The following is a 144179-nucleotide window of genomic DNA, read 5'->3' as shown; positions in this document are numbered from 1 at the left end:
ACACCACTTTGTATTGGTCTTTCACGTGGAATTCCATTAAAATTGATTCATGTTTGATTCATGTGCAAGCCACTGTATGTCCTGGAAATGAGAGCTACATTTTGAAGTTTGTCTAAGTTCCTATCTGGAAGAGAGAGGAAGCTGCACAAGGATCTATGATTAAGGATGTGTGCTTTTTAAGAGAACAAAAGGAAATGTAAAGAAAAACTGAGTCTGTACAAACTCTGAAATGACAGGAAGTATGTCTGTATGATGCACCCAAACATTTCATGTGCAGCTTGCTAGCAAAGCTGGCGCTGAACATGTTGTGTCAAAACAACATAAAATTCAGAAATTTAGCGATTCAAACTTGATGTGTAACTAACATATAAACCGAAGATCTTGCATTTTTTAAGAGGACTGAGGACTGAGGATTTTAATAATTTCAGAGAGATGAATAGAGCTAGCAATACTAGCGGATGAATGAGCACTTAACCCACACTTCAAAATTTAGCCACTTCTGGCTCTAAAAAAAACAAACTTACAGGTTGTGGGATTATAATATTATTTTATGCCATGTTATACCCCTAATTAAAGATTGTGAATTATGTAGTTTTAGTTTACATTATTCTCCTGAATTAGAAGGTGATAACTATTCCATTTGTTAAACTGATTTACATTACATTAGACTGCTGATTTATTGTGAATGAATGATATTGTTTTATGATGCATTATACTGCTGAGTTATAAGAAATGCTGTTCGCAGAAAGTCATCGCCTTATTTGTCTGATTGGAAGAGAACGGAACATGCTGGAGTTTTCTGCCCCATCTCAGCAGGAGCAGATAAACGGGGAGCCAAGGTCGTGGCTTAGGCGCCGTGTGAGAGAAAGCATGTGAATGTTTAGGCTTTTATGATAAGAGGGGGGCACCAGAGGCTATAAGAGTTTGATCAATGCTCCACCATTTTGAGATCTGATGCTGTCTGCGTACGGTGTCCATCTCCCACGCGTGTGATCATTAAAAAAATCGTTTGACTCAACCCGGCCGGACCAGTGTTGTTATTTTGGTTTTTCCTCTTGTCTCCATCCCCAATATTTGAATCCGTAACAAGGTACAAACTGTTCTATCATTGAGTTTTGGAGGCTACTCACACCTCCTCCATCACATCATCAGCGACAATCAGTGATTTGATTATGAGGTCACAGAGACTGACAAATCCACTCTTTGGTTAACAGGAACTACTGAATATGTACAACAAATATAAACGTGAAAGCCGTTGTGTGTAGTTGGAGTGCTTTCTTTAGTCCCACCTATGAGAGAGTATTAGGGCCACATTAAGCAAATATTGATTATTTTAATATTAAAGTCAAAATGTGAATTTTACAGTTGTTGTTTCAAGACAAACTGCTATTATTGATAGTGAAATCATATTTCAGAATCAGTTTTACTCAAAATAAAGGAAATGGTCTTTTTTAGACACAGTGTCGTGATCAGTGTAGAGACTTTGAAAGGATGGTGTTGAAAGATATATGTGGCCAGATGGCCATTTGTACAAACTGAAATGACTGGCAGTGGACAGATAAAAGTGTGGGTTACACCCCCATGCGATTAAGAGGATGTATGTATCACAAGATGACTGATTCATTTGTTTCACTAAGTCATCGGAACAGGTCATTTTGAAGAGAGTGTAGCCTCTGTGGAAGTTTGAATTTTAACTTTTTTCTTGAAATGTACAGAGTCTTTTATTGTTTCTTAATGTGGCTCTAAAACACCTTCATACCTTTTCCTCTGTTCTCCATTGAAATCACATTCTAGTTCAGGAGTAACATCATTTAATTTTATTCAGAGCACATCAATACAGCTTTCCACTCAATGTTTTATTTTGTGCTAAGAAGAAAAAACGAAATGATTTTATTTGTCTATCTGCTGCAGGTGCATGAGTAATGAACTCACATTAAGAATAAACAAATACATAAAAGAAAATATGTAACCAGCCCCATCAGAAAGTAAGTATAAGAATACTGTAACAGTGATCAATACATGAGGATCGGTTTGAGCTTACAAACAGCTGAACCTGAAGATGAAACACCATGATTCAATGATTCTGATTCTGTAACATATGAGACACTGAATAAATGAATACTGGGGGAAACAAACTGTTATTTTTATATCAGTGGAAGTTGAGTCAAACTGAACACCTGTGGAGAAAAATACATATATATTTTACTTATTTTAAGATTTTCTACCTTGTCTTTTCTTGAAAACATGAACAAACTGTGCCACATACAAACAGGATGTAAATAAAACAATGTTACGTGTTACACTGACATGATCAGCTAACTTGGACAGATTTGGTGCTCCTTGACTTCTGTTCTTTTTGGTTTTATAATCACTTTTTTCAGTCTTACTTGAGGCAAAGTGAAAATATTGAACGAACTCATGTTCACCCCTCTGTTATTTAAGCCCAAGCACAGCTTATTTATCAAACCATCTTCCATCCTAGGAAATCTCTTCGGAAACGTGTGACTCTTCTGGTTTTCTACTTGGATGTTATCTTTTTAGTTTCTTCAGTCACACATTATCCTTCTGTTTGTTTTAGGAATGCAGCCTTATCTGACTGTGTGAATCGCTGAGCCATTTCCATCATGCTGCAGTTCTTCTGTAGGCTGGTATGAATGCTGACTCAGTTTCGGTTACTTATATTTTCTGTATATCAAAAAACCAACAGCAGCAAGAAGCACATCAGGAACTACCAGACCAGCGATCAGTCCAACAGGTCTATCCTTTTTTCCTCCATCCTCTGTGTCTTACTTATCAAACCATCATCCATTCTGTGAAAATATGAAAATATGCAGCTCTTCTTGTTTCATACTTGAACGCTATTGTTTTAGTTTCTTCAGTCAGATCGTCTCCTGTTTTTTTGGGTTCCTTTTCCCAGTGTCACCATGCAAGAATCTTTCAAAGAGGTTTCTGTTCAGCTGGAGGCTGGTAGGAATCCTGATTCTGTTGATGTTTGTATTTTCTGTAGATCACAAAAACAACACCAGCAACAATAAGAAGCACAGCAGAAAGAATCAGACCAACAATCAGTCCAACAGATCCACCCTCCTTCCCTCCTGCCTCCTTCCCTCCATCCTCCTTCCCTCCATCCTCTGTGTGTCCTCCTGTCTGACCTGTAGGTGAGAAACAGGTGTGAGGTGTCAGCTGTCAGGTAGGTGATGAGTGAAGAACAGAACAGAATCCATTTCCTCTTCAAACTGCTGTCAGACATTATCTACTGCACTCTGATCACATCACTCAGACCAGCTGCTTTCTACAAAGTCTCATCAACAACATCTTTAGAAACAAACATCAACAACCAGGAAGCAGCTTCACCTCTGATCACACACACACTCAACCCTACTCACTCACCTGGAGGACTGACAACAGTCAGTGTGACGATGCTGATGGGGTTATCATTTAAAATAGCTCTCTTTCTACGGTTTGTTCCTGTCTTGACACGACACTCGTATGTTCCATTGTCATTAGTCGTCACATTGTTCATAATCAAAGACACGTCTCCATCCTTCATCTGTCTGTCCTGCAGATCCACCCGGTTCTTAAAAGATGGATGCTGACCATCAGGGTCAAACTGCTTATTTCTGTAAAATAGCACATATTCATCTCTCAGGTCAGCTCTGCTCCACTCTACACCTATGATGTTGTTGTTTGGAGCTCGACATGTCAGACTGACGTTCTGTCCAGACTTAGCTGTGATGATTTTTTGGTCTGAAAGAGGAAACGACACAGAGCAGAGAGGTTAAAGGTCAAAGTAATTAACCAAACAGCCAATCACAGTGAAGACTTACAGAAAGAAAAGAGAAACCAGCAAAGAGAAATGTATTTATTTATTTTTTAACTTGTTTCTTTGCTTAGTGGCAGCCTGTTGCAGGAGCTCTTTTTGTTTCTATGTTTAGATTTTACTTAATCACTTGCTCATTCTTAATTACTAATGACTTTATTATTACTTTAAAGATTTTGTTTTTTATGTTTTTCTTTTAGAGTTTTTGGCTAATGAATAGTTTAAATATTACACATTTTTTAGACTGAGAACGCTGTGTGCGCCAGTGATGCTGAACACAAAAAAAAAGCTGTTATCATTGACAGGATGAGGAGAAGATGCAGAGCTACAGAAAGTGAAATCTAAGAGGAGGAAAAAAACATTTGTTCCAGCTATCATTAAAGTGAAAAATGCTTACAGGGGGCTGAAGTTAAAAAAAGACCCCCAAAATTAATTGTATGAACTCAAAATGGTTCTCAGTAGTTTGTATGACCTCCACATGTTTGTATCGATCTCTGACAACATCGGGGGATGCTTCTAATGATTGTGTCCTGGTGAAATCCTTTCTTTGTTATAGGTCAGGGGATGAAGCTTGTCATCTAATTAGAAGGTTGTTGGTTCGATCCCTGGCTGCTCTAGTGTGCATGCAAATGTGAATGGGTGAATGAGGCATGTTGTATAAATACTCCTCAGAGTAGAAAGGCACTAAACAAAAAACACTCGATTTACCATATCCAACACTGAGCTCCTGCAAAGTCAGAGAGTGAAACATAATGTCTCAGAGCTGTTCTGCTGGATTAAGCAGGAAGGGGTGGGGCCAGTATACATTCTTTCTTCCTCCTCCAGCAGCTGCCTGCATACTCTCACCACCGCATTGTTGTGCACCAGGACAAACCAAGGACCCACTGCACCAGTGTAGGGTCTGACAGTGAGTCCAATAATTCCTCTTGATACCTAACGACAGTCAGGGTGCTGCTGACTAACCTGCAGAGGTCTGTGCATCTGTCAGTGGATATGATCTCCATGACCATCACTCACTCACCACCAAACCAGCCATGCTGAACAATAAATAACATTCTCTACAGATTCTGCAGACCTTTTTACATCCGTCTCATGTGCACTGACAGAAGCCCAGTGTCAGAGCTGCAAATTAACACAATGCAGCTGATTGACAAACCCAGTTACCTAACTAACCAGATCAAAATCACAGATGTTTCACTGACCACAGATCGATAGAAACACATGTGCTGATAATAAGTGACCATAATGTGTGAGAGAAAGCAGCCTCTCATTATAAGACACTGAGTCTCTGCATGCTGCCTTTATGGAGCTACAGCTGTTTGTATACACTGAACAAAAAGCTTTGTAGCTGCATACTGACTCCTGAAACTACAACACATCACACTGACACACACTGTGTAAATCTCCCTGCTCTGACTTAGCCTTGTGACGTCTAAACACAATAGCCAAGCACGCCCAAAGCAACTTTATGCCGGTGGTCAGCAGCACTCTGCATCTGGTATCTTAATGGAGCGGTCACAGTGTCACAGTTGTAATAAAGGTTTTTGTGATTGAGTTGCATGTTAATAAATCTGTAAATGTTATATGTTTGCCAGTTTAAGTATCATGATGCTGGTTATAACTGGTTGCAAATGTTAAGATTAAATATCTCTTTAATTGATTATTTATAGAACTCCTGATATTACATCACTAAGATTGCTTTTGTGGTTTATTTTAATAGCATCAAGCTGTAAAAACAATCAGTTAAATGGCTGTTCTACTCTATAGCTGTTGGAAGTTTTGCCATAGTTGTGCGCTACTATTGGAAAACTTGCAAACCTCACAAAATGGAGGCAAATTTATGGTCTACAGCGCCCTCTTGTGGACAGATTGTGAAATATTGCTTGTGCAGCAGAAGGTCATATTATTGTCCATCCAATAATATTTCATTCAATATTCAATATTTATTTTTTCCAGGAGCCCACACTCACACGCTATAACATAATGTTTTCAGTCTTGGGTGGATTAAGACTGGATTAAAACAGTGTTTAACGTGTCTCTGGGACTTTTTGAAGACAATTACCCAAATTCTTAGGTAGCTGCAGTCTGTCTTACAGAAGTCTTGTAAACACCAGCGTTTCAATGCAGTTTTCAGAAATGGTCCTTAAAGCATCGTAAAAACGCATTGTTTACTTTCTGTTTTGGCCTCCTGTCCACACTGAGACGGCGTTTTTGCTGATGTAAAACACAGCATTTTCAAAACTCTCTCGAAAACGCATACATTTGAAAGCTGTGCTTTCACTTCACAGTGTGGACAGTAAAAACTGAGACTTTCTAAAACGATGACGCATTTTAGTCATATGATGCAGTCATGTGACCGATTCAACCAAGATGGCGGAGGTTATCGTCCCTTGCTTGCTCTCAATTTTGACAGCCCTATTAAAGATTAATATCAGTTTGTAAATGCTCCAGATAGCTTTTCTTCAAATTCTTTAATTCTCACTCGCTTTTGCAATTTTGCAATTTTGCGTTACTCTCAGCAACAACTCCACCTCATTGTTAGTCCATTTAAAAAAACTCTGTACTTTTCTTCAACATCCTACCGCGACGTTTCAAAGAGCCGGAAAGTAAATAAACGGCACGCATGTGCAGTACTGGAACGTAAGCATTTTTGGCCATTTCAATATGGACGCACACTCTGTGAAAATGACTGAAAACTACTGTGGACGCGGACGCCTTTTTCAAATCTATCCAGGCTAGTGTGGCACAGGCATTTTTGAAAACGGAGATTTTCCGGGTTTTTTTGTTTTTTTTTAAGATCCCGCACCAAAAATGAAGGAAAACGCTGCCAGGAACGTGCCAAAGCAACAGTTGGCGATATATTCCTAACCGTGTCGTAATGTTGGCCAATCAGAAGTCTAGAAGCCTGGGTGGGAAAGAGTAAACAAAGATGGTGCATAGAAGCAGAACTGAGTCCTATGTGTGGAGGGACAGTAACTTCATGTGTATATGTAAACATTTAAACACTGCAGAGAGTAAAATTAACACTAACAGTATTTTCTGTAAGTCCGCCCTTGTAACATCAAAAAAGCCGCACACCTTTGATGCTGCGCTTTCTCCGTTTTCTTCGTCCACACATAAACGCAAAAACTGAGTTTTTGAAAATCTCCGTGTACGTGTGGACGTAGCCTTAAACTCACCTAACCTCCCTCGTCATTGTCCTGTAATCAGCACAATAAGGCAAACATCTCCACTGAGACCAATTAATGCAGTGACACCTATAGCCTGGGGAAAACTGCTAGATATCCTGTAGTCCAGATGATAGATGGCAGTGGCTGGATGCATGTTGGTAGACAAGAAACCAGAAGATGAAAGAGCTTGAAGGCTGATCTAATTTAAGTGGAAATGGACTAAATGGTCAAATTGATTTCATATCCACAGAGTGCTCACCTGTCCTACCCTTCATGCCACAAAGCTGCATTTTAGCCACATTACAGTTGTCTCTCTCAACTAGCGTGCAGTTACCTTGTTGTGGTTCACAGTCCAACAACAGCTACAAGGGATTCACCTACACATATATCAGGCTTAGCATGCAGCACAACAAGAACAGGCGGACTCTTCTGTATCAATTATATTAACATCTGAAGCTGTGCCTTTACAGCCCTCTGCATCTACAATTCCTGTGGTCTTTACTCATCTTTTACTAGTGCAGCCTCTTCCTCCTGCTTCACCGCAGCCTCCAGCTACTGTTATGATGCCGCAAGATGCCAATCTATAGAACGTATGTGGATAAGTGTCGCCACTCAAACAATATCGCTTCATAATCGCTGATAAGGAGACGAAGTCAAAAGCCAAGAAGCCAAGACTTATAGTCAACTCTTCAGATGTTGACAGTCTACTCCACTGTCACATCCACCTGTTCATTATCCTGCACCATCATATGTACAGCACTCCTACCCAGCACCCTTTTCTGCAACTCCTTGCCTTCTCTCATCTAACAAGTATGATGGAGATGATAATTGCTTCCTGCGGTCAGAGGATTTAGGTCGGTTCTATCCTGCAGTGTTCCAACAAGTCTTCACACACTTTTATTGTCCCACAAACCTGTCCATCCACTTTTTGGTTGAGGAGGGTAACCCACCTGACTGTACGTCATTGGAAGCCAGATGACGTAGGCCATTTCTGAATGTTCATTGGTTGGCAGGTGAAAAAAGAGCAGGAAGTGATAGCAGAGTTTACAAAGAACAAGAGAACCTAAAAAACTTCAAAGATCAAAAACTAAAGCACGAAAAGCAAAGACAGTGACTGTAGCGATACTTGTCTTTGTTTTTAACACTCGGGAGCTTTTGGTATGTTAGCCTTCGCTCTGCTCCCCGGCTGGCTGACAGACCACAAACAACACGAGCAACAGACGCCACAGACCGAATAAAGCACAGAATCTGTGCACTGCCATCATTTCAACCACAGATCTCACTTTAGTCAGAAGGACAGTCCCCACAGTGGTACAGATAGCAAACATGCTAACTCTACGATAAAACAAGTGGACCCCACCCAGCCTCGTGATGCATTCACGGACACAAACAAATGGAATCGACATGAAACTAATTATTTGTGAAGTATTGGCACCACGTAAACGACAAAGATGCCATTTTTTCCTTTTTTATCTCAGAGGGGAAAATTTTGGTTTATTAACCTCACCTGCCGAGACAAACACGAAGATGCCAAAAAACAGCAAAGTGGAGCAGAGTGACGCAGTTACAAACATTTCCGTGTTCTTCTTTCTGATGATCGGACAAGTTTGTTCTAAATATGCTAATCTGATGATATTTTCTGCGAATAACAGACTATGACTTTAAAAAGTAACTACGGTAGATTCAATTTAAAGTTTAAGCACGACAAAGATTATTTGAGCTTCAGCCGATCGTTTCAGCTTCAAACTTGCGTTCAGTTCTCTTAAGGTAGTCGCATTTAAGTGACGTCAGGTTCGCTGAGCTATACGAACAATAAGTGAGTCATAAGAAAAGAGGTGAAAACTAAAACAGCTCTGAGTGTTTCTTGAATGATCTCCGTAACCACTCTCATCCATAAACAATCAGCTCCATGCGACCAAAGGACTAAAACTGTTCCACTGTACAACAATGTAAATATATAAAAATGAAGCCCTCAAACACTTTCCTGATTGGCATCCTGTCTAACTTCTTAATAAGGACTAGAAAGTTTATACCCAAATATTTGCTCATACAATTAAGGTAGCTTTAGCTTTCGTAACTGATGAGACACAAACAGAGGAATTGGTATATCTCTGATCATATAAGAATAGTATTAGACCTTATTGATTATTTACTTCTCATTTGATTTCTACAAAACTTTTGATTCCATCCAAAAAAACCAAAAACATTCTGCACTTGATAGGTTTAGCTTTGGGGCGTTTCTTCTATAACACTATCAAGAAATGTACACAAATGTGAATTGCTTTACAAAACTGAAGTCTATATTTTCTAAAGCATTAGATTCCACTAAATGTGAACAAAACTTTTAAAGACTCCATCAACCATGAAACTGTGAAAATAACTCAGTTTCTTAAATAAAATCTGCACTGTTTATTTACGATGCAATTAGTTCTTTGTAAAATGTCAAAATGTTAGTAATTATTTTTATTTTTATCTTAACCTTGTTTCTATCTTACTTCACTATATTGTGAAATTATAAAGAACACCATTATGAATACCTTCCCAATATTCTAAATGTTATTTATAATGTCCATCCATTCATCCATCCATCCATCCATCCATCCATCCATCCATCCATCCATTTTCTTCCGCTTATCCGGGGCCGGGTCGTGGGGGCAGCAGCCCAAGCAGAGAAGCCCAGACCTCCCTCTCCCCAGCCACTCTACTCTGAGTCCCTTGTGAATGGCCGAATTTCTCAACCTATCTCTAAGGGAGAGGTCAGCCACCCTTTGGAGGAAGCTAATTTCCGCGATCTCGTTCTTTCGGTCACTACCCACAGTGCTGGACCATGGCCTCAGATTTGGAGGTGCTGATTCTCATTCCCACCGCTCTTACATTCATATCAAAGTTTGTGTTTTGGGTTGTTTTTATGTTGTTGTTTTAAAATGTGCGCGTTCGCTTGAGTTCAATACGGTATTTTCGTCAAATGCGCATGTGTGTGAGATGAAAATACTGCAAAGTTTCCCAGTAGGAGCAAGTTCGCCCTTAAAATGGCAGGAAAAAAATGCACAGCAAAAAGAAAATATGAAGATGAACACAGGACGTTTTTAACAGAGTGGGAGAGTTTATATTTTTTTGTTGAACGCAATGGCAAGCCATTCTGCCTAATATGTCAGACATCATTAGTGCATTTCAAAGCTTCAAATCTTCAGTGCCACTTCAGCTCACTCCATGCTAACATCGACCAGGAATTTCCAAAAGGGACTGAACTTCGCAAACACGAGTTGGCCACTTTGAAAAGTCAGGCAGAAAAGCAGATACAGTTTTTCCAAAAATTAAAGAAGCAGTCAGAGACCATAACGCTCGCATCCTATCAGCTGGCTTGGAACATTGCACGGGCTAAAAAGCCATACAATGAAGGGTAGGTCGTTAAAAAATGCCTCAGTGACGTTGTTAAAATTTTGTCTCCTGAAAACGACAAATTAAAACGCATGGTATCAGACGTCCAACTGTGCCGCCACACTGTTGAACACAGAATATTGGACATTAACACGACTATGGAATCACAGTTGCACTCTGACCTTCAAGCATGTGAGTATTTTAGTGTTGCATTGGATGAGAGTTGTGATATAAAAGACAAGCCTCAGTTGGCAATATCTGCACGGTCTGTGTCAAACGATTGTGTGATCAAAGAAGAACTCCTGGATATTGTGCCATAAAAGACAGAACCCGTGGCATAGATGTGAAAGAAACCATGATGGCTGCATTTGGAAAAGCAAATCTACCCATAACGAAATTAACTGCAATAGCCACGGATGGAGCACCAGCCATGATGGGATCTGTGAACGGGCTTGTGGGGCTGTGCAAAGCTGACCAAACTATTCCTGACTTTTGGAATTTCCACTGCATCATCCACATGGAGCAACTCGTGTCTAAATCATTGAATTTAGATAACGTCATGAAGCCTGTGATGGAAATTGTCAACTATATCCGCACACATGCGCTTAACCACAGGCAATTCAAGAATCTCATCGCTGAGCTGGACCAAGGGCTTCCAGGTGACCTGCCGCTGCACTGCACTGTGAGGTGGCTGTCAAAAGGCCCGGTACTCTCTCGCTTCTTTGAGCTTTTGGATGCCGTGAAACTGTTTATGGAAAAGAAGGACAAGGACTATCCCGAGCTCTCGGACCTCAAGTGGATTATGGATCTGGCCTTTTTGGTTGACATGCTGTGTCACTTGGACAGACTGAACCTGACCCTGCAGGGTAAGTTAAAAATGCTGCCTGACCTAGTGCAAAGTGTGTTTGCGTTTGTCAACAAACTGAAGCTGTTCAAGACACATATTCAAAAGGGAGATTTAATGCATTTTCCCACTCTGCTAAAAGCCAGCGGGCAAGTCGCCAGCGCTGCCCTGAGTAAGCAAAGAGCCAGATATGCAACGCTGATTGAAAACTTGCACGAAAGCTTCGTGACCCGATTCCATGATCTACAATTGAAAAGGCCACAGATTACGTTCCTCGTCGACCCATTTAATGCAGAGACCGGTTGTTTGAAAGTCCCGCTAGTCACAGATGAAGCTGCGGCTGAGTTGGAGATGATAGATCTTTGTGAAGAGGACCAATTGAAACCTGCTTTAAGGGAAGGGACCATTGAGTTCTGGAAAAGTGTGCCAATGGAAAAACGGGCTGCGCTCAAGATACTGTCAGTGTTTGGGTCAACATACGTCTGCGAGTCATTGTTTTCTACCCTATAAAACGTGAAATCAAAGCATCGATCTGTTCTGACTGACACTCATGTGAAAGAATTGCATATATTTTCTTGACAGCTGTTTTACACAGAAATGATCTGTGACATCATTGTCCACAGCTACATCTTAGTGACCATATTTCCATGCCGCCTGTGTCCATGGCTCTCTGCCTTCACTGGTGGTCACCTGTTGAGTCTCTGGAGGGGTCTGCCTCCTTCATCAATATAAGTCACTGAAGGGTTGTAAGGACCACTTTGGTCCCGCAGCCAGGCCAACAAAAGCATTCTGTCAGAGTTCTTATTGTATTGGCCTCCTTGCTGGCGTCTGACTAAGCCTCCTGAACTACCCTATCATCACCATCAATGCCGGTCTGTTGACAAGCTGTTTCTGCTGCTAATCAGATGGTCAGCACTCATAGTTTCTCAATCTATACTGTTGGCCTCCTGGCTATCCACCTCAGTAGCTTAATCTCCATCACTGGCCTCCTGGATGCCCCCCCTGAGATACTCAGGCTCGCAGGGTTTTTAGTATTTTGGATTCTGTTCACCCTTCCTCAGTTCAGAGTTTTCTGGACTTCTTGATTTTGTTTTTGGATTATTCTGGATTATTCACATTTCAATTTAATTTTCAGTTTAATTTAAAATTTAAATTCTGTTTATCTTGATTTTAAGGAACTCGTGTTTACTGTATGTTTTATGGTTATGCAGCTCTTTTAGTTTTTTCTACCAATGTTGCTTTGTTTCTTCACAGGGATATGGAGTTTGGTATCCATTTTAAAAGAAGATCTGAGAGTAATGGAGGAACTTAACACCCATCAACAAGCCATTAATGGCAACTTGAATAAACAAGAGTACAGACCTACAGCCAAGAACAGGTCATCCAGGGGACCTGACACACCCCCACCTATTGGTTGGAGATAGAATTGGCTTAGAATCCTCCACTCTCCGTGGTCACAGGCAACCAGCTCACCCCTGGTGACAGCAGTTTCAGAGAGCAGCACATCCCCACCTATGGCAACTATGAGGGACAGTAAAACTTTTCCCTAAACCCACTGTCAGAATCTTCCTGACAAGGCATCATGAAAGTGCCACATTATGCCACAAGAATGCCTGAAGTGCCATTACCTCTGGCAAGTAACAGTGACACTGGGGGTACATACCACATCTGTCTCTGCACTCTGAAAGAAGAGATCCTTCTTTGGACATGTGGCATTTGTTCGATTAGGGAGAGGTGAAAGTTTTGGGAGTGTCAGTGACGAGAGAGAGAAAGAAAGAGATCGAACAGCTAGTTTATGGTTCAGTAAGGACATGTCACTTCAGAGTCATCAAGACTTTACAAAGACTTCGGTTCAAGTTCTAGTGGCTAAAGTTTTGCCAAGACTTAGAGGACTGTGTTCTCTGCTTGCACTGTCCAGAAGGGACTGTCACAATGCTCCTATGCCTCCTTGGAACAGGATCAGGTGGAATGACTTGGGTGGGCATATTTGGCTTATTCCCCTTACCACTGACCAATGGAAAAGCTATGACCTTGTCACCATGAAGAGCAAGGTGGGAAATAGCTGCACAGAAGCGACACTGTGTTCCCCGAGTCACAGACCAGGTAATAGGTTTAACAATGTCCATCAATGTCCACCTCTCTTGTGCCATTTGTGTTGCATTCAAGTGATGTGGTAAAATTTTGGCCATGTTGCTATAAGATGGTGGCACTTGATTTTGCTGGAAAATCAAGTCATACCACATCGGGTCGTGTCGAGCAAATCTGAGTCGGTACTAATGGAAAAAGCGCTTGAGTGCACTGTTTGGAAAGTTTGGATATGACCTCTGTAGCCCAATAAGACCTGGTACTCGGGCTTCTCCCTGAGACAGAGTTGTCCAGTGAACCCAGATTGGACTACCTCCATAATCTCTGAGAACAGTTATGGGAGTTACACAAGATGACAGACAGGCCGTCTTTGATCCAGGCTCCTGGCTGAATTGAGTTATGATACACGCTGCAGGAGAGAAGGCCATGCATCGAGACAGCAGGTGTGAGTCTACTGCCCAGAGAACAAGAATGGCCTTTCTCCCAAACTGATGAGTCAGTGGGTTGAACAATGCACTGTGCAGACTGTCAGGCATGGTTTACAGAGCGCAGATGGTCAATTGGAATAGGGTGGATGAGCTCTGATCATCTTGCACCCTACCAGCCCTCGATGCCATCTGAGGGGGAGTCAGGGCCCTGGCTCCAACTCCAGACTCTCAGCACAACTTTCAAGATGTCTGAGGCTGAAATGACTTTGTTGTGGACAAGTGGGTTGTTTGGCACAGCTAACCACCTAGGTGGGAAGAAAACTTTGTTTTGATTCTAAGGAAAGTGTGTTTATTGTACATGTTATGGTTATGTTGCTCTTTTAGGTTGATCTTGCCAATTTTGCTGTGTTGTTTTGACTTAAAGTTGTTTTTGTGGTGGAGCTGTTACACCACTGAAGTAATGTGCAGGTTCGTTGACCTTCTTTGAAGCACTTTGTTAGTGTGTCTGTAAATGTTGATCAAAGAGCTCCCCCTAGTGTGTTATTGGGGTAGTGCAACCTGAAGTAGTTTCTCACGTCAAAATTAATTGCTTTGGGATTCCTCAGCTCCCTTTGTTTTAAAGAACTGCACTTAATTAAGTGACAAAATGTGTTTATTGGTCCTCACTTCAAAATAATATAAAAATTGAAACTAGTAACTTAATGATCTAATTAATCACTGAATCCTCAGCAGCTTTGTCTGAGTGGAAAAGGGTGTGTGTGTGTTTGCATTGTGGTATTGTTGTATTTTTGCATTATCCCTATTAAACTGGTTCAGCAGTAAGAAAACTGTGTGAATGAGATTTCCTGCTTTTTGTAAAGTTTGATAAACTCTAAAATTAAGGGCTACTACAACATGGAGCTTCTTCTTTTTCTTCTTCAGTGTTGGTTCATCTGTCTGTTCAATGTTTGTTATTAGAGCTAACATAGCTCTGGTTAGCTTAGACTGACTAGACTGACCGACTAATAGATCCAAACAGTAAAATTTTAAATTTAATGTACTTTGGGTGTTTTTTTTCTCTTGAGGGTTTGATTTTATGTGAGTTTATAAGAAAGTTATTTAATTTTCAATCTTTACTTATTTTTTTTAAATTCATCTGAAGAGAAAAAAACAAAGATTGTTTAATTCTAGTTTCATTTATTATTTCATTTATTTTTTCTGTTTGTTTTCTCCTCATGTGCAGTGACAAAAAGAAAGAAAGGAGAAATATGATGAAACTGAGCAGAAGAGAAGTGGAGTTAAGTGTGACCAAGAGGAATCATTAAATGTTAACTTCCTGTCTTTTTGCTGGCAGTGAGTTAACACTAGAAATGAAACTGTTATAGTGTCAGTGGCTGCTGTTTCATAAATTTTACTTTGAGCCCAAATACTACAAGTATGTGTAGCTTATACTTTATAAGATAAGCATAAGAAATCTATACTTATTTTTTTCAAAAGTTAAACTTTTTGAAATGTATTATATTGAGGTAACACTGCTACCATGAGGTTGGACTGAAACACTACGTTGAATTATTCGAGCTGAACTATTAAAAATATTCTCAAACTGAAAATATGTTTGTGTACTATACACTATGGAGTAAAATATATATATTACCACATAGAGGACATTTAGTGAGGAAACACAAGCAGGACAACCAACCGCATGTAAAACATGAGAAGCAGCAAATAGTCCAGGAAGAAAGAGAGGCAGACAGATTATGTGACTCCTGCCAGCACTTCTCCTAAATCACATGACTGTAATCAGATTGACATGATCTTCCTCTTTATACTGTGTCAGTCTGACAGTTTTTGGTTCTTCAGATGATAAAGCATATTGAATCCATTTAATATGATGGGTTTTTTTTCAGTCAACAGTAAATAACATGCTTCACACTAACTCCGCATGACATTCATCTGTAACCAGTAAAGTGAAGCTTTAATCCTGGTCCAGATGGGTTAACATGAACAATCTGTTAATCTACTGAAGCCCACAGACTTCAGTCAACCTGTCAGATTATCTAAAAAACTGAAAGACGTCATTTTAAACACTTACTGTTGTTCTGAAGGATCTCTGAAGCCCTCCAACACTCTTCTGATCATCAGGGTGGGAAAAAATAGGATTTACATGCATCAATCCATCCATTTTCTTCTGTTTATATGGGGGCAGCAGCCTAAGTAGAGAAGCCCAGTCCTCCCTCTCCCTGCTGACAAAAGATATAATCTCTCCAGCGTGTCCTGGGTCTGCTGTCTCATTCCAGTGAGATATCCAAAGAACATCTCACCCAGGACGTGTCCAAGACGAATCCTAGTCAGATGCCCAAACCACCTCATCTGGCTCCTTTTGATGTGGAGGAGCAGCATCTCTATTCTGAGCCTGTCCTGGATGGCTCAACTCCTCACCCCATCTCTAAGAGAGAGATCTGGTTTACAAAAGTAAATGTTTCCAACTAAAACTGTAAAGATGACCTGTAACAAGTTTCCTCTGTAGCAAACTGACTGAACTGACCAGTAAACTGCTGTTTTAAACAGACACACCCAGATCTGAGATCTTGCCACAGAGAAACCACTGTACGCTCAGAGATTTGATTAACAAATTTTAAAATGCAAACTAAGGTGTGACCATAACAGGAAGTGAACTTGTTTCACTGACACAGGTAGATGTGGAGACAACTTCCCACTGCACTCTGTGAATTTACATCAACTTGTTCTAATGAATAACAATAAAACCCCATGTTAACATGCTTAGGCTCACATAAAATATGCACTATTTATATTTAATTGTACACACACAACTCAAAAACCTCACATGAGAATTAAGGTCTCTGTTGGGTAGTATTTACTTTTATGGGAGCAAAATTATATATTTTTATATATTCCTTCGTTTTCTTTGTTCTGGTTAAATGTACAGAAATTTGTAGTGCAACAAGACTCAGATAAGAGCAGCATGACAGATGTTTACTTTGATTAGACGACCAGTATTTAGGAGGAGGAAATGGATAATAGGTATTGATAACTGGAGACGAACAACTTAAGCATATTATATATAATATTATATTACAGCATATGTTTAACTGATATTATCTTATAATACTATGAACCAGGATAATTTGATAAATATGAATGTAAACAATTTATTCAAAGTTTTAAAGATAAAATTAATTTTAGGAAAAATTTGTCCTCATTTGACCTTAAAGAAAAGGTCAGAGGTCCAAAGTAACATGATATATATGGAATCCCAGATATTATTCCCTACAAGCTGGTACACGTCAATACAAACAAACGTTTACGTTTTATTGAACTTTGACAGACATGCTAGTGCTACTAAACACATAACCTCCTTGGTGAAGGTAACAACAGCAATAGATGAAATTTTTTTTTCACAAATGTAAGAAAACAAACAAAAACATTATCAGTAAACATTTTAAACACACTGACTGTGATCAAAGCCACTTACTTTATTCTGTTCTTGTCGCCATCTGGTAGTTTTTCTCAGCATAACGTCATCGGCTCATAACCACAATCATGTCAGAAACATCTTCAGGCTTGAAAAACAGATTTAAATCAGAAAAAAGTTACAATTAATTTAAAATCAAAATGAATCAGTTTTACACTGCCCACTCCAGCTGTCAGTGTCTACAGACAAAACTGCCAAGTCTGTGAACGTCTGTGAGAACAGAAACAAGTAGTGGTTTGTGCTTTCTCAGTAAACTGAAGGCTCATATGACTACGTGAGATATGTGGCTGCTCAAAACAAGTTACAGCAAAGATCTATTCTTGCCTACATTTCTTGAAAAAATAAAACAATAACACATGGATCTGATAGTGTTTACTCTGAAAACATCTGGAGGAATCTTTAAAGTCAGCTTTGAGTTTGTGGAGAAGTGAGTCTCAGAAAGACGTGAAAACTCTTCATGAAGTCGTCACCTCAGAATGATCTGATCAATCAATAAATCAATAATTTACTGATTACAATTGTCCGATCATCAGCAGCACTGAGCATGTGTGTGTTTGCATGTATGTGTGTGTGTGTTCATCAGTATCCTGGTCAAACTGGTTCAGTGAGTATTATTGGTACAGATGGACTCATTCATTTCCTGCTAGTGTGTACAGTTTACGTACATCATCATCTGTAAAACAAGCTCTACCTAAACATGGAGCTATTTTTAAAATGTTTCTGTTGTTTTGTCATCATCTCTCTGTTTGTGAAGTGATTTCAAAGATTCTTGTTATTGTGTGTACCTGTGAATATTCACTTCATTTCTCTGTGCTGACGTGGGAGAACAGAAAAAAGAAGCTGTTGTCAGATTAACAGTAAACACTTTGGAATTAGTGACTGGAAATAAAACAGGAACAGTGTTTCCATTCTAATTACTTAAAACCAACAAAGAGCTTTGATTTCCTACGTGTGAGATTTGTTGTAAAGGGCAGAAGAAAACTTCAGATCTCTTTGAGTCCATCAAAAAGTGCAAAGCTGAGCAGAAAGCTGCACCAACTTAATAATCTGTAAGTAACTGTGTAAACATTTGCTGCATTATTCTTTATTTGACTTAAAGTCCAAATACTAAAACTGAAAATATTTTAAGTCACCAAAAAAACAAGAGTGGTGTTCCTCCCACTCAACAAACAGAAAATCCCACACACTCCACCCAAAGCTAAATCCTCAATCTAATCAATCAAACACAAAGTGTTAAATTCAATGTGTGACCCACCTGCCACTGACACACAAACTTCAATGTGTTTCATTGTTTTTGTAACGGTGACAATAAAGATCTGTTCTTACAGAGCAGTAAATATAGGTCAGAGTAGTCAGTGATATCACCACATTTTATTTTTAATTCACTTTTTATATAAATAAATAAATTCAGATGAATGTGTAATTTAACACACTGTCAGGGTCCCTGTGCCTACCCGGTCGGCTCAGTACGGCTACATATGTTTTGTATTCCTTTTTTATTTTTTTCCTGCTCTCTCCTTTCCCCTCTTTCCCTCCTCCCTCTGCCTGGGCGGAGCTCACCTGCGGGCTCCTGCCCTTGGCCCACGCACCTGTGGCTCATCACGAGTGATCCAGCTCCTTTATAAGATGGCAGCCCTGTGTTTCTCGTCGCTGGACCGTTGCCGACCCTCGTCAGTGTAACCCCAGCTCAATGACTTCTGAAGTGTTTCATAGCGATTTACCTAACTACCCATTCGTGTCTCTGTGTACAGATTCCCTGGACCTACCCCTGTGTTACCCGAGTGAGTGGAGTGTGAAGAGGAGTGGACGGAGAGTGTGCGAGTGTGAAGAGGAGTGGACGGAGAGTGTGCGAGTGTGAAGAGGAGTGGACGGAGAGTGTGCGTGTCTTTCCCGTTCGTGTGTGGACCCCCGGAGCCCGGCTTTCCCCTCACTTTTGTAAATAATCACCTGGTGTATCATAATAAAGACTCTTGTGCTTTCAAGACCTAGAGCCTGCGCGTGAGTCCGTTCAGTCCCGTTGTGACACACACTTGTGACTAATTTCAACCTGAATTTCAGTTTTTACTGTGGCCCACCTGTAGTACCTTCATGACCCACTGGGGCATCCAGACCCACACTGCTTAAAAGACTTTCTCACCCTTATAACATCTAATTCAGTGAAATATACATAGTGATCTTGCCACATTAATAAAATATTTATCTTAATAATAATAATTTAGAAACTGATATGGCTCGCTGCCATATCGCGCCATATCTATCACTCTCAAAAGTACAGTTTTTAAATTTAAAGTTGCTGAAACAACAAAATAAATAAAAATAAATAAATCTGATGGAGAAATCACTCATCTTTGGAAAAGAGAGTTTTTTACAGAGAAATGGCTCTTTCCAAAATAAAAGCTATACTATACGCTTCTTCTAGGCTATATTCTCAGCAGCATATTAAACATATCAGGTCAGATCCCCATAAGGAGAATAAGTGGTAAGTAGATAAAGTTATACAGGCTGGTGACACAGAGACATCCAGGTCAGTCACTGTACAAATGGAAGGCAGAAGACTAGACACTGAGAGGGAGAAATTCAAAAATATATATATTGACTAATCAAAACCCAGGCTGTGTGGCCATGTGGCTAACGGCAGAGAAGAAGCAGTTCAGAAGAACGGCTGCCAGAGATGTGGCAGGGCTGGAGGCTAGTCGAGGTGTGGGTGAAGACCTTTGGGTGGCTTGGTAGGTGGAGACGGTACCTGGAGTGGCAGGTGCAGGAGGTCCTGGTCATGCCATGGAAGGTCCCGGCAGTCCCGAATGCGGATCAGGTTTGGCAGTTGCAGAACCAGATAGCGGAGCGCAGACCTCTGGCTGAGACGTGATATAACCAAACATCGCTGAGGCCTCTGACTGAGACTGCAGCAGGCTCTGGAGATGGGCGTCCTCCAGCCTCAGCTGGAAAGGGACCCATTGGTTTAATTCCCAAAGCGGGTGATGGCATGGAGTCTGTGGCAGGCGGTGGCATGGACCTTTCGAACTGGGGTTAGCAGTGTCTGTCCATATTTTTTCCTTTCTCCGAAAGAGCACGAACAAAGTCTCTGTCACTCACCACAGCTGGCTGCTTTGAGGAAGTGTGGATTAGACATGAGCGCTGGTGGCGTAGACGCCAAAATTGCAAGATTAGCAAAAAAAAGTGCAAAAGCAGACAGAACAGAATTTGAAGGACGGCCCTGCTGGTATACGGGTTTTTAAAACAGCCAGTTGTTAATGGGGAACCAACCAGCAGCTGCCAGGTCAACGCCATCCAAAAACTGCTCCCCAGGTCCTCTCATAAAGACCACACATATAAAACACAATCCAGACACATTCATTCAAAATATGGTCAGGGTTCTAACATTAAAGTATTGCCATGTATAAAGCAAGTGTTCTGCTTAGTGCTGTGCAGTACTACAAATTCTGGTATAAGTCTGATACCAAGTAAATCCAGGGTCAATATTCCTGATACCAATGTTGATGCTGTTGACCTATAAAGGCAACTTATGTTGGTGAGATGAGTCTGTCGTAATTTATGAGATGAATCATCATCCATTTGTTAGTTCAAAAATGCATGCATTGACCACTAAATAATTCCTGGAGTGTAAAAGTGTCTGACTCTAAAGTGCTTTGGTTTAGCTGTTGTTGTTTAAAAGAATATAAACAAACAAAATAAATTTTCCATAGTGCGTCTCTGATGTAACACCCAGTTTTACCAGTAGGTGGCAGCAGACCTCATATGTGAATCATTCCCTTTTGAAGCTTCACTGTCATCCCTCACAATCTCATTCACAAGCTGGCACGAAGCGGATTATAGGAGAGAGGTCTGGTCTGGTGTCATGGTGTGAGGACAACAACCTCACCCTCAACACTGACAAGACAAAGGAGATGATTGTGGACACGAGGAAGAAGAGTAGAAGACCTCACCTGGACACTGAACACCACACAGCTGACATCTTGCTTGAAACCCATAGAACCACATGAATAACACAGAATAAAATCTTTTAATGCAGATAAAGTTAATAGCTGGGGAAAAAGAACACTGTGTTTAAGGCACATTTGAAATAAAAAACAACAAGGAAACTTAACTGTGTCCATAAAACACAAACATATGTTTATTGTTATTGATGATTTTACAAGAAAATAGAATTTTAAAACTCCAGGTAAAAATACATACTCATATATATATTTTTTATCATAGTTGTTCAGGTAAGTAAAAAAAAATTAAAATAAAGAACAACATGTGGATGTCCTCTGGTCTGAGGGGGGGGACCAGTTAGAAACCATCAGCTGGACGTCAGTGGTTGGACTGGTGGACTACTTCAGTGAAGAGTAGACCAGGTTTGGCTTTGGTCTAAAGTCTGAATACAAACACAGTTCAAACAACAGGAAACATGATTACAAGCTTTGTAGTTCCATCAAGACCTCCAGTCTCCATCTCTCTGCATCACACACAGTCCCAGTTCAGACGTTACTGGGAACCAGCTCAGATACATATGACAAAGGTTACACACTGCTTTCATTTTAATTTAAAGTTAAATTAACAAAACCCAAACCTTAAACCCACAGAGCTGAAACAATCAGATTTGCATTAAAAAGTCCAATATATGCTGTTTTAGTTCACTTCATTGGTTCTTGGTGACTCCATGAACGATTTTCAAAATACATTTGAAAAACTGTTGACATGTAAAAGTGTGTAGTCCACCCAGACAGCTATGATAAGCTCCAGTTCCCATGTGACCTTTAATTTGACAACTCAAAAAGAACACAGCTTTATTGCTGGCGAGGAGGCGACACAAATAACAATACAAAACTAAACTGTGGAAAACTAATGCACAAGGAGACAGGGGGAGAAACACACAGCTATAAGGGCTGATGCAACAGTAACAATGAAAAACACAGGGCTTAAATACATTGAGGGAAAACGAGGGGATTGTGACACAGAAGGAGAGCACAGTTCTCCTTCTGTCTTAGGCTGGACGAGACAAGGGAAGCAAAATTAGAAACAATGACATGAGACACAGACCTTCAAAGTAAAACAGGAAACACACTGACTGAACTCTAGACATGTAAACTTAACAGACTGGGGAGACACAACATAGGGACCTGAAAATGGGACAGAAAGGCGCACATCAGACACAACACGGGAAGCCATCACACAAAACCTAAGAACTAAATCCTTGACAACCATAACTGAAACCTAGGGAAAAACAATAATCAAAACAGTACAGCCAAGGACTCAGAACATAAACCATAATATGAAAGTACAAGGCTGGTCACAAGGACCCAGAATTTTTAGGTTTCTGTGTGGATGTAAAAATGCAGCACACTACACTTCACTGTGCCCTACAGCAAAGTTTAATAAAACATATAGAAAGAGACATGGTGTTATTGACTTGTATTTGTTCATTGAAGCTTGTATATGATTTGTACTATGCTTGAATGAGAAACTGTCTGTTTCCACTCTGGAAGGAGATGACAGATAATCTATAATATCTATAATAATCTATCCATATTTACAGTGAAGCTCTTCATTTCCCGAGGAGCGTTACATGATACAGGGTTTAAAATAATCATTCTTTATCTTATACTGAACCTTTGTACAGCCTCTGGTTTTATTCTCTGCCTGAAACAAGGTGATTTAATATACCCTTGTTCAAGAAAACATTGTTTTAATTGGCTGCTGTTTTTTTTTTTTTTTTTTTTTTTTGCCTGAGAAAAGCATATTAGGGATATATCACCTCTCTATAATACCATACAGATTATTGGGAAAAACAACCTGTGAGCAGGCTGCAACCTCAGCTTTTGGCACACAGGAATTACTGTTCACACAATCACCTCATCATTTAAAAGGTTTGATGTGAGCATGGCCTTTCCAAACCAGTAAATGAATGCTTGGCTGCATTTGAATGGAAAGCAACTGTACCTCTTTTTCTCTTTGGTGTGGCAGCATAATTGTTCATAACTGATGTTTCCTGTTCTCAGTACTGAGTAGCCTGCAGCTGAATAAATATCTGCAGAAAAGAAAAACACAGAAATTACTTCACAACAACAACAACAGTACAGTGAAATAACGTAGCCATGATGGTTATAATGTATGCAGATAAACTAAACATCACCTCTGTCTAAAACTTCAGAGTTAAAGTAAATAAAAAGAGGGGAAACTGCAGTTTAATAGTTTAACTGCAGATTAATGCAAAGTTATGCCACTTTAATATTTTCACATTTTCATAATTGGTGCAAATATGTAAAAAACAAATATGGATAATCTATACATACAAGGTGTTTGTAAAGTGTTTTGTATGTTTGCGTGAGATTCCGTTTCCTAAGTCCTGATTGGTTGGTCAACCATACTGGAGCGAGGAAGTGGGTGTGGTCAGGCCACTGCGGCCCGTGCTCTCCTGGACTGGAGTAAGCTGTTGGACGTCTACAGGTAACAACTAGCTGACAAAGCTTCAGCGACACCCCTGCTGTGGTCTATCCCCACAGTAGCCTCAGTGAAGCAAAAGCCTACTGCTGTGTTTTTCCCGAGGCAGAGTTGGACTGTGAAATTTTTTATGCTAAATTTGAGTTGGACTAGGTTTTTGCACCACCAGTGCGGAGCTGTTTCCTTCTTTGCCACCAAGATTTAACAACGTGGTTTGCAGAACTGCTAGCAGCACTAAAGAAGTGTTGACTGCTGCAAGCTAGCAAGGATGGTGTGCTGTCGAAATACTCAAGCATCTTCTGCTGAGGCTGCAACAGGTTAGTTTAATTATTTTCTTTGTGTTCACGTGAGCTGACAAATGTACATGCGGTTAATGTTTAAGTAATCCCTCCTGCTTCACTGATTTATTACCACCTGGCTGAATGGGAAGGGTTTTTGTTGTGTGTCTGGGGATGCATCATCTCCTAGCTTAGGTAAACTATTTTGTTAAGCTATTTAGCATTGCTGGCTTAATAGGGGTTTTATTTTCTTGAGTCAAGCACCCACATATTATTGTTGTTTTCTTTTGTGGTGTGTTGTTTATTTGTGGTAAATAAATCCCACAATTTTCCTATTTTATTCCTTGGATTATTAAATAGATTAAAAGAAGCTAAGAGAGATAACACATTTACATGTATACACATATTATCCTCCTAACTTAATTGTTTCCAGTTATCAGGTCCCTACCTGACTTCATCGCTTTAAATAAACCATCTTCACTGCTGGTAACTTCTGCACGCATGTCCATTTCATGTTTCGAAGCGGCAAAGCGTGAAATGGATACAGTGGACTGGCATGTCTACATTTTCACATTTAGTTATGATACTGGGTTGCAAAAGCAGATAGAAAGCGTGGACACAAACACACCAGTTCAAGTCGTTGTGGGGTGCATCGACTTCAGGTGTAGTAAAATTTCTCAGGCGATTAAGACATGATTATGTGAGTTAATCAACAAGTTAAAATCTTTATGTAATATTATTTTAAAAGGTATTGATTGTTTTATAAAGACAAATTATTTGTTTGGGTATATTATTTAACCCTTTAAGACCTACCATAGAACCAAGTCCGCCAGAGCTTATATTATATTTTTACATGCTGTGGAGCCATTTTTGGGAGCATTTCAAGTTGCTATACATCAATACAACCATTACAGCCTAAATTTTAATAATATGTCTGCATTAGGTGCATAGTAATTACATAAATTGCAAAAAAGTGCAATAAACTACAAAAAATTTGAAAATCGTTTTTGTTTTTTTAACATATATTTCTAGTTAGAGAAATTTAAGAGGCTCATCCCTCAAAACTGTAAATACAAAAAAGTTGCACAAACTAGTTTCCCACCACAGGAAATTTATTTTGAGTGTCTTCATAGTTTTATTTTTGAAATACACCAATTTTCATACACTGCAGGAAAAACGAAAATAAATATTATAGTGCAAATTTGCAAAATAACAGCATATGCATCAAAATAAACTATTTCCAGCAGTGCAATATGAGTCCTAAGCATCCCAGAAACGACACAGAAAGTCATAAACTCAAACATAACTTTTTAAAACACAAGTATAGGCTCATAAGGCCCCGATCGTAAAAAAACTACATTTCCGCAAAATGACGTCACTTCCGGTTTCGGGCAGGTCATGCGGTCATGTGATAGTTCGCGCTGATGGACGTAGGAAGTGTTACAAACAGCTGATCGGATCGGCGAAGCGTGTTTCTGGAATATCATGTTTTTGTTGCTGCAAGTGATTTTTATGCAGTTTTTGCAAAGCTATATGTGGAAGGAAACTGTGACCTAGGACAAGCTGATGGCATCAGATGTAAGTACAACTCCTCCAGTTTCATATGCAAAAAAAATTATTGCGCTAGCTTAAGTGGTTGCAGAGCTACCGGGATTTAAAAATAGTTACGCAAAATGGAGCGTGCCCGCTCCGATCGGCTGTAAAGGGTTAACAGGTTGATTTTTGTACATTTATAATCTGAGTTAAATTTCAATAAAGGTTCAGCCAGTGTGGTTAATATTAAAATTGTTATAAGATCACTGCAAACAACAGAACATTTGTGGTATCTGCTTTACATTGAATCCAACACTAAAGCTAGTTTGGTCAAAACTGGGGGACCAGGTTTTGGAGACAGTATAGAGCAGTTAGACCACAGATAAAAATACAAAGATGCAACGATTAACATATGTATGTAACCTTTGTAAGTAGCGTTTGCTTTTCAGTCTTCTTTCCTAACACTGCTACTGAGAAACAACAACTGCTGTAACTAGTTGAAGGTGCACGACAACAGATCTTTTTTGGTTTTCTGCTTTTCATCTAACCCACCACTCAACCTAGTTCGATCAAAACGGGAGTACCAAGCAGTACAGAGCAGTTAGAGCGCAGCTAAAAAGACTGTGTGAAGATTAACACATGTATGTAACTTTTGTAAGTAGCTCAAGCTTTTCCTGGTCTTTACATTTCTCAACACTTCTGCTGAGAAACAACAGCTACCCTAACTAGTTGAAGGTGCACGACCACAGATCTGACACCTTTTTCAGTGCAAACTGATGCTTCACCACAGGGCAAGTTCTCACGATATGAACTCTGTGCTTGGCCAAACCAGAACAGAGAAGTGTCATCAGCTTCAGACTACAGGAAGGAGCTGCTGTGGTTTTACATGCAGAACATTTTTAGGTAGTTAAAAAGGACAAACTCCCTTTTGACAAGAAGAAAACTTCAGCAGAGCCAGGCACAGGGAGGGCAGCCATCACCTGTGACTGGTTGGAGTGAGGGGAGGAAGACATTGTTAAGGACACGCTGTAGAGCTAAAGCAGACACATGTGAGCCTAATCTGTTCAGTTGTAGCACTGTGAAAAGTTATACCACACCTGACATCTATATAAAACAGAACTGTGGCTGAGTCGATGTTATTAGTAAAGAAACAGAAACATCAAGAAAAGAGTATGTGGTGGATGTCTTTGTCTGTGTTTTCAGCAGCTCACTCTGAGTTGTTTGTGAGAAAGGTGGAGTCAAAACAATTGAAGCTAGGTCAGAGTCCTGACCCATGGGTGCATGAAGGCAAGTCCTTAACCTACTATTATAGTATTTAACAAATATCTGAGGACAGGAATTATACTAAAGAAATGGACAATAGAAACAATCAAAGGGGGAAAGGTGAAAAAAAAAAAACACACACACACAAACAATTAACCAGTGACTAGATTTGGGCAGGTTTCACAGTTTGGAATATGCGAGTTGTTTATGCTCACTTATTTGTTCAGGAAAAGTCAGTGATGAGAATTTATTGAATATCTTTATTTTATGTTCCAAAGAAAGAAATCTGCCTGTATGTTATCGATTGAGTCTAATGTATATAACCTCAGGTCTGCATTTTACACGACTGACCATCAAATCCTGATTAAAAGATGGTGGTATTATTTGTAATTTAGCTACAGCTTTAAATTTTTTATTGTCAGACAGACAGGAGACCAATAAGAGCAGCTGTACCTCTCATCTGTGATCTGGTTTTCGTGTCTTTGATGATCATTCGACCATAACTGATGTCTTCTGTTCTCACTGCAGAGTAGATTACTGCTGCATCACTGTCTGCACAATAAAACACACAAATTGTTGGTCTAACATAAATATGAAACAGTAAAGTCATTTAAACTTTGAGTAAAGCTACATATGTTAAACTGAGTTAAGCTAATTATAAAAGGAAATTATGAATAAAACTATAGTAAGTTTACTTAATGTGAATATGAATTATTAATTTCTAACACCTGATAGAGAAACACCTGCAGGTGACTTTAAAAACAATCATAAACAGGAAACTGTACGACTGCAGACGTGTTAGCTTGTGTTAACCACAGACAACAAACACAGAGGGCAGCATGTAAAGAGCAATGCTCAATGAGCACAGAGTGAAATTTTACACTTTAAAAAAGCATAATCAAAATGACTGAGTTTAATAAATTTGAATGAAGGAAACAAATCAAATGAAAAACAAAAGTGTTGTCAAAGCCGTGACATACAAAGATGAACTCTGGCGAAATTACGACAGAGTTAAACTTTAGCATCAATTTAATAGAACGTTTATTTTTCTATTACAATTCACAGTTGTACTTTCTTCACCTGCTTCATAATATCCTCATAGAAATCTTTTCATGAGACATAAAATCTCTATGAATATAATCAGAACTTAAAAGCATTTTATAAAATTGGAGCTGAATAAACACAAATAAATAACCAACAAAGGACCTCAAATTACCGTTGTTTTGTTTTTTTGGATGTTGATGAGTTGATATTTTGACATCACTGTACAAGATGTCATCTGTGAGGCCATTTTCCACAGCTTCATCTAGTGAAATTATTAAAATTAAGAAAGTATTTACAATCACAACATTTTACAGTGAAGAGTCCAAATAAAAACAAAAAAATAAACAGTTTTACATTTTTAATGTGAAATTAAAATCAAAATCATAATAAACATAATAAACATAAATAGCATAACACATGGATTTACATAACCACATATATTGAAAAGTCTGAGTCTCACCTTCAGGTTTCCTGTGAACACATCGTCTCACCAGCAGAACCAGTAACACCAGTAGAACCAAAGCACACACTGATTAGAGCAGGGCGATATGGCCAAAAATATTTATCACGATATATATTTGAAAATTTGCGATAACGATATAACTGACGATATAATTGATGCGAGACAAAATACAACTCCACAACATTACTAGTGCAAAAAGACAACCTTCCATTTATTTTCACTTAAACAAGAAGCTGGTTTTTATGTACATTAAAGCTTTATAAAAATGTAACAGTGCAAATGCAAATTCCTTGCTGAAAGTTTAACCAAAAGGCATTTCCAGTAGAAATGGGCTGACATATCCTGAGCATAACCATGTATAATATCCACTGAAGTTAAAAAGAGGTGCTTTGCAACATTAAACAGTGTGCAGTACGTATTTTTCGGACCATAAGGTGCACGGGATTATAAGGCACATTAAGCGAAACAAAGCAGTCAGATAAATCAAACTTTATTCAACTCATTCTTGCTTCCTCCACTTCTGTACCATTGATTCATTAGTGTTGAATTCTCTGGCAGCTGCTCTATTCCCATGTTGTTGCAGTATATTAATGACTAACCTTGTATTGTGGATGGATTATCTCAGTTGTTCTCCTGACTGAAGTTTGGTCCGTTTACAGCATCCTGCCATGCGACTGAATTTGTCTCCAACTATCAGGAACCTTAACGTTAACTTTTACAAGTGGAAAAGTGTTAGTGTTCGTCCTCCAGCTTCACTGTTTATGTTATGCTAACATAGCTGTGTCGCTAGCGATCACGTAGCACATCATTATATACCAGCTAGCCCAACTTCAGTAACCCTACAAACGTCACTGCTGTTTAGTTTCCTGTCTTCATTTATGTTGGAAGTGATAGCAGAGCTGTACGTTTGAATTTTTTCAGAAATCTCTCAGTCAGAACATGCTATATCATGCTTAGGTAACTAGCGAAACTAGCGTGCTAACTTCTGCTAGCTTCCTGCTAACTTCTAACTCCGTTAATGTAATAAATTTTGTTTTCATGGATGCCTGGAAGTTAAACTTCATAGTTACACCTGGTAAAGCAGCAATGCTGATCGTTTTATTAAAGATGAAAGAATTTAGACAGTTTTTAACTCTCAGTGATGCTGCAGTGTTGTTTGACCTGAGAAATACGGGGTTTAGGACCCAGATTACTCCCAGATTTAAGAGCATCTTAGTCCGACAAATACGACAATAAGGACAGCCGCTTGCATGTTCTGCAAAAAATGTGCTTTGTCGTGTATCTGACGGACAAACACCAAACCAGTTCCACATCACTGAAGTTGCACCATTTTTACAAACCAATTCTGGTTCATCTGTTTCACTCAACAATCGGCCATGTGCGTATGAAAACAAAGGCACTGCGCATGCGCGTTTTACTCATATTCTATCGCGATATTTCATTTTCCTATCGTTGCCTAACATTATACCGGTATTACCGTGAACGGTATAATATGGCCCAGCCCTAACACTGATCCAACACATGACAACACAGAGAGAACAGGAGGAGAGAGTGATGGAGGAAGAACGATGGAGGTGGAACCAGGGGGAGGTGTGGATGTAGGTGGAGGTGTGGTGGTGTTTCTCTCTAAAATAAAGCAAACACAGTCATTAAGTTGTCGTCACATTGTGAATGTTGAAAGCTGCAGAAACACAGACAGGTGAGTGTGTCACCTGTGACAGTGATCCAGCTGGATGGAGACTCTCCATGACCGCTGATGTCACACTTGTAGAGGCCTTCATCAGACCTGGAAACATGCTGGATGGTCATGTGACCTGTAGGCTGCTTCCTGATGAGGGAGCCATCTTTATAGAAAGCAGCTGGGAGGTTGGAGGGAGTGGTCTTTGTTTTACAGAGCAGAGTGACGTCATCTCCCTCCATCACAGGGAGGACAGGACTCTGCAGGATCACTGATCCACCTCAACACAGAGACAAACTACAGCATTTCATCCATTTACACACAGCTTCATCAACACTAACTCCACACACTCAGCTTACCAGTGACTGTCAGCTTAACCATGTTACTGATGGGACCCTCTCTGGACTCACACCAGTAAACTCCACTGTCATGAAGCATCATAGAGGTGTTACATGAAGAACCAGCTGGTTTTCCCCATGTGCTTCCACACTGAGTCCTCTGTTGTTTGCTTGTGTTTCTCCTCAGAGTCCATCCAGCAGAGCTGTTGTCCTCCTCACAGCTCAGAGACACAAAGTCTCCTTTAAAGAACTGAGAGCTGCTGGGACTCACAGTCAGACGAGCTGTGAGGGTTACAATGAAAAACTGATGATCTGTTTGATTCATGAAACATGAACCCAATCAGGTCATATCAGTGAGCATTTGTCAGGTTTAAACTGTGACAGAAGAAGGTTACTGACCTTGGTTTGTTGTGCAGCTCAGCAGTGAGATCAGAACTAAAGAGAAATGACACTCAGGTTGATTTGACTGTATTTTAAACATTCTTTGCTTTATAAATGATTATTTCTCAGATCATGTATTCACTTAAAGTCAGTTCAATTTAATTTTGTTTATAATGCCAAATCACAACAACATTGGGCTGAAAGTTCTTTGTTTTGTAATGCAATTATGCTGAGACCCCCCAAAATCAGACAACTCCTTCTGACCAAGCACTTTGACACTTACAGCCACACAGCATTCCTTCAAGCAAATCTCATATATGTTACCTCCCCTCCCGTAGCAGAGCTGGATTGTAAGCAGTGTTGGGACTAACGCGTTATTAAGTAACGCGTTACAGTAACTACGTTATTATTGTGGTAACGAGCACGGTAACTAGTTATTATGCCAAAATCAGGAACGCGTTAGTCGTTACTGGGATTTAGATAGGGTCGTTACTCGTTACTTCGTGTGGTGGCTATCGCGGAGCTTCCACAGATTCAGTAACATTAGCAAGTGGTGGAGGGCAGCAGGTGGATGAGGGAAAGTGGAGGCAGGAGGAGGAGAGACCCGAGGCGGCCGCTGGTCCAAGTGTGAACTGAACTTCAGGTAAGAAGTTATGACCTGCAGTCTCTCTGGGTCAGATATAAACCAAGTTTAGGTGGAGTTTATGAATTATGCCTTATGAATGAAAAAAATACAAATTAAAAATAAACAGTGTCATATTATTTACTTGGCATGAAATGACTAACATGGCTTCTTTTTTATAGGGTATGGAAGAACGTGCCATCAGTGAGACTGTTGAAGACACCACTGTTTGAATTTATCTTCTTAAAGAGCAAACTTCAGCAGATGAACAAGAGTTGTCCTTGCAGGCATCAGGGTGGCGAAGAATTTGGATAATGTAGCATTTGCTGTGATAATGCTATTTGGACTCATGTATGCATTAAACCTTGCCTACCCTGCTGACCTTCGCTACAACGTTGACATTTTCCAGAAGGTTTTCATAAGTCACTTGAATTGGCAACATCAGCCTTTTGGTAATAACATAGATGGACTGGAAAACTGACAGCTTCAAGTTTACATTGAGCTCTCTCTTCACCACAATGGACCGGTACAGCCTCCACATCAATACATATGTCAATGTCACGCTTAGGTCCCCCTTCACACTCAAACTTCACTCAGGGCAGGAACTTGTCCTGGATTGCCCACTTCATGCTTTTACTGCTGAGAATTAAGCCCTTAGATTCTAGGTGCTAATTTTCATTCTTGCTGCTTAACACCACATTAATTAGAGTTAACAAAAGCAAAGCTGATATCCTAAGGCAACTAAAGTGGAGACGCTCCACTTCCTGGCTATGCCTTGATTTCCGTACCATTAAAATTATGAACAGAATTTGTGAAAAAAGGCAGCCCTTACAGAGTCAACATGGACCGGAAGAGAGCAATATGAGCAAATTCACATACACCCTTGGATATTTTTTTTTAAGGATGAAGAGCTCCAGTGTTCCACAACCAGGATGTGGAACACTCTGAGATTCAACTAACAGACAGACATTCCTCTGCAGTACCCCGACATAGACGAAGTTAGGGAGGTGGAAAACTATGTGTTGGACGGCACTCTCTGGTGCCCATCTGCCAATCCACAGGCATCACCCAAGACCTCCACAGAATGTTGCAGAAAGATCAATCAAGACTGCAACAGAACATCCAGAGTTTTAAAGAATTCAGAGCACACCTTGTCCTCCTCACAAGCTCTTCCACCAAGCAGTTGCATAACTAGAACAGTGACCTTAACCCACTGATAAGCACAATCACTGGACACTGCTTCCATAGTCTCAGTACTCAGGGATCAGTCCGCCAGCGTTTCCACCCTTTGCCATGGATGAATGCCCGGCCATGAGGCACTCACCCACCGGTACCCTCCACAGGGCAAGGTAACCCTATCCTGGACAGGGTTAAAAGTTCCCTAGATCTTTCACTCATAGGGGTCTTCAATCACTCTTTGTCTGATCCCTCTCCAAGGGGCAGTCAATTTTACGTAAGAGAACCTAACAAGAGGGAAAACGCCCCCTGACAACATAGCCCGTGGGACATACTGATCCCTCCACTATGATAGAGTTGTGATTCAATGAGGGGCATTTAGAAATATTTCTTAATAATTCCTCTTTTTCTTGTATATTTTCCATTCATGATCAAATAATGAATTGCTGCATGAATGTTTAATAAGGCAGCTATGTTGGGCGAGTAGGTTAATCTTTGATGTCTAGTTTTTCATCTCCCAAGAATGTAATTCAACAGATCTCAGTGGGATATATACTGAACTTAGGGATAGAATCCAAACATCAATCCTTTCCAAGTAGTTTCAATTCAATACCAATATTAGGGGCAGTGTCAATACTATTGAGCTTGAGCTCTCCTGTAACAGTCATTACTCCAGTAAATTGCAGCAGATTTTAAGTGGTACTTATTGTTTTATAAAGCTTCACTGAGGTGTAACACAAGGGTCTCTGAGCTGATTCAGGAGATAAGCCTGCCGTGTCCGGTCTGAGTCACATGTTCATCAGTTTGTAGTTCATCTCTAAACTCTTCAGCTCTCTGGCTTCATGTTAAAGCTCTGAGTGTTACACTGTGAATGTTCCCAGATGGAGGAATGATAAATGGACACTCAGTGACTTTCTAGTCCAAGTTAACACAATTAGATTACTTTATTTTTTGTTTAGCAGACAAAAGTTTCAAATGTGAAGTTTGTAGTCAATAATAAAGATAAAGGTAAAGACTCACTTAAGAAGAATGTTTAGGCTGTTATTTGTATTTTAACATTGATAAGTTAATTAACGAAAATAAAATGTTCTGCCATGAAAGCAGCTGCTGGCTGGTTTCAGTGTGATTTAAAACAAAGCTCTTTGCGTTATCATTAACAAACACTAAATCGTTTCTGCTGCTGTGGTTTAATGCTTCTTTTTTTCTTTTTAGCCACAACCAAACCGGAAGAAGTCAAATTTTCCATCTGACATCTTAGTGAGACCCACAAAACCACACGTGGAAAATAAGAAAGAATAAAATTTTATTAAAGCAGAGAAACTAAATTGTTGCTGGGGAAATACAAACGATGGTCTGAGACATATTTTGAATATAAATAACAGGGAACTTACTGTGGCCATAAGAAACATTAACACATTTATATTTTCATTGTTGATTTTGCAGGAAAAACACTTTTAAAACTCCAGTTAAAAATACATATTTGTGATTTTTGAATTGTAATATTCTAAATGAGAAAAAGACAAAGAAAAATAACAGCATGTGGATGTCCTCTGGTCTGAGGTGCTGGAGGGACCAGTTAGAGACCAGCAGCTGGACGTCAGTGGTTGGACTGGTGGACTACTTCAGTGAAGAGTAGACGACGTCTGGCTCTGGTTTAAAGTCTGAACACAAACACACAATTTTAAGATTTTTTTTGTTGATTGTTACACAAATTTGGAAACTAGGGGGCGGTTGCTTTTTGAGGGACATTAGCTGAAAAGGATTCTGGGAAATCTCAAATGTTCCTGGTGGTTTTTCTACAGTGAATATCTCAACCCCTAAATTATGTCAGGCTGCATAATTAATGCTGAAACATAAACAAGGGTAACATTAGTCTGTGAACGAAGCCGCAGCAGAGCTGTTGGGACTTGAATCTGTTTTTAGCACGAGGCTTTCAAATTGTATGAAAGTTACATGTTATAGCACAGAGTAGCAGCTTTTAGGAAAGTTGTTCCACTGATCATCAGCTAGCTTGCATCTGTCTACAGTTAAAGATACAGAGTAGCTGTACCTGGGTCTCCTTGGTCTGATGGTTGTTTGTTTCATGACTTCTTCAGTTCTCACAGCTGGAGAAATTGCAGCTAGATCAGCGTCTGCAGAATAAAACACATTAAGGTTACTGAAGATAAAACTGCAACAGTACTGGTTTTTGGTTATTTGTAATGTTCCATTATAAAGGGACTTTGGGATGATTGTTATACACAACAACACCTTTTTACAGACTTATAAATACCTGTGATACACAAAGTGACCACGAAGAACTACTTATGTGATATGAATGTATGCTTTCTTTCAGTGCAGTCTGACACCTTTAACCACAGAGCAAACATGTTCTCACAACATGAACACTCTCATTGGCCAGATCGGAACACACTGCAGTGAGAAGTCTCATCAGCTTCCATCAGCAACTACAGTTAACTAAAATCATCTTCAAGATGAATGTTAAACATGTCAGAATGCTACAGAAACTCCAAAATTAGGTTTTATTGAAATACTTTTTCAAAATATGTCTCCACGATCCTTCGTATTTTAAAATGAACAGCCCTGTGTTGAAACAGCTGCAGCTGAAGTGTTTCTTTCTATCAGAAACAGGATGCTGGACGACTGCAGAGCTGTTAGCTTCAGTTAACCACAGACCACAAACACACAGTCCAGCTCACAGTGAACAACACTTAGTAAGTACAGAGTTAAACTTAAATATTGTGATTTTAGCTTTTGATCAGGCAAACATTTTTAAACTTCTGATAATCCCTCTGATTCTACATGTCCTCATAATCAATCAAAGTCAGCAACAGTCTTCATGACTATAACATAATACACAACTATTCTATTTTCCTTATCTATTTTCACAATGTAAAGCTGCACAAAAGTCCTTCTAGAAGCAAATTTAACATCTCAGTTATGTTGTATATGTTTCAAAGTACTACCTCTGTTTTGTGTGATTGGCTGTTGATAATTTGGTGTTTTGACAAAAGAGTACATGACATGAGTGATGATTTCATCTTCTTCAGTTTCTTCTTGATCTATTGAAATGATCCAAAATAAACAATAATATAAGTTAAATAGCTAAAAAAAGATCACATTCAAGAAAGTTACTGTGATCATAATTAATTTGAACTTTATTCTACAAAACAAACTCGAAAATGAAAGATCAGGAAGTCTGAGTCTCACCTTCAGGTTTCCTATGAACACATCGTCTCACCAGCAGAACCAGTAACACCAACAGAACCAAAACACAGACTAATCCAACACATGACAACACAGCGAGAACAGGAGGAGAGAGTGATGGAGGAGAGGTGGATGTAGGTGGAGGTGTGGATGTAGGTGGAGGTGTGGTGGTGTTTCTCTCTAAAATAAAGCAAACACAGTCATTAAGTTGTCGTCACATTGTGAATGTTGAAAGCTGCAGAAACACAGACAGGTGAGTGTGTCACCTGTGACAGTGATCCAGCTGGATGGAGACTCTCCATGACCGCTGATGTCACACTTGTAGAGGCCTTCATCAGACCTGGAAACATGCTGGATGGTCATGTGACCTGTAGGCTGCTTCCTGATGAGGGAGCCATCTTTATAGAAAGCAGCTGGGAGGTTGGAGGGAGTGGTCTTTGTTTTACAGAGCAGAGTGACGTCATCTCCCTCCATCACAGGGAGGACAGGACTCTGCAGGATCACTGATCCACCTCAACACAGAGACAAACTACAGCATTTCATCCATTTACACACAGCTTCATCAACACTAACTCCACACACTCAGCTTACCAGTGACTGTCAGCTTAACCATGTTACTGATGGGACCCTCTCTGGACTCACACCAGTAAACTCCACTGTCATGAGGTGCTGTTACACCAATCTTACAGGAAGAACCAGCTGGTTTTCCCCACCCATCTCCACACTGAGTTCTCTGAGTCCATCCAGCAGAGCTGTCGTCCTCCTCACAGCTCAGAGACACAAAGTCTCCTTTAAAGATCTGAGAGGTGCTGGGACTCACAGTCAGACGAGCTGTGAGGGTTAAAATGAAAAATATTTGATTTGTTATACTTTTGTTAAAACTGTTATAATTCTGTAATTAATCCTTCATTTAATAATTTTTATATGTGAGCACCATCGTGACTATATGAATCAGGTCATATCAGTGAGCATTTCTCAGGTTTAAACTGTGACAGAAGAAGGTTACTGACCTTGGTTTGTTGTGCAGCTCAGCAGTGAGATCAGAACTAAAGAGAAATGACACTCAGGTTGGTTTGAGGTGAACATAAAGAACAACTCCACACAAACAGCTGACAAACACACAAACTCATCGCTGATATATCTGCTCATTTTCTATTTAATGCCAGCAACATGTTTCTTTTTTTTTTTTCTTTTTTTTTTTTTGTCCCGTTTGGATCTATAGCCATCAGAATTGTTGTCTTAAGGCCAAGAAAGATGCCAAGCGGATTTATTTTACCAAGTGGATCATCATGGCCTTGCCATATTGGTCCATTTGATTGACCTTTATTATAATTATGAATTTATTTTATTTTCGGTTGCTACAAACGGGACAGCAACATGTTTCAATAAAGTTTGGACAAGAAAACACTTAAAATCTACCCATTTTCATAACCGCTTGTTCAAATTTCATGATACCATCAATGTATTCGCACATTTTGGACTTTTCATGATCCTCTACTCCAGTTTTTATGCAAAAAACAACATTTAAATTAATCATTATGTCCAGTGACTAAAGATTGAGTATAGACACAATAACCACTACTTTTAAATAACCCAGTAAAGTCTTGTGTTGACTTTCAAGCTGTGTTGATATAATGAGTGAATGATTTGATCTTTTCACTGCCTGCTGTGTTTCCTTGACTCCTGAGCAAAGATAAAGAGTCAGTTCAGACCTGCAGTTGGTTCTCGTGGTGTTTTGAACTTGAATTCAGCCTGATTTGTTTTTCATGTCTTCTCCTCCATCATCAGTTATCAGGAGAGCAGACAGTCAAAGTACAAGAATTCAAACAAACACAGAGATTCTACTTACAGAGCAGACACAGCACAGATGTTTCCTTCATCGTCCTTCTCACTCATTTGAGCTTTTTTTCATTTCTGTCACTGACACCAAGTAAAGCCCGCCCTCTTCCTCTGAGCACCAGCTTTCTATTGGTTCAAATAGAGTTAGAGGTTAGTGTGTGTGTGTGTGTGTGTGTGTGTGTGTGTGTGTGTGTGTGTGTGTGTGTGTGTGTGTGTGTGTGTGTGGATGTCCCCCTCAGTGAGAGAGGCAGATATGAGCTGAAACAGGAATCAAACCAGGGACGCTGCTGTTATGGAGCTGAACTGGAACCATTCAGACACTGAGGCCCTCTGAACAAATTTTAATTACAGCTGTGCAGAGACACACTGATGACTGACTGGAACACTATGATTCACATTTTATATTAACACCATCCTCACACATGGTTTATATATGTGACCACTAGAGGGAGATGTTGGACTTTAAATGCAAACTAACCAGTCATGTTAGATGATCACTGTGTTGATATGTAGATGTTAATGTAATTATAAGGACTTCTTTAAGTTGCTTGAAGACGTTTCACCTCTCATCCGAGAAGCTTCTTCAGTTCTAAGGTCAAATGGTGGAGAGTCCCAGATATAAACCTAGTGGGAATAACCCCCCACAGAGGGACAAAAGGACCCCCTGATGATCCTCTAATCGCCTGAGCCAAGGTGTGAAACTGGGTGTGGGTCCCAATCAGCCAGAGTTTCGGGTGAGCTCATTGTGAAACCTGGCCCCACCTTATCATGCGAATTCCTGAGATCAGATGGCCCAGGATGTGAGTGGGCGTTCAGGCGTCTGGGAAGGGATCTCAAAACTGGATTATAGATGGCAGAGAGTTGGTGTCGTAAACCACCGCCTCTGTTCAAAGATGGTCGCTCACAGTGAACATAGATGGCTTCTTTCACTCCTCTTTCAAACCATCTGTCCTCTCTGTCCAAAATGTGAACATTGGCATCCTCGAAAGAGTGTCCTTTATCCTTAAGATGCAGATGGACTGCTGAGTCTTGTCCTGTGGAGGTGGCTCTTCTGTGTTGTGCCATGCGCTTGTGAAGTGGCTGTTTGGTCTCTCCAATGTAGAGGTCTGGGCATTCCTCGCTGCACTGTACAGCATACACCACATTGTTAAGTCTGTGTTTTGGCGTTTTGTCTTTCGGGTGAACCAGTTTTTGTCTTAAAGAAGTCCAGACACTTTTCTTTGCAAGCTCCTTTGACTACGATGACCTGGATGACTGAGAACCTTCACAGACATGTAATGATAAGGTTTACCAGCAGGGGGCACTGTATTTAAGAAAGCTCATGAATGCCTCCAGGACATAAGAATGGTATTAATAAAATGTTTGGGGCAGTAGCTCGCAAAGTAGAAGTGGATGCTGTGTTATTTTGAACAAGTGCTACGAAGGTAACACATGGTACCAGGAGTAAACGTGAAAGAGTGGAACCGTTCAAAGTTCTGTTTGAGATGGAAGGTTTGAAGCCACCGGAAGGACTGAAACTGGTGGGGAATGGTGGTGAAACTGGTGGACAGCAACTGTCAGTGTTTTAAGCAGCAGTTTGAGCTGTATATGGCAGCCATGGGACTGGACTCCAAACCCGATGCCAGGAAAATTGCATTGCTGCTCACGGTACCTGGTCCTCAAGCCATTGAAGTCTTCAACACGTTTGAGTTTGAGGAACTTGGTGACACATTCACATTTTACATTAACACCATCCTCACACATGGTTTATATATGTGACCACTAGAGGGAGATGTTGGACTTTACATACTAACATGGATACAAGAAGATCATCAGTGATGCTGTCATAGTTTGATTAAAATACATTAACATAATAACTTTTTATTAAGTATAAACACACTGTATTGAATGAAAAAGTTGTGTTTGATGTCACTGTTGATAAAGATTCCCTTTATTTAAATATGTGTTTTGGATGGTAATTAAATAAGTTGTGGAGACTGTGAGTGTAAAAAAAAATCTTGGTTGAGTAATGAAATTTATAACAGAGAATAATTGCATCATGATTGATGAAACACACAGTTCACCTAAAACTGTTGGAAGTGACAAAAATGTCTTTGACTTTCTGTCACATGTAATAGAGATGGTCATGTTTAGACATGTGCCTCATGTATCTGCTGTAATAACATATGAGCAATGTGCTCAGCAGTGCGCTGGATGCTAGAGGTGTTTTTATAACATAAAGTGATTCCAGGAAGAAATTCCATCCATTTTCTTCCACATATCCAACTTTTGCCATGTTGAAGATGGCATATACAATCCAATCATCCATCCATCCATTTTCAGGGTCGTGGGGGGAGCTGGAGCCTATCCCAACTGTTTTAGGGCGAGAGGCAGGGTACACCCTGGACAGGTCTCCAGTCTGTTCCAGGGCTCAAATACAATCTATTTATGGAAACATTTAAGTTGTAAAATACTCTTTGCTAATCATATTACATATTTAAAAGTTACTTGCTTTATGTTACTTTGGCAACTCACAATCTATTTTAAGCCAGTGCTGGTCTGGTTGAAGAAGATGGTGTGAGTTTAAAACATAAGCTTGAATATCAATGTGTGTGAGTGCTGTCCATGGTGCTGATCAACAGCTGGAATATCACAAGCTGAATGGACTCAGGCCCAGACTCTCTTTAGTAATACAGTGGGTTTATTTACAAGCTCCTGGTGCAACAATAGCCCAACACAGTAGTGATAAACCCCATTTCCTGCTCTACTTTGCCATTAAGTAACTGCTGCTCCTTCCCTGTCAGTCTTTTCAGCTCAATGATTCCTTTCATCACACCGGCAATAACTAAAGTTGGGACTTCTCTACTGACACAGAGAGAATGTGTACAGACAGATGAAGATACTTCCTGGTTGATGGTAGATGAGTTGGTGAATTGAGAAGATCGCTTTTATGCTCAGTTTTGTTCTCTCCACAGCAAAGTGATGCAGGATCCACTTTCAGTTTAAGCGTTGTTTTCAATAAATTGCATGCTCAAAAAAAGTTTTGTCTCACTCCCATTTCTTCTTGGTGGATGTTGAAGCTCTACTTGGAACCTTGTTAAGATCCAACCATGCAAAATAGGATTTTCTGTGATTTTTATCGGGACTGTATTAAATGATGAAATAATTAACTACCAAATTAATGCATAATTAAATCTAAGAAGAATTTACAATTGAAATGCATGAAATACTTTATTTCAATGTGCATGACTCTCCTGGTTCTCCTCAGCTGAGCAAGTTCAGGAAAGTGTGTCTATTTTACTCAGTGTAGAGTGATTTATTATTTGCAAAGCTAAAAATGAGTTCATAGGGAAAACGTACACTGTATAAAAAACAATTAGTCTTTGAGTTGCGAGTAAGAATCATGACCTAAAACTACAGTGGAGCTCCTATAATCTACACATACCTATAGACATGCTTTATAATTTGGAGAAAGCCCCTTACCACCTTCCTTACTTTGTTAGATGCCCCTGCTGCCACATCAGGAACCATTATTTTAGTAAGAGGCAGTTAAACACTAAATACTTCAGCAGTCAACTGAAATATGTGACACTGTAAAAAGTGTTGCCACGTGAAAAGCAGCTGCTTTGCTTAGTGTTTTGCCAGAATGCAGATAATCTGAATCTGATATCAAGTAAATGTTTTGGAGAGCTGGAATGTAAATGTGGTGACGTCTACAGTACAGACGAGGGTCGACACACAAAAAGTTCAGACATTTTTCCTCATGCATGTTTGAGGTATATATGCTTTTTTCATTAAAACATATTTACTGAACACTTCTAAGTGTGCTATATACTGAACTTATGGACTAGTACTATGCTATCACTCTAGTATCAATCTAAGATCAATAGCAGCGTTGGCATCAATCATTTCTGCTGTAACTCACTGAGGTGTAACAGGAGAGTCTCTGAGCTGGTTCAGCAGATGAGTCTGTCCAGTCTGAGTCACATGTTCATCAGTTTGTAGTTCATCTCTAAACACTTCAGCTCTTTATGTTAAAGCTCTGAGTGTGACTCTGTGAATGTTTCCCAGGTGGAGTAACAATAAATGAACACTCAGTAAGGTTAACAAAATAAAATTATTTTATATTCATTATTATCAAAGACTTTTCAAGATGTTCTGTTTTTATTTGACCAGTTTAAATAATAAATTTTTAAAAAGCCATGTCAGCAGCTGCCTGCTGGTTTCAGTGTCACTTACTGTAAAACATCAAAGTAAAATCTCTCTGTCTGAGATGAAGCTTTGCTGCATTATTTAAAGCCGTTGAATAGTTTCTGCTGCTGTGGTTTAATGCTTGTTTTCTTTTCTGCAATGAAAAGATATGTGGGTCGGTTAGCCACGACCAAGTCAGATTTTCCATCAGACATCTCGGTGAAACCCACAGAACCACACGAGGAAAATAAGTGAGAGCAAAGGTTTATTATTCACGCAGAGAAATTAAATAGTTGCTGAGGGAACAAGAACAAGGTGCTTGAATCATACTTAAAATATAAAAAGTGAACCTACTGTGTCCATGAAACACATTAACATATTTATACTGTTTTTCACTGCAGCAAAATACATTTAAAACTTACATAGATAAAATCCTCATATGGTTTTTGAATTTTTGAATCATTTTAATCTTAATCTGTGGAAAATCAATATATGGATGTGCTCTGGTCTGAGGTGCTGGGGGGACCAGTTAGAGACCACCAGGAGGACAGCAGTGGTTGGACTGGTGGATTACTTCAGTAAAGAGTAGATGGCGTCTGGCTCTGGTTTAAAGTCTGAACACAAACAACAACAGGAAAAATGATTACAAGCTTTCTAGTTCTTGGTGACTTTGTTGAAAGATTTAGTCACATTTCTAAATGTCCTGTGATAAACTGGTGTAGCCGACCTCTCACCATGAACAGCTCCAGCTTCCATGTGAAACAGTGAAGCAGTAACAGTGAGCAGTGGTGCAGCATCTGTGGTGCTTCACAGCCGTGTCAGAGTGAGCAACTAACTGGTCCACAACATTTTGAGCCACTGTGAGGGTGAAAGTGGGCTCACATGTGAGTTTATTTAGTGTGACGTTTACGTGATATATTTAAAATACTAGATTTAAGTCTTGAGTCACGTTGATATTCGATTTGATTAACATTGTAGCCTGTACACTGGTCTAAAATCGGTCTCTTTAGGACATGACTAACGGAGTTAATGAACTGGTGAAAATATAACTTTGATTTATGTAATACTAATTAGAAAGGCTTTTTAATTTTTTGTGTATATTATTAAACAGGATTTATTTTCTATATTTTAATATGAGTGAAATTTCAGGAAATGTTTAGTTCCTGAGTTGTCTGGGTCAATCTTTAAGAGTGTGCCTAATATTAAAGTCAGTATTTGACATTAGAACGTTTTGGCATCTACTTTACATCAAACCCAAAACCCCACCTAGTTTGATCAAAACTGGGGTATCAAGCTTTAGACACAGTACAGAGCAGTTAGAGCGCAGCTAAAAAGACTGTGTGAAGATTAACACATGTATCTAACTTTTGTAAATAGCTGAAGCTTTTCATGGTCTTTGCATTTCTCAACACTTCTGCTGAGATACAACAGCTACCCTAACTAGTTGAAGGTGCACGACCACAGAGCTGGCACCTTTTTCAGTGCAAACTGACGCTTCACCACAGGGCAAGTTCTCACGATATGAACTCTGTGCTTGGCCAAACCAGAACAGAGAAGTGTCATCAGCTTCAGACTACAGGAAGGAGCTGCTGTGGTTTTACATGCAGAATTTTTTAAGTAGTTAAAAAGATTCATCGTATAACAGTTGTCTCTGTTTAAACTTCATATTAACATTCACTCTTCTAAGAGATGGTGTGCGCCATTAAGATAGCAGTGTAATTGAATTCTATTCAGTTTACTTTTATTTTTATACTGCCAAATCACAACAAGTTGCCTCAGTGAGCTTTATATTCTAAAATAAGGACCCTACAATAATACATAGACAAAACACAGAAATCAAATGACTCGATTTGACAAACACTTGGTGACAGCGGGAAGGACAAACTCCCTTTTAACAGGAAGAAACCTCCAGCACAGCCAGGCTCAGGGAGGGGCGGGGCCATCTGCTGAGTGGACAGTGTGAGGTGTAGTCTCACCACAGACTGTCTCAGTCTAAAGAAACATCATGGAAAACGTTATATGTTGTACCAGGTGTGTGTGTGTGTGTGTGTGTGTGTGTGTGTGTGTGTGTGTTTTCAGTAGCTCACTGACTGGTTTGTGACAAAGGTGGAGTCAAAATGATTGAACTGTTTCAAAGATGTGTGTGTGCACTTGCTCAGAGACTAATTAATTGTCATGATAGTCAGTGTTAACAATGAGATAAGTTGTTATGTCTCAATATTTGTGGAATTTGTTTTACTGTAAATGGTAAATGACCTGTATTTGTATAGCGCTTTACACATTCAGTCATCCACACATTCACACACACAGGTGAAGGCAGCTACATTGTAGCCACAGCGACCCTGGGGCGCACTGACAGAGGCGAGGCTGCCGAACACTGGCACCACCTCTGACCACCACCAGTAGGCAACGGGTGAAGTGTCTTGCCCAAGGACACAATGACCGAGACTGTCCAAGGGCGTGAACCAGCAAGGCGAACTCCCAACTCTTGAGCCACGATCACCTCTTGCATTAAAATAACTTATTAAAGTAACCTGTGCATGAACGAAAGTCCTTAACCTACTACTATATTATTTAATGTAAATATGAGGACGGAGATTCTGGGTAGAAAAAAAAAGAGACAATAGGAGAAAAATATAAAGGTCAAGGTGTTGAGACCTGCACAAACAATTAACCAGTGAACAGTTTAGGAGCTTTGGGCAGGTTTCACAGTTTTGAATATGCAGGTTGTTACTGTACGCTTTGTTGTTCAGGAAACCTCAGCGATGATGATCCGTATTTATTGAATATTATTAGTTTATGTTGCAAAGACAAAAATCTCTGATTGTATACAATAGCTTCAGTCTAACATATATCAATGTTAGCATTACTAAACCTCAGGTCTGCATCTTACACAGCTGAACACCAAATCCTGACTAAAAGGTGCTTAGTGGTAATTTTAGTGACAGCTTTTTGCAGTATCTACTTGGGGCTTTGTATCTAATGTCCCCAGAAGCTTACAACCTTCAGTCACTCGCTCTCCTTTAATACCATGTTACACACTTCTCTAAATCCTGTTTGATTTTTATTTGCATTGTTTTGTTTTGTTATATCAACCTGATAAATATTAGAAAACTGAAGTCTGAAGTTTTTTAAACAGAAGCATTAGATGCTCGTTCATGTATCAACATCTGTAATTCTTGAATTTCTCCACACAGTAAATTTGTCCTGAACCACCTGCAGGTTATTTAAAATGCTGTCAGACAGACAGACCCACATCACCACAGTCAGCAGACAAAGAAGAGCAGCTGTACCTCTCATCTGTGGTCTGGTTTTCTTGTCTTTGATGATGATTCGACCATAACTGATGTCTTCTGTTCTCACTGCAGAGTAGATTACTGCTGGATCACTGTCTGCACAACAAAACACACAAAATGTTGACATCACATAATGAAGCAGTAAAGTCAGTTAATTTTGAGTAAGAATATTTTTTGTAAAACTAATAGTAAAAGCAAACTTTGAATAAAATATAGCTTTAAGTTGATTTAATGTAACTATAAATTATTTCTTTCTAACACCTCTTTCAGAAACACCTGCAGGTGTTTTTTAGTGTTAAAAAGGAAGCTGTACAACAGCAGAGGTGTTAGCTTGTGTTAACCACAGACAACAAACACAGAGGCCAGCATGCAAAGAACATCACTCAGTAAGCACAGAGTGAGACTTTAAAGACTTTAAATTTTGGACAAATGAAACATATCAAATAAAAAGATAACAAAGGAAATGAAATTATTTCATGGTTCAACATTAGCAAATTAATAAAGTGTTTGTTTTTCTATTACATGGCACTTGTTTTGTACTTCTAATATTTTATTTTCAATGGAATCTCCGTGCATAGAATCAAAAGTTCAATCTTCTGTAAAGAGTTTTTTTTTAAAAAACAAACAAACAATACAGTCGTATGAACACAAGCAAATCTTGCAACCACTAAAACACCTAAATTACCTTTGTTTTGTTTGTTTTCCTGTTGTTGACAATGTGATATTTTCACATCACTATATGTGATGTCATCTACAGGTTTGTCTTGATCTGGTAAAAGTTTAAAATTGTGTTGGATTAAAATTCAAAATTACTTTTAAAATGAAAACAAATACAGTAAAGACTCTAAATAAAACAAAAATCTTTCTTAGATTATTAATATGAAATTAAAATGAAAAGTTATCAAATCACGATAAGTGTGACTAGGAACTAGAATATACACCACATGTAAAATTCAGAAGTCTGAGTCTCACCTTCAGGTTTCCTGTGAACACATCGTCTCACCAACAGAACCAGTAACACCAGTAGAACCACAACACAGACTGATCCAACAAATGACAATGCAGGAAGAAGATAGGAACCAGGAGGAGAGGTGGATGAAGGTGGAGGTGTGGATGTAGGTGGAGGTGTGGATGTAGGTGGAGGTGTGGTGGTGTGTTCCCCTAAAATAAAGCAAACACAGTCATTAAGTTGTCGTCACATTGTGAATGTTGAAAGCTGCAGAAACACAGACAGGTGAGTGTGTCACCTGTGACAGTGATCCAGCTGGATGGAGACTCTCCATGACCGCTGATGTCACACTTGTAGAGGCCTTCATCAGACCTGGAAACATGCTGGATGGTCATGTGACCTGTAGGCTGCTTCCTGATGAGGGAGCCATCTTTATAGAAAGCAGCTGTGAGGTTGGAGGGAGTGGTCTTTGTTTTACAGAGCAGAGTGACGTCATCTCCCTCCATCACAGGGAGGACAGGACTCTGCAGGATCACTGATCCACCTCAACACAGAGACAAACTACAGCATTTCATCCATTTACACACAGCTTCATCAACACTAACTCCACACACTCAGCTTACCAGTGACTGTCAGGTTAAACATGTTACTGATGGGACCCTCTCTGGACTCACACCAGTAAACTCCACTGTCATGCTGTTTCGTTATACTGATGTTACAGGAAGAACCAGCACCTTCTCCCCACCCATCTCCACACTGAGTCCTCTGCCGTTTGCTTGTGTTCCTCCTCAGAGTCCATCCAGCAGAGCTGTCGTCCTCCTCACAGCTCAGAGACACAAAGTCTCCTTCAAAGAACTGAGAGCTGCTGGGACTCACAGTCAGACGAGCTGTGAGGGTTAAAATGAAAAACTGATGATCACGTCTTTGAGATTTTTACTGAAAGTTTTAATCCAAATGTGTAAAACCTGTCAGAGTTTATCAGGTTTAGACTGTGACAGAAGAAGGTTACTGACCTTGGTTTGTTGTGCAGCTCAGCAGTGAGATCAGAACTAAAGAGAAATGAAACTCAGGTTTATTTGAGGTGAACATAAAGAACAACTCCACACAAACAGCTTTAACATCTGCGCCTCTATCAGGTGCTTAAACACCATATCAAACAATTTCTGGAGTAATTCTGTTAGTATAATAGTATGCGCACACTTTCAACTCTTTGTGCGCCTCATAAAAATTGGTTCATAGTTATAGAACAGTATGTTGTATGTAAAACAAGAGACTATTCAATGTCCACACAGCAACTCTAGCAATAAAAGTCAGATGAAAGTGCTTCTTGATATGAAATGACAGTGTAGAAAATTTACAAAATGTTCACTACTTTTAAATAACCCTCTAAAGTCATGTGTCCACTCTGCAGCTGTGTTGATATAATGAGTGAATGATTTGATCTTTTCACTGCCTGCTGTGTTTCCTCGACTGCTGAGCAAAGATAAAGAGTCAGTTCAGACCTGCAGTTGGTCCTCGTGGTGTTTGAACTTGAATTCAGCCTGATTTGTTTTTCATGTCTTCTCCTCCATCATCAGTTATCAGGAGAGCAGACAGTCAAAGTACAAGAATTCAAACAAACACAGAGATTCTACTTACAGAGCAGACACAGCACAGATGTTTCCTTCATCGTCCTTCTCACTCATTTGAGCTTCTTTTCATTTCTCTCACTGACACCATGTAAAGCCCGCCCTCTTCCTCTGAGCACCAGCTTTCTATTGGCTCAAACACAAAGGTCGGGACTAGAGTTTTACACACTACAGTAGATTTCTCTGAAACACAATCAATAATTTAAATGTCCTCTGCTCTCAGTGATCTGTAGTTTGGTTGATGAACAAATCCATGTCCATGTAGTGGACGTCCCCCTCAGTGAGAGAGGCAGATATGAGCTGAAACACAGGAATCAAACCAGGGACGCTGCTGTTATGGAGCTGAACTGGAACCATTCAGACACTGAGGCCCTCTGAACACATTTTAATTACAGCTGTGCAGAGACACACTGATGACTGACTGGAATACTATGATTCACATTTTACATTAACACCATCCTCACACATGGTTTACATATGGACACTAGAGGGAGATGTTGGACTTTAAACACTAACATGGAGTTCAATGACGATAGCTTATGTGAGTACAAGAAAATAATTATTAGAATGTAATGTGTTAAATTTGTTTAGATCAGATGAATAGGAAAGGATTTGTATCTGTGTTTCAGTTTGGCTTAGCTGTAGGCCTGAGAGTGTGTGTAATTGTGTAGAGAGAGAGGAATTTATTGTCTGGTGTCATAAAAGGAGACAGGAAGCTACAGTTGGGGGGGTTGCTGATGATGATGCTTGTACCTTTAATAAAAACTCATAATTGTTATAAACTTAGAAGCAGGAGACTCTCCACCTTAAACGTAAATGTAAGACAATAAGAGGCCAATGGCCCAGTGGATGCAGAGTGGGAGTCTCAGTAATATGTTAACTCTGTTTTCTATGTTGTGTAGAGGAATCTGGTGTAGCTTGGGTGAGGAGATTACTTTCATGACCCCCAGGAAGTCACGTATACAGAGACACACACAGTGCTTTAACTGTTACGACACACCCACACATACATGCATACTCACTCACATGCACACACATAGTGTAAATGACCCAGATTATTTATCTTATTGATATTTTTCAAACAGTTAAATCCCTGAACGAATTATACCTTATAATATAGATTAGACTCTTATTATGAAATTCGGAACGGGCAACTTCCGGGAAGGAAGATCGTACTGCTACTGCTTGCCGCAGAAAAGGTTAATGAGAAGGTTATCGTTTTCCATCCATCTTTAAATTAGCATCTAGCTGGAAGGCGAACAGGTATGTTTGTGTGTTGTACTTGTTGTTTACATTTCGGACAATTTGTAAATGTATTACTTGATTGTTAATAAGTTTATGAGTGATCTAGCAGGCTGATGCTAGCACCTCTTGTGCCTTTTCTGTGAATTAATTAGCATAACGGAAACGTGGTTATATCAAGTGAATGTCTATTTTGTTTTATGTTATGATTACAGCTCTTACGATGTGTCTATGGTAACTTGTGAATAAATGGGTTGGAATACCCACCATGGTCCATCCGTAATGATCATTGAGTGCATCGTCTGAATAAAGTCCGGCTGGAATGCTACAGTAAGAGCTGATCCCCTGCATCATCCTGCTGCCACTCTGCACCACGGAACCATGAGGACAAGTCACAGGGCTGTGTTGCTATTCGTCTGGGATTGACAAGACATTTCACAGAGCAACTCAGCGACATTCTATGGGTCTTCTAGACAGAGACTTTATAATCATCATGCAGCTGGCTTAATGGTTTGATGTGAGTTTGATGTGTGTCAGAAAAGGTATGGAACATTTCATTCTAATTGACAAGGAAAGGACATTCATTCTCATCAGTGGTGGTTAAAGGGAGAGAGAAGGTCGTCAACTACTCTGGACATCTGCTGCATTAAGACACAACGGACATGAAGTAATAACAAGTGAAGTAATTTTGTTTATTGGTATTTACCACCACTACTGTTTATTTATCATTCTTTCTACTGACCCAAAAGGGGGTGAAAGAGGGGGCATTTGGTTCAATTTGTAACTGTACAGTAGTAATGGTGTATTGATTTGTGTTTAGCATAAGAGGTTTACTTTACCACATCAGTTTGCAACAGCTAGCAGGTTGCATTCATTATTTTATACATTTCTTCTCAACGTTGTGTTGGTCATCTGCCTCTATTTCAACTTGGTTTAAAGTGCAAAGATTCTCCTCCCTTCTGTCAATGCAGCCTGTAAGTTATAGTAACCACAAGCAGCTCATTAACTAAAGCCTGCAAATTAGATAAGTAAATAACATAAACATGAAGGAAATGGAGACTCCCTCCTCACAAACAGAACTAGAGCATCAGATAGTCGACCTGCAGAATAAAATCCAAAGGCTTAAGGCGTCTCTTGAAGACACATCAGAAACTACGGAAATAGAACCTTTGGAGAAGGAAATTCAACGCAGAGAAGAAACGTTGAACAACTTACAAGGCGAGCTTAAAGAAGGCCTCCGACGCTCCACTCGAACAAAAATCCCAACTCCAAAGGCGCTCGAAATGCAACAGGAGGAAGCAAGAAAAAAGGAAAGAAAGTTCATCTCAACATATGAAAGATGGAAGATTCAAGCCCGAGAGTTAAGAGAGCAGCTCAAGTCAGACATTAGTAAAGGCGAGCTGGCATCTTTGATGGATACTTTGGAGAAAGAGAAAGAAACTGTGTTAAACACTTACCTTGAAATATGAAGTCACATTACACCTTCTCCAGAATTAATACGTCACGTTGACAGTTGTGAGGCAGTTACAGCCGAAATTATGAAAGTTACCTATGAGAGAATGTCAGACCTCGATGGTGATTATGATGCAGAACAAGTACATCGCCGTCTCAGAGAGCTGCTTAAGAACAGCTACGCACACTCCATCTATGGATCCACTGCATCTAGAGTGACAAAGTCAATCCGTAGTCACAAAAGCACTACTCTAACACTCAAACAGGCGGATGCAGCAGCAGAGCTAGCTGCTAAGGAAGTCGAATTTGAAGGGTTGCTGGAAGAAGAGAGACAAATGGAGAAGATAGAGGAACAGCAGAGAAAAATGGAAGTAGAAAAGCGCAGACTTGAACGCCTTCAAGCAGAAAAGAATTTGAGGGCTGCTCGAGCCAAACTGCAGGTCTACAGCCAGGTAGCCTCGCAGGAAGGCAGTCTCCATTCCTCTAATAGTTCAGTGGGAAATCATCATGTTCCCCCTGCTATCAGCCCTCCAACTCCCACTGTCACAGCATCTCCACCCGACCTAAACGTGTCATCCCTTGCCCAAGCCCTACAAGACAGTATGGCTCTAAATAGATTTCCAGTTCCAGAGCCGTCTGTATTTAGTGGGGACCCCATTCAGTTCATTGAGTGGAAAACTTCATTCATGTCACTTATTGACAAAAAGGCCATCTCCCCAGCAGACAAACTTTAATACTTGAGGAAGTATGTAGGCGGCCCAGCTCGTAAAACATTGGAAGGAACTTTCTATAGAAATGACAGCGACGCTTATAAGGATGCGTGGAACAAACTGGATAACAGATATGGCCAAACCTTTATTATACAGAAAGCCTTCAGAGATAAGCTCACAGATTGGCCAAAGATCCAACCAAGAGATGCAGAAGGATTAAGAGACTTCTCAGATTTCTTAAACATTTGCCAAGATGCAATGACACATGTGAAGAGCCTTGAAATACTGAATGACTGTGAAGAGAATAAGAAGCTAATCCTCAAACTACGAGAGTGGATAGCATCTCACTGGAACAGGAAGGTTACTGAAGCCGTAAAGGGCAATAAGGAATTCCCCAGTTTTAAGGACTTTGCCGCATTTATGGCGACAGAGGCAGAGATCGCTTGCAATCCGATCACCTCAGCTTATGCCCTCCGCAGCTCTGAGTTGAGCACTGCAAAACAAGGCAGCAGAGACCCTAAGAGGAACAAGGCAAGCGTTCTAAAGACACAGACTGAGGCTGACACCGAGAGGCTCAAGCCAGTTAAAGGAAAGGAAAGACCTCCTTGTGCCTTCTGTCAAAATAATCAGCACAGACTACATGGATGTCCCAAGTTTATTGCTAAAACTCTGAAGGAGCGTCGAGATTTTGTCAGAGAACATAAGCTCTGCTATGGCTGCACCAAACCTGGACATAGTGCAAAAGACTGTCGACATCGACACTCATGCAACACGTGCAAGGGTAAACATCCCACTTGTTTACACGATGACAACTATATAAAGAAGGAAAGGGTCCTGCCACAGGAAACCGCTATTCTGAGCAACGCCGGCCAAACGGAGGCTGCTGCAACTTCAATGTCAGTGATTACTGGACAGCCAACTAACACATCAATGATTGTGCCTGTGTGGGTGTCAAAAAAGGATGCAGGAACTGAGGAACTGGTTTACGCCCTGCTGGACACACAAAGCGACACGACATTTGTTGACTACACGAATCAAAGGCAATGGAGATACGTCCCTACCGACCAGAATCCTGCGGATCGTGCTTCTAGAGGTTGTTTCGTCAATGAGCTAATATCATCGAACTGGTTTGCCGGCCCTGCATTTCTATGGGAAAAGGGAGTTGACCTCTCAGAAGAGGTGGCTCCGGAACTATCAGTCGGAGATCCAGAAGTTAAGGAAACACGAACTCTAAACACGGAAACTATAGAACAAGATTCTCTTACTTATCGGCTGGCAAAGTTCTCGTCCTGGACTCATCTGTGCAGTGGCTCGCATTCTTCGAAGGATCAACAAGGATAAGTCAATCGGCCTCTCTACAATGCAGGAAAGAGAAGAAGCCAAGCGCCTCATCATCAAAGATCTGTAGAGACAAACATACTCGGAGGAAGTGCGGCTATTGAAGAAAGGTTGTCAGCTGCCACCTCATAACAAGCTAAATCAGCTCAACCCCTTCTTGGACAACAATGGTGTGATTAAGGTGGGAGGTCGACTCCGTGATTCAAACCTTCCTCTCTCAGTCAAACACCCTACCATCATTCCAAAGGAACATCATGTCACAAGGATGATCATAGCATACTGTCATGAAGAAGTCAAGCATCAAGGCAAGGGGATGACTCTCAGTGCAATTAGGACAAGAGGTTACTGGATACCAGGAATTGGTAGGACGGTTGCATCCTATCTTTGCCGATGTGTAGTTTGTCGGAAGCTTCGGAGACGGACAGAAGAACAGAAAATGGCCGATCTCCCTCCAGAGCGAGTAAATCCATCCCCACCCTTTACCTACTGTGGAATGGATTGCTTTGGACCCTTCTATAGCAAGCAAGGACGTAGTGTGCGAAAACGATATGGTCTCCTTTTCACCTGCTTCTCCTCCAGAGCCATCCATATTGAAATGCTGGAGGATCTACCTACAGACTCATTCATAATTGGACTGCGCTGCTTCATTGCTATATGTGGAGCAGTGCGCCAGATCAAATCTGACCAAGGCAGTAACTTCCTAGGAGCCAAGAATGAACTGCAGGAAGCCCTCGCGGAATTAGATGGTGATAAACTGACGAACTTCCTTTCTAAGAAGCAGTGTGACTTCATCCTAAATGCTCCTGGCTCAAGTCATGTTGGTGGAGTGTGGGAGCGTCAAATTAGAACAGTCAGGAGTGTTCTCAACGCGACCCTTGGACTCTCACCTGGAAACCTATCTGATGCTTCCCTCCGAGCATTCTTCTATGAAGCAATGACGATAGTTAATAGTCGTCCTCTCACTATTGAAAACCTACATGATCACAACAGTCATGAGCCACTGACACCAAACCACTTACTTACCCTGAAGTCTACCATGGCCCTTCCTCCCCCCGGCAAGTTCATAAGGGAAGATATGTATGCGAGAAAGTTCTGGAGCCGTTGGCGGAAAGAGTACTTGGCCAACATTGCCTTTAGACAACGCTGGCACACCCCAAAGAGAAACCTGCAGATCGGGGATATAGTCATAATGAAGGATGAAGACTTGCCCAGAAATGAATGGAGGTTGGGAAGAGTCGTAGAGACTATAATGGACAGAGATGGACTGGTTAGGAGAGTGAAGCTCTGTCTAGGTGTCAGGAGACTTGGCAAAAATGGTGAACGTCTTACTAAGCGGTCAGTGCTCGAACGGGTAGTTCAAAAACTAGTCTTATTGTTGCAAAATGACTAGTTCATTCCTTGCATACTATGCTTCTGTTGTTTGGTCATTATTTGTATTATGAAATCATTTGTGTTCTCTCTTCCTATGGTTATGGAGTTATGATGTTTGTTACACTAATGATTTGGTGGGAGTGTAAATGACCCAGATTATTTATCTTATTGATATTTTTCAAACAGTTAAATCCCTGAACGAATTATACCTTATAATATAGATTAGACTCTTATTTTGAAATTCGGAACGGGCAACTTCCGGGAAGGAAGCTCATACTGCTACTGCTTGCCGCAGAAAAGGTTAATGAGAAGGTTATCGTTTTCCATCCATCTTTAAATTAGCATCTAGCCGGAAGGCGAACAGGTATGTTTGTGTGTTGTACTTATTGTTTACATTTCAGACAATTTGTAAATGTATTACTTAATTGTTAACAAGTTTATGAGTGATCTAGCAGGCTGATGCTAGCACCTCTTGTGCCTTTTCTGTGAATTAATTAGCATAACGGAAACGTGGTTATATCAAGTGAATGTTTATTTTGTTATATGTTATGATTACAGCTCTTACGATGTGTCTATGGTAACTTGTGAATAAATGGGTTGGAATACCCCACCATGGTCCATCCGTAATGATCATTGAGTGCATCGTCTGAATAAAGTCCGGCTGGAATGCTACACATAGACATATGGGTACGCGCATACACAGGCACTCAAGTGCTCCTGCATACACTCAGACACACAGAGTTTGCAGCACACTATGGGGGTTTTATGATGGGTCGCTTCTACAAAACTGTGTTTCACAGACAGAAGAGTGAAGATCTGCAGAGGAACACCGGCCTGGCACATCTCCCCTTCTAGAAGATGCATGCTTAAATGAAGATGAATAAAGTTTTTTGTGAAAAGGACTACTGAGTCCGGTGCATCTCTGGAGGCCCGAGGAATAAAAAGAACCGGGCTGAAACTGATTACTTAACACTTATAAGAAATGAACAAAAAGAAAGAACACATTGAGCAATAAACTTACCTTGACTTAAATATTTGTTCGGGTTGCTGTTAGTGACTGATGTTGAGACTTTGTGCATTTGAGAGTACCTAAAGAATTCATTTACAGTAGCTTGCAAAAGTATTCGGCCCCCTTGAACTTTCCCACATTTTGTCACATTACAGCCACAAACATGAATCAATTTTATTGGAATTCCACGTGAAAGACCAATACAAAGTGGTGTACACGTGAGAAGTGAAACGAAAATCATACATGATTCCAAACATTTTTTTACAAATAAATAACTGCAAAGTGGGGTGTGCGGAATTATTCAGCCCCCTTTGGTCTGAGTGCAGTCAGTTGCTCATAGACGTTGCCTGATGAGTGCTAATGACTAAATAGAGTGCACCTGTGTGTAATCCAATGTCAGTACAAATACAGCTGCTCTGTGATAACCTCAGAGGTTGTCTAAGAGAATACTGGGAGCAACAACACCATGAAGTCCAAAGAACACACCAGACAGGTCAGGGATAAAGTTATTGAGAAATTTAAAGCAGGCTTAGGCTACAAAAAGATTTCCCAAGCCTTGAACATCCCACGGAGCACTGTTCAAGCGATCATTCAGAAATGGAAGGAGTATGGCACAACTGTAAACCTATCAAGACAAGGCCGTCCACCTAAACTCACAGGCCGAACAAGGAGAGCGCTGATCAGAAATGCAGCCAAGAGGCCCATGGTGACTCTGGACGAGCTGTAGAGATCTACAGCTCAGGTGGGGGAATCTGTCCATAAGACAACTATTAGTTGTGCAATGCACAAAGTTGGCCTTTATGGAAGAGTGGCAAGAAGAAAGCCATTGTTAACCAGTGTTGGGAATACTATTACTACGTTATTAAGTAACGCGTTACAGTAACTACGTTATTATTGTGGTAACGAGCACGTAACTAGTTATTATGCCAAAACCAGGAACGCGTTACTCGTTACTGGGATTTAGATAGGCTCGTTATTCATTACTTCGTGTGGTGGTTATTGCGGAGCTTCCACAGATTCAATAACATTAGCAAGAGGTGGAGGCCAGCAGGTGGATGAAGGAAAAGGGAGGCAAAAGGAGAGACCCGAAGCGGCCGCCGGTCCGAGTGTCAGGTGAACTGAACTCCAGGTAAGAAGTTATGACCTGCAGTCTATCTGGGTCAGATATGAACGTTTAGTTTAGTTGGAGTTTATTTTTGTTATGCTGACTTTTTCGTACTGCGTGCTAGCTAGCATGATGGAGTTTCTATACAGCTGGGTGGGTGCTATGAAGTTAATGATGTTGAACTTTATTTTGTTCATAAGGTTAGTTAGTAGAGTTGCCAACCGTCCCCTAAAAAAACGGAATCGTCTCATATTCAGAGAAAATATTAAGCATTTCGTATTGAGGTGAAAAGGAACACAGTTTGTCCCGGACTTCAGCTACAATGAAAAAGACACAAAGCTGGAGTTATTGTGCATCTTTACACTGCACAGCTGCCTCTTCTTCTCTCATTCCCTCCCCTCCCTCTCCTGTTTCTACTTCAATCATGAAACTAATCAATGATCAGCTGATCGGCTTTTCTCTCTTGTTTATTTATCGCCCACTTTGCGCCAGAAAGAGGAAACCAGCGGATGTTGCGTTAAACAACAGCAGCACGTTTGATCAGCTGTTGTTAGAATTTATTTAATATTAATTCCTAGTATCAGCTGACGTTTGCTGGAGTCACAGCTGTAAAGCTGCTGGTCATGATATCGATTTGGTTATCTGGTGAGAGGGAAACATGAAGATGAAACTGAATCATCAGAGCTGAACAGGTGATGGAGAAACAGGTTTACCTTTTAGGTGACATAAATGAGTTGAAGGGAAGTTATGAACTGTTTCTGAGAGACAAATAACACCAGGATCCTTTTCTAAGTAGCTGACAGCTGGTAACTGTGCAGGGGCGGATCTAGCAAAGTGTTGCCAGGGGGCCAGGTAGGGCATTAACAGGGAGAGGTGGGCACAAAGAAATACTTTTCTTTCTTATTCTCATTTAAAATGTCTCGCTTTTAACAAATAATTATCTGAATCTTACAACAAACAGTTGATAGATTGATGCATATATACCATCAGAACAGTGTACATCACTGTCACAACAGTGTTTATTTTCATTCAAAAGCTTTATGATTTTTCCTATAGTGGTGGGCCAATCTCTAGTCAAAATGCCCGGGCCGATTTTTTTCACCCAGTCCAACCCTGTATGCAGCTCATCTGCAGTCTGGTGTTACCTGCATCTTCCTATTCAGAAGGAAGAATTTCCGAGTTCTGAGTACAATCGAAAGCACCACGACTGCAGTTTTTGTGTTGGATGTAAAAAGCAGGCTAGAATCATGCAGCGGTCAATGACGGTCCAGGCGTGCGATTTCTCTCATGGAAATATGCACATTATTTTTTCCTTTCTATTGGTAGGTGGCACAGTGCACTTGTGGCAAGTAAGCAAGCTAGAAGACTTGCTGGGTTACGGAAGCAACACATTAACAAGAGAATTCTGAGTATGATTTATATATAACACAGTTATATATACAGTGTCAAAGGAACCTGTCTTTGAGTGAAGATTTAAGGTGACAGGAAATATAAATAAATGCAGCTTGAATCTTTGCTGCAGCTCAGTATTTGACACAGAGTTCATTCACTGCTGTAATAACTAATAATGATTGAAAAGATAACTTTAATATTGGCCATATTATATTTACATCACCAAAGTGAGATGACTTTAGTCTCATGAACAACATTAGGTAATTGTCATTTACTAGCTAATCTTAAAACGACTGTTCAGTACAAAACTGAGGCCCAATAATCATGATTTCACAGTCCTGTGGTCTCAGCCTCAGATACTTGTCAAATCAAAGCTCATGTAGAAACAAACAAACAAATGAACAAAAGATTTTCTCCTTCATTTCTGTCAAATAATGCTGTATGAAACATTTCCAGCTGTTAGTGTCTTGGTTGCTAGGCAACCTGGGCAGCATGATGGAGGCTAGACCGTCCTATTTCACAAGCCTACAAGCCTGTCACTTCCGGCCTTAGCGGTCTTTGAGTACGCGGCCCTTGAGGACATTTAAGGCTGCAGACCCTGAATTGGGATACAGCCTATGATTCACATTTTACATTAACAACATCCTCACTCATGGTTTATATATGGCCACTAGAGGGAGATGTTGGACTTTAAATACTAACTAATCAGTCAAGTTAGATGGTCACCACTACCGTAACATATTTCTGCTGGAGGTTGCTTCCTGTCAAGAGATATATTCTTAAACACTTCTTCAGCTTCGAATCAGAGAGGAGAAACACACAGATTTACTTGCAGTAAGGGCAGCCACAGAGCACTCGCACGGGAGTGAGGGCTCCGGGACCTGCGCCCTGCCACTGCCCTGGTCTTTATTTATATACACCAGTGGGTGTGTTTGTTCATTACATTTGAATGTGGATGTGTGTGTGTGTGTGTGTGTGTGTGTGTGTGGGGGGGGGGGGGGGGGTGTCAGAGTGTGACCCCATAAAGACTTCCCTAAACCTGCTGGTCTGGAAGTCCAGCGGTTCATCTAAACAAAAGGCACTTAGACTAAAACAGATATAGCTACGTTTATCCTACCATAAAACAATAAGAGAAGGTACAACCTCTCCCATGCTCCCAGGATGTTGGTGTGAATGCCAGAGCACTCTGGAATGCACACAAAGTCTTTGCAGACTATTAAGGATCAAACATCCTATCACTACACAATTGATTATACACCTCTAAGCATATATGGTTAAATATTTCTTAATACAAATGACAATAATAAAATCTAAACCCATCATCACCACCCATGTTAGGAAATCAGTTTTACCTCGGTTCTTTTATTCCTCGAGCATCCAGAGATGGCACCGGACTCAGTAATCATTTTCACAAAATCTTTATTCATCTTCATTTATATAGAGGCGTCCCCATCATAAAACCCCTATGGTGTGCTGCAAACTCTGTGTGTGTGTCTATGTGCACGAGCACATGAATACCTACATGTGCGCGTTCCCACGTGTCTATGTGAGTGCTCGTGTGTGTGTGTGTGAGTGCACATGAGTGAGTGTGCGTGTGGATGTGTGTGCGTGACAGTTAAAACACTGTGGGTGTAGGTGACTCCCTAGATGTCATAAAACCCATCTCCCTTCCAGACCACAGTTATCCAGTTACAAATGTTGAGACCCCCACCCATACATCCTCTGGGGAATTTCCACTCAGCATTAACTCCTCTTTGTCTTACTTTCACAGTTCAAGTGGGGGAGGGGTCTCCTACAATCTACTCCTAAGTTCACGACACAGTGAAGCCTTTATTATATTGAGGGCAGTGTCTCTACAATAGTTCTACATTCTATGTTAACACATTTCTAAACTCTAAAATAAGCTAAACACTCCTACACCCAACAGCCTAAGTCATCAAAAGGTCAACATGCAGTATTCTACCATATGCAAACTTATATCATTAAAAGATTATACTGACTACCTAAGTACAATTTTCTATTGACACTTCCTGTTAAAAGGAATGTTCTCCTTCTCACTTTCACCAATGTCCTTGCTCGTAGGAATATTTGGGTTTTCTCTGTTTTCTTCTATTATTGTAGAGTTTTTACCTAACAGTTTTAAGTGTCTCGGGGCAAATGTTGCAATTTGACACTATATTCACAAAATTGAACTGAACATCTGATTTAACAAACAATGACTTGATTTAACATTTAGCTTTTATATTTTACATTTCAAATTTTGTTTTAAATATGAAAGGCTACAAATATTTTTCTAAATGTTCTAAAAAATGACTCGACAAAACATGTTTTTGTTAGGTTTTGAGCTAAATGTGAAAAAATGTTGCCGTTCATTTCAGCATGTTTCGCTTTACAAATGGTGCCCCATAGTGATCTACTCTAGCGCTCGTGAACGTTTTCTTAGTGTTAACCCGTGACTTCGTCTAACCAACCTTTCCTGTGTGTAGTTTTCCCAGACCTCTGACCTACCCGCCGTTTGGACGTGTGTGAGTTGGAGTGTGAGAGAGCCTTCCCTTTCCCAGACCTCCCTTTGGCCCTTGGAACCCTGGATTCCTCCACTGTATATATTCTGCACCTGGTGATTGTGTGAATAAAACTGGTTTTTGAACTGAATCCTGCTCTGACCTGAGTCCCCGCGATCACACGTGACAGTCCCAGTGTACAGCAAGCTGCATACAAACCGTTTTTGTGTTTCCTGATATTTGTTCTTGGTAATGGTAAATGGAGGGATTATTATATAGTGCTTTTCCGTGCTATCTAAGCACTCAAAGTGCTTTACAAAAAGCAATTTTTTTAATCTGATGATCTACAGCGTTTTCTGTCTAACATTCACATACATTCATATTCTGATGGAGGCACTGGAGAAAAACTTGGGGTCAATATCTTCCCCAAAACAATAAACTGCATGCCCAATATTTGGCAAGCAGGCTGAAGCAAAAACAAATTAAAAACACTGACCTTCTAATCAGCAGAGGACTTTCTACACCCCCTAAGCTACCCCAAATGTTCTGCTAATAGAAACACTGGATTTAAAAACACTTCACAGATTTAAAAAAAATAAATAAAAAGTTACACACTCTATGCTCGCTCCTCTTCCGTAGGTGCTGAAGTACAGCCACCCCTCTGTCCTCTGTTTGTACATCTGCGCTCATGCGGTGACCAAAAATAATACCTCATAAATGTGTTCAAAAAATTAAGTCTGCTTTAAAAATGTGAGAGGTACAAAGTAGAGGCATTTTGTGCCAAAATGCAGTGAATAAAAGTAAAACGTTTCCAGAAAAACAAATGCCAACATAAAGTACAGATACCTTAAAATTCTACAGAAGTACTATAAAGATTTATTTGTACTTCGCTACTTTCCACCTCTGCTACCTCCTGCCTATGACCTGGAAAGGAGAGCTCCATCTTGAAATGTGTTTCAGCTCCTAAAATCTGAGCTAGCGAAACAAGCCGATGAATTAGCATTTCACCCTCTCTTTTAAATTTAGCCATTTCTGCCTCTGAATGGCCTCAAACTGAGGTGCTGATTCCCGTCACAGAGTGCAAACTGTTCTGTCACTGAGTGTTGGAGGCCATTGAAGCCTCCTGGAACACGTCATCAGTGAAAATCAGGGATTTGATTATGAGGTCACAGAGACTGAAAAATCTACTCTTTGTAGGTAGGTTTCCATCCAACAGGAACTGCTCTGAATATGTACAACAAACATAAAAGGGAAAACCATGGTGTGCAGTTGGAGTACTTTCTTGGTCCAACCTATAATGAAGTATTATGGACCACATTAAAAAAAAAAATTAATCATTTTGAGAATACATTCAATATGTGAAGATTATAGTTGTGTTTTCAGACAAACTGCCACGATTGCTAGAACCTCAGAGTTAGTGATTTCAGAATCAGATTTAGTCATAGGGATGGAACTGGTCTCTTTTTTTAGTGCACAAACACAGTGTGGTTATCGGTATAAGAACTGAAAAGATTGTGTTGAAAGATGCATGTGGAGATTTGTATAAAATGAAACGGCTGGCAGTAGATAGATAAAGGGTTATCGATGGTTACACCCCTGTGCTATAAAGATGTATATTGTATCACAAGATGACTGATCAATTTGTTTCACTTAGTCACCTACATAAAGTTTTGTAGAGAGTATAGCAGCTGTGGCAGAAATATCAAATCCTTTTTTCTCAAAATTGAATTTTAACTTGTTTCTGGAAAATAGAATTACAACTTCAATCTCACCGCCATTATTTAAAAATCCCTGAAAAATCTGTACTCTGTTCTCCATTAAAATCCCATTTTAGTTCAGGAGTAACATCATTAAATTTGCTTAAATTTGTTTGAGCACATCAAAACAACTTTCCACTCACCAATTTATTACTTCCTGTTAAAGGGAACAGCCTCTGTTTCATTTGTTTATCTGCTGCAGGGTATCAACAACAACAAACCCAGCCCCATCATATAGTACGTAAGGTTACTGTAACACCTGATCAAGACATGAGAATCCGTTTGATCTTACAAACAGCTGCTAAACCTGAAAAACTCATTCAATGATTCAATGATTCTGATTCCATAACATACAAGACACTGAATTAATTAATACTGAGGGAGCAAACCGTTATTTTTTTCTAAACATCAGTGGAAGTTGAGCTTTGAGTCAAACTGAAAACCTTCTCTAAAATAAAAATAGAAAATCTTAAAATATATATGTAACTTTTCTTTTCGTGAAAACATGAACAAACACATACAAACAAGATCTAAATAAAAAGAACGTAACATGAACGTAACACTGAGATGATCAGCTGACTTGGACAGTTTTGGTGACCTCAACTTGTGTTCTTCTTGGTTTTATAATCACTTTTTTTGAGTCTTACTTCAGGCAAAGTGAAAATATTGTGGGCATGATGATGACCGCTCTGTTATTTCAGCCCAAGTATTTATCAAACCATCGTCCATCCTGGAAAAAGTCTTTGGACTCCTCTGTTTTTTTTTACTTGGATGTTATCGTTTTAGTCTCTACAGTCACAGATTATCCTTATGTTTGATTTAGCAATGCAGGCTTTTCTGATTCTGTGTGAATAGCTGAGCCATTTCCATGGTGCAGTTCATCAGGAGGCTGGTATGAATCCTGACTCTGTTTTGGTTTTTTACATTTTCTGTATTTCAAAGAACCAACAACAGCAGCAACAAGAAGAACAGCAGCAGAAACTGACAGACCAACTATCAGTCCAACAGCTCCATCCTCTGTGTCTCCTCTTGTCTGACCTGCAGGTGAGAAACAGGTGTGAGGTGTCAGCTGTCAGGTAGGTGATGAGTGAAGAACAGAACAGAATCCATTTCCTCTTCAAACTGCTGTCAGACATTATCTACTGCACTCTGATCACATCACTCAGACCAGCTGCTTTCTACAAAGTCTCATCAACAACATCTTTAGAAAAAAACATCAACAACCAGGAAGCAGCTTCACCTCTGATCACACACACACTCAACTCTACTCACTCACCTGAAACAGTCAGGTTGACGGTGTTGATGGTCTCCCATGATCTTGTCTCTCCACTGAAGACACGACACTCGTATGTTCCAGTATCATTAATCGTCACATTCTTCAGAATCAAAGACACGTCTCCATCCTTCATCTGTCTGTCCTGCAGATCCACCCGGTTCATAAAAGATGGATGTTGACCATCAGGATCAAACTGCTTGTCTCTGTACGAAAGTATATATTCATCTCTCAGGTCAGCTCTGTTCCACTCCACACCTATGATGTTGTTGTTTGGAGCTCGACATGTAAGAATGATGTTCTGTCCAGACTCAGCTGTGATGTTTTTCTGGTCTGAAAGAGGAAACAACACAGAGCAGAGGTTATATTACACATTGTTCACACTGACAGTTGCTGTGTTCAGTGATACTGAACAAAATGAGAGCTGTTATCATTGAGAGGATGAGGAGAAGATAAAGGTGCTGCAGAGCTACATTAAGTGAAATCTAAGAGGAGGAAAAAATGTTTGTTCCAGCTATCATTAAAGCGAAAAATGCTGCTAGCACATTTAGTGCCACTGCACACCCACCCTCAGCAGATCTAACTTTAATTCTATTCCTGCTGAAGCCAATGTGTCTTTTCTGTTTTTGTGTTTTCTCTCCTTTTATAGTTTGGAGCATTTTTCAAAAAGCCAGAATCTCCTATTTCCATAGCACAGGGTTAGATTTAGTAGAAGGCTTTAACCCTCAGAGGGTTAAAACAGTGCTGTTTGTACCACTTTTTACAATAACCAAAGAGCTCATTATTTATAACAGCAGAAGTCGTATAAACACCAGCGATTCAATGCAGTTTTAAGAAGTGGTCCTTAAAGCCGGAGATATACAAACTGTGCTATGACTACACCCAGAGAGATTTATGATGTAACACATCTCCAGAAACCTGGAGGACTTAGGCTACGTCGCTGGGTTTTCGTTTGAAAACGCATCGCTTTCTCTCTGTTTTGGCCTCTTGTCCACACTGAGACGGCGTTTTCGCTGATGGAAAATGCAGCATTTTAGAAACCTCTTGAAAACGCATACATTTGAAAGCCGTGCTTTCACTTCGCAGTGTGAACAGTAAAAACGGAGACTTTCTATAACGATGACGCATATTAGTCATATGATGCAGTCATGTGACCAATTAAAGTAAGATAGCGGAGGGCATTATACAGCATTTGATTTGTTCGCTCTCAATTTTGACAGCCCTATTAAAGATTAATATCAGTTTGTACATGCTTCAGATAGCTTTTCTTCAAATTCTTTAATTCTCACTCGCTTTTGCAATTTTGTACTTTTGTGTTACTCGTAGCAACAACTCCACTTCATTGTTAGTCCATTTAAAAAGCTATTTTTTTGCTTTTCATCAACATTTTGCCGCGACGTTTCAAAGAGCCGGAAAGTAACCATTTGAATACAAGCGCGCTGATCCACACAGGTATGCACACGGGTGTTCACTGCTCATAGACTTAAATCACACCTTTCTTGGTTGCTACTTCAAAGCACATTGTGCGCTGTCTGTCCTGCATGCTGCACAACAACATTGAATATTTAGTATTTACTGCTGTTTACACTTAGCTAGATTAATGCGATGGTGTTGTGTTTAGTATGTTGCTTTGGGTTTTTTTTGCTTGTTTTCTATTCTTTCTCTCTCAACAGGTGATCCAGGAGATTTTTTTCCCTTTCTCACTGTCCCTCTCCCCTTCTGTTTTTCTTTTCCTTCATCTTTCTCTCTCCCTTTCCTGTCCCTCACTCATGTCTGTCCCGTCTGTAACAACTGAAAATAAAATAAAATAAATAATAAAAATAAAGGTCGATCAAATGGACCAATACGGCAATGCCACGATGATCCATTTGGCAAAATAAATCCATTGGGTATCTTTGTTGGTCTTCAGACAACAATTCTGACGGCTAAAGAACCAAATGGGACAGGCAAAAAAAAAAAAAAAAAAAAAAAAGAGCCGGAAAGTAAATAAACGGCAAGCATGCGCAGTACTGGAATGTTGCATTTTTGGCCATTTCAATGTGGACGCACACTCTGTGAAAATGACTGAAAACGCTAGTGTGGACGCGGAGCGTTTTCTGACAAAAACGCCTTTTTCAAATCTATCCAGGCTACTGGTACACGGGTATTTTTGAAAACAGAGATCTTTTCCATTTTCATTTTTTTAAATCCCACGCCCAATCCCATGAAGGAAAACGCTGCCAGGAACATGCCAAAGCAACAGTTGGCAATATATTCCTAACTGTGTAGAAATGTTGGCCAATCAGAAGTCTAGAAGCCTGGGTGGGAAAGAGTAAACAAAGATGGTGCATAGAAGCAGAACTGAGTCCTATGTGTGGAGCGACAGTAACTTCATGTGTATATGTAAACATTTAAACACTGCATAGAGTAAAATTAACAGTAACAGTATTTTCTGTAAGTCCGCCCTTGTAACATCAAAAAAGCCGCACACCTTTGACGTTGCGCTTTCTCCATTTTCTTCGTCCACACATAAACGCAAAAACTGAGTTTTTGAAAATCTCCACCCTGGCAGGAGTTTCTAAAAATCTCTGTTTTCAGTGACCGAAAACATCGTTTACGTGTGGACGAAAGGTGCAAACACATGGAAAAATCTGCGTTTTCAAAAATCTCCGTGTAGGTGTGGACGTAGCCTTAAACTCACCTAACCTCCCTCGTCATTGTCCTGTAATCAGCACAATAAGGCAAACATCTCCACTGAGACCAATTAATGCAGTGACACCTATAGCCTGGGGAAAACTGCTAGATATCCTGTAGTCCAGATGATAGATGGGAGTGGCTGGATGCATGTTGGTAGACAAGACACCAGAAGATGAAAGAGTTTGAAGGCTGATCTAATTTAAGTGGAAATGGACTAAATGGTCAAATTGATTTCATATCCACAGAGTGCTCACCTGTCCTACCCTTCATGCCACAAAGCTGCATTTTAGCCACATTACAGTTGTCTCCCTCAACTAGTGTGCAGTTACCTTGTTGTGGTTCACAGTCCAACAACAGCTACAAGGGATTCACCTACACATACATCAGGCTTAGCATGCAGCACAACAAGAACAGGCGGACTCTTCTGTATCAACTATATTAACATCTGAAGCTTTGCCTTTACAGCCCTCTGCATCTACAATTCCTGTGGTCTTTACTCATCTTTTACTAGTGCAGCCTCTTCCTCCTGCTTCACCGCAGCCTCCAGCTACTGTTATGATGCCGCAAGATGCCAATCTATAGAACGTATGTGGATAAGTGTCGCCACTCAAACAATATCGCTTCATAATCGCTGATAAGGAGATGAAGTCAAAAGCCAAGAAGCCAAGACTTATAGTGAACTCCTCAGATGTTGACAGTCTACTCCACTGTCACATCCACCTGTCCATTATCCTGCACCATCACATCTACAGCACTCCTACCCAGCACCCTTTTCTGCAACTCCTTGCCTTCTCTCATCCAACAAGTATGATGGAGATGGTAATTGCTTCATCATATGTGAGCCAAACTCCTGCGGTCAGAGGATTTAGGTCGGTTCTATCCTGCAGTGTTCCAACAAGTCTTCACACACTAAGCCGGTTTTATTGTCCCACAAACCTGTCCATCCACTTTTTGGTTGAGGAGGGTCACCCGCCCCAGATGTACTCAGGGGCGGTTCTACAAGATCCTGACTGTACGGCATTGGAAGCCAGATGACGTAGGCCATTTCTGAATGTTCATTGGTTGGCAGGTGAAAAAAGAGCAGGAAGTGATAGCAGAGTTTACAAAGAACAAGAGAACCTAAAAAACTTCAAAGATCAAAAACTAAAGCACGAAAAGCAAAGACAGTGACTGTAGCGATACTTGTCTTTGTTTTTAACACTCGGGAGCTTTTGGTATGTTAGCCTTCGCTCTGCTCCCCTGCTGGCTGACAGACCACAAACACCACGAGCAACAGACGCCACAGACCGATTAAAGCACAGAATCTGTGCACTGCCACTATTTCAACAACAGATCTCACTTTAGTCAGAAGGACAGTCCCCACAGTGGTACAGATAGCAAACATGCTAACTCTACGATAAAACACGTAGACCCCACCCAGCCTCGTGATGCATTCACGGACACAAACAAATGGAATCGACATGAAACTAATTATTTGTGAAGTATTGGCACCACGTAAACGACAAAGATACCATTTTTTCCTTTTTTATCTCAGAGGGGAAACTTTTGGTTTATTAACCTCACCTGCCGAGACAAACACGAAGATGCCAAAAAACAGCAAAGTGGAGCAGAGTGACGCAGTTACAGCAGACATTTCCGTGTTCTTCTTTCTGATGATCGGACAAGTTTGTTCTAAATATGCTAGTCTGATGATATTTTCTGCGAATAACAGACTATGCGTTTTAAAAAGTAACTACGGTAGATTCAATTTAAAGTTTAAGCAAGACAAAGATTATTTGAGCTTCAGCCGATCGTTTCAACTTCAAACTTGCGTTCAGTTCTCTTAAGGTAGTCGCATTTAAGTGACGTCAGGCTCGCTGAGCTATACGAACAGTAAGTGAGTCATAAGAAAAGAGGTGAAAACTAAAACAGCTCTGAGTGTTTCTTGAATGATCTCCGTAACCGCTCTCATCCATAAACAATCAGCTCCATGCTAGAGACCAAAGGACTTTAAAATCGTTCCACTGTACAACAATGTAAATATATAAAAATGAAGCCCTCAAACACTTTCCTGATTGGCGTCCTGTCTAACTTCTTAATAAGGACTAGAAAGTTTCTACCCAAATATTTGCTCATACAATTAAGGTAGCTTTAGCTTTCGTAACTGATGAGACACAAACAGAGGAATTGGTATATCTCCGATCATATAAGAATAGTATTAGACCTTATTGATTATTTACTTCTCATTTGATTTCTACAAAACTTTTGATTCCATCCAAAAAAAAACCATTTTGCACTTGATAGGTTTAGCTTAGCGTTTCTTCTATAACACTATCAAGAAATGTATACAAATGTGAATTGCTTTACAAAACGGAAGTCTTTATTTTCCAAAGCATTAGATTCCACTAAATGTGAACAAAACTTCTAAAGACTCCATCAACCATGAAACTGTGAAAATAACTCAGTTTCTTAATTAAAATCTGCACTGTTTATTTACGATGCAATTTGTTCTTTGTAAAATGTCAAAATGTTAGTAATTATTTTTATTTTTATCTTAACCTTGTTTCTATCTTACTTCACTATATTGTGAAATTATAAAGAACACCATTATGAATCCCTTCCCAATATTCTAAATGTTATTTATGATGTCCATCCATCCATCCATCCATCCATCCATCCATCCATCCATCCATCCATCCATCCATCCATTTTCTTCCGCTTATCCAGGGCCGGGTCGTGGGGGCAGCAGCCCAAGCAGAGAAGCCCAGACCTCCCTCTCCCCAGCCACTCTACTCTGAGTCCCTTGTGAATGGCCGAATTTCTCAACCTATCTCTAAGGGAGAGGTCAGCCACCCTTTGGAGGAAGCTAATTTCCGCCGCTTATATTCGCGATCTCGTTCTTTCAGTCACTACCCACAGTTCGTGACCATAGGTGAGGGTAGGGGTGTAGATTGACCGGTAAATACAGGCCATTTAAATTGAGAGCTTCGGTTTTACGCTCAGCTCTCTTCACCACAACAGACCGGTACAGCGTCCGCATCACTGCAGCCACTGCACCAATCCGTCTGTCGGTCTCCCGCTCCCTTCTCCAATCACTCATGAACAAGACCCCAAGATACTTAAACTCCTCCACTTGGAGCAGGCTCTCGTCCCTGACCCGGAGTGGAGTCCCCATGCTGGGCCATGGCCTCAGATTTGGAGGTGCTGATTCTCATTCCCACCGCTTCACACTCGGCTGGGAACCATTTCAAGGCGAGCTCTGGCAACAGAGATTACTACACCACAGCCCGATCCAACCTGAAGAGAGGCATCAGAGAGGCAAAGGGGGACTATAGGAGGAGGATCAAGGACCATTTGAAGAGTAATACCAGCCGGCAGGTGTGGCAAGGCATCCAGCACCTAACCAACTATAAGATCAATCTCGGAGCTGCGGACGGTGACCTGGAGCTGGCAGAGGAGCTGAATATCTTCTTTGCCCGCTTTGAGACCAGGGTACCGGAGGTATTGGAGCCACAGCAGCAACACGCCACCCATAGCAGCACCACCCTCACCCTGGAAGAGCACGAGGTGAGGCGCATGCTGCAGGCTGTTAACCCGAGGAAGGCGGCGGGTCCTGATGGTGTGCCAGGTCGAATATTGAGGGATTGTGCAGGACAGCTGGCTGGGATCTTCACCAGGATTTTAAACAAATCCCTCGCACAGGTGACTGTCCCACTCTGCCTGAAGTCCTCCACCATAGTCCCCTTGCCTAAGAAGCCCCACATCACCGGCCTGAATGACTACAGACCGGTGGCACTCACCCCAGTGGTAATGAAATGCTTTGAGAAGCTGGTCCGCAGACACATCACAGCAGCCCTGCCCCGCAGCCTGGATCCACACCAGTTTGCCTACAGAGCAAACCGGTCCACGGAAGACGCTGTAGCCACAGCACTCCATGCTGCATTAACTCACCTGGAAGAGCATGGTAGCTATGTGCGGATGCTCTTCGTGGATTACTGCTCAGCTTTTAACACCATCCTTCCACACAAACTGGTGGCCAAGCTACAAGACCTGGGGCTTCCATACAGCACCTGCATGTGGATCAATAGCTTCCTCTCAGGCCGTAGACAGAGAGTCAGAGTTGGCCATCACACATCCTCAGCCCTGAGTCTCAGCACTGGCTCACCCCAGGGCTGTGTGCTCAGTCCACTGCTCTACTCTCTCTACACACACGACTGCACTCCTCGCCACCACAGCAACATCTTTGTGAAATTTGCAGATGACACCACAGTGGTGGGGCTCATTTCCAAGGGAGACGAGTCTACGTACAGAGACGAGGTGGAGCAGCTGACGTCATGGTGTAAGGCCAATAACCTCCTCCTCAACACTTCAAAAACCAAAGAACTCATAATAGACTTCAGAAGGAAAAAGGCAGAGATCCAACCACTATTCATAAATGGGGACTGTGTAGAAAGGGTGGCAAGCTTCCGCTTCCTGGGAGTCAATATAGAGGAGAACCTTTCCTGGAGTGTGAACACCTCCGAGCTGCTGAAAAAGGCCCAACAGAGACTGTACTTCCTGAGAATTCTCAGGAGGAATAACATCACACAGAGACTGCTGGTGTCCTTCTACAGAGCCACCATTGAGAGTGTTCTAACTTACTGCATATGCATCTGGTACACTAGCTGCACAGGGGCTCAGAGGAAAGCACTCCAAGGGATCATTAACACCGCCCAAAAGATCACTGGCTGCCCTCTCCCCACACTGGAAGTTCTACACAACGCCCACTGTTTTAAAAAGGCCCAAAACATCATAAAAGACACCTCACATCCTGGCCACTCCCTGTTCGAACTGTTGCCCTCAGGCAGACGGTACAGGGCAATCAGAGCAAGGACTAATAGACTCAAACACAGCTGTTATCCAACTGCAATAACACATCTGAATACTACAAAAAAATGTCCATCACGCCACTCTTGTGTTAATCTATGCACGGTCTGAAGCATGTGTGTGGGAATGTATGTGAATGTTTTACTGTTATATCTTATTAGTATTTTAAGTATTCTATCTATTTTATTTATTGAATTTTATTGTTTTATTTATATTTTGATATTGCTAGGGATGATGCAATGATCGGGGACCATTCTTAATTTCGTTGTTCTCATGACAATGACAATAAAGTTTCTGATTCTGATAAAGTTTCTGATTCTGGAGGCCATCACCTGACGAAACCAGCAGGGCCACATCATCTGCGAAAAGCAGAGATGAGATCCTGAGACCACCAAAGTGATCTCAAGATCTCACAGCGTGCCATCACTAATGAGGTGGGACACAGTAAGTCAGTCATTTGGAATTTCTTAATTGATCCTGAGGGTTATGGAACAAAAAAGGCAAGTGGAAGACACCCCCCCCCCACACACGCACACACACACAATTTCACCAGCACTGAGCCGGAGGATCCAGTTGGCTGTCTGTCGAGACACTGGACAATCCTCAACCCAAATGAAGTCCGTTACTGGTGCCAACTGCAGCCCCATAACCATCAGGCAGCTTCTGAGACTGAAGAGCAGGGGTGGCCAACCCGCGGCTCTCGAGCCGCATGCGGCTCTTTGTCTGGTTTCATACGGCTCTTACGTTCATATCAAAGTTTGTGTTTGTGGTTTGTGTTTTTTTTATGTCGTTGTTTTAAAATATGCGCGTTCGCTTGAGTTCAATACGGTATTTTCATCAAATGCGCATGTGTGTTAGATGAAAATACTGCAAAGTTTCCCAGTAGGAGCAAGTTCGCCCTTAAAATGGCAGGAAAAAAAATGCACAGCAAAAAGAAAATATGAAGATGAACACAGGACGTTTTTAACAGAGTGGGAGAGTTTACATTTTTTTGTTGAACGCAATGGCAAGCCATTCTGCCTTATATGTCAGACATCATTAGCGCATTTCAAAGCTTCAAATCTTCAGCGCTGTTTCAGCTCACTCCATGCTAACATCAACCAGGAATTTCCAAAAGGGACTGAACTTCGCAAACACGAGCTGGCCACTTTGAAAAGTCAGGCAGAAAAGCAGATACAGTTTTTCCAAAAATTTACGAAGCAGTCAGAGACCATAACGCTCGCATCCTATCAGCTGGCTTGGAACATTGCATGGGCTAAAAGCCATACAATGAAGGGGAGTTCGTTAAAAAATGCCTCAGTGACGTTGTTGAAATCTTGTCTCCTGAAAACGACAAATTAAAACGCATGGTATCAGACGTCCAACTGTCCCGCCACACTGTTGAACACAGAATATCGGACATTAACACGACTATTGAATCACAGTTGCACTCTGACCTTCAAGCATGTGAGTATTTTAGTGTCGCATTGGATGAGAGTTGTGATATACAAGACAAGCCTCAGTTGGCAATATTTGCACGGTCTGTGTCAAACGATTGTGTGATCAAAGAAGAACTCCTGGATATTGTGCCATAAAAGACAGAACCCGTGGCATAGATGTGAAAGAAACCATGATGGCTGCATTTGAAAAAGCAAATCTGCCCATAACGAAATTAACTGCAATAGCCACGGATGGAGCACCAGCCCTGATGGGATCTGTGAACGGGCTTGTGGGGCTGTGCAAAGCTGACCAAACTATTCCTGACTTTTGGAATTTTCACTGCATCATCCACATGGAGCAACTCGTGTCTAAATCATTGAATTTAGATAACGTCATGAAGCCTGTGATGGAAATTGTCAACTATATCCGTACACATGCGCTTAACCACAGGCAATTCAAGAATCTCATCGCTGAGCTGGACCAAGGGCTTCCAGGTGACCTGCTGCTGCACTGCACTGTGAGGTGGCTGTCAAAAGGCCCGGTACTCTCTCGCTTCTTTGAGCTTTTGGATGCAGTGAAACTGTTTATGGAAAAGAAGGACAAGGACTATCCCGAGCTCTCGGACCTCAAGTGGATTATGGATCTGGCCTTTTTGGTTGACATGCTGTGTCACTTGGACAGACTGAACCTGACCCTGCAGGGTAAGTTAAAAATGCTGCCTGACCTGGGCCCTATTTCAGGAAGCCGGTTTAGAAAACTCAGAGTGAAAAACGATACTCAGGGTTGAGTAACCCCGAACTGTCCAACTCGGAATATTCGGTTTCAGAAAGGCTGATAACAATTAGTTCAGTCAACGCGGAGTTGCTTTAACCCCAAGTGAAGCGCGCGGACGAGGATACATAAAGCCCTGATAAGCGGAGCACAGATTAAGCGAGTCACCATGGAGACGGAGGGAAAGAAGGCGCGGTCAACGTATGTCACAGCGCTTGAGGCCGAAATTCTGATGGCAGCATATGCCGATAACATGCAAATTCCGCGGAAAAAAGTAACACAGCCACAGCTGCAAAAGAAAGGGAGCATGCATGGCAAAACATAGCCGACAGAGTCAATGCGTGAGTGTTAATATAAACATTGATCTAGGGATTTCCACCCATTTAACACGTTATTTTATCATATGTTATTTTATTTGTTATTTTATACATTTTATTTTGTGATGTGATGTGAGCGCAGGTGCAACCCAACAGGCCCCAAACGTGCCTGGCAGCAAGTAAAAATGAAATATAAAAATATAGTCCAAACAGGTGAGGTGTAATTGTATTATGAGCCATAGTGCTTGGTCTGTTTGTCCCATGTAAATCAATTGCAGTTAGAGGCTACATTAATTTCCCCTCTGTAAGCACTTATTGAAATTATCTGAGCACATTACAAGTACATATTTGCTTACTCTGTATGCTCAAATGTGGTCCGTTATAGCCAACAGAAAAAAAGCGGAGGCCCGAAAAACAGGTGGGGGTCCTCCACCACCACCACTCACAGAGGCTGAGCAGTTGGCCCTCAGCCAAAACAGTGGGCGCCCTGTGGCCGAAGGCATCTCTGCGGGGACATCCTCTGAGTCAATAACCCCGCAAGACACAAGTGCCGACATAAGGGGTAAATTCAAAATAATACATGATGTGCATACATCCTTTCTTCACAGTCACCTTTGCAGTGCTACTCATTCATCTGATAAACTCTTTACCATAATGGATTAGTTTGTAGTGAAGTTATTTTCCTACTGATTTTGCCGTCCCTCAGTCTTGGTTGTCTTTGAGAGCATAATGACAATGAAGTGTAAGGTGATTGGTATGTTTGTTAATTGCCATTTGGTCCCTTGTAAGTTATAAGTGACCTGTATAAACCTCATATTCTATCAGTTGATGGTGGTGGTGTACTGCATCTGGTGCAGCCTCCTGTTGAGCCAGACCAACATGCAGTTGTGAGTAATACTCCACAGATTATATGAGTTTACAGTAGAACAGCAATGTTGTTTATTTCTTTACTACAGGAAAATAATGGTAAATGGTAAATGGCCTGTATTTATATAGCGCTTTACTAGTCCCTAAGGACTCCAAAGCGCTTTACATATCCAGTCATCCACCCATTCACACACACATTCGCACACTGTCCGAAACATTGACAGCTGTTACAGAGGAGGAAGCAACAGAGACACTTTATGAGGTTTACATCTTTTAATACTTTGTGTACAGGAAATACAGGCGACCAATAAAGCCAGTTGAACAAAAAATCTGTTTATTCTTCTTTCAACATGTTGAGGTGATGGGTCAAAAGAAATGATTGTGACATATGGTGTCTCTGACTGCGCTTCCATCTTGTATGTCCGTGGGAGGGTCAGAATGTTCATGGTTTGGATCACTGCTGATGTTTGGTTCAGAAGGACAGTGTTCTCCTCTAATTGTGGCAATGTTGTGAAGAATCACACATGCCACAATAATGTCACATGCCCTTTCTGGGGTGACCCTGAGTCTTTGCAGGCACTGGAACCGGGCCTTAAGCATTCCGATAGTCATTTCAATTCTGGCTCTTGTCCTGCAATTAGCCAGATTATATCGCTGCTGTGGGCCCGGTTCAGGGTCAGGGTAAGGGGTAAGCAAATAGGGTAAACATGGATACCCCCTATCGCCAAGCAAGTAGCCAGTGAACTCTCCTAAGACAGAAGGATACACTTCAGTTCAAATGTCCCTGAAGCAATTGGTCTTTATATATTTTAAAGTATTTTCAACTCACCATGTCCAAATTTTGTGCTCAGTGTACATTCACGGAATATTTGTGAGTCATGGACAGAGCCTGGCCGCTTGGCTTCCACATTTGTGATAATGTTGGCAGCATCACATATGATCTTCACAGTGCAGAGAACACAAATTAGCATCCATTACTATAATGGAATAATATGTTAGTTTGAAATGCTACAGGGAACTATGTACCTGCACATTAATGCTGTGGAAAGACTTCCTGTTCACATAGTCTCCTTCATTTACTGAAGGAGCAATGATTGGAATGTGAGTGCCATCTGTACAGCCAATCACGCCTGGGAACCCTGAAAATAAATGTACAATTTAAGTAGTAGTTCAAGTATCACCACATCATACATTAAGTTTTGGTCATCCTGATACCTGCAATTTTGTGGCATCCCTCTTTGATAAATCTTGTGGGTCTATGACCGGGGAACACCACAAACGAGTACAGGAGACGTTTCAGTGCAACTGTAACATTCCTGACTGCCCGACAGACGGTAGCCTTGGAAACGTGCTCAGCGTCACCAATATTATACAGAAAGCTCCCGTTTGCAAAAAACCGAAGTGCAATACAAATAATATGTACAGAACTGAGAGGATGTCCGCGATGTGTCACATGCGTAATATATGGCCTGAGGATGTTATTCACATAACTTATAGATTGTGCTGAAAAACAGTAACGTTCACACAGAAAATCATCAGGAAATGATAAAATGTCCAAACGCGCTCTGATCACTCTCTCCCGGCTGTGAGCTCTGCGGAGAATTTGGGCTTCACGATCTACTGGCTCTTCAAGGAAGTGGCACGCCATGTCCGACACTTCCTACTGTCAGGTTTCCGACAAAGGGGCGGAGACAGTCAGGGTTAGTTGTAGTAAACCTGCTAGGGGGCAGGTTAGCTTCACGGCGTGTGTCGTCATAGTGACTCACTCAGGCTTCAGCTGAACTCGCTTTGTGAAACCGAAAACCCAGAGTTTTCGTTAACTCAGGGTATACTTACTCAGTTTTTCACCTAAACCGGCTTCCTGAAACAGGGCCCTGGTGCAAAGTGTGTTTGTCAACAAACTGAAGCTGTTCAAGACACATATTCAAAAAGGAGATTTAACGCATTTTCCCACTCTGCTAAAAGCCAGCGGGCAAGTTGCCAGCTGCCCTGAGTAAGCAAAGAGCCAGATATGCAACGCTGATTGAAAACTTGCACGAAAGCTTCATGACCCGGTTCCATGATCTACAATTGAAAAGGCCACAGATTACGTTCCTCGTCGACCCATTTAATGCAGAGACCGGTTGTTTTGAAAGTCCCGCTAGTCACAGATGAAGCTGCGGCTGAGTTGGAGATGATAGATCTTTGTGAAGAGGACCAATTGAAACCTGCTTTAAGGGAAGGGACCACTGAGTTCTGGAAAATTGTGCCAATGGAAAAATACCCCAATGTCAAACGGGCTGCGCTCAAGATACTGTCAGTGTTTGGGTCAACATACGTCTGCGAGTCTGTATTTTCTACCCTAAAACATGTGAAATCAAAGCATCGATCTGTTCTGACTGACACTCATGTGAAAGAATTGCTTCGAGTGGCAACAACGGAATACAAGCCAGATTTAAAGAGGATTGTTCAAGGCAAGGAATGCCAGAAGTCCCACTAAACAACATGCATTGTAAAAGTAAATGCTATTGTAGATTATTATATTTTTGTTTGTGGACTTGGTTGAACTGAGAGTTTGTGTGTGTGAGACAGTGCACACAATGTTCATTGTTGAAAATGACTGGCCTGTGGTTTTAGTACTGTAGGAGTCCATTTCTGTCATTATCATGTAGGTGTGTGACATTTACAATAAATAATTTCTACAAAACTTTTGATTCCATCCAAAAAAAACCAAAAACATTCTGCACTTGATAGGTTTAGCTTTGGGGCGTTTCTTCTATAACACTATCAAGAAATGTACACAAATGTGAATTGCTTTACAAAACTGAAGTCTTTATTTTCTAAAGCATTAGATTCCACTAAATGTGAACAAAACTTTTAAAGACTCCATCAACCATGAAACTGTGAAAATAACTCAATTTCTTAAATAAAATCTGCACTGTTTATTTACGATGCAATTAGTTCTTTGTAAAATGTCAAAATGTTAGTAATTATTTTTATTTTTATCTTAACCTTGTTTCTATCTTACTTCACTATATTGTGAAATTATAAAGAACACCATTATGAATCCCTTCCCAATATTCTAAATGTTATTTATGATGTCCATCCATCCATCCATCCATCCATCCATCCATCCATCCATCCATCCATCCATCCATTTTCTTCCGCTTATCCAGGGCCGGGTCGTGGGGGCAGCAGCCCAAGCAGAGAAGCCCAGACCTCCCTCTCCCCAGCCACCTCCTCCAGCTTATCCGGGGGAACACCAAGGCGTTCCCAGGCCAGCTGAGAGATATAATCTCTCCAGCGTGTCCTGGGTCTGCCCTGGGGCCTCTGGTGGGACATGCCCGGAAAACCTCTCCCAGGATGCGCCCACCTCAACTGGCTCCTTTCGATGCGGAGGAGCAGCAGCTCTACTCTGCACAGCAAAATCTCCAGTGTTAAATTAACACTAGAGAGTGTCTATATGGGTCCACACCTCTGAGTGTTAAATACAACACTGTTGAGTGTTAAATTAACACTTTTGACAGTGTTGTATGTTTAAAAGTAACCTAGTCAGTTTTGAAGATTAACAAAGACTAACACTGAGCAGTGCTGATTTTCTAACACTGGAATATTTCTAACATTTTGAGTTAGTATTTGCTGATTCTCATTCCCACTGCGTCACACTCGGCTGTTTCAAGGCAAGCTGGAGGCCATCACCTGACGAAGCCAGCAGGACCACATCACCTGCAAAAAGCAGACATGAGATCCTGAGACCACCAAAGACCACCAAAGTGATCTCAAGTAAGTAAGTCTGGAATTACTTAATTGATCCTGAGGGTTATGGAACAAAAAAGTCAAGTGGAAGACCCCCCCAGGATCCAGTTGGCTGTCTGTGAAGACACTGGACAATCCTCAACCCAAATGAAGTCCGTTACTGATGCCAAATGCAGCCCCATAACCATCAGACAGCGACTGAAGAGCTTCAAAACCAAAACATCTTCAAAGGCCTCGTCTCATTGAACAACACAGAACTGACTGTTTGTGTTTAGCAAGAGTGCACCAAACATGGAACACTGAAAAGTGGACGAGAGTTTTATTCTCTCATGAGAAAAAATGTAACCTTGATGGTTCTGATGGTTTCCAATGTTACTGGCATGACAGTACCTGCCACAATGGAAGAGGAACCATAATGGTCTGGGGTCCTTTTTCCTTCAGTGGAACAATGAAGCTTCAGGAGGTGTGAGGCGTCAAACAGCTGCTGGCTATGTCCAGATGTTGCAGAGAGCATCTCTCATGACTGAGGGCCCTCGTCTGTGTTATAACGACTGTTTTTTTTTTTCTTTTTTAACAGGACAACGCTACAGTACACAATGCCCGCAGGACAAGGGATTTCTTCCAGGTGAATAAAATCACTCTTTTGGAGCATCCTGCCTTGATCTAAATAAAATTGACAACCTTTTGGGATTTGTTACGTGTCTGCAGGCTGTATGTTTTCTGAATGGCCTTTCTCCCAAACTGATGAGTCAGTGGGTTGAACAATACACTGTGCAGACTGTCAGGCATGGTTTACAGAGTGCAGATGGTCAATTGGAATAGGGTGGATGAGCTCTGATCATCTTGCACCCTACCAGCCCTTGATGCCATCTGAGGGGGAGTCAGGGCTCCAACTCCAGACTGTGAGCACAACTTTCAAGATGTCTGAGGCTGAAATGACTTTGTTGTGGACAAGTGGGTTGTTTGGCACAGTTAACCACCTAGGTGGGAAGAAAACGTTGTTTCGTTTTGATTCTAAGGAAAGTATGTTTATTGTACATGTTATGGTTATGTTGCTCCTTTAGGTTGATCTTGCCAATTTTGCTTTGTTGTTTTGACTTAAAGTTGTTTTTGTGGTGGAGCTGTTACACCACTGAAGTAATGTGCAGATTCGTTGACCTTCTTTGAAGCACTTTGTTAGTGTGTCTGTAAATGTTGACCAAAGAGCTCCCCCTAGTGTGTTATTGGGGTAGTGCAACCTGAAGTAGTTTCACACGTCAAAATTAATTGCTTTGGGATTCCTCAGCTCCCTTTGTTTTAAATAACTGCACTTAATTAAGTGACAAAATGTGTTTATTGGTCCTCACTTCAAAATAATATAAAAATTGAAACTAGTAACTTAATGATCTAAATAATCACTGAATCCTCAGCAGCTTTGTCTGAGTGGAAAAGGGTGTGTGTGTGTTTGCATTGTGGTATTGTTGTATTTTTGCATTATCCCTATTAAACTGGTTCAGCAGTAAGAAAACTGTGTGAATGAGATTTCCTGCTTTTTGTAAAGTTTGATAAACTCTAAAATTAAGGGCTACTACAACATGGAGCTTCTTCTTTTTTTTCTTCAATGTTGGTTCATCTGTCTGTTCAATGTTTGTTATTAGAGCTAACATAGCTCTGGTTAGCTTAGACTGACTAGACTGACCGACTAATAGATCCAAACAGTAAAATTTTAAATTTAATGTACTTTGGGTGTTTTTTTCTCTTGAGGGTTTGTTTTTATGTGAGTTTATAAGAAAATTATTTAATTTCCAAACTTTACTTATTTTTTTACACTTAGAAACATCTGAAGAGAAAAAACAAAGATTGTTTAATTCTAGTTTCATTTATTATTTCATTTACTTTTTTACTGTTCATGTTTTCTTCTCATGTGCAGTGACAGAAAGAAAGAAAGGACAAATGTGATGAAACTGAACAGAAGAGAAGTGGAGTAAAGTGTGACCAAGAGGAATCATTAAATGTTAACTTCCTGTCTTTTTGCTGGCAGCGAGTTAACACTAGAAGTGAAACTGTTATAGTGTCAGTGACTGCTGTTTCATAAATTTTACTTTGAGCCAGTGCTTAAATACAAGTATGTGTAGCGTATACTTTATAAGATAAGCATAAGAAATCTATACTTATTATTTTCAACAGTTAAACTTCTTGAAATGTATTATATTGAGGTAACACTGCTACCATGAGGTTGGACTGAAACACTACGTTGAATTATTCTATCTGAACTATTAAAAATATTCTCAAACTAAAAATATGTTTGTGTACTATACACTATGGAGTAAAATATATATATTACCACATAGAGGACATTTAGTGAGGAAACACAAGCAGGACAACCAACCGCATGTAAAACATGAGAAGCAGCAAATAGTCCAGGAAGAAAGAGAGGCAGACAGATTATGTGACTCCTGCCAGCACTTCTCCTAAATCACATGACTGTAATCAGATTGACATGATCTTCCTCTTTATACTGTGTCAGTCTGACAGTTTTTGGTTCTTCAGATGATAAAGCATATTGAATCCATTTAATATGATGGGTTTTTTTCAGTAACAGTAAATAACATGCTTAACACTAACTCCACATGACATTCATCTGTAACCAGTAAAGTGAAGCTTTAATCCTGGTCCAGATGGGTTAACATTAACAATCTGTTAATCTACTGAAGCTCACAGACTTCAGTCAACCTGTCAGATTATCTAAACAACTGAAAGACGTCATTTTAAACACTTACTGATGTTCTGAAGGATCTCTGAAGCCCTCCAACACTCTTCTGCTCATCAGGATGGAAAAAATAGGATTTACATGAATCAATCCTTCCATTTTCTTCTGTTTATATGGGACCTGGGGGCAGCAGCCTAAGCAGAGAAGCCTGTCCTCCCTCTTCCTACTGACAAAAGATATAATCTCTCCAGCGGTTCCTGGGTCTGCTGCGTGGTCTCATTCCAGTGAGATATCCAAAGAACATCTCACCCAGGAGGCGTCCAAGACGAATCCTAGTCAGATGCCCAAACCACCTCAACTGGCTCCTTTCGATGTGGAGGAGCAGCATCTCTATTCTGAGCCTCTCCCGGATGGCTCAACTCCTCACCCCATCTCTAAGAGAGAGATCTGGTTTACAAAAGTGAATGTTTCCAACTAAAACTGTAAAGATGATCTGTAACAAGTTTCCTCTGTACCAAACTGACTGAACTGACCAGTGAACTGCTGTTTTAAACAGACACACCCAGATCTGACATCTTGCCACAGAGAAACCACTGTACGCTCAGAGATTTGATTAACAAATTTCAAAAATGCAAACTAAGGTGTGACCATAACAGGAAGTAGACTTGTTTCACTGACACAGGTAGATGTGGAGACAACTTCCCACTGCACTCTGTGAATTTACATCAACTTGTTCTAATGAATAACAATAAAACCCCATGTTAACATGCTTAGGCTCACATAAAATATACACTATTTATAATTAATTGTAGACACACAACTCAAAAACCTCACATGAGAATTAAGGTCTCTGTTGGGTAGTATTTACTTTTATGTGAGCAAAATTATATATTTTTATATAGTCCTTAGTTTTCTTTGTTCTGGTTAAATGTACAGAAATTTGTAGTGCAACAAGCCTCAGATAAGAGCAGCATGACAGATGTTTACTTTGATTAGACGAACAGTATTTAGGAGGAGGAAATGGATAATAGGTATTGATGTGTATATAACTGGAGACGAACAACTTAAGCATATTATATATAATATTATATTAAAGCATATGTTTAACTGATATTATCTTATAATACTATGAACCAGGATAATTTGATAAATATGAATGCAAACAATTTATTCAACGTTTTAAAGACAAAATTAATTTTAGGAAAAATTTGTCCTCATTTGACCTTAAAGAAAAGGTCAGAGGTCCAAAGTAACATTATATATATATGGAATCCCAGATATTATTCCCTACAAGCTGGTACACGTCAATACAAACAAACGTTTACGTTTTATTGAACTTTGACAGACATGCTAGTGCTACTAAACACATAACCTCCTTGGTGAAGGTAACAACAGTAATAGATGCAGAAAAAAATGTTCACAAATGTAAGAAAACAAAACAAAAACATTATTAGTAAAATTGTTAAACACACTGACTGTGATCAAAGCCACTTACTTTATCCTGTTCTTGTCTCCATCTGGTAGTTTTTCTCAGCATAACGTCATCGGCTCATAACCACAATCATGTCAGGAAACATCTTCAGGCTTGAAAAACAGATTTAAATCAGAAAAAAGTTACAATTAATTTAAAATGAAAATGAATCAGTTTTACACTGCCCACTCCAGCTGTCAGTGTCTACAGACAAAACTGCCAAGTCTGTGAACGTCTATGAGAACAGAAACAAGTAGTGGTTTGTGCTTTCTCAGTAAACTGAAGGCTCATATGACTATGTGGGATATGTGGCTGCTCAAAACAAGTTACAGCAAAGATCTATTCTTGCCTTCATTTCCTGAAAAAATTAAAACAATAACACATGGATCTGATAGTGTTTACTCTGAAAACATCTGGAGGAATCTTTAAAGTCAGCTTTGAGTTTGTGGAGAAGTGAGTCTCAGAAAGACGTGAAAACTCTTCATGAAGTCGTCACCTCAGACTGATCTGATCAATCAATAAATCAATAATTTACTGACTACAATTGTCCGATCATCAGCAGCACTGAGCATGTGTGTGTTTGCATGTATGTGTGTGTGTGTTCATCAGTATCCTGGTCAAACTGGTTCAGTGAGTATTATTGGTACAGATGGACTCATTCATTTCCTGCTAGTGTGTACAGTTTACGTACATCATCATCTGTAAAACAAGCTCTACCTAAACATGGAGCTATTTTTAAAATGTTTCTGTTGTTTTGTCATCATCTCTCTGTTTGTGAAGTGATATCAAAGATTATTGTTAATGTGTGTACTTGTGAATATTCACTTCCTCTCTCGTGCTGAAGTGGGAGAACAGACAAAAGAAGCTGTTGTCAGATTAACAGTAAACACTTTGGAATTAGTGACGGGAAATAAAACAGAAACAGTGGTTCAGGGGATTTTAGCACATTTGTATTTCTTTAAAATGAACAATTACATAACCATAAAACATTTGAGCTTTGATACATTCTAATTACTTAAAACCAACAAAGAGCTTTGATTTCCTACGTGTGAGATTTGTTGTAAAGGGCAGAAGAAAACTTCAGATCTCTTTGAGTCCATCAAAAAGTGCAAAGCTGAGCAGACAGCTGCACCAACATAATAATCTGTAAGTAACTGTGTAAACATTTGCTGCATTATTCTTTATTCGACTTAAAGTCCAAATACTAAAACTGAAAATATTTTAAGTCACCAATTCCCAAAAAACAAGGGTGGTGTTCCTCCCACTCAAAAAACAGAAAATCCCACACACGCCACCCAAAGCTAAATCCTCAATCTAATCAATCAAACTCAAAGTGTTAAAGTCAATGTGTGACCCACCTGCCACTGACACACAAACTTCAATAGCTGTGTTTCATAGTTTTTGTAACGGTGACAATAAAGATCTGTTCTTACAGAGCAGTAAATATAGGTCAGAGTAGTCAGTGATATCACCTCCTTTTATTTTTAATTCACTTTTTATATAAATAAATACATTCAGATGAATGTGTAATTTAACACACCTGTGACTAATTTCAGCCTGAATTTCAGTTTTTACTGTTGCCCACCTGTAGTACCTTCATGACTCACTGGGGCATCCAGACTTTCTCCACCCTTATAATATCCAATTCAGTGAAATATACATCTTGCCAAATTAATAAAACATTTACCTTAATAAGAATATCACAGAAACTGATATGGCGCGATATGGCAGCCAGGGCAGCTGTGGCTACAACCGTGGATTGCCTCCACCAATGTGTGAATGTGAGAGTGAATGAATAGTGGAATTGTAAAGCGCTTTGGGTGCCTTGAAAAGCGCTATATAAATCCAATCCATTATATTTTAACTCAAAAGTACAGTTTTTAAATTTAATGTTGCTGAAACAACAAAATAAATAAAAATAAATAAATCTGATCGAGAAATCACTCATCTTTGGAAAAGAGTTTTTTACAGAGAAATGGCTCTTTCCAAAATAAAAGCTATACTATACGCTTCTTCTAGGCTATATTCTCAGCAGCATATTAGACATATCAGGTCAGATCCTCATAAGGAGAATAAGTGGTAAGTAGATACAGGCTGGTGACACAGAGACATCCAGGTCAGTAACTGTACAAATGGAAGGCAGAAGACTAGACACTGAGAGGGAGAAATTCAAAAATATATATATTGACTAATCAAAACCCAGGCTGTGTGGCCATGTGGCTAACGGCAGAGAAGAAGCAGTTCAGAAGAACGGCTGCCAGAGGTGTGGCAGGGCTGGAGGCTAGTCGAGGTGTGGGTGAAGACCTTTGGGTGGCTTGGTAGATGGAGACGGTACCTGGAGTGGCAGGTGCAGGAGGTCCTGGTCGTGCCGTGGCAGGTCCAGGCAGTGCCGAATGCGGATCAGGTTTGGCAGGTGCAGAACCAGATAGCGGAGCGCAGACCTCTGGCTGAGACGTGATATAACCAAACATCGCTGAGGCCTCTGACTGAGACTGCAGCAGGCTCTGGAGATGGGCGTCCTCCAGCCTCAGCTGGAAAGGGACCCATTGGTTTAATTCCCAAAGCGGGCGATGGCATGGAGTCTGTGGCAGGCGGTGGCATGGACCTTTCGAACTGGGGTTAGCAGTGTCTGTCCATATTTTTTCCTGTCTCCGAAAGAGCACGAACAAAGTCTCTGTCACTCACCACAGCTGGCTGCTTTGGGGAAGTGTCGATTAGACATGAGCGCTGGTGGCGGAGATGCCAAAGTTGCAAGATTAGCAAAAAAAAGTGCAAAAGCAGACAGAACAGAATTTGAAGGACGGCCCCTTACCACGTTCACTGCTTTGCTGCACCAGCCCAGCTACCACACCAAGAACCATTGTTTTCATAAAATGTACCTAAACCCAAATGACTTCAGTGGTCATCTGAGAGATTTCTGAACGTTAAATCTTACGTCTCTGTCTAGGAGGACCAACATAAGGGTTAAAAAAGGTGTCTCTGCCCCAGTCCCCAAAGCCAGACCCAAAAGCCAATATAACATATGGTGAGGTTTATTCCTACTAATAACACCAAACTGAAAGCATTAACTCTGCGGTGAACAAAGACCACAATAATAAAGAAACAAGCTATTCCAAAGAAGTGCAACCTAGCTCTGTGTGAAACAAAACTAAACTAAACAGCATTTTCAGCACTACACACAAAACCAAATTATTCTCAAAAGACACACAAAATTGATTACTGAGGGTTTGGAGGCCAAGAACAGGTCTGCTGCTGCCAGTTGCTGGTATACGGGTTTTTAAAACAGCCAGTTGTTAATAGGGAACCAACAAGCAGCTGCCAGGTCAACGCCATCCCAAAACTGCTCCCCAGGTCCTCTCATAAAGACCACATGGTCAGGGTTCTAACATTAAAGTATTGTCATGTATAAAGCAAGTGTTCCGCTTAGTGCTGTGCAGTACTACAAATTCTGGTATAAGTCTGATACCAAGTAAATCCAGGGTCAATATTCCTGATACCAATATTGATGCTGTTGACCTATAAAAGCAACTTATGTTGGTGAGATCAGTCTGTCGTGATTTATGAGATAAATCAGCATCCATTTGTTAGTTCAAAAAACATGCATTGACCACTAAATAATTCCTGGAGTGTAAAAGTGTCTGACTCTAAAGTGCTTTGGTTTAGCTTTTGTTGTTTAAAAGTATATAAACAAAATAAATTTTCCATAGTGTGCATTTTGTTTTGTTTTTAATAAATGAAAATATATATTTATTTAACAGATTTCAGTCAGCTACATGCTGAACTTGTGTGATAGAATCAAAGCATCAATCTTTTAACACTAGTCTTTATTTAATACCAATATTAAGATTGTCATCAAAACTTTTGAGCGCAAGCGCTGATGTAATACCCAGTTTTACCAGTAGGTGGCAGCAGACCTCATATGTGAATCATTCCCTTTTGAAGCTTCACTGTCATCCCTCACAAACTCACTCGCAAGCTGGCAACACTCGGCCTGCATCCCGCTCTATGTGACTGGCTACAGGACTTCTTGGCGGTCAGTCTGTCAGGATCGGCCACAGGACTTCAGCCAGCATTATTACAAACACTGGCCTCCCACAAGATTGCGTCATCAGCTCCATCCTCTACACTCTGTACACCCACAACTGTGTCGCCTCCAACAAAGATGATATCATTTTGAAGTTCGCGGATGACACTGCAGTGATCGGTCGCATCACTGGAGTGGACGAAGTGGATTATAGGAGAGAGGTCTGGTCTGGTGTCATGGTGTGAGGACAACAACCTCACCCTCAACACTGACAAGACAAAGGAGATGATTGTGGACACGAGGACGAAGAGGAGGCCTCACCCACCGCTGTCTATCCAGGGCCTTGAAGTGGAGAGGGTGAGCAGCTTTAGGTACCTGGGCGTCTACAACTCTGAGGACCTCACCTGGACACTGAACACCACACAGCTGACATCTTGCTTGAAACCCATAGAACCACATGAATAACACAGAATAAAATCTTTTAATGCAGATAAAGTTAATAGCTGGGGAAGAAGAACACGGTGTTTAAGGCACATTTAAAATAAAAAACAACAAGGAAACTTAACTGTGTCCATAAAACACAAACATATGTTTATTGTTATTGATGATTTTACAGGAAAATTGCATTTTAAAACTCCAGGTAAAAATACATACTCATATTTTAATCATAGTTGTTCAGGTAAGTAAAAAAAATAAAGAACAACATGTGGATGTCCTCTGCTCTGAAGGGGGGGACCAGTTAGAGACCAGCAGCTGGACGTCAGTGGTTGGACTGGTGGACTACTTCAGTGAAGAGCAGACGACGTCTGGCTCTGGTTTAAAGTCTGAACACAAACACAGTTCAAACAACAGGAAACATGATTACAAGCTTTGTAGTTCAATCAAGACCTCCAGTCTCCACCTCTCTGCATCACACAGTCCCAGTTCAGACGTTACTGGGAACCAGCTCAGATACATATGACAAAGGTTACACACTGCTTTCATTTTAATTTAAAGTTAAATTAACAAAACCCAAACCTTAAACCCACAGAGCTGAAACAATCAGATTTGCATTAAAAAGTCCAATATATGCTGTTTTAGTTCACTTCATTGGTTCTTGGTGACTCCATGAAAGATTTTCAAAATACATTTGAAAAACTGTTGACATGTAAAAGTGTGTAGTCCACCCAGACAGCTATGATAAGCTCCAGTTCCCATGTGACCCTTAATTTGACAACTCAAAAAGAACACAGCTTTATTGCTGGCGAGGAGGCGACACAAATAACAATACAAAACTAAACTGGGGAAAACTAATGCACAAGGAGACAGGGGGAGAAACACACAGCTATAAGGGCTGATGCAACAGTAACAATGAAAAACACAGGGCTTAAATACATTGAGGGAAAACGAGGGGATTGTGACACAGAAGGAGAGCACAGTTCTCCTTCTGTCTTAGGCTGGACGAGACAAGGGAGGCAAAAAAAACCAATGACACGAGACACAGACCTTCAAAGTAAAACAGGAAACACACTGACTGAACTCTAGACATGTAAACTTAACAGACTGGGGAGACACAACATAGGGACCTGAAACATGGGACAGAAAGGCGCACATCAGACACAACACGGCAAGCCATCACACAAAACCTAAGAACTAAATCCTTGACAACCATAACTGAAACCTAGGGAAAAACAATAATCAAAACAGTACAGCCAAGGACTCAGAACATAAACCATAATATGAAAGTACAAGGCTGGTCACAAGGACCCAGAATTTTTAGGTTTCTGTGTGGATGTAAAAATGCAGCACACTACACTTCACTGTGCCCTACAGCAAAGTTTAATAAAACATATAGAAAGAGACATGGTGTTATTGACTTGTATTTGTTCATTGAAGCTTGTATATGATTTGTACTATGCTTGAATGAGAAACTGTCTGTTTCCACTCTGGAAGGAGATGACAGATAATCTATGATATCTATAATAATCTATCCATATTATTATAGAGAAGTAGCCATCTGCTGCCTTATCACTTTCCTTGGAGAGAAGAAGGAGGACCTTTTCATGGAGTTTGGTGTAAGTAATTCAGCATTGTGTGTGTGTGTGTGTGTGTGTTCCATTGATCATCTGAATTCATTAAGATTCAGTAAGTATAAAAGTCTAATCTATAATTCACTAACCTATTTTTTTTTTAAAATAGGTTAGTGAATTAACCTATTAATTTCTTAACTTAAGGTTGGCCTTAAGTTAACACTGAAGAACTTAAGGCCAACCTTGAAAGGCAGGTGATGAAAACTGCCATCATCAGTGACCGGTACACCCCTGGATCTAACCATAAGACTGCAACCATCGTGGTGGAGGAAACAAAAATCATGGAGGGCCAGAATTTCCCAAGGTGCTGTGTTTTGCTGATGGGCATAATATATGCTCTCAATCTGAGCGAATGCAAGGATCTGAAATATACTTTTGAAATTGTTCAGAAGCTGTTCCTTGACCTTGATGGAACCATCATTATGTTAAAGATGTTGACTCTGTTTCAAAAAGTGGTAACTGTTTTGAATCCTGTATGTGTAACATTGATCTTAAAGGTGTTTGCTGCATTGTGTAATAGAAAGATGCAAGATCTTGTAAAGTTTGTTAGGCATTGAAAGTTAACATTTACTGAACACTTGCATGGAAGTATTACTGTAACAAAATGTTTTCTAAGTAGATTTTTTACCAATTGAACACATTTGTTTCTGTGGTGTTAAATACATAAAGGCATATTCTATAACTTGGCTGTGATGGTATAGATCTAAATTTCTGGTTTATTTTCACTTTGTAAATACAAAGTGTTGAAATGCCTACAGTTAAAAAATAAAGGTTTTTTTGATAATAAAAAAAAATGTTGAATGAATTCCTTTCTTAAAAGCTATTACAATTAAAAAAAAATAAGAGAAAGCTAAAATGATGATAATAATGATGAAAATCAGCAACTTAATATTTTAAATAATGAACTTTAAAAAATTGTTTTTGTAATTGCTGTAATTAATTACATAACACTTAAAATCATTTTAAATAATGTGGGAAAAGTAATTGGAGGAACATCATTTTTATGAGTAAACAACTTAAAAATATGTTTTAAGCTACCAAATATTACGTAAATGGTAATTAAAATCACCTTTGATTATGAAGGAAAAGTTAATTCCCCTAACTCAATATAGTTTGTTGGTTCAATCTGATTTCAACATAAGTTATTGTAACTCAAAAAGAGTAATGGAAATTGTTGCCTTAATTTTTTTTGTTGAGCTTAAACAATAATTTTTAGAGTGTAAGAGAGATATGAGATTAATAGTTTTAAAGATCACGCAATTGGCCAAGCTGCCTCACTCTGAACACACCTATTTGAGAGCGTGTGTGTTTTTGTTATTGATTGCTGTTAAAGAGACAAGAACCTGGGGTGATCCAATATCATGGCAAACCATGTAATAGGTAGGCTGGTCTACCATGTACATTTCACACTTTGCCTCTTCAAAATGTGAAATGTACACCCATGCAGAAGTTCCAGTAAGTTGCTGTAACAGCAGAGGTAGGCATTTCATTTCAAGCCAGTACAAAAATAATCATGAAAACAGACATAACACATTTACATGTATACACATATTATCCTCCTAACTTAATTGTTTCCAGTTATCAAGGTCCCTACCTGACTTCATCGCTTTAAATAAACCATCTTCCACTGCTGGTAACTTCTGCATGCATGTCCATTTCATGTTTCGAAGAGGCAAAGCGTGAAATAGATACAGTGGACTGGCTTGTCTATTTCACATTTAGTCATGATACTGGGTTGCAAAGGCAGCTAGAAAGCGTGGACACAAACACACCAGTTCAAGTCGTTGTGGGGTGCATCGACTTCAGGTGTAGTTAAATTTCTCAGGCGATTAAGACATGATTATGTGAGTTAATCAACAAGTTAAAATCTTTATGTAATATTATTTTAAAAGGTATTGATTGTTTTATAAAGACAAGTTATTTGTTTGGGTATATTATTTAACAGGTTGATTTTTGTACATTTATAATCTGAGTTAAATTTCAATAAAGGTTCAGCCAGTGTGGTTAATATTAAAATTGTTATAAGATCACTGCAAACAACAGAACATTCGTGGTATCTGCTTTACATTGAATCCAACACTAAAGCTAGTTTGGTCAAAACTGGGGTACCAGGTTTTGGAGACAGTATAGAGCAGTTAGACCACAGATAAAAATACAAAGATGCAACGATTAACATATGTATGTAACCTTTGTAAGTAGCGTTTGCTTTTCAGTCTTCTTTCCTAACACTGCTACTGAGAAACAACAACTGCTGTAACTAGTTGAAGGTGCACGACCACAGATCTGACACCTTTTTCAGTGCAAACTGATGCTTCACCACAGGGCAAGTTCTCACGATACGAACTCTGTGCTTGGCCAAACCAGAACAGAGAAGTGTCATCAGCTTCAGACTACAGGAAGGAGCTGCTGTGGTTTTACATGCAGAACCCTTTAGGTAGTTTAAAAAGGACAAACTCCCTTTTGACAAGAAGAAAACTTCAGCAGAACAAGGCACAGGGAGAGCAGCCACCACCTGTGACTGGTTGGAGTGAGGGGAGGAAGACATTGTTAAGGACAGGCTGTAGAGATAAAGCAGACACATGTGAGCCTAATCTGTTCAGGTGTAGCACTGTGAAAAGTTATACCACACCTGACATCTATATAAAACAGAACTGTGGCTGAGTCGATGTTATTAGTAAAGGCCAAGTGTGGCACAAGGGAAACTGCAGATGCGTCCTATTTGTCCTCTCTCCAAGAGGAAGTAGAAACCTTCACGTTAAAGTGGAAAGTGTCAGATGTAGTCTCACTGTCTCAGACTAAAGAAACATCAAGAAAAGAGTATGTGGTGGATGTCTTTGTCTGTGTTTTCAGCAGCTCACTCTGAGTTGTTTGTGAGAAAGGTGGAGTCAAAACAATTGAAGCTAGGTCAGAGTCCTGACCCATGGGTGCATGAAGGCAAGTCCTTAACCTACTATGATAGTATTTAACAAATATCTGAGGACAGGAATTATAGTAAAGAAATGGACAATAGAAACAATCAGAAAGGGTAAAGGTGAAAAAAAAAAGAACAATACACAAACAATTAACCAGTGACTAGATTTGGGCAGGTTTCACAGTTTGGAATATGCGAGTTGTTTATGCTCACTTAGTTGTTCAGGAAAAGTCAGTGATGAGAATTTATTGAATATCTTTATTTTATGTTCCAAAGAAAGAAATCTGCCTGTATGTTATAGATTGAGTCTAATGTATATAACCTCAGGTCTGCATTTTACACGACTGACCATCAATGTGTAATTTAGCTACAGCTTTAAATTTCTTTCAATTTTTAAATTTCTAATGTCAGACAGACATATCACCACAGACAGGAGAAGAGCAGCTGTACCTCTCATCTGTGATCTGGTTTTCGTGTCTTTGATGATGATTCGACCATAACCGATGTCTTCTGTTCTCACTGCAGAGTAGATTACTGCTGCATCACTGTCTGCACAATAAAACACACAAAATGTTGGAATCACATAAATATGAAGCAGTAAAGTCCGGTAAACTTTGAGTAAAGCTACATATGTTAAACTGAGTTAAGCTAATTATAAAAGGAAATTATGAATAAAACTATAGTAAGTTTACTTAATGTGAATATGAATTATTTATTTCTAACGCCTGATCGAGAAACACCTGCAGCTGACTTTAAAAACAATCATAAACAGGAAACTGTACGACTGCAGAGGTGTTAGCTTGTGTTAACCACAGACAACAAACACAGAGGGCAGCATGTAAAGAGCAATGCTCAATGAGCACAGAGTGAAATTTTACAGACTTAAAATGACTGAATTATTAAATTTGGAGAGAGGAAACAAAACAAAACAAAAGAAAAAAAGTGTTGTCAAAGCCGTGACATACAAAGATGAACTCTGGCGAAATTACTACAGAGTTAAACTTTAGCATCAATTTAATAGAACGTTTATTTTTCTATTACAATGCACAGTTGTACTTTCTTCACCTGCTTCATAATATCCTCATAGAAATCTTTTCATGAGACATAAAATCTCTATGAATATAATCAGAACTTAAAAGTATTTTATAAAATTGGAGCTGAATAAACACAAATAAATAACCAACAAAGGACCTCAAATTACCGTTGTTTTGTTTTTTTGGATGTTGATGAGTTGATATTTTGACATCACTGTACAAGATGTCATCTGTGAGGCCATTTTCCACAGCTTCATCTAGTGAAATTATTAAAATTAAGAAAGTATTTACAATCACAACATTTTACAGTGAAGAGTCCAAATAAAAACAAAAAATAAACGGTTTTACATTTTTAATGTGAAATTAAAATTTTAAAAATCATCAAATCATAATAAACATAATAAACATAATAAACATAAATAGCATAACACATGGATTTACATAACCACATATATTGAAAAGTCTGAGTCTCACCTTCAGGTTTCCTGTGAACACATCGTCTCACCAGCAGAACCAGTAACACCAGTAGAACCACAACACAGACTGATCCAACACATGACAACACAGAGAGAACAGGAGGAGGTGTGGATGTAGGTGGAGGTGTGGATGTAGGTGGAGGTGTGGATGTAGGTGGAGGTGTGGTGGTGTGTTCCCCTAAAATAAAGCAAACACAGTCATTAAGTTGTCGTCACATTGTGAATGTTGAAAGCTGCAGAAACACAGACAGGTGAGTGTGTCACCTGTGACAGTGATCCAGCTGGATGGAGACTCTCCATGACCGCTGATGTCACACTTGTAGAGGCCTTCATCAGACCTGGAAACATGCTGGATGGTCATGTGACCTGTAGGCTGCTTCCTGATGAGGGAGCCATCTTTATAGAAAGCAGCTGGGAGGTTGGAGGGAGTGGTCTTTGTTTTACAGAGCAGAGTGACGTCATCTCCCTCCATCACAGGGAGGACAGGACTCTGCAGGATCACTGATTTATCTGAGCACAGAGACAAACTACAGCATTTCATCCATTTACACACAGCTTCATCAACACTAACTCCACACACTCAGCTTACCAGTGACTGTCAGGTTAACCATGTTACTGATGGGACCCTCTCTGGACTCACACCAGTAAACTCCACTGTCATGAAGCATCATCATGCCGATGTTACAGGAAGAACCAGCTGGTTTTCCCCACCCATCTGTTCCACACTGACTCCTCTGTCGTTTGCTTGTGTTTCTCCTCAGAGTCCATCCAGCAGAGCTGTCGTCCTCCTCACAGCTCAGAGACACAAAGTCTCCTTTAAAGAACTGAGAGCTGCTGGGACTCACAGTCAGACGAGCTGTTAAAATGAAAAACTGATGATCTGTTAATCCATCAACCCAATCAGGTCATATCAGTGAGCATTTCTCAGGTTTAAACTGTGACAGAAGAAGGTTACTGACCTTGGTTTGTTGTGCAGCTCAGCAGTGAGATCAGAACTAAAGAGAAATGACACTCAGGTTGATTTGAGGTGAACATAATGAACAACTCCACACAAACAGCTGACAAACACACAAACTCGTCTCTCCCTGACAAAAGAATAAATAAAAAGTGCCTGAAGCTAAAATACATTTGGTAGAATCAATCCTTCAATTTTCTTTACCAATTTTTAAAATTGAGGAATCTATCTCAGCTGTTTTAACATGACTACAGGTAATTACAGAGTAACACAGACGGACTGACATTCACACCAGTTCAGAATTACCAGTTAACTAAACGTGTCTTTGGACTGTGGGGGAAAACATACAGAGACACTGCAGCTCTGTGACACTTGTACTATTAGATATAATGTATACTCTGTTTATTACCAAATCTCACAACATCTAAAAAATTTTGGAGAAACTTCGTTACTGACATGAAAGTATTGAGACAGTTTTGTCTTTTTGATTCTCCTCTACCCCAGTTTTTATGTAAAATCAACACTCACTAATTATCATGCACAGTGACTAAACTTTGACTATACACACAACCGCTACTTTTAAATAACCCTCTAAATTCATGTGTCCACTGTGCAGCTGTGTTGATATAATGAGTGAATGATTTGATCTTTTCACTGCCTGCTGTGTTTCCTCGACTCCTGAGCAAAGATAAAGAGTCAGTTCAGACCTGCAGTTGGTCCTGGTGGTGTTTGAACTTGAATTCAGCCTGATTTGTTTTTCATGTCTTCTCCTCCATCATCAGTTATCAGGAGAGCAGACAGTCAAAGTACAAGAATTCAAACAAACACAGAGATTCTACTTACAGAGCAGACACAGCACAGATGTTTCCTTCATCGTCCTTCTCACTCATTTGAGCTTTTTTTCATTTCTGTCACTGACACCAAGTAAAGCCCGCCCTCTTCCTCTGAGCACCAGCTTTCTATTGGTTCAAACACAGAGGTGGTAACTCACTTTTTCCAATTACTAAAGAGACATCATCATCGAAGCCTTTTCATAAAATATGAGTTGCAACTTTTTGTCTGTTTTCCCAAAATACTTTAAAATAAAATATTCATTGGTTAACCAAATGAAAACAAAGTAAAAATAAATAAATAAATAAAACAAAGAAAGTTCAAAAGTCCTCTGCTCTCAGTGATCTTTAGTTTGGTTGATGAACAAATCCATGTCCATGTAGTGGACGTCCCCCTCAGTGAGAGAGGCAGATATGAGCTGAAACACAGGAATCAAACCAGGGACGCTGCTGTTATGGAGCTGAACTGGAACCATTCAGACACTGAGGCCCTCTGAACACATTTTAATTACAGCTGTGCAGAGACACACTGATGACTGACTGGAACACTATGATTCACATTTTACATGAACACCATCCTCACACATGGTTTATATTTGGCCACTAGAGGGAGATGTTGTACTTTAAACACTAACATGGATACAAGAAGATCATCAAATTGAATATGAACGTAAACACGGATTAATTCAGTTTTAATGATGATCATAAAAGTGAAACTTGTTGTATCACAATGAGTATGCACATCTCAGCACTTCCTGCATTGTTTTAAATATTAAATTGTCAAATTTCTCTTTGCGTACAGTCTTCATTTCTTAACAATGCTTTTATTTTGAAACAATTAAAGGGAACTTAAAAAAAAAACTTAAACTGATCTCAATTAGAATTAATATCTTATAGCTACAGAAGTTATTTTTGGATTTTATATCGAAATCTACCCTCAAGAACGTTTTGCCACATCAGAGAATAGGGAGGGTGCAAGTGGGAGCATATTTGGCTTCCCGTTATACAGAAACATGGCTCAAACGGAAGAACAGTGAATGACTCAAATAAATTCATGGGGAAATCAGGAAGATGTGAAAACATGTTTTACATGTGCTTTGTGCTGAATTATTGATGGTTACAAAAAACATCCAACATCCAACACCTCAGCAAGTGTCTCAGAAAGTATGAATGCACTTTGAATAGCCTTGCTGTTGAATTCTGCTATATAAATAAACTTCCCTTGCCTTGAATAACTCCATGATCATAACAAGAATTCCATCATATGTTTCAGTCATGGTTTAATTTTGTGCATTTTATGATGAATACATGTTCCTCATGAACTGAATTCCCCATCCATCCATCAGCTCTGCAAATATTTACCATATTAGTTTACAATACAATGAAAATAAACTTCCTGACCAGTCATCTGTGCAAAATGCTTGTAAACCTTTTGAAGTAAGCTATTCAATTTTTTTTAACAACTGTTTCATAGAGCAGTTTGTTGGCAGTAGCATTTTTGAATGACTGTTTGACCTGCTCCCCTCAGGCTCCGATCCATTCGCACCAGAACCTCTCGCCATAAGAACAGTTTCTTCCCCTCTGCTGTCGGACACATGAACAGTAACCGTATGACTGTTCCCACCACTAACACATGACCCTACGCTGTGTTCACTGCATCATTCCATGTTTGGCACTGATCACCACCTGCACTCATGTATATGTCATGTATATATCTATCCACTTAGCACTTTTAATTCTTATTCTTATTTTTTATATTTTTATGACAGTATGTTTGCACTGAAGCACCACAGCAATTTCCTAATGTTGTAAACCTGCTCAACATTTGGCAATAAAATCCCTTTCTGATTTCTGATTTCTGAAAGCAAAAAAAGTTTGGATTTAGGCAGTGTTGTCTTTAACTTCACTGAACGCACGACCCCAACAATGAAGGTCTGATAGGTGAGCATGTTGGGATTTTGTAAAAAGCTGAAATGTTATCATCACATGTGTTGTAATGTGTGTGTGCGCATGGTATATGTAGAATCTGGTCCAGTGATTGTAGATTGAGGATTTCTATAAATGAGTGAACTCTAAACCTTAAATAAATGTGTCTGTTCCTCCAAACTCTGATTGGGGCTGCCACCCATGGTACGTCAGAACTTGCCTTTTCTACCAGTTAAATGCTGGCTTGCTTGCAGTGACCTATTGTATTAATTTCTCTGCTTTCTTTCCATTATTGGTGTCTTTTATCATGGTGGTACAGTCTTACCTTGCTATAACCTATGTGCTGCAGTTTACTCTTATTGGTGGCTTTTACCTGTGAACATAATCCGTTACTTTTATAAATTTGATGTTAATGTGTGAACTGTTTTATTTTTTATTGTTTTATGTAAAGCACTTTGGTATGCCCAAGGCTTTTGAATGTGCTCTATAAATAAAGATTGTTGTTGTTGTTGTTGTTGTTGTTGTTGTCAGCAAATTTCAGATAAAAATAGTGGTACATCTACAGAAAATAAATAAATACTCATTTCAGACAAACATAAAATTTTGCTGTTTTTATTATCATTTGCACATTTCTAAAATATTATGGGCCATTTATACACATTATTCAATTAAATTACACACACAATACAAAATATATAAGGAAAGATGTTGGCTTTAACTTTAGTTCATTATATTCCAGTAGGCAGTATTTTTTTTTTGGCAACTTATCAGCACAATGTTAATTAGAAAGACTAATTCTTGCTTGACCAGACTAATTTCTTGGGACTTTCCAACAGATGCTTGAGAATAGGGCTGGGTGATATATCTAGTTTTTTAAAAATATATTTTTATATATTTTATACGAGATATAAGATGTGACAATATCCTTTATATCGATATAATATATGTTACGTTATAATTATACTTGTGGAGCCAAGCTTGCCTCTCTTTCGTCCACTTTTGTCTGTTACTCCTATTTTTCGTAATAATAATTTTTAATAGTTGTTTGATACTATATGTTTCCCCCCCTCTTTCTTGAGGGACTCTTAGCTTTTATTTAACATTGTCTCTGCTGTGAAATCTTTTTGGTATAAAGCAATTCTTATGTTTTTTTGTTTTTTGTTTTTACTTGTAATCTGGTGTTTAGGTTTCTTCAGTGAGACTAGTAATGTAGGTTTCTCTCACCCAGCGTCACCATGTGAGAAGCTCTGAGACATTTCAAACATCAGGATGTTAAAATTCTGTTTTTGTCGTGTATGCCAGTAGATCATAAAACCAACAACAGCAGCAAAAAGAAACCCAGCAGACACACTCAGACCAACTTTCAATCCAACAGATCCATCCTCCCTCTCTCCTCCATCCTCTGTGTCTGTTGGCCTCACAGATTTGATGTTCCTGGACTTGTTCTTCCTTATTTTATAATGTTTTTGTTTTCTCTTACTTGAGGCACGGTGGGTATCATGGAGCAATTGACGTTCACCTCTTCTGTTATTTAAGCCTAACATTAGCTTACTTATCAAACCATTGTCCATCCTGTGAATTTTTTTGGAATATATGCTATTATTTTAGTTTTTCCAGTCAGATCTTCTCCTGATTTTCTGGCTTCCTTTTCCAGCATCATCATGTAAGAATCTCTGGGACATTTCAAACAGGTTGCTGTTCAGCTGGTGGCTGGTATGAATCTTTACTCTGTTCTTGTTTATTTTCTGTAGATCAAAAAAACTGAAACTGACTGCAGCTGAGATCAAATCTGCATCAACTGCTTTAATAGAGAAAGAGAGAAAAGAGACAACCCGGCTCAGAGGAAATGACAAGCAAGTGGGAGACCACACACGGGTTTTTAAAGGCTGTAAGACATATTTAATGAAAATAAGGTAAAGCAACTTAAACACAACTTAAAGGACATAACAGCCATAACTGAAACTTCCAAATGATGGAGAGGGCCAGAGCAACACAGCTGGTTCCGTCAAGGTGTCTTTATATACACTGGGACTGGCCTTCTCAGGTGTGCTGCATCTATAATTGGGTCAGCTCCACCTACCTGCAAGAAACAGGTAACAGAAAAAGCAAAACACAAGGCCAGCCCACTGGCCGTCACAGAGAAAAAAACATTTACAGCCACAAAAACACATGAATAGACTCAGTTAAGACAACAATAAGGCTAAAAAGAAATTATAAGTAAAAACGTTCAAAAAGAGTAAAAATGAATAACAAAAATGTGACCAGCTCTTGAAATATTTAAACTGACAGCCAGAAAACAGAATGTAAATTTCAAAAAGCTTCACAGATCACAGGAAACATCTTAGTGTTACAGAAATAATTTTTCTTTGGTTTTATTACCAAAAGATTTAAAATTATAGTTGTTAAATAGATCCCGAACTCCATCTGATTGTTATTGATGACCTACGATCCACAGTAATTCATATGTTCATCTTCACATGTTTGTGTTGTTTAGCTGGTTCAGTTACTGTTTGTAGTAACAGCTACGTGAGGATCAGTCTGTGTGGTATAAACAGCTGTTGAAAATTCAGAGAAGTGTTGGAAGTAAGCACACAACAATACATGTAAAGAACATGAAATGCTAACAGAAATGGTTTAGAATATAATGTTTTATTCAATATTAGGCAGCATCTAGCATAAACTTTGCCTGTTGATTAAAATGTCTTTGATTTTTCTTGGATCGTTTTGGGTCTAATTTCTGAGGTCTCTCCCACAGATACTGGAGAATTTTTAGTTTTTAATTGCATTGTGATATTACAGTTAAAATAACCTACAAGTTTTAATAATTGTAGTTTCCCATTATGGATTGATTAACTGATCCTTGTCATTTTTTCCTGATAGTAATAATACTACTACTAATAATAATAGTAGTAGCTTTTTATTTAACATTGTCTCTGCTGTAAAAAATTTTTTTAATTGAATCAACTCTTTTGGTTTTGTAGATGTTATTGTTTTAGGTTCTTCAGTCAGATTTACTCCTGCCTTTGTTGCTTCTCTTACCAAGCATCACCATGTAAGAAGCTCAAAGCTGCTGCATTTCACTGGGAGGCTGGAATAATTCCCGACACTGTCGTTGTTTATATTTTCTGTAGATCAAAAAACCAACAAGAACAAGAACAACAAAAGAAATGCACAGGATAACGATCAGTCCAACAGATATTTCCTCCTCTCCATCCTTCTTCCCTCCATCCTCCTTCCCTCCATCCTCTGTGTCTCCTCCTGGCTGACCTGCAGGTGAGAAACAGGTGTGAGGTGTCAGCTGTCAGGTAGGTGATGAGTGAAGAACAGAACAGAATCCATTTCCTCTTCAAACTGCTGTCAGACATTATCTACTGCACTCTGATCACATCACTCAGACCAGCTGCTTTCTACAAAGTCTCATCAACAACATCTTTAGAAACAAACATCAACAACCAGGAAGCAGCTTCACCTCTGATCACACACACACTCAACTCTACTCACTCACCTGGAGGATTGACATGAAGGTGGATGATGCTGATGACCTTCAACGGTTGTCTGACTCCCAGGACGGCACGACACTCGTATGTTCCAGTGTCATTAATCATCACATTCTTCAGAATCAGAGACACGTCTCCATCCTTCATCTGTCTGTCCTGCAGATCCACCCGGTTCTTAAAAGATGGATGCTGATTTTCTGGATCAAACTGGCCATCCCGGTACAAAAGCACATATTCTTTTTGGAAGGTCATATATGTCCACTTTACAACTATGATGTTGTTGTTTGGGACTCGACATGTCAGATTGACGAGTTGTCCAGACTCAGCTGTGATGGTTTTCTGGTCTGAAAGTGGAAACAACACAGAGCAGAGAGGTTAAAAGTTAAAGTACAACTGTTGACTTCAACAACACGTGCTGATAATAAGTGAACATAATGTGTGAGAGAAAGCAGCCTCTCATTATAAGACACTGTGAGTCTCTGCATGCTGCCTTTATGTAGCTACAGCTGTTTGTATACACTGAACAAAAAGCTTTGTAGCTGTATACTGACTCCTGACACTACAACACATCACACTGACAAACACATTACACTTCTTTGTCTCTGTGCTGGGAACAACACCGCTCACCAAGCGGGTGAATCCACACAGAAACCACCACATCTCGAGATGCCGTTACACACACAGGCAAACTGAAACGAATTTTTTGGGAAGTACCATGTAAACCAGACTGATGTTTATTCCTCTTTATTTTATTCCAGAGGGTAGCACTGTTTGGTTAATACACAGAGACCAACATGAAGACATCGACAAACAGCAAAGTCGAGCAGATTGACGCAGTTACAGGAAACATTTCCGTGTTTTTGTTTCTGCTGATCTGACTTTTAGTTTGTTCTAAAAGTCTGAGTCTGTTGATATTTTCAGTGAATAACACAACTAGAGTTTTAAAACTGACTACATGAGGTTAACTTTGAGGTTTAAATAAAGCTGAAACATTAGTATTTCTGCCACTCGTTCAAACACCAGACTTTTGATATCTTAAGGAAGTCGCATTAGATTGACGTCTGTTACGCTGCGCTGTAGGACGATCATAAATAAGTGCGTCATTACTAAAGCGGTGAAATCTAAAGCAGGTCTGGGTGTTTAACAGGTTCAGTTCAGTAACACTATAAAATATATATTTAGTTTTAAAATTTATATTCAGTGTTAATAGTAGCTGGATTCAAAGTGTTGATGCTAGCTTGTTTTAATAAAAACAATATAGATACAAAACTACGGTGGCACTCGGGGTGCCAAAAGATCATTTTAGGGTGGCACCTGCCACCTCTGTGGATCTGCCCCTGGCTGTATACTGACTCCTGAAGCTACAACACATCACAGTGACGAACATCTTACACTTCTTTGTCTCTGTGGTGCAAACAGCACCACTGACCAAGTGGGTAAATCCACAGACACCACCAGACCTTGTGATGCCGTCACACAATCAGACAATATGATTGTCTGATTCAATATAAAACGAATTGTTTGGGAAGTAACATGTAAACCAGACTGATGTTTGTTCCTCTTTATCTCAGAGGGAAACACCGTTTGGTTTATAAACCTCACCTGCAGAGACCAACACGAAGACATCGACAAACAGCAAAGTGGAGCAGAGCGACGCAGTTACAGCAGACATTTCCGTGTTTTTGTTTCTGCTGATCTGACTCTTAGTTTGTTCTAAAAGTCTGAGTCTGTTGGTATTTTCAGTGAATAACACAACTAGAGTTTTAAAACTGCCTAAGTAGGGTTAACTTTGAGGTTTAAATAAAGCTGAAACATTTGTTTTTCGGCCACTCGTTCAAACGCCACACTTTCAATATCTCTCAATATCAAGGAAGTCGCGTTAGAGTGACGTTTGGTAGGTTGGACTGTAGCACGACCATAAGTTATGGTCATCATAACTACAGTCCTTTAGTTATGACGCACGAAAGTTTACCCGGCCTGTCGGAGCCGTCTCCAAGAAAGAAGCGACGTTTGCGCCGTCGGCGTGGCACCCCACAGCCGGATGTCGGGACATGTAAACAATCGGCTGTGGTGAGTGAAAGGGACACTTTTTCTGCTGCGTCAGACTCTGTGACTGTTGTTTCTGGATCTATTTTTTGTGTGTCTTCTGAAGATAACAATAATTTTTCTGTCTCACCCATGGCCACTGTTTCCAAGACTATTTCTCCTGAGCCCACGCTCTGTGTTAATGACTGTTTCCATTCTGTTTCCAAGCCTGGTATTATGAATTTAGACAATGAAAATGTTTGGGACCCTTTTTCACCTGCACTGAGTCATTCAGGGGAAGTTGTAAACCTCACCGAAACAGTTTTTCCTGATCATGTTCTCCCATCCACACTTTCACCACAGTTTAACGTTGGGTCTGCAATTCAGTTAACGGTTCAGCCAACAGCCCAGCTGCCCTCAGTTCAGCCAGCAGCCCAGCTAGCTGCCCTCAGTTCAGCCAGCTGCCCAGCTAGCTGCCCTCAGTTCAGCCAGGCGCCCAGCTGCCCTCAGTTCATCCAGCCGCCCTCAGTTCAGCCAGCTGCCCAGCTAGCTGCCCTCAGTCCAGCCAGCTGCCCAGCCAGCTGCCCAGCCAGCTGCCCTCAGTTCAGCCAGCTGCCCAGCTAGCTGCCCTCAGTTCAGCCAGCTGCCCTCAGTTCAGCCAGGCGCCCAGCTGCCCTCAGTTCAGCCAGCCGCCCTCAGTTCAGCCAGCAGCCCAGCTGCCCTCAGTTCAGCCAGCCACTCCACCACCTGTTACAACTTCGCCACCTGTAGCTCAGTTGCCACCAGTTCAGCAGTCTACCCACTCGTTCATTCAGCCACCATCATCACTGACTCGTTCTAAGCAGTGAACACACTTCACCACAACATCTGCTGGTTCTTTTAAGCTGGCCATGTCAGAGACAGTTGCTCCCTCTAGCCTCCCCAGAGACTGGGTGTCAGTCACCAGCCAACTCTGGACCCCTAGAGGTCAAGACGCCAGCGCCAGCAGCCTCACCGGAGAGCTCACCAGAACAGTCTCAGCTCTCAGCACCCCCTGAGAGTTCAAGTGAGTTCATCTGTCCGCCTCCGTCCTCTGCTGAGTGTATTGGGGAACACTTTCAGCCCTCTGAGGACTGCATCCCACTGTGGCTGCCTGAGTCTAGCCACTGTGCTGCTCAGTCCCAGCCAGTGTCCACACTGGCAGGTCTCCGTACCTGCTGCTTCAGTGTCTGCTCTAGCTGGAGGGCCCGAGGAGCCCGTCCAGCCTACCGTTTCATCAGCTGGAGGGCCCGAGGAGCCCATCCAGCCTACTGCTTCATCTGCTGGGGGTTCAGGTGAACCCAGCCAGCGTCCTGCCTCGTCAGCTGGAGGGCCCGCGTCGCCCGTCCAGCCTCAAGTGTCGTCAGCTGGAGGGCCCAAGGAGCCCGTCCAGCCTCATGCCACGTCTGCTGGAGGGCCCGAGGAGCCCGTCCAGCCTCATGCCACGTCTGCTGGAGGGCCCAAGGAGCCCGTCCAGCCTCATGCCTGCATCCACATCACCTCCAGCAGCATCACCACTGTCAGGTTCCGCAGCCGTCCCTCTGCCATCAGGTTCCGCAGCCTCCGTGTCTTCATCCACGCCTGGTCCGGCCTCAGCTCCGCCTTCGTCTTCGTCTGGTCCGGCCTCGCGTGGTCCTGTGGTTGCCACACCGCCGTCAGAGCCAGCTCGACCTGTTCCGCCTCGCCTCTGCCAGCCATTTTCTTGGCATCATGGCCTTCGGGGACGGCCTCCGGAAAGAGTTCGTCGCCGCTGCTGGCATCGCGGCCGACCTCCAGACCTGCTCAGTGGCCGCCACTGCCTTCCAAGTGGTCGGCCTCCTGATTGGTTTTGCCTGCACCGCCGCCGTTGCCGTGTGCACGGTCGGCCCCCTGAACTTTTCGTGGACTCATGTTGAGCTCTGGTTTCGTTTTGTTTCTTGATGTGGTTTCCTGCGTTTTTGGACTCTAGTGCTCCTTGTTTTTTGTTTGGTCTCTGTCCCTCCATCCTGGACCCCCTCCGCCCACCCTGGCCTGGTGCTTTGTACTTTTTTGTTTTGGGCTGTCAGGAGCCAGCCCTTGGATGGGGGGTACTGTCACGGTTCTGGGTCAGTTTGACCCAGTATTTTGAGTTGTCATGTTTTTGCAGGTTTAGTTTAGTTCCATGTGTCATTTTCTGTCTCTCTCTCTATGTCGAGTCTGCGTCTTAGTGTGATGGTTTCTTGTTCCTGTTTTATTGTGAAGGTCTGCGTCTCATGTGAGTGTGTTCAGTTTTACCTCTGTCTCGTCTTGTTGATTATTCCCAGCTGTGTCCACCACCTGTGTGTAATTCCCCTGTGTTTCTCTGTGTATTTAAGTCGTGTCCTCTGTCATTGTAGTTGCTGGTCTGTCTGTCCATCCACCATGTCTCACCCGTGTGTTCTCCCTGCTGTTCATCTCCTCTGCTCGTTCTTGTCCAGGTTTGTGCTCTGTAGTTTAGTTGTTTCCAGTCTAGTTTAGTTCGTGCTCCATTTGCTGTTTGTCCATATTTATTTTTGTGTTCAATAAACCACCTTCACTTCTCCACTACTGCCTGCGATTGGATCCTCATTTATTATTTTCACACGGCTCTCCTCACCCGCCGTGACAACATTCCTGTCTTCTCTAGCTTCATACATATATATTTCAAGTCCAACTTTATTTATAGAGTACTTTAAAAACAAAATGGTTTACCAAAGTGCTTTCTTGAATATTTGACAAACAAATACATTTACAAAGTAATGGAAAGTCAACACATTTGAGTAAAACAGATATGTAGAGACAATCTCTCAACAAACTCTGTGTAGTGGGAAGTTGTCTGTCTGTGAATTGAGATCAACTTGGTCCAATGAATTAACTTCAAAGCTCACATGTCTCTAAACATGTTGTAAAATGCTATATACAATGTGTTTAGATAGGAGTCAAACTTTTCAGGCTTTTTGTAATCCTTTACACACCATACAAACGAAAAAAAACTCAATTGTTCAAAATATATGTTACCTTTAAAAAGTAAAACAAAACCAAATCATTCATCATTAATCCAGCAGGAATAATCCCATATTCAAATAACATGAAAAAAAAAAACCCCACTTACACTTACCAATGATTCCCTCATTACATCATCAAATTATAAATTATGAAATTATCATGGCTAAAAAACACCAATTTGTGTTGTGGATGATCAACATGAATGCAAAAAAAAAAAGGACTTACCATTTGTTCTTTCTTTCTTTACGTCATCAAATATTAAGCTATCAAATCATTAAGGCTAAATACATACTTAATTTAAGTTGTGCAAAAGAGTTACAACCAAATTAATATATTTTACAGCATCCACTCCAACTGTCACAATCTACAGACAAAACCTTTATCAAAGTTTCACATTTTTAATAAACAAGTCCAGGTTAAAGCAGTGCATTCTGGGAAACTTTGAAGGCTCATATGACCATGTGGGAAATATGGCTGCTCAGAGCAGTTGATGAGTTACTGATTACTGTTACTGTTCACGGCGAAAAGGTCAGTGTATAGGAATTTCTTTTACTTATGAATTAAATTTCCTTTATGAGATTGTTACCTTAAAATAATTATTTGATATTCTGATTATTCATCAAATCCTCACCAGCTTTGTGTTGGTGGAAAACAGGTGTGTGTGTGTGAGTCAGTATCCTGGTCAAACTGGTTTAGCACAGAGTGTTTGTTGATGGAACACATGGACGCTGTGTGTTTTGTATGTGATACAAAACATAAATTCTTTACAAATCCTACCATGTGAATTCATGGATTTTTTTTTCACATTCTGTCTCTCACAGTTGAAGTGTACCTCTGGTGCAAATTACTGACCTCTGTCATCATTTTAAGTGGGGGAACTTGCACAATCGGTGGCTGACTAAATACTTTTTTGCCCCACTGTATATACAGTGTCAAAGAAACCTGTCTTTGAGTGAAGATTTAAGGTGACAGGAAATATAAATAATATAAATAAATGCAGCTTGAATCTTTACTGAAGCTCAGTATTTGAAACAGAGTTCATTAATGTTAGGTTTGTAGCTTGAACCTATTCGCTGGAACGTTAAGACAATATAATTACACTGCAAGCAAGACACGAAGTAGGCAAACTTCTTCATGTTACTCGTGCACGGGAGAGAACCGGACAACCGCTTGACTCCAGTTGGTCTCGTCCGTCCTCCCGTAACACTGTCTTTTTATTGAGGTTACATGAATATGCATAGGTTCATTAACATACGACATCTACATACAAACAAAGAGTACCTTGCCTGTGTGTGTGTGTGTGTGTGTGTGTGTGTGTGTGTGTGTGTGTGTGTGTGTGTGTGTGTGTTGCTGATCAAAGGGTCAAACATCCTTGGTCAGGAAGAGGGTAGACTAGACCCCCCCCGGTGAGGAAGTCCAGCAGTTCATCTAAACAGAAAAGCACTTAGACTAGAACAGACGTAGCTACGTTAATCCTACCATAAAACAATTAAAACAAGATGCGACCTCTTCCCGTGCTCCCAGGATGTAGGTGTGCATTCTAGTGTGGAATGCACCCCAAGCCTCTGTAGCCTGTTAAAGATCACACAACTTATCACTACACAATTGATTATACACCTCTAAGCATCTATGGTTAAATATTTCTAAGCATAAATGACAATCAACAATACAAACTCTAACAATTCACTGCTGTAATAACTAATAATGATTGAAATTATAACTTTAATATTGGCCATATTATATTTACATCACAAAAGTGAGATGACTTTAGTCTCATGAACAACATTAGCTAATTGTCATTTACTAGCTAATCTTAAATGACTGTTCAGTACAGAAGTGAAGCCCAATAATCATGATTTCACAGTCCTGTGGTCTCAGCCTCAGATACTTATCAAATCAAAGCTCGTGTAGAAACAAACAAACTGTTGGGGGAAAACTCTGCAAAAGACCCAGGAGAAATAAAGACACAATGAGACAAGATTACTTTTTATGCTTTAACGTGTACACGGGTGAGCCGTTAAGAACAACTCACGTCGTGAACAGAGGCTTGGCACTTTTTATAGGAAAGACAGTGAGAACAGGATAAGAAAATAATAAACAGATAAAATAAACAACTCCATATGTGGCGCTAGTCTCGTCAGCAGAGAGCTGGGAGAAAGCTGTGAGAGATAAAACAATCTAAAACAATATGTCCCAAAACAATATGTCTTTGCTGGGAAAGTCCAAAAGGATAATTCTAAACTAATCTAAACACAGACAAAGGGCATCTCTACATTTAAAAGAAGGTAAAGAAACATAGAATCATTTTCCACTAACACAAACAAATGAACAAAAGATTTTCTCCTTTATTTCTGTCAAACAAAGCTGTGTCAAACGTGTCCAGCTGTTAGTGTCATGGTTGCTAGGCAACCTGGTCAGCGTAACGGAGGCTAGACCGTCCCATTTCACAAGCCTCGCACTTCCGGCCTTAGTGGTCTTTGAGTACGCGGCCCTTGTGGGCCGTTAAGGCTGCGTAATTTAAGGCTGCAGACCCTGAATTGGGATACAGCCTGTGTGTTGTAAAAGGAACAGGAAGTGATAGTGACACACAGAGAGTAAGCACCAATTGAGAGTGCCACCAAACTGTTCAAAGGCCATTTAACTCAAATTACTTCACTGGTAAGCTGAAGTTTAAACACTAGATGGCAGCAAATTTTCAACATGACCTTTCAAGTGTCAGCTCTGAGCAGATGAGATCCAGAAGGAAGTTTCATATGCATTACATGTTCATTGGTTTTTAGTTTATCTCCAAACACTTTAGCTCTCTAGATTCGGGTTAAAGTACTAAGTGTTAAAGAAATTCATTCAAGTGGGTCAAAGGCTATTCTGGAAATGAGTAGAAGACCTTTTGTTTGTAGATATCTGAGAAGTATACACAGAATCATTTCCAGGAGGAGGAACAAAAAAGAAATCTGTTTATCAAAATGAAGCACCCTGTAGTCCAAGTTAACTAGAAGGTTGGATTTAACTTGTTTTTGCTCAGTAGTAAAAAGTCCCAGATTTGAGATTTGTAATACATATTGATTGTAAAGAATCACATGAATCTGCAACCAAATAATGTTTAGATTGTTATTATTATGTTTCCTTAACATCAAACAGTCAGCTGCTGCCACTGGTTTCAGTGTGAATTAGAACATCAAGGTAAGAACTCTTTCCATGTTGTAGCTCTCCTGCAGGTTTAATGGGGTTTTTTTCCCTCTTCTTCTTCTTCTCTGAAGTGAAAAGATGTCTGCATTGGTTACCCACAACCAAACCGGAACAAGTCAAATTTTCCGTCTTACATCTTGGTGAAGCCCACAGAACCACGTGAGAAACACAAGAGAACAAAGGGTTGTTAATCCTGCAGAGAAACACATGCTTGCTGTGGGAACAAGAGCAAGTTATTTCTCATATTTTTATTGTAAATAACAGTGAAGTTACAGTGTCTATAAAACACATTCATATATTTATATTAGCACTGATAGTTCTGTGTCAGTAAAAAAATATCATTTCTGATTTTTTGAATCATAAAAGAGTGGGAAAAAAAACATGCACATATATAAAAAAAAAAACTTTGTTAACATGTGGATGTCCTCTGGTCTGAGGTGCTGGGGGACCAGATCGAGACCAGCAGCTGGACGTCAGTGGTTGGACTGGTGGACTACCTTAGCGAAGAGTAGACGACGTCTGGTTCAGGTTTAAAGTCTAAACACAAACACACACAGTTCAAACAACAGGAAACATGATTACAAGCTTTGTAGTTCAATCAAGACCTCCAGTCTCCACCTCTCTGCATCACACACAGTCCCAGTTCAGACTTGAATCAATTCAAAAACACTTGAACCTGAAATCCACAGAGGTGAAACAATTAACTCATAAACTAAACTGCATTAAATTATATTCAAAAGTCTAATATGTAATTTTTGTTCACCTAATTGTTGCTTATTTTGTGTCTTTCTTGTAAGATTTGGCCTCATTCAAGAATATCCTGTAATAAACTGGTGACCTCTACAAGGGAGTATCCCACCTCACCTTTACAGCTGGGAAAAGCTCCACCATGCAAATGATCCTGAACAGGAGAAGCAGCAAGAAACTGGGTGGATTGACGGAACTGGCAAAACATTTATTCAAAATATGGAACTAACTAGTCTTCTAACTAATCTAACTATTCTTTTGCTCTTCTGGCATAGAAACAGTGCGAGAAGAGCTCTCTCTCTCTGTCTCTCATTCACTGGGTGGGCGAGCAGCGAGACTTCGGAGAACAAAGGTGAGCAGTGGTGCACAGTGGTGTTGCAATGAAGCAAGGCATAGGTGAGTGAAATTTGACCTAGTTAAGTGCACACAGAGGAAAAAAAGAGGACCTAACACTGAACTGTGTGGTGCGTCACAGCTAGATGATAACTAAAAAGCTGATTTCTAAAATATATGAATGAAATATATGAAATCAGCAGCTGATAAAAAATGTTCAGATCTACTGAGTCAAATGCTGCGGTCATGTGTGAAAGAAAGCAGCCATGCTTCAGTGCAGTACTAGGTTTATTTCAGTCTGTTAATGAGCCCTAAACTCTCATTTTCCACTTTGTGGCAAATGTTACTGAACTGCGGACAGTGTTACTCTATTTTGGTTTGGTTATAATTTGTAACCAGTCGGAATCAGCAACTTGTTTAAAATGATTACATTTGTCATGCTTGAAGGGGGATGGCTGCTTCCACTTAGCACATCTATTGTGCTATCCTGTAATTTCCACATTTCAACCAAAGCTCTTGTGCAAACTTGTGATAACTTTTGACCCACTTGAACAAAATCATTTCTGTTTAAGGTAATTTAAGTCAAGGTATATTAAATTAATTTACATTTTTCATTGACTTCACAGTTTGCTTTGCACTTCGAATGAATAGTGCAACTTTGCAGATAAAATATATATATATTTCTTTCTGAAATTATACCAAGAATTTTGAAATCTTGAGTTTTAGTCAAGATCGGGGTTGCTGATCTTTGTGTGGAGACCAGAACAACTTGTATCCAAAGTCAGACGTAAAGATCATCTGTACCTCTTTTCATCTTTGGTGTGATGATTATGTGTTCATAACTAACATCTTCAATTCTCCTTGCTGAATAGATTACAGCTGGATCACCTTCTGTAAAACAAAGCAAACACAGATTACAGAAAATGCAGCAGCAATGTTATACTCTTTCACTTTTTTTTATTTTTTCATTATACAGACATTAAATGATTACTTTTGTGACTAGCAGGAGGTTTTCAGAGGTTTTTTCCACTCCTTTAAACCTCTGCTGAGAATCATGAAATGATTGCAGAGAACTGGTAGGTGTTTGTGTAAGAAGAACATGCACAGCCACAAAGATGCCACCTTCTTTAAGTGCCGTCTGACACACTTCACCGCAGTGCACCAAGCAAACAAATTCTCACAAAATGAACACTGCCATTGGCCAAACCAGAACTCTCTGTGGTGAAAAGTTTCTTCAACTTCAGACTACAAGAACAAACTAAATATAACAGGAAGCAGCTGCTGTGGTTTGACACAGACCTTTAAGACGACAAAAAGACCCATTGTCTTATAGTTGTCTCTTTATACACTTCATATATCCAACACATTCACCACTCTAGTAACCTGTATGTGGTTCCTAGAGAATTTTAAAGTAGAATGGGGAGCAGAGCCCTCGTTCTTCAGAACTATGTTCCAGTTTTGCTTAAGGAGACAGACACAATCTCAACTTTTAATATTAGACATGTTCAGCCGATCTTGGCAAATGAATTGGTGATATATGAATAAAAGTGAACTGAATGGAATCTGGGCACCTCTTCATTGATGGTACTACACAAAGCACAGTGTAGATTTCTACTCTGGCAGGGGGAAGTATGAACTTTCAGGTAGATGGGATCACGTTGCAGTGGACAGTGGCTTCTTGGACAGAGAGCTGAAGACATCGTTAGATGGTTGCAGACAAACATCAGTGAACATCAGTGAGACGAGAATGAGTCTGGACAGTCTGAATTGTAGATTGAACACAGGAGGTCTCATTACCAAGGATATGGGCCTGAATGTGGTGGATGTAAGGATAATTATGATGATGCTTGTATCTTAAGTCAAAGTAAGTCAAGTCAAAGTAGACTTTATTATCAAGTTTTGTTTGGTCTAAATTTCTGAACATTTTTTAGAAGCTAGATTATTTTTGATCTAATTGTATTAGATAAAATAATGAGTTTATTTAGAGCTCAGTGCCAATAAGACAGGTACAAGTTGCTGTGCTAGAAAATGTGGCCATCCTCATGAATTAATTATCTAATATCAGGAAGATTCTGGGTGCTTTTTCCTGTGGTCATGTTAGCCTATAACTTTCAATCAGTCTCTGTCCTTCAATACCTCTGCAAAATAACTTTATAGTCTAGTTTTTGGTGATGTTTTGTCCATAACTGACATTTTCTGTTCATATTACATTCACTTAATATGTTTGTTTAATTATTATATGCTTCTAACCTGCTTTAGATGAAGTTCAAAAATGTTTAAAATGTTTGATTGTTTTTTTTAATCATAAACAGGAAACGGTACAAATGCAGAGGTGTTAGCTTCTGTTAACCACAGACAACAAACACAGAGACCAGCACACAAATAACATCACACAGTAAGCACGGAGTGATTCGACTGCAAAGCGCCTTTTTAAAATACAACACTATGGGCCACTTGACCTTAATTAATTAATACTTATACCAATATTATGGGGCATCTTTGACAGACATGAGCCTCGGGACAAAGGTGGCTGAACTGCTGGCTGTCTGCTACGTTTCACCTGAGCTAATTGGAGTCCCTGAACTTGACTTCTGGACTGTGTTTGTAATGTTGGAGCTTCAACAGTTAAATTTTCACTCACCAGTTTTAAATCTAAGATTTTATATATGTTATTTACCAAGAACAGATGTTCTTTTACAGTATATTTAAACGTTTCCTAGCTTTTTAAAAATGTCAGCACTGTTTCTACTTTCTAAATCATACTTGTCCACACACCCAATATTACCTCCGACTGGCTGTTGTTGATGATTTGATATTGTCATATCTCTGTGCATGTTGTCATCTTCTGCAGGTTCACTGTGATCTTATGAAATGTTTAAAATTTAACAGTGAAATATGTTATTGTAAAGAGTCTAAACAGAACCTTGACATAACACAACTAAACTAAAGACATACTTTTAGATTTTTAATGTGTAAAAATGCAAGTTAGTTGTGTGAGAATAAGGTAAATGAATAAACATCTGATATAATATGTATATATAATGTAGATAATGTATATAAAAACAATTTCAATATATATTTAACACACCTCACATGTCTAAAATGCAGCCATCTGAGTCTCACCTTCAGGTTTCCTGTGAACACATCGTCTCACTAGCAGAACCAGTAACACCAGTAGAACCACAACACACACTGATCCAACACATGACAACACAGAGAGAACAGGAGGAGAGAGTGATGGAGGAAGAGTGATGGAGGTGGAACCAGGAGCAGAGCTGGATGTAGGTGGAGGTGTGGTGGTGTGTTCCCCTAAAATAAAGCAAACACAGTCATTAAGTTGTCGTCACATTGTGAATGTTGAAAGCTGCAGAAACACAGACAGGTGAGTGTGTCACCTGTGACAGTGATCCAGCTGGATGGAGACTCTCCATGACCGCTGATGTCACACTTGTAGAGGCCTTCATCAGACCTGGAAACATGCTGGATGGTCATGTGACCTGTAGGCTGCTTCCTGATGAGGGAGCCATCTTTATAGAAAGCAGCTGTGAGGTTGGAGGGAGTGGTCTTTGTTTTACAGAGCAGAGTGACGTCATCTCCCTCCATCACAGGGAGGACAGGACTCTGCAGGATCACTGATCCACCTCAACACAGAGACAAACTACAGCATTTCATCCATTTACACACAGCTTCATCAACACTAACTCCACACACTCAGCTTACCAGTGACTGTCAGGTTAACCATGTTACTGATGGGACCCTCTCTGGACTCACACCAGTAAACTCCGCTGTCATGAAGCATCATAGAGGTGTTACATGAAGAACCAGCTGGTTTTCCCCATGTGCTTCCACACTGAGACCTCTGTTGTTTGCTTGTGTTTCTCCTCAGAGTCCATCCAGCAGAGCTGTCGTCCTCCTCACAGCTCAGAGACACAAAGTCTCCTTTAAAGAACTGAGAGCTGCTGGGACTCACAGTCAGACGAGCTGTGAGGGTTAAAATGAAAAAAATGATGATCTGTTTGACTTTACATTGTGAAACATGAACCCAATCAGGTCATATCAGTGAGCATTTCTCAGGTTTAAACTGTGACAGAAGAAGGTTACTGACCTTGGTTTGTTGTGCAGCTCAGCAGTGAGATCAGAACTAAAGAGAAATGACACTCAGGTTGATTTGACTGTATTTTAAACATTCTTTGCTTTATAAATGATTATTTCTCAGATCATGTATTCACTTAAATTCAGTTCAATTTAATTTTGTTTTGCCAAATCACAATAACATTGGGCTGAAAGTTCTTTGTTTTGTAATGCAATTATGCTGAGACCCCCCAAAATCAGACAACTCCTTCTGACCAAGCACTTTGACACTTACAGCCACACAGCGTTCCTTCAAGCAAATCCAAGTGTGGCAAGACCCACAGACAATTGGCTGCCTGGGAACCTGTGGTTTGCACCTCAAGGGAAAGGAACCAATTAGTGGCTTATTGGGCACACATGCATCTTTAAAGGGCTGAAGAGCATTTGTTCAGGGGCTGCTGCTTTGAAATGTGTGAGCAGTCTGTGCCGTATGTTTCTTTCTGTCAGCCTTGTCTAAGTTACAGCCTGTAAGGCTAGTTTTGATTTTTACAGGTAAGACGTAAGTGAGTAAGTTGTTTTTGCATTGGTTGTTTGTTTCTTTTTTTATTTCACTATTGAAATTTAAAACCCTAATAATCCCACACGTGGGAAGTTTTGTAGTCCTCTGCATTTAACCATTTCACTCAGTGAAGCAGTGGGCAGCAACTAATCCAGCGCCCAGGGAGCAGTGTGCAGAGACAGTCCCTAGCTCAAGAGTAGCTCAGGGTAGCTGTTCGGTGGATTTAAACCCCCGTCTTTCCAATCATGGAGCTATCCCTGCCCCCATTTGTAGTAAATGCTTCTTATTATTTTTTTAAATAAAACTTTTCAACTCCGATCTTCCCTGTGGGAATCTCATATATGTTACCTCCCCTCCCGTAGCAGAGCTGGGTTGTAAGATAGACAAATTGATGTTTCAATAAAGTTTGAACAACAAAACACCAAAAAGTGTGTAAAGCTAAAAAGCTGGTGGTGGAAGATTAACAATCATCTATCCCTTCCAGTTTTCACAGCATGTGTAAAGGTCATCCGTCCATCGCAGATTAGCATTCACACCTACAATCGGTTTAGAATCACCAGTTAACTAAACATTTCTCATGTCTAACCCTCATTTTTATTCAGTTCCTTATCCTTATCTGCTTCATGTTGTGTGGTCTCCTGTCTGTCAGTTAATCCATGTTTGTTTGTTTTTTTACAGTCAGTTTTAGTGATGTGCGAATGATGAACGAATTGTTCAATACTCGAGAATCACTTTAGACTGACTCGTGACTCATGATTCACAAGCCCAGCTGACTCACTGACTCATCCCTGTTGTTCTTAGCAAACTAATTTCATTATTAGAAAGTTGTGGAGAAGAACACAACATCCAGTATCTTAGCAAAAACATTTCTGCTCTGAACTGGAAGAAAAAACCCTGAGTAGAAGCTCAATCTGGTCTTTAAGTGATGACATGACGAATTCTGCTTCCGGGTCTAAAGTAGTCTGCGTTTAATATGGCTTTTGTGTTGTTAACATGTTTAATGTAATGTATTTTCTTCTATTTAATCTCAAAAAGCTCCTAAAAACAGTCAGTGATCACTGTTGACCTCCCTCGGCTTTTATTACTGCTAATCATTTATTTAAGCTCAGTTTTTAAAACCTTAGGATGTACAGTAGCTACAGCCCAGCCCATGCAGCAGTATATGAATGACTAACCTCGTACTGTGGATGGATTATCTCAGTTGTTCTCCTGACTGAAGTTTGGTCCTTTTACAGCATCCTACCATGCGCTTACATTTGTTCCTGACCACCGAGAACACTCATGCTAACTTTTATAGAGTGGAAAAAAAGTTAGCGTGTTTATATTATGCTAACATAGATGTGTCGCTAGCAGTCACGTAGCACATCATTATATACCAGCTAGCCAAACTTCAGTAACCCTACAAATGTCACTGCTGTTTAGTTTTCTGTCTTCATTTATGTCAGAAGTGATAACAGAGCTGTACGTTAACTTCTAACTCCGTTAAATGTCATAAATTCCGTTTTCATGGATGCCTGGATGTTAAACTCAATTGTTACACCTGGTATAGCAGAACGCTGATCATTTTATTAAAAATGAAAGACTTCAGACAGTTTTTCAACTCTCAGCGATGCCACAGTGATCGTTTGATTTATGGACCTGCAGCGGAGTTTAAGCCCAGACACAGCTAGTGACGTCAGACTTAAAGACCGGATAGCTCCTCAGTTCACAGTAGCGTCACTCTGCTAACATGCTAACAGCACATTTGAGCTACTCACTTATGGCGTTATTTTTGTGCCACTATTCTGAGCGCACGTAAAAAAATTTTACAAACAAATCACTCACGACTCAGGTCGTGTCCAAATTCATGGGCTGCATCCTCCTGAGGACCCGGCCTTCGCGGTCTACGTGGGCCGGGTCCTCAGAAGGTCGGGTAGGCTGGAAGTAAACGGCTGGGGAAATTGGACGGTCTAGCCTTCTGATTTGCGTCACCGCTGTCTCGGTGGAGTTTAATAAACTTGGCCGTCTGCTCCTTGCTATCTAAAATATAACAGGACATTGGCGTAAATTCTCGACCGTCTCACACTTCTGTTTAATCAGTTTTCTGTTTGACGTTTAGTCAGCTGTGTAAAAACCAAGGAGGAGGATTAATAAAGCTTTATTTTATCTAATCTAATCTAATAACTTTAATCTCAGCCAAACCGATTTACTCACGAACAAACAAAACAAAGACATGCAGCTTGTGGGGATAGGTTAATTGGATAATCCAAATTGCCACTAGGTGTGAATGTGTGAATGAATGTGAGTGTGAATGGTTGTCTGTCCTTGTGTGTTGGCCCTGCGACAGACTGGCGACCTGTCCAGGGTGTACCCTGCCTCTCGCCCTATGACAGCTGGGATAGGCTCCAGCGCCCCCCGCAACCCTGAAAAGGATAAGCGGAAGCGAATGGATGGATGGACAAACAAAACACTGAAAAAACCCCAACAATAACATTTTTAGTTTGTCTAAGTGACTTATATATTACGTTTAACCCGAGTAGTGAAAGTCCGCGGTGATCTGAAAATGATGTGCCGGGAGTTGTGCCGGGAGTTGTGCCGGGAGTTGTGCCGTTCTCGGCGGCTTCAGTGACCCTCGAGCTCCCGGCAAGCTATCGAGCTGGTGGGTAGCAGACGCCTCCGAAAACGTCGAAGCACTTTTGCAAATATGCGATATCTTGATAAACCGAGCAGATATTTGATGTTTACACAACTACTTTCTCGCCTGAAAATATGTTAAAAGTTTATTTTGTGACCCAGAAAGATTAGTATGAGTAATTTTAAAACTTAGTAGCAGCCGCCATTGTTGGAAACTGGAGTTTGGCTGGGCCGCGCTATGAATTCTGGGATATGGTAGGCCACGAAGGACACACCCGACCCATCCTTCAAATTCGGGGAAAAGGAGGACGCATTTGTCGGCTGCATTCGGAGGAGTCTACGAATTTGGACAGCCTTCGGCGCGTCGCTGTGACGTAATCGGTCTACAAATGCGGCCTCAGGAGGATGCAGCCCATGAATTTGGACACGACCTCTCAACCCCTCCGTCCTGGCTCACAGCTTCTTCTTCTTCTTGGTTGGCAACCAATGTTAAAGAGCATTACCGCCCCCTGGCTCACAGCTCAGTGGACATTTAGGTGAGAAAATATATATTTGACACATTTAAGGAAAATATTAATAAAATAAAAATAAATAAAATAAATGTTCCCTTTAGAAATTTTTTTTTGCTCTATAAAATTGTTGTTTTTCTTTTTCAATCACTCATCTTAGCAGTAGAATTTACACGAAAAGAGAAACAGATTAAGTTTGAGTGAAAATGTACATTTTTTGCACTCTCTAGTCAGTGACTCATTCAAACTTGATTCAGTAAAAAGAATCGAATTTACCATCACTAGTCAGTTTGCTTCCTCTGCCTTATATTTTGTTGAGACCTGCCAGTTTACATCTAATGAACCTGTGTCTTCAGTCTGTATGATGAGTCCACTCTTTGCCTGCATCACACAGACACTAACCTCAGCACCTCTCTGCTACCTGTGCTGTCAAGTCTTTAATCAACAGTTCTCGCTACCCTGAAACTCATATGGAGGAACTTTGTCACTGACAAACATGTTTACACAGCTTGGGCTCGCCTTTTTCTGTGATCATTATGTTTACAGCGAGTATACACAAGATATCCGTTTCCTCGACTCCTGAGCAAAGATACAGAGTCAGTTCAGACCTGCAGTTGGTCCTCGTGGTGTTTGAACTTGAATTCAGCCTGATTTGTTTTTCATGTCTTCTCCTCCATCATCAGTTATCAGGAGAGCAGACAGTCAAAGTACAAGAATTCAAACAAACACAGAGATTCTACTTACAGAGCAGACACAGCACAGATGTTTCCTTCATCGTCCTTCTCACTCATTTGAGCTTTTTCTCATTTCTGTCACTGACACCAAGCAAAGCCCGCCCTCTTCCTCTGAGCACCAGCTTTCTATTGGTTCAAAAACGATGATGGGGCATTGGGTTTTTTCTTTTTTCCTTTTAACAATAGAAGTTATAAAACTATTCAAACATATATGTAAAGGCACACTGTACCACTGCAATTTTATGTTGAAACAAAAAAAAAAATCACAACTCACAATTATGTAATTTAAGACAAACATACATACAATTACTCAAGGATGGACATATTTTAAAAAAAGTGTAAGTAGGCACTGTTGTAACAAAATCTGAATTTGAGATTTCATGTCCATGATGCCCACAAACATCATAGACGATTTCATTGCATAATCAAATTTTCAAACTTATGTAATAAGATATTCATCATTTCACACAGAAAAAAAATATAATAAAAAAAATTCAAATGTCCTCTGCTCTCAGTGATCCGTAGTTTGGTTGATGAACAAATCCATTTCTGTCATGGTCCTGGGCCATGTGGGCCCAGTATTCTTAGTTTCTTGTATTTTTGTATTTCGTTCCTTATTTAGGCCATGTTTCCTGAGTTGTCCTGTTCCCTAAGTGTTTTCCCTTCGTGACTCTTACCCCCTGTGTGCCCCTCTGTGTATTTATGAGCCCTCGTCTCTCTTTGTGTTTATTCCATGTTTCCCCTGACCCAGCGTTTCTAGTTCCTTGTGATGTTTGTATTATTGTACTTGGTGTGAGTTATTCTATGGTTTCTAGTTTCGATCCCTTGCCCTTCATGTTTCTCTGTGTCCCCTCTGTTCTGTGTAAGTCTGTGTCTGCATGTTTGAGTTCCCCTCTGTCTCTCGGTTCTTAGAGTCCTCTGCCTTATGGTTTATGTCTCTGTGTTTCTTAGTTGCTGTCTCCACCGTGTCAAGTTCGCGTCTCTGTGTGATCCTTCCTGTTTTACTTTGATGGTCCGTGTCTTATGTGAATGTGTCCTGCTTTGCTTGTCTCGTCAGTCCTGATTTCTCCCAGCTGTGCCCTCCTTCTGTGTCTCATTCCCCTCGTTACTTCCCAGTGTATTTAAACCCTGTGTTTCTCTGAGTCAGTGTCGTGTCGTCCCTCATGCTGTGTGTAATTCTCCCCGTGTCTTCTGGTATGTGTTACAATTAGCTCTTCCCAGTTTAGTTTTGTATTGCTTTTGTATCACTGTTATCGTTTGTCACCTGTCAGCAATAAAGCTGCATTTTGAGTTCAGTTCTGTTTTCCCGTGAGTTTGCGTTTGGGTCCTATTTTCCTGCCTGTCACACACCATTACATGACACAATTCCATGTAGTTACGTCCCCCTCAGTGAGAGAGGCAGATATGAGCTGAAACACAGGAATCAAACCAGGGACGCTGCTGTTATGGAGCTGAACTGGAACCATTCAGACACTGAGGCCCTCTGAACACATTTTAATTACAGCTGTGCAGAGACACACTGATGACTGACTGGAACACTATGATTCACATTTTACATGAACACCATCCTCACACATGTTTATATGTGGCCACTAGAGGGAGATGTTGCACTTTAAACACTAACATGGATACAAGCAGCTCATCAATGATGATCGAGCAGTAACATCACACTGATCATTTGCATACTAAACGTATGTTCACTTAAATGAAATGGAGCTGTCACACCGAAAACACCTGTCTACCGCAGAGCTAATACAGAGAGACAGACAATGAAGCGCACTCATATTCACACCTATGGCCCCACTAACTATGTCTTTGGACTGTGGAACAAAGCTGGAGTACCTGGAGAGAACCCACACAAACACGGGAAGAACATGGACCTCCGCACAGACAGGCCCCGTGGTTGATTTAAGTTCAGGATCTTCTTGCTGTGAGGCAGTAGTGCTGACATCAAAATTATGTCACTGTATAAAAATGTATATTGTGTACTGTGGAGGAGGCAGCATTTAGCTGTAGCTGTAAAGCCACAAAGAACTGTAGACAATGATCAAATATGTCATTTTAAAACATTTACTGTTCTTCTGACGGGACCTTAGAGTGATGCAATTAAACAACTTCAGGGTTATTTGAGTGATATTCTTGTTTTTATATGATCTATTTGGACCGACTCCTATCTGCATCAATTATGTCAACACGGAGATAAAAGAGATATCAAAAAAACTTTCACAGCCACAGAAAACATGAATAAAGTCAAAACAACTATACAGTACTATTTTATATAAAAAATGTATTAGCTCTTGGAATATTTCCACTGAAGTAACAACCACAGAACAAACAACACAAGTGTTCATGGGATTAAAAGTTCAATAAATCTTCAGAGGAAACATCTGACTTACAGAAATCATTTCATCTTTGGTTTCATGACACTGTCAGAACATTCATTCAGTTATAGTTGCCATCAGACTGATTATTGATCAGTTAGTGTCTGTAATTATGTAACAGCTGATCTGCACATGATGATCAGTTTGTGGTTCAAACCTCACAGAAGAAGTCTGACTTTACAAACAGAGGCTGAACCTGTAACACACTGGGCACTGACCTCATCAATACTGTGGGGAAACAAACCATAAACAAAGTAAATTCCTGACGTCAATTGAAATGAAATTTAGCTTCAAACAAGTTCAATGAGAAATAGAATATGTTGTTAAGGAAAACAATGAAATATATTTGTACTCATTTGAATATGTCTTAATTTTGTTTTGAAAATGGAAACTCATGTCTGTCCCACAGAAATGTAAAGAGTATAACATGTTAACAGATATTCATTTTTCCCTACAAACTCATTTAGCTGCCTGAGACCAAACATACAATTAAATGTAAATTCAACCTCTAATTGTCACATACACAGTACAACATGTAGTAAAATGCTTGTGTCCGAGCTGCGGACTGGCTGCTGACATAGCTGTGCCATTGTTTTAGCATGGGGGGGGGGGTCCTAGCCAGGACCCTTATTGGATACAGGGTGGGACTCCTGCTCCAAAGGTGTGTAGTCTTACCAATAGACTAGCTCCAGACTAGCTACTAGCTCCTACACTAGATCCAGCTGCGATAATAACAATAATAATAATCATATCAATTTACAATTCTCCAATACATCAGAAGCAAAAAATGTTCAGTGTTGCATGTAATTACATTCCAATAGATGTAAAAAAACAAAACAAACAAACAAACATAAAAATACAGTTATGGTGAAGGATTCAACACTTCTTCCAACATTATTCAGTATCTTCTCTAAGCCTGATGTTAAAAAAATGTCTTTGATCCTTCCTGGATCATTTTGGGTCTAATTTCATCCCAAAGGTGCTGGAGAACATTATTTATTTTAACCCGCAATTTTTAATAATTGTTTCATTATCTTTTTTATTCCTTCTTACTTGCAGAAAGGACAGCAGATACAACGTTTTATTTAAATGCTGTATCTGCCGTGGAATTTTTGGAATGAAGCAAATTTCTGGTTTTTCACTTGGACTCTGGTGTTTATGTTTCTTCAGTCAGTCAGTACTCCTGTGTTTTTCCCTTAGTAATGTTGGCTTCTCTTATCCAGCTTCACCATGTAAGAAGCTCTGGGACATTTCAAACTTGTTGAACTTGTAGGATGCTAGTTTAAATTAAATTTCTGTTCTTTATACGTTTGTAGATGAAAAATCCAGCAGCAACAAGAAGCACAGCAACAATCAGACCAACAATCAGACCAACGATGAGTCCAACGGATTCTCCTGTCTGACCTGCAGGTGAGAAACAGGTGTGAGGTGTCAGCTGTCAGGTAGGTGATGAGTGAAGAACAGAACAGAATCCATTTCCTCTTCAAACTGCTGTCAGACATTATCTACTGCACTCTGATCACATCACTCAGACCAGCTGCTTTCTACAAAGTCTCATCAACAACATCTTTAGAAACAAACATCAACAACCAGGAAGCAGCTTCACCTCTGATCACACACACACTCAACTCTACTCACTCACCTGGAGGAACAACAACTCTCAGGTTGATGATGCTGATGGGGTCACCACCCAGATTAGCTCTCTTCCTCATGTTTGTTCCTCTCATGAAGACTTGACACTCATATATTCCAGCGTCATTAATCGTCACATCCTTCAGAACCAAAGACACGTCTCCATCCTTCATCTGTCTGTCCTGCAGATCCACCCGGTTCTTAAAAGATGTATGCTGGTTGGTTGGATCAAACAGGTCATCCCGGTACAAAAGCACATATTCATCTCCCAGGTCAGCTCTGCTCCACTCTACAACTGAGATGCTGCTGCTGTTGTTTGGAGCTCGACATGGAAGAGTGACGCTCTTCTGTCCAGGCTCAGCTGTGATGATTTTCTGGTCTGAAAGAGGAAACGACACAGAACAGGGAGGTTAAAGGTCAAAGTACAACTGTTCACGTCGACGACAGCCAATCGGAATAAGAACAAAACACACTGACTGCTTGTAGCAAATAAATAAGATGGATGAAAGAATCAGTGTAATATAAACATTTATACAGTGAGACACGTGCTGATAATAAGTGAACATAATGTGTGAGAGAAAGCAGCCTCTCATTATAAGACACTGTGAGTCTCTGCATGCTGCCTTTATGGAGCTACAGCTGTTTGTATCCATGCCACCTCTTTAGATACGTCCCTGACTCCTGAAACTACAACACATCACACTGACACACACATGCTCTGTGCTGGAAAGCGGTCAAATTCACGTTACTTCACCTAAACTCGTGACATTTTCACACAAACAAACAAACTGATTCGATATGAAACTAATTGTTTAGGGAGTAACATGTAAACACTCTTTGGTTTATAAACCTCACCTGCAGAGACAAACACGAAGACACCGACAAACAGCAAAGTCGAGCAGAGCGACGCAGTTACAGGAAACATTTCCGTGTTTTTGTTTCTGCTGATCTAAAAAAAGCTTTATATCTGTATACAGGGCTGGATGTAATGAAGTGTTCTTAGGGTGGTGTGGAAATCAAAGGTAAAATCAAAGCCATTTCTTTACACATATTGCAAGTGTAACATTGTGTAATGTGCCTTACAATGTAAACAATGATTCTGACATTTCTTTGTACAACCATTTAAAACTCAGGGGCAGATCTGCAGAGGTGGCATAGAGAGGCATGTGCCAGCCTAATATAATCTGTTGCCACACCTTAACAAACAACATTGTCATATATAAAACTACTGTGGCACTAGAGGTGGCAAGAGATCATTTAAGGGTGGAGCATGCCACTCCATGCCACCTCTGTAGATCGGCCTCTGGCTGTATATTGACTCCTGAAACTACAACACATCACACTGACACACACACTACACTTCTTTGTCTCTGTGCTGGAAACTGCATCGCTGACCAAGCGGGTAAATCCACAGACACAAACAGGCCTCTTGATGCCGTCACACACGCAGACGCTCAGAAACTAAATGTTTGGGAAGTACCAGGTAAACCAGACTGATGTTTATTCCTCTTTATCTCAGAGGGAAACACCGTTTGGTTTATAAACCTCACCTGCAGAGACAAACACGAAGACACCGACAAACAGCAAAGTCGAGCAGAGCGACGCAGTTACAGGAAACATTTCCGTGTTTTTGTTTCTGCTGATCTGACTCTTAGTTTGTTCTAAAAGTCTGAGTCTGTTGGTATTTTCAGCTAATAACAGAACCCGAGTTAAAACTGACTACATGAGGTTAACTTTGAGGTTTAAATAAAGCTGAAACATTTGTTTTTCAGCCACTCGTTCAAACTCCACACTTTCGATGTCTCTTAAGGAAGTCGCGTTAAAGTGACGTCTGTTACGCTGCGCTGTACGATGACCATGAATAAGTGCGTCATAACTAAGGCGGTGAAATGTAATGTAATGATTTCTTTGAGAGATATCAATGTGAAAATCAGGTTAATTCTCTTTTTCACAGACAAACACTGTTTGTTTTCTAACAGTTAAATTTCGCCTACATTCACAAACACAAAGACACCAACAAACAAACAAGCTTTACTGATACAGGCTTCTCTTACCCAGCATCACCACGTAAGAAGCTCTGAGACATTTCTAACCTGCTGCATTTCACTGGGAGGCTGGAATAAATCCTGACTCTGTCTCTTATGTTTACTGTAGATCAAAACACCAACAAGAAGCTTTCAGACCAACGTTCAGTCCAACAGATGATGCAGGTGAGAAACAGGTGTGAGGTGTCAGGTAGGTGATGAGTGAAGAACAGAACAGAATCCATTTCCTGCAGCTGTTTGTACACACTGAACTAAAAGCTTTGTATACAGGGCTGATGTAATGAAATGTTCTTAGGCTGGCAAAATCAAAGGTATTTCTTTAAAAATATGCAGCTGTTGCATTGTGTAAAATGTAAACAGTGTTTCTGACTTTTTTGCACAACCATTTAAAACTCAGGGACAGATCTACAGAGGTGGCATGGAGTGGCATGTTTATAAACCTCGCCTGCAGAGACAAACACGATGATGCCGACAAACAGCAAAGTCGAGCAGAGCGACGCAGTTACAGGAAACATTTCCTTGTTTTTGTTTCTGCTGATCTGACTCTTAGATTGTTCTAACTATGTGAGTCTGTTGATTTTTTCAGTGAATAAAAGAACCTCAGTTTTAAAAAAAAGTTTAAAAATGACTACATGAGGTTAAATTTGAGTTTTAATAAAGCTGAAACATTTCTTTTTCACTCATACTCATATTCATACTCAACACTTGCATCATTTTGTAGGATGACCATAAGTAAGTGCATCATAACTAAACTGGTAAAATCTGAGTGTTTAACAGGTTCAGTTCTTGAATGATCTCCACAGAACAACACAAACATCACCTCTCTCATCATCAACCATCAGCTACATACTAAAGACCATCATCAGCCAAAGGACTTCAAAATGACGTCACTGTATAAAAATGTAAATTGTACTATGGAGGAGGCAGCATTTAGCTGGAGCCTCCATCAAACCACAGAGAACTTTCTCCACCTTTGTACAAAATAGTCAAACACTTACTTTTTTTCTGGATGAAATCTGTAATCCTCAAAGTCTTTTCTGATCATCATGATGGAATAAAATAAATAATAAACAAATAAATAAAATATTTTAAAAATGTAAAGAGCAAAAAGAAAAAGTACAATAAAATAAAATAAAAATAAATGGACCTCTGTACTAAACATCCAGAGAACAAACTGAGCTGTGCTTCCTTATCAGCTGTTTTTATACAGACACACCTCAGATCTGTGACATCAGCACCCACAGCGTCACCTTAGCAACCACATTCCTCCACCTATCAGCTGTGAGTTCACATATTTTACAAACAAAAACAAAGTCACAGCTGACTCTGAGCCTTCACAGTCAGCTGATCTTTCTGTCAAATAACTTAATGAAACCCTGAAATACAATAAATATTTCAGGTCCTTGAAGTACACACGGGTGGGGGCTGGAAACCCACTCCACCTGTCACAGTCTGAAGACAGAACGTGATTTCTGTTCAGTGTGTGAGGATCAGTATGATGTATAATAATGTGAGTAAACTTCAGCAGGTTCATGTCTGTGATGTAGAAACAGGAACAAGCAGAGGTGCTCTGGATGTTTGATCTGTGCTCTGATAATTCAGCGTATCACCATGTGGGACAGGAGACTGTCCAGCACAAGTTACAGCCTGTCAGAGTGTCGCTCACGACAAACAACAGATGCATCTGTTACTGTTTCTGTCTGCTTTTATTCTAAGCCCACCTTTTATTTCCTGTCCTGTTCTTGTTTTGTGCTCATGCTCTGACTGTGAAATGATTTCACTTCAGTGCAGCTAAAGCTCCTGTTAGAGCGAACATAGCTGTGGTTAGCTCCGCCCATCTGTTAGAATATAATAGAATCAAATACAATAAAAACATCCTGAATATTAACATCATTAGTTCAAACTAACAAAGTCTATGTATTATTATTATAATTGTTTTAATATAACACTGAGATGCAGCATAAACTGTTCATTTAAAAGAAAAATTGAAACTGATTGTTGCAGTAACTAAATACATTTACTAAAGTGAAACTCATGATACAACCTGTTTAAAAACAGATTTTACAAACCTTAAATATTCTTTTTAAATGCAACATATGTAAAACCAATAAATCAAGGTGATTAAATGATTAAATTATTGATCAGCTCCTCAGCACCACTGTGTTGATGGTAAATAGCTGTGTGTCAGTATCCTGGTCAGACTGGTTCAGCAGTAGCATCATGTGTCTGTGTGTGAATCATATCAGATTTCCTCTTTGGTGTTCAGCACATTCATCATCTCTATTTGAACTTGGAGCTCCATTATTTTTCTTTCTGTTGTTTTGTTCTCGTCTGGATGTAAAATCATTTTAGAGGTCAAAGCTGACACACCTGTGGTTATTTCTGCCTGTCCAACAGATCTAAACATTTCAAATTTCACTGAAGTTTTATTTTAATCTACTTTGACTTTTCTTGCGTTTAGTGTTTGTTTTGATGGTAACTAAATACTTGACAAGTTTCTTATTGTTTACTTCTAATGAATTAAATGATCAGTAACTCCTTTGAAATGATCATCTGAGAAAGTTTGCTAAAGACAACAAACAGAAACTAAACCTCCAGCTTCCTTAAATGTAAAAGTTTGATTATTTTTCTTAGGTGAGAACATAGAAAGAAATATGTCAACATGATCAATTAAAATCAAGCAGGGAAAATTTGATGAAATTTGAAGAGAAGTTTGTAACTGCTCCTGAAGGTTTTTCATGTTCGAAGTAGAATGAAGGGCCATGCTCCAACTGATGTTCAGCCAGTATTTTAATCTTCTTTTCACCAGCAAACACCGTGAAAAACTGGTGAAATGATCAATGAAAAACACGGATATTACATCAGCAGAACAAAAATTACAACTCAAATAAAACATGCACACAAAGTAAATGCACCAACATACCGTGTGCGCCTTTCTACTGAACATTCATGTTCAGTCCATATTTTCTATATTTCCACCCTTTACACAGGCCAGCATTCTCTTTCTGGCTCGAGCCTTCAGTCTCTGGTGACACGTGCGCTTAATTGAGCCTCACCCCAAAGCATGCGCACCACAAAGCGCCACACTCAGGCCCACCAGTAGGTGGCGACAACACAACATGAATCCAGATTAAACACCAAATTTTTCAACATTGCAATCACATAATAATTACATTTCAATGCGACAGCTACAAAGTTAAAATGTAACAAAGAGAAATGATTAAATATTAACTTCCTTTCTCTGTTCTGACAGTGAGTGAAGATTAGATGGGAAACATTTTATGGTCTTCCTCTTGTCAGTAAATTATTTTGGGTCATTTCTTTTTATTCAATCTGTGGAAATAAAATAGGGACACATTTTAGCTCAAGACTCGTGGGGAGCAGGTGCTGCAGCACCTCCTGGTGGATGTTTAAATTCATGACCAGGGAGACGTATTAAAATAAATAAATAAATAAATGAATAAATAAATAAATAAATAAAGATATCTCAAAATGTAAGTTCTTTTGTAAACAGCAGAGTAATAATGTTTAATTCCACCTTTACTTTCACCCAGAGCTCAAAGACTATATGCAGGTGAAGTCTATATTTTATGTATATGTTTTATATGATTACTCTTTTATAAAGAAGTTAAAATGTGTGTTAATGTCTAGAAAGATTCTAAAAAATGGATTTTATTCCTCTGTGGACCTGGCATAAATAAAACCTTCCTACTCCTAACAGTTAAATCTTGCCTGCAGACACAATCACAACAACACCCACAAACAGAGAAACTGATCAGAGTAAAGCAGACATTCCTCTGTTATCTAGTTGTGATAATCTGCTGTCTTCTAAATGTCTGAGACTGTTTGTATTTTCAGTGAAAACAGAAACAGAGTTTCAAACTAACTAAGATTAAATTCAGATTTAAATAAGTTACCGATTAAGATAAGAGATCTGTGTTTGAGCTACTTGGTTGACTTTCCCATAAATGTTGATGAAAAAAGAACTTTGTGTAACTACATATAAGTGCTTCATAATAAAATATTAGCTGTCACAACCATAAAACCACAGCTGTTCTGGAGAGCTTTGTCCACCTTTAGTATCCAATCTGTTATTCCACTGAAGACCATAGTTTTTTTTAGTTCTCTCCATGATGACAGCAGGGCTAACTATGTATTTAACTAGCTTTGCTATGCAAAACAGCTAAAGTCTGTCTAGATAGATGCAATATTTGTTGCTAGAAGGCAGCGCTATTTAGAAGCTTCTGGTGAGGCTGTGTTCTCAGTTCTCCTTTCCTGCCGTGTTTCTCACCACAGCGTCGTAGGTGGGGTAGCAACAGCTCATTTGATACAGACTCTGAAATTGACTGAAACCGCAGGTGTACAGGCACGGTACAATGAGCAATCTGAATGGTGTTTTAACATGAAACTTGAAAGGCACATTCTCAATCATGCAATAGCCTCTATTGGTAAAGCCTCAATTTTGCAGCAAGACAATGATCCCAAACTCACTGTCAATGCAGTAAAAGCACACGTGGATACAAAAAATAAAAAATAAACAAAACACACACGCACAAAATGAAACTCTATCAATCATGGATTGGCTTCCTCAGAGCTGTGTTAGATCCTTTTGCCAGAGAAAAGAACAAAAGGCAGCAAAAAGATCCAAAGAAACTTGGGTCATATTAAATAAAAAATCATTTTTATGCAACCAGGACAGCGTAGATGGAAACACTCATGCAGAGGTTTCACCGAATTCAGAAATCAGTGGACGACATCACGGTAGCTATGTCCATCTTTTGTACTGTCTGTATTTACATAGACGTTTGCACTTGTTTCAGTAAATCCCTGGAGCTGGAAAAAAGCTCATCTTACTATAATATGACTCCCTTTTAATAGAGGGTCTAACATGGAACATTAAATATGTGCAACACTTTGGTCACCGTCTGTTACATTTAAATGTGTTTTATGAATAAAGACTTGACTATCATGTACAGTGACATCAGAAAAATACATACACTGTGAGGTGCATCACTATGATGCAATAAAAGCACTGGAATTAAGACTATATTACTAAAAACCCTTAGTTCTGTTGACACTAACTGATTTGTGTGTTATACACTGGGGTTGAACAATGTCTGGCTGCCATATTAAAATATTCTAATATTTTGTTTTATTCATCTTTATATAAACACATACTATTATATAATACGAACCAATCAAAGTCTACAACACTGCAAACCTCAAGCTCAAAAACTTATAGTCTGTGTCAAAACCAATTATATTCACTCTCCACAGTAACACAAACTTAGTGCAAATGCTGATAAGGTCATCAAAGTACACTAAGGAAACATGCACCTTAAAGCTTTAATAATTTTGAATATGAAAAGGTGAACTATAGCAACATTTTAGAAACCACAGTCCTGTCTTCTCCAGCTTTACATACACATATTTGACAAACAAGTACATTTACAAAGTAACAGGAAGTGAACTTGTCTCAGTAAAACAGGTAGATGTGTAGAAACATCCTGTCTGTGGAGTGTATGTGAATTGAAATCAACTTATTCTAATGAGTAAAATTCAAATGTCACGTGTACCTAAACATCATGTACAATGTCCTGTACAACACGGTTATTTACAAAAACAACAGGCTCTTTTCTTAATTCTTCACATGCAATAAACTCCAAGAGAGTGACTGTTCAAAATATATCCACTGTCTTGAGTGAATGCATTTTTTCATTTGGAAACAAAAACAAACAAACAAACAAACAAAAAAAACCCATTGATCATAAATCCAGCAGGTCTGATCACATACTCAGACAACATGAATGGAAAATGTAAATAAAACACTTACTCTGTTTAAAACCACCGCACTTGTTTCTGGTGTCGTCTGTGTCATGGACGTCATTCATTACTCTACTCCGAGTACAAAGTGCTACATAAGAACCATTTACTGTTTACGATTTGTTCCCTCAGAACTTCATAAGTTATGAAATTTCAATGGCTAAAAAAAACTAAACAACAAAAAAAAGTTCTATGAAAAGCTCAAACCACTACAACTGTCACAATCTAGAGACAAAATTTTTATCAAAGTTTTAATAAACTGAACCATCTGTGAGGAACAGGAACAAGTCCAGGGTAAACCAGTGCATTCTGGGAAACTTTAAAGGCTCATATGACCATGTGGGAAATGTGGGAAATGTGGCTCAGAACAAGTTTCAGAATAAAGTAAAACAAAAAGGCCGATGGAATTTTCCAATTATTTATTATTACTATTGATTATTATTTAAATAATATCCTGATTATTTATACAATCCTCAGCAGCTGTGTGTTGGTGGAAAAGGTGTGTCTGTGTGTGTCTGTGTGTCTGTATCCTGGTCAAACTGGTTCAGCAGTGAGTGTTTGTTTATTGTACAGATGTGTGTTTTGTTTCACATGAGCTGTTGGTTTGTACAGCAGAATGAAAACACACAAAGCTTCTTTCCTTCTACGTTTTTATTCTGTGTTCATGAAACATCTGACAGTGACGTGACCTCATGTGTCAGTAGAGCAAACAGAGCTGGTTAGCTGTTAACAAGATGCTTAGCTCAGCTGCGTGAAAGCGATAAAACCACACAGTTAAAAACGTTTTGAAACAGAACGGTTGTTGTTGTGTAGATTAGTGCTGCATTCATTTGATTTCTAGTTAAGGAAATGATGAGCTGCTCCCCCTGGTGGATCACCGGGGAAATTGTTGAACTAAATAGCAATAAAAATTTGAATACAGAAAAAAATCAAGATAGCACCAGTGTGTGCGGCTTGCCGTCTGCTTCTGTCAATTGTGTTATTGTTTGTTTTGTTTCTGACAGTTCTTGCCACCCAATCAACTCACAACTGGTGTATGAATGCCCCAAAACTTTTAGATCTTCAGTTTTCTGCCATAAGTTTTAAAAGCTCTAATCAGAAAGAGTTAAGAACAGAGTATCCACCGCCCCTAGCTGATGTTCTTACTTGCTACATGGAGCACTTCCACCTGCCCCGACACACCGTCATTAACGCCGTAAATGTACTGGTTTAAGGTTTAAGCTGGTCAAGTTTAAACCTTGCCTTAGTGTTTCTTCAGCGGCTGCTCCAGTTTGTTATTGTCTGTTCCATCCCAGGGCATCTCCTGGAACCTGTTGCCTCTTGTCTGGTTCTTGTGATGGGGTTGGGTGGCGGTGAGCCTGCTGGCTACTGTTGCCCTCTGACTGCTCATTTCTTAATGCTCTAAGGATATCAGGTAGAGGAGGAGGAATACTGACTGTTTCTAAAATAACTTTCACTGCAAACAACTCCATGTACCAGTTTCCCCCTCCAGCTTTGAACTTCTCATGATTGGATTTTAATAGTTGGTGATTTTAATATTCACGTCTGTTCCCCTGATGGATCGTTTGCTCAGGAATTTTTAAATCTTATTCAATCTTTTAACATTGTACAGTCTGTAGAAAGCCCTACACATCAGCAGGGGCACACTCTTCAAAGTGACCTTGACCTCTGTCTCGGTTTGCTGAAATGTTAGACTGAAAACTCACATTCCTTTCAAAGCTATTGGAAAAAAAAGTTTTTTTTTCCCAACTGATTATGTTTTTGGATAGTAATGGTGTTTTTTCAGTCTGGTTTTAAACATCTACACTCCACTAAAACAACACTTTTACGGGCTTTTAATTACGTAATTCTAGCAAATGATTGCGGAAGATCCGCAATTCTTGTGCTTTTAGATCTTACTGCAGCCTTTGATGTTGTTGACCAACCACAGTATTCTTGGAACACTGATCTAAAGGGTTGAAGGACCTTAGATCAGCTGACCTGCTGCTTTCGGTTGTCCCCAAAACTGGTTGAAACTTAAAGGAGAACGAGCTTTTTCAATTGTGGCTCCCAAACTTTGGAATATGTTGCCTTTAAATATTAGACAGGCATCTACGCTTCTTCCTTTTAAGTCTCTTTTGAAAACACAAGTTTTTTCAGCATTTAGCATTTAGACTGGTGTGAGTTGATATGCTTTTTTCCCTTCATGTGCGTGTTTTAATGTGAATGGTTTTATCTTTTGTTTTATATCCTGTTTTATTTTTGTACAGCACTTTGGGCAAACTTTCCACCTTTTAAATGTGCTATATAAATAAATTAGATTTGGATTGTATTTGAAAATCATTAATCTATAAATCAACACTAAACTTTCCAGGTGATGGCTATCTGATCATTTGTAACCTCTAATTATAAATTATTCCAACTCACTGGAATCAAGAAAATTTTATAGATAAGATATGATAATTTTATAGATAGATATATATTTTACTTTTCTATATTTAACAAATAGCTTCCGAATCCTCTTAGGTAAAAAAGCAACTAAAGTCTGACATCTTGAAGTAAAATGTGAACGGTAATCTATGGTGTGGAGGGCAAAATATTAATTAATTCAGTGTGAAAACACTGCCACCATGTGGTAAAAGTGAAACATTACATAATTATGAAAAGACACATTTGTGGGATCATAAATTATGCATATGTATACGTAATGCACTGAGTATAATGTGACTGATTCTTCACCAGATTTACCTTTTGTTAAATCTGTTGTGCAGAACAGAAGAAGAGCACTGTCAGGACCCCCTGAGTTTCACAGAAAATCAGACTTTACTTTTCACAGAACGTTAAAAACACATCATCTGTGGTGATCTTAAGATGCCCCCAGCAAAGTCACAGGAGTGTTATACCCACTGAGATGTAAAGTCATCCCTCTTACCTAAATGGACATTGATTCGTTTCTGAAAATAGCAGCAGCACAAATTGGTTGTTAATAGATTAGTACGACTGTCATGCTGCTATGAGAGAGTATTGGGGCCATTTTAAGAAAAAAAAAAAAAACATTGTCAATTTTGAGATTAAGCTCCAAACTCATATTTGACAAAGTTGAAATTTGGCCCTGTTACGACCCGTCTAGGGCCAGGCCATAACATGAGCGAGGCACTCGCTTCCCCCCCCCCCCCCCCCCCCCCAAGACCCGAGCAGTCACACGCAACAAATCCGTTAGATGTGAAGTGATTTATTTACAAGGTGAATAAAGAGAACCAAAACGGGAGTGTCAACACTTCAGGGTGAGCCAAGGCCAAAACAATAAACAAAACAAACCTACACAAATCCCGCACCCCTGACCTCACCAAAATAAAGTCAAAAATAAAGACAGAGTCTGACCTCCTTAACCAACTCAAAAACAGGAGAAAACGGGTGATCAAAATAAACGGCAGCTCACCCCTACCCACTCCACTTCCACAATTTTCGCACGTATACTGCAGCCAGCGGCTACCACAGGACTACTGCTGGGTGATGAGGAGAAATGCGAGGACCTCTCCCGCTGTAGCGCTCCAGCCTCCTTTTATTGGGCGGGTCCTCCAGCTGGATCCAATCACGCCGGGGCAGTAAGTCCACGCACCAATCGGAACAGGGCCCTGGCAGAGCTGAATTAACATAGACAAAAACACAGCACCTGCACAAACAAACACACGGACATACAAGTTCGTAACACCCCCTTCCATAAGAATTAAACAATCCTTCTAGTGTTTAATCCTAGACTACAAAATTGCTCTCGACAGGGCGTCCGCGATGACATTTTCCGTCCCTTTCTTATGCCTGATCTGCAGGTTGAAGTCTTGCAAGAGAAGGGACCAACGCATAAGTCTCTGATTTGAGTTTTGCATCTGGGAGAGAAAAACCAATGGGTTATGGTCAGTGAACACTTGAACAGGGATAGAGCTGGATCCGATATACACCTCGAAATGCTGTAGGGCTAACAACAAGGCAAGGGCTTCCTTTTCAATGGTACTGTAGTTCATCTGATGTTTGTTGAATTTTTTTGAGAAGTAACAAATTGGGCGATCCACGCCGCAATGGTCTTCCTGCATAAGGACAGCTCCTGCACCAACCGCACTAGCGTCAACCTCGAGCTTGAAAGGGGACATGAAATTCGGGGCCGTAAGAACAGGGGAACTGCACAGTAATGCTTTCGCAGACTGGAAAGCAGTCTGACAAACAGGCGTCCACACAAAAGGCTTCTTCGGACTGATCAAATCGGTGAGAGGAACGACGACAGTGGCAAAGTTCTTACAAAACCCTCTATAATAACCACACATTCCTAGAAATCGGCGCAGCGCCCTTCTCGTTTGTGGGACTGGAAACTCAACGATCGCCTGTATTTTCGCGGTCACCGGCAGTATCTGTCCCTGACCCACCTGTTTTCCCAGATATGTGATGGTGGCTCTGCCAAATTCAAATTTGGCTAGGTTCAACGTAAGCGAGGCCTCCTGAAAACGGCTGAAAACAAGAGAGAGTGTTTGTAAGTGGTCAGACCAGGTGGATGAGTAAATGACAACATCGTCCAGGTAGGCATCGCAGTTATTCACGCCCGCCAGTACTTTGGCCATAAGGCGCTGGAAAGTAGCGGGTGCATTACGCAACCCAAACGGCATAACCGTGTACTGGAGAAAATGGTCCGGTGTAACAAAAGCAGATATTTCAGAGGCTCGGGGAGTTAAAGGTACTTGCCAGTAACCTTTTAACAAATCAAGTTTGGTTACAAACGATGCCGATCCCACTCTATCAATACAATCCTCCATTCTAGGAAGAGGAAATGAATCAGGTTTGGTAACAGCGTTAACTTTCCTGTAATCATTACAAAACCGAGGAGTGTTGTCGGATTTTGGTACTAGCACACACGGCGAACTCCATGCGCTGGCGCTCGGAAAGGCTAAACCGTGTTCTAAGAGATAGTCAACTTCCTTCTGCATTATCGCCCTTTTCACTGGGTTCACTCGGTAAGCATGTTGCTTAATCGGTTTATGTCCTTCCACATCAATATCGTGGCACAGGACCGCAGTTTGACGAGGGTGATCAGAAAAAAGTGATAAGTTGTTTTCTATCAGATCAGTGATGTCAGCTCGAGCGGGTTCAGACAGGTGGACTAAATATGTGTCTAAATCATTTAAGATCTCCGAATTTTTCAACCGGCCGCTACCCAGCGCTTCACTTTTCTGGAGTAGCCCGTCATCAGAGGGTTCATAGGGAGAAACAGTACTAGCGGCGCACACTGGAGACGGCGCACCCGAAGGACTCCTCGAGTGAAACGATTTTAACAGATTAATATGACAAACCCTAGACTTTCTCCGGCGGTCTGGGGTCTGGATCACATAGTTGTTGTCAATGAGTTTTTGTTCCACCACATATGGGCCAGCGAACTGAGCTGATAAGCTGGACCCTACCACAGGCAACAACACCAACACTTTCTCTCCCGGCTGAAAACTTCTGCAAACAGCTTTTTTTATCATAGCGAGTTTTCATTTTAGCTTGCGTATGTGACAGATTCTCTCGAGCTAACTGACATGCAAGGTGAAGCTTTTCCCGAAGTCCGCTAACATAATCCAGAACATTATGCTGAGTTTCAGAAGTTTCTGACAACCACCTCTCCTTCAGAAGGCGGAGGGGACCGCGGACCACGTGTCCAAACACCAGATCCATCGGACTGAATCCCAAGGATTCCTGAGTGGTTTCTCTGACTGCAAACAACAATAACGGCAGACCCTCATCCCATTCTCTATCCGACCCCGCGCAGAACTTGCGCAGCATAGCTTTGAGGGTTTGATGGAATCTTTCCAGAGCACCTTGACTTTCCGGGTGGTATGGACTGGATTTTACATGTTTTATGTGCAACTCCTCCACAACCTGTGCAAACATTTTTGAGGTGAAATTCGTTCCTTGGTCTGTTTGAACAACCTTTGGAAGCCCGAAAGTAGAGAAAAATTTAAGTAGTGCTTTTAGCACCGGTTTTGCTTTCAGCGTGCGTAGTGGAATTGCCTCTGGGTACCTTGTTGCTGAACACATTATTGTAAGTATGTATTGGTGTCCGGATTTGGTTTTTGGCAGGGGACCCACACAATACAATATTACTTTTTCAAACGGCTCACCTATTACTGGAATAGGATGTAACGGAGCAGGTGGAATAGGTCTGTTAGGTTTCCCCGCCATCTGACATGTGGTACAGGTACGGCAATATGCCACCACATCAGCTTTCAACCCTGGCCAAAAGAAGTTGCGCAACACCCGATGATATGTTTTGTTCACCCCAAGATGTCCAGCCATGCTGGCATCATGCGCTAAGCTAAGCACCTGCCCTCGATGTGGCTTCGGCACCACCACCTGCGTAGCACCAGGCAAACCACACCGGTCAGAGGACCACCTCCTCATAAGAACTCCATCTTGCAAAAAATAAGAAGTGGGTGATTCACTTCCTGCACCCTTAGCTGCAGATAGAAAACAGGGAGCCAGTGATGAGTCATTCTGCTGAGCGGTTATCAATGCATCCCTATTCAATTTCTCATCCAGCTCTGGCATCAGTTTCATCACATCGCTTTTTGTTCTGTCACTCTCACGGCTGGGAGATATTCTCTCGTCTGGCATCGCCATAAACGTGTCAGCAACATCCATAACGTCATCAAATTTGCGTGACTGCGCACGAGTGATTGCACAAACAGGAAACACATTTGACAAAGGGGCGGCAACCTCGGTGACAGAAGAAATAGGCGTTTCCACCACTTCAGGCGGTGGGAAAACTGTCCCACCAGCCAAGTCATTTCCTAAAATAAACGAAACCCCTTTAATCGGCAACTGGGAACTCACCGCAACTTTGACATGCCCCGTTTTCACGGGCGAATGTAAATGGACTTTGTGTAACGGCGCCCGAAGAACGCTCATCTTAATTCCCCAAACCAACACATCCGAATCACAAGCAGTTTTATCTGACAATGGTAGTACACTATCCAACATAAACGACTGATGCGCACCTGTGTCCCGAAGAATAGTAACAGGCACTTTGTCCCCCTCTTCTCCCGTCACAGAAACAAAGCCTTTCGTGATGAACGGTTTAAAACGTGGCTCTATTTCTGCATCCACATGGTGCAAATCACGGGTGAGAGTGGAATGCGATTTAGGCAAAGGGACAACTTTGATGAGACCTACGCCCGCTGGATTTCTAGAGCCTTTGCGCTGCTCTTTCCTCCGGAGCGCAGGACAGACAGCGATTAGATGTCCGGGTCCGCGACAATAAAAACAGTCGCGATTAACACCATCCTCCTGTCTATCTTTCAGTCCTATCTTTGGTGACTTTATCTTCCTTTCCTGTCCCACCCTAATATTCTGTGAGACAGCGGCTGAAAATATAGTTGTGGGTGAGAGTAAACTCATCAGCCATCACTGCCGCTTTAGCAAGTGAGGGCACCTTTTGCTCATTCAGATAAATAACTACTTGGTCCGGCAAACATTTTTTGAATTCCTCTAACAAAAGAAGCTCTTTCAGCCCCTCGAAATCCTGTGCTTTACTGGCCTGCAACCATCGTTCAAACAGGCGACTTTTTTCACGGGCAAACTCCACAAATGTCTGATTGGCGGTTTTTTCACACTTCCTAAATTTTTGACGGTAGGCTTCTGGGACGAGCTCATATGCCTGCAACACAGTCTTCTTCATGACGTCATAATCCAGGCTATCTTCAATTGATAGCCTGGTACACACCTCCTGGGCTTTGCCAACCAATTTGCATTGTAACAGCAGCGGCCAAAATTCCTTCAGCCAACTTAACGCGGCCGCTATACGCTCAAAAGCGTTAAAATAGGAATCCACTTCGGCCTCACGAAACGGGGGAACCAGTTTAACGTGTTTGGTGATGTCAAAACCTGTCGGGACCACGGTGGACGTACTAGGATGACTAGAGGCAGATGTGGAGGGCTTTCGCTCCAGCTCCAAAGCTCTGACACGGAGGTGCATTGCTTGTACCTCAAGCTCTTTAGCACGGGCTTCCACCTCCCTAATACGGAGGGTCAAACGGAGATCTTCCGTAGACCGCCCCGCCAGGGGTTCCCCGGCCGTACCAGACTCAGCTGCTTCAGGCTTCGCCCCAGCAGCATCAGGGTCCGCCTCGGCTGTGTCAGAGCCCGCCTCAGCCGCATCAGAGTCCGCCTCGGCTGGTAGCACGTTAACAGGCCCTTTGGCATCCGACCCCGGCTCAGCCTCCGGAGCCACCTTCACACCCCCGCCATCAGGCTGCTCTACAGCTGCCTGCGGGGCAGGAAGAACGCCTCGCTCCACCAACTCTGCACACAAAGCGTCCCTAACCACCGCTTTGCGGGCACCATAGGACACTTGAACATCATTACAACTAGCAATGATAAGCAAATCCGCTTTTCTGCACTTCACAATTCTATCCCACGAAGGCGAAGTAACAAAATCATCCAAAGAAAACTCCATAATGCCACACACCTACCACCCCCACACCCAAGAAAACCGCCAACAGACCAAACACACGCAAAAACCCACAGAAAAAGGCAGAGGACGAGCCCCCAATTCATGTTACGACCCGTCTAGGGCCAGGCCATAACATGAGCGAGGCACTCGCTTCCCCCCCCCAAGACCCGAGCAGTCACACGCAACAAATCCGTTAGATGTGAAGTGATTTATTTACAAGGTGAATAAAGAGAACCAAAACGGGAGTGTCAACACTTCAGGGTGAGCCAAGGCCAAAACAATAAACAAAACAAACCTACACAAATCCCGCACCCCTGACCTCACCAAAATAAAGTAAAAAATAAAGACAGAGTCTGACCTCCTTAACCAACTCAAAAACAGGAGAAAACGGGTGATCAAAATAAACGGCAGCTCACCCCTACCCACTCCACTTCCACAATTTTCGCACGTATACTGCAGCCAGCGGCTACCACAGGACTACTGCTGGGTGATGAGGAGAAATGCGAGGACCTCTCCCGCTGTAGCGCTCCAGCCTCCTTTTATTGGGCGGGTCCTCCAGCTGGATCCAATCACGCCGGGGCAGTATATCCACGCACCAATCGGAACAGGGCCCTGGCAGAGCTGAATTAACATAGACAAAAACACAGCACCTGCACAAACAAACACACGGACATACAAGTTCGTAACAGGCCCTCACAGTCGTTTCCAGCCGAACAACTGCCACAGTGCTTATACCCTCTACAAAATGCTTGTGTAGATGAATCAGTGAAACACATTGGTCTTATTGTGTCTTGTGATACAACACACATATTCTTTATTGCACAAGACTGTAAATATCCATATTTCCACTCCCAGCTATTTCATTTAGCACAAATCTGGCAAACTCTTTCATGTTTGTGTGTTTTTTCCTTTTAACCAGATGCAGATGTGTGCGCCATCTCTTCTAACTTTGCTATACTTATCACCACAATGTGTTTGTTTCTGAAGACATTCTGAATTATGATTTCACTAACTAATATACACGGGATATAGGCCCTTTGCACATTACTCATTTAGCCTGAAAAAATATTAAATATTCCAACAAAAAATACATAAAACATATAAAAATGTGTTTTATGTATTTTTTTTACTCTGGTCTGAGGTGCTGGGGGGACCAGTTAGAGACCAGCAGCTGGACGTCAGTGGTTGGACTGGTGGACTACTTCAGTGAAGAGTAGACGACGTCTGGCTCTGGTTTAAAGTCTGAACACAAACACACACAGTTCAAACAACAGGAAACATGATTACAAGCTTTGTAGTTCAGTCAAGACCTCCAACCTCCATCTCTCTGCATCACACACAGTCCCAGTTCAACTGGGTCAGAGCTCTGAGTTTGATCCAGGATGAGGTTTGATCAGCTTATCTTAGCATCATGGATGCAAACAGGATGAGCAGCGAGCTTGTCTCTATGCAAAGTCAAAGATAAAGAGCAGCTGTACCTGGGCCTGCTTGTTCTGATGGTTGTTTGTCCATAACTGACGTCTTCACTTCTCACTGCTGAGTAGATCACAACTACAAAATAAATATCTGCAAAATGAAAACAAAACTCATTGAAGCTACAACAATACACCAGTGTAGCTACACAAAGCAAAACATTTTTACTGTTTCTAATGTTTCATCACGAGAGTCCATGACAGTGCCGGCCACTGCAAGGGTCACATTTGCAACCAGATGAATTTGTCCCACAAACACTGTTTGTGTGACTTCCCAGAGTTTATCGTCCAATATAGTGAAGAAATAACAAGAACTTTCTTTCTGTTCTTCACACGGTTCAATAACCTGAGAAATGTGATGGGTCATGAACAGGAGGAGCTACATGGCACCGATGTTCTGCTTTATAAACCGCAGCATCTTTGTACAGTTTTTTCTCTCATCTTAACACCTCTGCTGTGAAACACTGAGTGACCACAAAGAACTGGAGGCTGTTTCTGAGAAAGATGCAGGTGGACGACCACAAAGCTGCCATCTTTTTCCACTGCAGACTGACACTCTTCACCACAGAGCAAAAAGCAAAGATGTTCTCACAACATGAACACTATTGTTAGACAAACCAGTAAAAACTGTGGTGAGAATGAACTGTGTGATGGATGAACTGTAATCAACAACAGGAAGTTGGTTTTACAGTTTGCCGAACTTTGAAACGGTAAAAAGTGTTTATTATATTAAACAACATCTTGTCAATTCAGTCGTTTTCTTTATATCGACCGACAACCAACAACCGACAGTCTCGGTTGTTGTGTCCTTGGGCAAGACACTTCACCCGTTGCCTACTGGTGGTGGTCAGAGGGCCCGGTGGCGCCAGTGTCCGGCAGCCTCGCCTTTCTCAATGCGCCCCAGAGCAGCTGTGGCTACAATGTAGCTTGCCATCACAAGTGTGTGAACGTGTGTGTGAATGGGTGGATGACTGAATGTAGTGTAAAGCGCTTTGGGGCCCATAGGGACAAAGTAAAACACAAAGTAAAGCGCTATACAAATACAGGCCATTTACCATATGCAAATATGGCAATAAATTGACGTGGGCCAAAAACCAGACAGCAGATACATGTCAGACTAATCAGAGCTGCTCTAAGGTCCTACTGCTCAATTACAACACTGATAATGTTCTGAGTGTCACAACATACCTGCCATCTGGACCTGAGGCTGAGTCATTAGTTAAAATCAAAGACTCTCTAAAGAAATTTGCTGATCTGTCACATTTATTTCTGCTTATCTGCAGGGGAAGCACCCTAAGAAGAGAAGCCCAGAACTCCACCTCCTTGGCCACCTCCTTGGCCACCTCCTCCAGTTTGTCCAGGGAAACACCATCATTCCCAAAGACTGCTGAGGAATATTATCTCTAAAGCAGTGGTTCTTAACCTTGTTGGAGGTACCGAACCCCACCAGTTTCATATGCGCATTCACTGAACCCCTCTTTAGTGAAAAATAAAATATGCTTTTTTTCAAATTCAAGACATAGATATGTTTTTTATTGGTGCACAAAATGAGCCGTGCATGTCACGGTGGAGGCTCTGCCGAACCCCTGAGACCGACTCACCGAACCCCTAGGGTTCGATCGAACCCAGGTTAAGAACCACTGCTCTAAAGCATGTCCTGGGTCTGCCCCTGGGCGTACTCCCAGTGGGACACCTCATCCAAGAGGCATCCTTGTCAGATATCCGAACCACCGCAACTGGATCCTTTTAATGTGGCGGAGCGGTGGCTCTACTCTGAGCCTCTCCGGGATGGCTGAACTTCTCACGCTATCTCTAAGGGAGAGGCGAGGCACTCCTCGGTGAAAACTCACCCGATTAAGCAAACAGAACCACATCATCTGCAAAAACCAGGGATTAGATTCTAAGGCTACGTTCACACTAAATGCGAAAGTGCATCAAATCTAACTTTTTTTGACCCTATGCGACCCATATCCAATCATGTTATGACAGTTTGAACAGCACAAATCCGATATTTTCAAATCCGACCTAGGTCACTTTTGTACCTACCAATTATCAGTGCCAGAAAAGACAAACTAGAAAGCATGGGGCAGAAACTGGAGACGGAGCGAGTCAATGGACAGAAACGGAGTTTTCTGTCTAGTTAATTTGTCAAAATTCTTTCGGTTATGACTCTGCAGAAATTGATATATTGCTGCAACAACACCTACTAACTCTGTAGCTGCCATTTTTACTTCCGTAAACAGAGCACGTTGTGTGTGATTAGTAGGATCTGCTAAATTGGTCCTGGGATCAGATAAAGAGCAATTCAAAAACTCCTTTGAGCAGAGGTCCATCGGGCCTGGCTGGGCATAGCCCAAAAAAGGGACATTAGTCAACCCTTTTGTATGCCCACCACCACCACCACCACCCGCACAAGGCACTGTAGAGGTCAGGAAACATTGTGTGCTTGGCAGTGGCCAGGAGCGGAGGCCCTGGCAGACGGATCCCTGGCTATGAACATTAGGGAGTTCATATTTGACACAATAAAATAAATGCAATATATCTCACATCTTTCTATTAAATATGTGTTCCTGTTTCAGCTGCCAATTAGCTCTTTTTGGGGCAGGGATAGCTCAGTAGGTAGAGTGGTCGCCCCATTATTGGAAAGTTGGTGGTTCGAGTCCACTGAACGGTTACCCTGAGGTACCCTTGAGCTAGGTGCCGTCCCTACACAGTGCTCCCCAGTGTGGCTGCCCACTGCTTCACTGAGTGAGTGGGTCAAACGCAGAGAGAGGGGATCAATAAAGTATACACTATTATTAGCAACTATATTTGTTGAAGATTTTCATTTAGATAAAATTGTAATGTCTCTCTGTTTACATGTTTTTTTTAATCATTTTTATTATTGGTTTGCAATACTTCTTTAGGAAAAGATTATTTATATACTTACTAAGAATATTAAAAACAGACCTTTGACCCACAGCCCACCATAAAGAAAAAAAAAAAATACTACCTCGTCTTTCTTTGTCAGATTGTTCTTGATGAACTGATATCTCAATGATGACATAAGTGATGAGGTCGTCTTCTTCACTTTCTTCTTGATTTGCTGAAATGATCCAAATAATGTGAATTACATCTCTAAACAGAGATTCGACCCAGAATAAATCTCAGACATGTGGTATCTAACCAGATACGTACTGATATCATTACCTTGGCCTTACTCTTTATTACTCTTTATTTTATTTAGGACAGTGCATGTTAATGAACATACATGTAAAAAAAAACTTACATGAATGTAAACATACCAGATTATAGCCAAGGGCTAATTTCCATCTGTTGTCCATAAAACATAAAAAGTAGACATAATAATTCATAAAAAATTCATAATTCATCCATATTAAAAACTCCATCACCAAACTCACACATACACACCATTCTATTCCCAAATAAAACATTAAAACTATACAACTTCAGGAACACTTAGAAACCCTCTAGTTATTTTTGACCAGATTACATCAGTGTGCATATTAAAATTAATATGTGAGCTTTTTTTCCCTGTTTGTCTCAAAGTGGTGCCGAAAAGCAAGATTCCAACGATGCACGAGTGTTTCTTTGTCAGTCACCTTTTTCACTCACTATGTGCTTTTATTCCTCTCTGCATTTAAATATTAGCCCTTATACATCTCTACCTCTCTTCCACAGCGTGCCTCTGTCTGTCTGCCTCCCCTCACCCCAACCAATCACGGCAGATGGCTGCCCCTCCCTGAGCCTGTTTCTGCTGGAGGTTCCTTCCTGATAAAAGGCAGATTTTCCTTCCCACTTTCACCAAAGCAATTGCTCATAGGCAGTGATGCCGGTAACGCGTTGCTTAGTAATGCGTTACTCCGAATATGACCACTTTTTCAGTAACGACTAATCTAACGCGTTACTATTTCCATAACAGTAGTCAGATTAAAGTTACTTGTCCAAACCACTGTGCGTTACTATTTTTTAAGCAAAAAGATTTGGTTTCTTCTTTTCGTCTCAGCGGATGACAAACGCATACGTGTCGTGAAACGTCACATAAGCGATAGGTCACGTTTCCCGCTCACAAGCAGCCAGCGACGTAAAAAAGTGTAAACAACAATGGAGGGAGAGAGATGTTCGTTCTTTAGCTGGAAATATGGTCACTATTTTGAGTTTCTGTCAACTAAATATTTAAATATTAAGGTTCGTTGTACACTCTGTGTTGGCGAAAAAGTGTTATCTACCTTCAAAAACACTACGTCAAACTTAAAGAAACATTTGGAGTCGCAGCACAGCACAGTCAAACTCACAGAGAGAGTCCCACCAAGTGGTCCGAAGCAGAGAGCCGTGACTTCCGCAGAAGGTCCTACACCCCCCAAACAACAAAAGTTGGACTTTGGTGCAAAACCAGTAAGTGATGAAGAATTGATGAAGTTGGGCGCGCAGTATATTGTAGAAGAAATGCTACCTATAAACACTGTTGACTTGCCCTCGTTTCGTGCCATAATAAAAAAGACCCCTACTTCTGTTAATGCCGAGCTGCCTCACCGAATGACTTTTACTTCTTACTTGGAGAAGGAGTTTACAGAAATGGAGAGAAATTTGAAGGCCACACTAAATGAGATTGACTTTGTTTCAACTACCGCGGATATTTGGACTGCTAACAACAGAAGCTATATGGGAGTAACGCTCCACTGGATCAGTAGAACCACATTAGAGCGTCACAAGGTTGCATTAGCATGTAGGCGAATTCGTGGTAGACACATGTATGATGTCATTGGTACAGAAATCGAAAACATCCACTCCTCTTATGGATTACTCAACAAAGTAGTTGCAACAGTTACTGATAATGGATCCAACTTTGTTAAGGCGTTTCAAGTTTATCATCCTGTCACGGAGTCCGATGATGAGACGGAGGAGGAAGAGTCCAGCCCCAAAGACGATGATGTCACTTTTTCTGATCTGTCAGAAATCCTCTCGGCTGAGAATGAAAGTGATGGTCAGCTGTCTCTTCCCCCGCACCGCAGGTGTGCTTCGCACACCATCAACATAATTTGCACACGTGATGTGGAGAAACATTTAACAACCAATGCAGAGAGCAGGGCTGTGTATAGGAGCAGCACAGCAAAATGCACAGCTCTTTGGACCAAATCGAGTAGATCTACACTTGCATCAGAAACAGTGGAAGAAATCAGCAAAAGAAAGCTCCTAATACCAACATCCATAAGGTGGAATTCCTTTTTTGATGCTGTAAAGAGAATTGCAGAAATCCCCATGGGTGAGCTGAATACTCTGTGCACAAAGCTAGGACTGAGGTGCTTCAAAGATCAAGAATACCAGTTCCTGCATGAGTACTGCATGGCCATGAAACCTCTGACTGCAGCACTGGACATTTTACAAGGCGACTGTCCATATGGAACTTTACTACCAACACTTGAAGTTCT

General features: G+C 40.5%; 2 protein-coding genes and 9 long non-coding RNA genes across 14 annotated transcripts; 3 read left to right on the top strand and 8 right to left on the bottom strand.

Annotated features, from left to right (window-relative positions):
• Window positions 1–1802: 1802 nt before the first annotated feature.
• LOC113018290 (coxsackievirus and adenovirus receptor homolog) lies at window positions 1803–8806 on the bottom strand. Its single transcript, XM_026161344.2, has 3 exons — window positions 8498–8806; window positions 3391–3747; window positions 1803–3152 (listed from the first exon to the last, which is right to left on the bottom strand). The coding sequence occupies exons 1-3, from the start codon at window positions 8562–8564 to the stop codon at window positions 2938–2940; spliced, it is 639 nt and encodes a 212-aa protein (XP_026017129.2). The 5' UTR covers window positions 8565–8806; the 3' UTR covers window positions 1803–2937.
• A 12497-nt stretch (window positions 8807–21303) lies between these two features.
• Window positions 21304–28271, bottom strand: LOC113011339 (uncharacterized). Its single transcript, XR_013906483.1, has 4 exons — window positions 27932–28271; window positions 27169–27267; window positions 23141–23228; window positions 21304–21575 (listed from the first exon to the last, which is right to left on the bottom strand). It is a non-coding gene; the product is annotated as an uncharacterized LOC113011339 (long non-coding RNA).
• Window positions 23623–30542, top strand: LOC113011126 (uncharacterized). The gene is made up of 2 exons (XR_013906505.1): window positions 23623–23958; window positions 30426–30542. It is a non-coding gene; the product is annotated as an uncharacterized LOC113011126 (long non-coding RNA).
• A 489-nt stretch (window positions 30543–31031) lies between these two features.
• On the top strand, window positions 31032–33520 carry LOC145425767 (uncharacterized). The gene is made up of 2 exons (XR_013906508.1): window positions 31032–31262; window positions 31424–33520. It is a non-coding gene; the product is annotated as an uncharacterized LOC145425767 (long non-coding RNA).
• LOC113011308 (uncharacterized) lies at window positions 33028–36354 on the bottom strand. 2 transcript variants are annotated; one of them, XR_013906489.1, is made up of 5 exons: window positions 36216–36354; window positions 35628–36136; window positions 35384–35479; window positions 34468–34549; window positions 33028–34078 (listed from the first exon to the last, which is right to left on the bottom strand). It is a non-coding gene; the product is annotated as an uncharacterized LOC113011308 (long non-coding RNA). The 2 variants fall into 2 exon arrangements; XR_003270514.2 differs by lacking the exon at window positions 36216–36354 and having other exon boundaries at window positions 35628–36208.
• Window positions 36355–41885: 5531 nt separating this feature from the next.
• Window positions 41886–46798, bottom strand: LOC145425760 (uncharacterized). The gene is made up of 4 exons (XR_013906497.1): window positions 45902–46798; window positions 45615–45698; window positions 44927–45025; window positions 41886–42247 (listed from the first exon to the last, which is right to left on the bottom strand). It is a non-coding gene; the product is annotated as an uncharacterized LOC145425760 (long non-coding RNA).
• An 11729-nt stretch (window positions 46799–58527) lies between these two features.
• On the bottom strand, window positions 58528–130524 carry LOC113018288 (junctional adhesion molecule-like). 2 transcript variants are annotated; one of them, XM_080299038.1, is made up of 4 exons: window positions 128837–130524; window positions 120969–121337; window positions 62660–62989; window positions 58528–62421 (listed from the first exon to the last, which is right to left on the bottom strand). In XM_080299038.1, exons 1-4 carry the CDS (start codon window positions 128892–128894, stop codon window positions 62192–62194), a joined length of 987 nt encoding a protein of 328 aa, XP_080155164.1. In that variant the 5' UTR covers window positions 128895–130524; the 3' UTR covers window positions 58528–62191. The 2 variants fall into 2 exon arrangements, with proteins under 2 accessions (XP_080155164.1, XP_080155163.1); XM_080299037.1 differs by lacking the exon at window positions 128837–130524 and adding an exon at window positions 121814–121927.
• LOC145425749 (uncharacterized) lies at window positions 87260–89555 on the top strand. Its single transcript, XR_013906479.1, has 2 exons — window positions 87260–87524; window positions 87649–89555. It is a non-coding gene; the product is annotated as an uncharacterized LOC145425749 (long non-coding RNA).
• LOC113018287 (uncharacterized) lies at window positions 90898–92818 on the bottom strand. The gene is made up of 3 exons (XR_013906504.1): window positions 91959–92818; window positions 91652–91741; window positions 90898–90999 (listed from the first exon to the last, which is right to left on the bottom strand). It is a non-coding gene; the product is annotated as an uncharacterized LOC113018287 (long non-coding RNA).
• LOC145425752 (uncharacterized) lies at window positions 107618–111370 on the bottom strand. The gene is made up of 3 exons (XR_013906482.1): window positions 111245–111370; window positions 109264–109350; window positions 107618–107916 (listed from the first exon to the last, which is right to left on the bottom strand). It is a non-coding gene; the product is annotated as an uncharacterized LOC145425752 (long non-coding RNA).
• Window positions 130525–138057: 7533 nt separating the features above from the next.
• LOC145425758 (uncharacterized) lies at window positions 138058–142575 on the bottom strand. Of its 2 annotated transcripts, XR_013906493.1 has the most exons (3): window positions 141743–142575; window positions 138757–138844; window positions 138058–138520 (listed from the first exon to the last, which is right to left on the bottom strand). It is a non-coding gene; the product is annotated as an uncharacterized LOC145425758 (long non-coding RNA). The 2 variants fall into 2 exon arrangements; XR_013906494.1 differs by lacking the exon at window positions 141743–142575 and having other exon boundaries at window positions 138757–139768.
• Window positions 142576–144179: the final 1604 nt, after the last annotated feature.

This window comes from Astatotilapia calliptera, chromosome 3, assembly GCF_964374335.1.
Source record: "Astatotilapia calliptera chromosome 3, fAstCal68.1, whole genome shotgun sequence".
Lineage (NCBI taxonomy): Eukaryota > Metazoa > Chordata > Actinopteri > Cichliformes > Cichlidae > Astatotilapia > Astatotilapia calliptera.
Note: the sequence above shows the minus strand (reverse complement) of the source record. Positions and strands in the feature narration are given on the sequence as shown.

Bases quoted from the DNA above. Each gene is read 5' to 3' on its own strand.
- LOC113018290 (XM_026161344.2), bottom strand. From the start codon at position 8,564: ATGTTTGTAACTGCGTCACTCTGCTCCACTTTGCTGTTTTTTGGCATC. The intron at 3,748-8,497 runs GTGAGGTTAATA...TTCCTCTTTCAG, and splicing joins CTTCGTGTTTGTCTCGGCAG to ACCAAAAAATCATCACAGCT. The intron at 3,153-3,390 runs GTGAGTGAGTAG...TCTCACCTACAG, and splicing joins GACTGTTGTCAGTCCTCCAG to GTCAGACAGGAGGACACACA.
- LOC113018288 (XM_080299037.1), bottom strand. From the start codon at position 121,883: ATGTTTCCTGTAACTGCGTCGCTCTGCTCGACTTTGCTGTTTGTCGGT. The intron at 121,338-121,813 runs GTGAGGTTTATA...TTCCTCTTTCAG, and splicing joins CTTCGTGTTTGTCTCTGCAG to ACCAGAAAATCATCACAGCT. The intron at 62,990-120,968 runs GTGAGTGAGTAG...TTCCTCTTTCAG, and splicing joins GAGAGTTGTTGTTCCTCCAG to ACCAGAAAAACATCACAGCT.